Below are 144,179 nucleotides of genomic sequence, written 5' to 3' on the forward strand. Positions count from 1 at the left end.
ATGTGGCAGGGGAGTTGGAGCTTGACAATCTTTCAGGTCCCTTCCAACCGAAGTCATTTTGTGATGCTATGATTCTTATACAAACTGAGTGATCCTTTTAACCCAAGATCCCAAATTTTCTGTTATGTTGTACAAACATCACCATCAAATGCATGCAAGCATTGTACAAGAGCTGCATTGAGTGAAGAAATTGTGTTACGGTACAGTTAAACTGGTGGGAGTTGGCTTGAAGCATCAGCCTTCCATGGTGGATTAATTATTATACGTGATACATGTAGTATATGCTGGGATTGTAAAAAATCATCCTATTATCCTTGTTCTGCTAGACTGACAATGGTTTTCCAATGAATGGAGCATATTTTCTTTTTAAGGCACATATTTTTAGACGGTTGGCTCCACCTTTCTCTGTTACAGTAACCCCCTTATCACTGCTTCTCTTTATGGTATACCAGAAAGGTGAACACCACATTTCCCTCTGTCTGCCCATCCTTCTGGCCATTCCGATTTTCCAAAAGTATTTCATGGTGGTTTGGGGCAGGCTGAAAGCTAGGAGCTGGGTTGGGGACGGGCAGAGGTGGGTTCTGCTTCATCCCCATCCCAGGACATCCCAATGACCACACACCCAGAGGTGCCCTGTGTGGGGATTCCAGCCCCTGTGCCCCTTTGCTTGACCAGAAAAGGGCTTGTTCTGCTGCTTGTGGGGATGGGGGAGGAAGAGGAAGAGGCGTGCTTTCTTTGCAGGGACACAGTTACTGGGTGAGCCCCGGTTGGGCTGGGGGTCGTAGGGCTGTAGGGGCACCCAAGATGCTTCAGACGTGCCCCCCGTGTGACAGATGACCTATTGAAATAATTTCAGAGCAGTGCTGCGGTTGCCACGACAACCAATGCTCTCTTGGCTTTCATCTGGCCATGTGACAGTGCTTTGACGTCAGCTGGAGGCAGAGCCTGTGGTTTCGGCCGCGCAGCCAAAGCCGTGTGAGAACCCAGTGGATGCTGGATTTATCCCCGCCGCCGCCACTGCCGCCGCTGCTGTTTCTCAGGGGCTGCCAGAGCATGGACTATTAAAAACTTGCATTTCTGCAGTGTGAGGTAACCGCTTGCTTTATGTTCTCGTCAGGTATCTTTTAAGAGAAAAAAAGAAAAAAAAAAAAAAAGAAAAAGAAAAAAGAAAGAAAGAAAGATGCAAAGCAGAGGGTGTTTTTTCACTTGTTTGTTTTGGCTGAAGTTTGTCACGATGAACGAGCCCAGTGCTATCAGATAGATGCAAAGCAGCTTCTAGTCACTAATTCTGCTTGCAGACTGCTAAGCAGAGTTAGATTTAGATTAATGAGCCGTGAAAGCAGAATGAAATGATATTGTTCTCATTTGACACTTTCGGAATGTAAATGAACGTGAGTGATTCTAGGTGAATCTGTTTGGGAGTTAACAGAAACCCTGCTTAGCTATGTTGTTGATCTGGGCATCACAGCTCTACACTTCGGTCAGAACTTGTGCGTTTGTTAATGCTGTTCGGTCTGGGCGGTTTGGTCCCCAGCATGCAGGGAGCGGGAGGCCAGCGGTGGATGCATGGAGAGCAGCTCGCTGCCGGGTCCCTGAGATGGAGCTGTGAGCTGGCTCTGTCCACACAGGCTCTGGACACTGCTCGTGGTCTCCGTGCTTGGCCGGGGGCACACGGCGCTCAGCTCAATGATGTTTACAGAGGGAAGGACAGGGAGCTTCCTGAGAACGTGTCTGAAATATGTGCCAAGAGAGCAGCGTGGTTGTAACAAGGGCTTTTTGTCACATGCAAGGATTTTTATTTTTATTTTTGTAATTACCCCATGGTGGGCTATGGGCGGCTGGGACAGCTAAAAAAAGAATAGCGGCTCGAGCAGCACCATGGTAATGGGAAAATAAATGCAATTTGGGTCTTTTTAAAAAAGAAGAGATCTTGCTGTGTGTCTGTGTTACGCTGCTGGCTCGGGGCAGGCTGTTTGCAGAAGGAGATTCCAGGGCTGCTGAAGTTTGGTGCCACGGCTGGAGTTTGTGTGTGAGCACACATATTCGCCTTGAGGACAGATCACAGCTGAAGCATCGTGTGCGTTATTTCCTGGAAAAGTATGTTAGACCGCTCTTATCTTCCCTAATTAAATAGTCCTGCTCCCTTCCTCCCAAAGTTCAAAGGGTTTATTGATAATGGTAATGATTTGCTAAAGCGGCTGCCGCTCTGAAATGACTGCAGAACTGCACAAATATTTAAAGCACGGCACAATAAAAGATAAGAAAAAACAGTGTAAAAAAATACCCTAATATTACTAAGTGCAGCAGAAGTAATTGTTTCAGAAAGGGAGCCAAGGCAGAGATTAACACTGAAAGCTCTTCTGTAAGGAAAGTTACGGCTTAGTGCTCTGGATCTCACTGCATTTGGCACGCTTAACAGACCAACAGGGATAATTGCAGCTGAAGCCTCTAAGCCATTTTGCTTGGCACTGTCTGTTCCTTCCAATATAACTCTTGTGTCCAAATCATCGATGTTTTGGTGACTGAAATATTTTAAATTGTATTTCATAAATTCTTCTCATGCGTCAGTGCATGAGAAGTCCCCCCTCCTTCCTCGCAGTGGGTTTAACAAGGAGTGACAGCACCCGCATGGCTGCACCACGCTGGGACAGCCCCTGCCCTCTGGGCTGCCCTGGGCCACCACAGGGATGCTCCGTGCCCATGCCTGCCTGCAGACACCCCAAAAATGTCCGCAAGGTGCAAAATAGCAAAGGCAGCATTCACTCCAGTGATATTCATTAGAAATATTTTAAAAATTTGTTCATCATTTCCAATTTAGCAGGCACATTTTTCTTTAGTTTCCCTGAGAGCGATGAACTGCCTCCCATGTCACCAGAGGGATGTGTTCTGCCTGGCAGGGTGAGCAGCAAGGTCCCTTCTCTTTGGGTCCTGGGGGCTCTGGACATACTGTCACCTTCCTTGAGCCCCAGGGCAGGCAGGGCAGGAACAGCAAGGAGAAAGCTCGCTGTTCGTGCAGAGGGCATGGGCGTCTGCTCAGAGGAGGGGAAGGGACCTGTGCAAGAGCACTCCCTGGTCCATGTACCTTTTCCTGGTGATTTTGTGCTCTTGTTTTGTTGGTCAGCTCTATACAAACCCCTTTATCAAATGCTTGGGTTATACCTCAGAAGGGTATGAAATTCCCAGCAAGCAGAATGCTAAGCATCCCTTCAGCCCTTCACACACTATGAGAAAAGACCAAGCAACCTTTCGGTCCCTGCCTCCTTCCCATCACTGAGGAGCAAGAAGAGGGCTGCAGCCAACCCTTTCTCTTCTGCCCAGTGCCATGGGTCTAAGATCACCAACTTCCTTAGGCTTGAAATCCAACAAACAGAAAATAAATGGCATGTGCATGGGATTGGTGACATCATACCTGCTTCTGGGGACACCTGATAGACTCCGTAGCTCCTGTCAGCCTTGGCACTTGCAGGTGTACCTTGCATGTAGAGGTGGAGGACAGCATCTCCTGCACAGTCCCTTCATCCACAGGAAGGGGTGAGCAGCCCACTAATTACTCAGGAGCTAGAACCTAGGTGAGACTGGATGAAAGCAAGGCTGAGTTCTCCCTGAGTCACTTCTCTCACAACTGGATGCAGTCAGGGGAATTAAAAACAGACTCAAGCTGTTGATGCCTCCAGCCTAGTAATAATAATGCACTCGAGCCTTTAGTGTGCTCTACCTTGATCTGGTTGAGCTGATGGTCAGTGACAATCTAAATTTAGGCTGAAAGCACAAGAAAACCTACAAAAAATAATCCTTGCAGTGCGGAGCACCGACTCCTTTCTGCTTTTCTCATCTCAGAAGGTGATTTCTGCTGTCACCTTAAAGGTCCCAGCTGCTACTCAAGGCAGTGTTTCCCTGGGGAATTGAATCCCCCCCTATGGGGGGAATTGTCAAACAGTGGGAACTGCCATAGCCATATTGAGTTTCAGGCTCTTAAATTACATCTTGCAGAAGCTGTTTTCCACACTGCTAAAAATCATCGCGTTCTGCTAATTTAATGTCCCGCATCAACTTTAACAACAACTGGTTTAAATGATAACTGAGCAGCAGTAGGGAGTTGACATTTTAATCAACAGTTGTTTTTCCAATTAAAGCCAGATGCCATGCGTGTGGTACTCCGAATGCAACAGAAAAGTTGATCTCATTGTTGGTTCCAAGCACAGAAATTCTCACTCCGGAATGTTGTTGGTAGCCATGTTTTTGAAGCAATCTTCCACGGTGAGCCAAAGTCTCTGCAGACAGTTATAGTCAGATAACAGTCTGAAAAATTTAATATGTGTTGGCTGTACTTTTGCTGCTGTTAAATTTATCTTCTTAAATGGCAGGGAGTACGAGTTGAGGTTTGAGAAACAGTAATTTTGTCATTATTTTACATGGGTCGAATTATTCTGTCATCAGATTTGCATTTCAGGCAGCATTACAGTATGAAAATATAATTAGAAACTGTAATTCGGGGATTGCTGAATACGGTATTTCCCAGAGAGAGCGCTGTGAAGGAGCACTGCCCTTTTAACAGCTTCACCGAACGCTGGAATCCTTGAGGTGGGCTCTAAGCTATAAAGTCCGACATTCTGCGGTCCCAACACACTGTTGACTTTTCTGCTGATCTTTGGGATTTTTGTGTGTGAGAGAGATTCATTTCCACAGAAACATCCAGTCACTGAGAGCTGAAGTGCTCAGAGCCTGTTAGCTGATCTTCAGTTTGGCTGGGCTGGGAGCTGATGAATTGCTTGCAGCCACAGAATGACACTGAGATAACGTAAGGATTTGATTTACACCCAGAAAAGCCAAGAAGCTTGTAGTTTGGGCTGAATGCTGTTTTGAATTTGTCCAAAGCCTGAAATTCTCAGCAATACCTCCTCTCCTGAAAGGCGCAGAGGACAGGGCTTGGCTTAACTCTGCTTCTCTTCTTTTGAACATTTGGGATGTTTTGCTGTACTTGTTTGCAATGTTTTAGCTGCACTGGCAATTCTTATGGTTTAATTGATTATGCTTATTGTAGTATTTGGTTTATAGGTAACTTGGCTAAAAACAAGCACAACCTTTGTTTTTAGTTGGGCTTATGTTGAGCAATCCTCTCCTATTCTTCAGGAAACAAATACTCCTAGGGAGAGAATCACCCGTGGCAAGTTCTTCCCACCAGCTTGCCAGGACATGGGATGCTGGTGCATGGAGCAGAGCTTGCGATGCACAGAGCAAAGCGAGCAGAAGGTAGTTTCTGAGTGTGAGGTGTGTTTAGTGCTTCCTTCTCCCCATACGTCCCTTGGGGTTTTGCTAAGTTGGTCCCTGCGGTCCCTTCAGCTATGCCAAGGGCCACACAGTGCTGGTGCAAAGGAGGACACCTGCCCCATCACTTGAATCTGGGTGATGTACATCCTGTCACCTGTACCTGGTATGTGTGATGTGAGTGGAGGACGGGAGCTGCACGACACCATCGCAGAGCTGGAAGGTGTTTTTGTTAGAGAGGATATCATTAGGCCAATTTGATCTTTGCAGACAATGTGGCCTTGCCTGGGGACACCAGGAGGCAGGTGCATGCCAGGGCTGAGAGGCTTGGAGCAGAAGGGACAGGGAGCATTCTGGCCAGCTTCTCTCCTTGCTGGTGTTGCCACAACAGACCCAGCTCATCCTACACATGAGCTTCAGCCAGGCACCTCTTGGAGAGGCTGCAGCAATTCAGCTCTGCACCCTTCCAGCTCCAGGCAGAGCTCTCTGGTCCGCTGTGCGGCTGCTCCTTGTGGCAGCCTGAGATGCTGGGGGCAGTGAGCACAAAGCTGCTGATTATTTCCCCAACTGCTGTGTGGTTCCTATCACAACACTATTCTTTTGTGCAGAATGGCAGCTTGATTGCAGAGTCCTCTTTAACTTTACAATTTTAGCAAGCCCAAGCCCAATTAGAGCAATTATATCTCAGCAGAAACACGGTCTGTTGTCCGTTGGACCTGTCTGTCAAGTGTCCTATTCATAGCTGTTCTTTTTGTGTGGGGCTTTTTCATATGGAATTGCTCTGACCCTTCTAAAACGGCCTCATCTGAAGGACAGTCTGCATTTCTGTAGACTTTTTTTGCAGGTTGATACAAACAAGAAGAGTGCAGGATTTTGGCTGGCCAAGGATGCATCCTTGCAACCTAACCACTATCTTCTCTTGCTTGAACACCACTGAGAGAGCAAGCAGAATCCTTCACTTTCAATTATTTTACTTCCAAAGACTGAGAACATGATCAGAATTGCTGTTCTCCCTTGTTGTGTTGGAGAATTTCCCTAATCAGAATCCCCAACCCGAGCTGCAAGAGGTGTTTGAGGGCTGGTGTGGGTAGACTCAGTCTTGTACTGCACCATTTGGTAACTGAGTGGTTCGGGAGTGTAGGGCAGTGGGCACTGCTTCAGGAGGGCCATCTGCTGTCTGTTTTACCTTTGAAGCAAGAGACAAGAAGAGGAGCTATGTAAAAGTGGAAGCGAGGTACTCGGGAAGGTCAGAGGTGGTGCAGGGAGGAACCAGCCTCCTGCACAAACCAAAGGCTTTTTGTTTCTCATAACTCTTCCTGAAGGGTGAATCTAAGGAACAGATTTTGTATGTGTCTGAAATTGTCTTCCAGTTGTGCTTGAGGACAGCCTTCAGTGCAGGACAGGCAAGAAAGGAGTTAAAGCAAGTCACTGTTACACTTGGGGGCCTTGTCTAAAATAGCCACTTTTGTTTTGTTTGCTGATTCCCCGTGCTTTTCCAGGGCTGTTCCCATTATTCACTTCTTTCCTAAAATAACATTTTTAACCAGAGGAGCGGCTGGGACCAGGAGCAGAGGGGATCTGCAGCCAGAGCCGGACAGCTGCGTGCCCACGTGTGTCTGCATTGAGCCAGTGCTGACCTGTCACGGGAAGCTGAGGGCAGACCACAGGGCAGGTGGCAGCTCCCTGCAACTGAGGCAATTTTGTCTCATACCCCACTGAGTTGGGACACCGCCCCAGGGTGGCTTTGGGTTCTCATGCTTGAAAAATGACCCAGAGGAGCAGCTGCTCTGGGGTTTCTACCCAGGCTGCTCAAGGGCATCTCCTTCTTGTCACCATGTCCCTCATGCTCAGGCACCAGAAATGGGTGCTGGCAGTCTTTCTGTGGGGACTTGGAGGGAGAACACGGGAAGGAAGCCCCAAAAGAACCTAAAAATCAAATGTTCATGGTGGTGGCTTGCTGTGCTATGTCTGAGCAGTTTGCCTTCACCATAGCCATCCAACCGTGCAAATACTGGGGGGGGGAGAAGGGGAGCTTCCCATTCTTGCTGTCCCTGTGCAGACCTGAGGGGGATGGGATGCCTGCTGGGAGCTTTGGCATGCAGGACCGGGGCTCAGCCCCACTGAAAGCAGCCTTCATGGAAAGACCCAAAGTCACTGTAAAGGTAGCTGGCGAAGGATGCCCAGATGAGTCATTGTGGCTCAGGCAGGTGCTGCTGCTAAATCCGGGGTATGGTGAGGCTGGACCAGCAGTGACTCAGGCCATCCAGCTCACAGTCCCCTTCCAGCACCCGTTTACCAAGAGCTAACAGCTTGCTTCCCCCAGCTCTTGGCATTTATTTATTTTTTAATTATTATTTTGTCTCAGCATTAATATTCAAGCATGTGACAAGTTATCAGGTGTCCTGCAATAGCAGCCATGCAGTTGCTGTGTTCATACCACACTCAGTAAGGAACATCCCCAGCACTGGAGCTCAGGGACTGAAGCTGCTCCCTATCCCTGGCACAGCTCTGCTCCTGGCCAAGTCCCATCCTCCTGTGTGGGAGATTTGGTACCCTGTCTGAGCAGCTGGGCCTGTCCTGTGTGGCAGATGGCACAAGGTCTCTCCTAGGAAGGGTGAGGATATTTAGCAGAAGGAAGAGGGAATTTCCCTGCCTGTCAGCCTTTCAATGCTAGGAATGCACTCAGAGGCATTTGCTTGTATTTATTTTAAAGATGTGGAAATTGCAGATTTGGATATCCTGTGCTACACTCCTCTCCAGTTTCTCCAGAATGTGTAAATTGCCATCATCTGTATTAACTCCTTCAGTCAGACATCAGCACCACCCATTTCTGCAGTGCTAGTAATGTGCCTAATACCTGTTTTTGGGACCCTGCAAGAGGGAAGTGATGTCTTCGTGCTCTCACTGAAGCACCTGAGTGTTGGGAGAGACAAAAAAGCAAAGGACACGTCACAATGCAGTTTTCCCCAGTATGCTATTCGTGTTGTATTCAACAGCCACATTTTTGTCCTTGAAGAATTGTGTCTATGGGGCTTTGAGAAAGTCAGGGGACCATTTACCTGTAACCTTCCCCACAGCTTTCCAAGCACAGTCACTTGGATATTTACTTCCCCTGTTAGACCAGAAACACATGCATGCCTGCATGCAACAGCAAAGTTTTCCCCTTTTGCTTGCAACCAGAAATTGCTGTGCTCATATTGCCCTGAATAATAGCAGGATTTAGGAAGGGGAGCATTGAGGCATTTTTTCAGAGTTGTTGAATATGTTTTAATCCTTATTAGCCCTGAGCAATTGTCTCCCAGGGAAGGAGAGGTGTAATGAAAGATGGGCCTTGCGCATCCCACCCTGCATGCACACAGCTGCTCCTCCAGTGAAACTCAAATGGCTCTCTGAAAGACAATGGGAAATATTTCTTTCACAACACCAAAAACAAGCTTTTCTTCCAGGCGTCATCAGGGGGAAAAAAAGCAAAACCTTTCTTAAATTTCCAGTTCCACTGAGCATCTGGCTCTAATGTACAGTTCCTCAACTTTACTTGGTTTTTAACCAAAATGTGCTCCTGTTTAAAAGCACAGGCGTTTCATCTTCCAATAAATGCCCATTCAACTGTCTGTGCCGCAGCAGCGCTTGCGTTCATTGTTCTGTGCCATCATTCGCTTCAGTCTCTCCTCTGAAGATCACCACTTGCTGTTCCTCACCAACCAAATTCAGCCATGTGATTTTGCTGATGGATGATTTGGACCAAGGTTTCACAACATGCTAAATCTATGCGTGCAGACCAGGTGTTTTCCTTTGGCCAGGCTTACAGCCACTATGCTGGCATCAACAGGATCGGCACTGCTTGTGGACGTGCTCATTGATGCAGGTGCTTGACTGCAGTAGAATGAGCTGTTCAGGTGCTTTTTAAAGCATATTACTTCCCAAACTGCTCCTCCTCCAATCAATAAGACCTGTTTAAACATATTGGGAAAAATGCAATTTACTCCAGGAATCTTTATTGCATTTCATTATAAGATGCTGAATCTAATATAGAACAAAGATCACTTTAATTTTAAGTGGGCAAAAGGAAGATCGACAGCACACTCCCACTGAACAGCTATCAGCAACGTGCACCTTCTCCATCTAATGCAGTTACATAAACTAATTAGGTTTGGGGCATCTAATGGGAACAGTGCTTAACTACATTACATGTGCCCTGAGAGAAATCGGCGTCAGATGAATTTGTGAGGCATTGTGGTATCTGTTCTCAGCTATTTTTTCCTGCCCTGAGGATACTGGTGTAATACCAAATTGTGGGCAGAGCTCTGGCTGCTGATCTTCTCTCCAACTGGTTCCATTCCACCCGTGCTGCCCTTGGTGAGCTCAGCAGGTAGCAGGGGACAGCAGTGCCCCTCTCCTCCTGCAGCCCCATGAGCAGGGCCAGGTTCCATTTCACAAAGTGAAGTTCTTTGGTGCCATTCATCACTGTTTTGTGCTTTATTGCTGTTTCACATCCAGAGCAGCAATTCCAGGAGAGGAAAAGAGTAAACTCAACTCAAAGCTGTGTCCTTGCTCAACAGCTCCCCTCCAACTCTGTGCTGCCCTGTTAGGCAGGTAGCTGACAGCTTCCACACAGTCTAAATCGCTGGCTCTATGCACAGAAGCACCTGATAGCTAAAAGCAGAATAAACCATCTCCCAGACCTTGCAGCACCCCAAGGACTGGTGCTGTTCACTGTAGGGTCAATGCTCCTTAACGCACTCATTTATAATACTTGAGACATCCAGAGAAGTCACATGAAAGTGTCTCTATTATGTCATGCTGCCGACATACCTGTCGTGCTGCAGTGCCTAGAAAGTAGCTTCCAGCTGTGTCCCTCCTGTGTCCTGTCCCTTCGTGAGTCTGTCCAGATCCAGCCCCAGGAGATGATCAGCTCCTTGGGATCTTCAAAAGCAGATCTCACAGGATCTGGGAACACAGCACCAGCTGATGCAAAAAGTCTCAGGTGCTGTAGAAAATCCTCTCCTACCTCTTCTTCACTTCAGCCAACACTGCAATGCAGACGTGGCCCTGCAGCCTTTGTAGAGTGGTCAGAGATGGTCAGAGATGTTCAGATGAGAAAGCTGTGTGACATGGAAGTGCTTCTGTGTGTTACAGGAGAGGAAGGGATCGCATTAAAGAAAAAAAGAAAAAGGAAAAAAAAAAGCTTTGTAGAAGGCCTGTTTGACTTTAAAAATAAAATGGTTATCATCTGTGTTATCAATACTGAACCCAAACTGAGCAACTGGTTCCCCTTCCACAGAACATGAAAGCTTCTTTGCTTCTTTCTCAAACTGGGATAACATACCATGTAAAGTCTCTTGACTCCAGGGTAAAGCCCAACTAGCTGTGAGTTTTACTGAGCTACTTTTAGAACTTAATTTCGAATAATCTCCCTGTTTTACTATTTCTTATGTTCCTTATTGCCTTTACCAACACAGCTCACTGCTCCCCTTGGGCTATCAGCTGTGCTCTGGCTGTCTCCCACCTGCTCACAGCCCTACCCTGCTGCTCCATGTTCTTGACAATGCACACAGCAGGAGCAGGCAGAGGTATTGCCAACGTCTTAAAATCAAAGAATCATAGAATCATTGAGATTGTGACTGCTCTAGACCACGTCACTCAGTGCCACATCTATGTGTCTCCTGAACACTGCAAGGGATGGTGACTCCACTGCCCCCCCTGAGCAGCCTGTGCCAATGCCTCACCACACTTTCTGAGAAGAAAGCTTTCCTAACATCCAACCTTTGGCTCTGCTCTTGGCCACCTGCTGTGCTGCCTGCAATGAGAAGCATGTTTGGTTTTTCAGATGTCCTTTCTCTTCCAAAGGAGAATATGGCAGAGAGGGTTCTTCTGAGGCATACAGCCTGGTGCAGGTAACACCACCATGAAAGCTCAGGCTGTGAATTTCTCCAACTTCTTTTTCACATGAGCTAGGCCTTCTGTCTTATGATCTGAGGAGAAGACTGTTCTACAGACTTCACTGTTCCAGTGGTTAGAGATTTGCTTCTCATTCCCAGCCAGACTTCATTCATGGCTAGTTTACACCCATTTGTTCTTGTGCCAGCATTGTCCCTCAGTTTAAATAGCTTTTCTCCTTCCTTAGTGTTTACCCCCTCTGATGTATTTATAGACTACAACCATATTCCCTCTTGGCCTTTCCTTAGCTAGGCTAAACAGCCGAGTGCTCCTGGTTTCTTCTGCTTACTCAGGCTTTCCCTTATTTGGCCTAGCTGCCCTTCACTGCATCCTCAGTGATTTCACATCCCTTTCCAAGACACAGTTGTCATCCTATTGTTCTTGTGTGACCTCCTGGCTCGCCAGCTGATGGTGTTTCCCATCTCAGTGTCATCAGTAAAGGCGCTACTCTGAGATTACATGTTATGATGATTAATGAAAATGTAAAATAAGATCTGTTCTGAGACTCTTCCTTGAAGAACTCTATTGTAAAACCATCTTCCACCTGAGAATTCCCCTTTCAATTCATTCCATTACCCTACCTCTGTCTGGTTCTATGCAGTTCTTCTCAAGCAGGAATTATTTACTGTGATTTCACCCAAATGGTTTTGTATTAACCTTTATGTATACACATATATCCATTAGAAACACAACCTTATGTGCTGGTTTGAAAGCCAGTGCAGCCAAGCTTTCTGTGAGGCTTCCATATAAGGTCACTTCTGCCAAGAAACTTCAGTTCTAACCCCTAACATTTCTACTACTTTAGCCTGAGATCTCTCTTCAGCAGGACTTGCCAATTGTGGTGCTCCAGTCAGGGTGTTAGCAGACGTGTTTTGCTCTGCTTCAGCCTCCCAGCATCTTATAAAGCCAAATTCATGATTCAAATGACTAAACTCATTATTCAGGCTTAGTACGTGGGGTTTTTTTATGGGAAATTGGAATGGGGTGAAAATTCTTTTGTGCTCTGGCCTGTGTTGCCTAGATATTGGCCTTTAGAGGAATAGCAAAAATGATGTTTGTACCCTTTACATTCAAAATGGGTGAGACTATAAATATCCCGTAGTCCTAAAACAACATTCCTGTTAGTTCTGCAATTAAGACTGCAAGATTCTCCCCCAGCATCTCTCTGCGTTTCCCCACAAAGATCTGACTGTCTTCTTTTTTTCTCCGTGCCAAAGGCTTTAGAGGCTTTTGGAGGACTTGGTGACATCCCACAAAGCAAAGAACAGAGCTCCATCTCTTTTAGGCTCAAATAAGAGAGGGGATATTATTGAATCTTTGGCTGCCCTTTTGATGGCAGCAAAAGAAATCTGTGCCCTCCTTCCTTTGAAAAATTCAGGTTTGGGGTATCTGTGCTATCAGCAAGTTCTTCTGAATGTGCTGTACAAATGAGCATCATTTTTCTTTAAAGAAAAATAAGGAAACACCTTTAGAAAAATCAAATCCATCTTTATTTAAGGCTGTTCCCTGATAGTTTTGCTTTTTTGTTAACATCAGAGTATTCTCGGATCTGAAGAACAGGCTTTCACCATTGCATGTGGAGGGCTGGCTCACAATCCTTCTCCTTGGGCCCCTACCTATAAGCTGATCTAAAACTAAGGGCAGGAGCTCCCCTGGCACTCCAGGTTCCATTTAACTGTATCAGTGGGCAGTTGTCCTAGCACAGCCTGGGAAGCACTTGATTTGAGGATCTGAGTCCTGAGCAGAGCAATCGGGCAGAAAAGGCTTTAATTTGACACAAGGCTGTGTTTTCCAGCTCTTTCTGCTAAATTTAAGGAACTCCAAGACAATAAATGATATAATTTCGTTTGACACTGGCTGTAGAGCAGACTGAGACTGTGTTCTACCCAAGCCGCTTTGTGAAACCATCCTCCAATATTTCTGCTTCTGCCAATGAAATCAGCCAATGAATTTGGGGTTTGCTCAGTCACTCCCCAGAATCCAGCAGTGCTCTTTCACAGCTTGTATGGAGACAGCTAAATTCAGGCTCCTGTAGCTGGAGTTGGATCCCTGCTGCTTTGTGTAGATAAGTAATGTGGAGGACTTGATACTAAAATGGTCACCTCCTGAACTCCTATCACGAGATCTAATTTGTTATGATTGTTTCTAGGTTTGGAGCATTCGGTGTATTTCTGTGCACCTGCTCTGACCCAGCCTAGTCCCATTGCTCTGTTCAGGCAACACCAGAGGCTCTGAGTATCAATGTCCAGAGGAAGACTTCTTAAGGAAGTTCCATGCTGCCCTGAGTTCAGCTGACGTAGGACACAGATCGACCCATTGCAGGGCTTTTACGTGTCTGTGGCTGAATGTGAGCTGGACCCCCAGCTCTCCTCTCCTCTCCTCTCCTCTCCTCTCCTCTCCTCTCCTCTCCTCTCCTCTCCTCTCCTCTCCTCTCCTCTCCTCTCCTCTCCTCTCCTCTCCTCTCCTCTCCTCTCCTCTCCTCTCCTCTCCTCTCCTCTCCTCTCCTCTCCTCTCCTCTCCTCTCCTCTCCTCTCCTCTCCTCTCCTCTCCTCTCCTCTCCTCTCCTCTCCTCTTTCTCCTCTCTTCCCTGATCATTCTTTCATGCTGAGAAAACTTTTATCTAGGAAGCACCCAAACCAAAAGTGTGGAAAGAGAACTGTGCCATCCTGTAGCTGCTTAGCATCTCAAAGGAAGAACTGAATTCCTTTTACCTGGCAGTAAGATTCAGGCAGTCACTGCTTTGACAGAATTAGTTCATATTCCAGTCCATCATGTGTACAGATGATGTTTCCTGAGATTAATCTGCTTTAGCAACAAACCTGCTAACCTAATTTTGCAAGATAAAAGCTCCAGTGAAGTGAGGCCTTGTGGTGCACTCCATTCGATTTCCAATGCTTTGGAGGAACAGAAAAGAAAGCATTCCCACAGGTGATTTCTCCTTCTCTCAATGTGAATCTTGCAGGGAAGGAAATAGAGCAGCACTAAAACTCCCCTCCCTGTGGGTATGAGCATCTGCTGCCACTCTTCGCAGCTCACATGAAAGGCCATGTGGAATAGAGCTTGGAGAGAAGCTTTGAACAGAGTAACAAGGAGCATCCCCCTCTCCCTCTGCTCTGGGGAGCCCAGATCTATTCCTAGTCTAGGAAACAAGTACTGGTGGCACAGGAAGTTCTCAATTCTGTGGGCTATGGCAGCAAGAACAGGTTGAAGAACAATTCAGAACCTGGCACAGGCTGTCCAGAGAACCTGGGGATATGCCATTCCTGGAGGCATTCGAGGTCAGGCTGGATGGGCCCAGGGCAGCCTGCTCTGGTGGGTGACAGCCCTGCCCAGTGTGGCGGGGTTGAAACTGGGTAGGCTTTAAAGTTTCTTCCAAGCCAAACCATTCTATAATTCTTTGATAAGGAACAGAAGGAAGAGAGCAGCCCATGGCATGGTTGTAGCAGGCAGACAGCTAGCAGGACTTTCTACATACATGTGCATGAGGTAAAGGGATGGCTGAAAACACAGCACGGCATGAGGTTGGATGGTGACTGGGCACTGCTCAGTACCCACGGGCCTGATGTAGGAGCAATTTAGGGAGAGATTTTGCAGCTGACAAGGAAGCATTAAGGGCTGGTCATTTCAAGTTGGATGACAGTTTGGATCTCTCTTGCCTTTGACCTTGTGCATCTCTGCAGCCTCAGAGATGGTGATGGCTGCACCATGGTGAGGCTTGGACTTGGAGAAAGCAGTGGCTGTGTTGCATGGAGCAGCTGTGTGAAGAGACAGCCAGGTGCTCCCCCACAAAGCATCACAATTCTTAATGCACCGCTGCTTTTCACTCAAGATTAAGCTGCCCTGTGTTGCGAATGGGATGCAGTTTCTTACACAACTTAGCTGAATTAAGTTGTTCATCTGGCCATGCTACAGGGATGGTGTTGTTAAAAACCACAGGCATGAAGTCCATACTACCAACTGTAGTCGGTAGAAGTAGATTTATTTCTCTTGGTCGTGCTAGGGAAGTTTGCAGGCTGCCCCAGATTTTGCTTTTAGTTGCCTTCATATTTTAAAAGGTAATATTTACATTCTAGGCTCTAACGTGTGCTCTGTCTGTACCATTTTAACATCATCTGGGGGCTGTAATCGATCACATCAAAATAAATTATTGTGTTGATTAGGTTGTCTTCCTTTATGAAGATCTAAATGTGTGGTACTCCAAGTGGTTTTCTAAAAGCATCTATAGATACCTGACGGTAGAATCTTGTCATCATGAAAACCCTTAGAAGCAAATGCACATTTCTTCTTTATGACTTAAATCCAAATAAATTAGTTCTGTTTGTGCCTTCTGAGTACTTGCAGTGCATCATAAAGGGAATCACACAAAAATATGTCATTTTCAGGCACTCCAATCCTGTCCCTGGTTATTTCTCATACAGAAAGCAGCTACTACCTGTTTGCAGCAGCTGATGTTCACCAAGCTGTAGGTGTAGCCCCAGATCAGGTTTTCAGGAAGCCTCCAGTTGGTTGCTGTAGCTGAGTTCACCATGATCAGTTCCCCAGGGCTTTGCCTATTTTCAGACATTTCTTCTGTGCATTTCATCATGTGCTCATTTCAAAGAGGAGTGTCAGCGATTCCTTTGTGAACTGTGGTTGATATCAGGCTGTTGCTTCTTGCCTCGACTCTTTGGTCAATGTGAACATTTTTTACTATTCCTCTTTGAAACAGCTGACCCATGCCTGCAAAAAACTTGTACATAACCTCTGCATTCAGAAAAATCCCTTTTTTCAATGCTAGCTCTTGGTGAAAGCAGTTTCTAACCTTTTGCTCACCTCTTGAGGAAATGGAGAGGAGTAAGCAAAAATCTGGTTAACAGCTCCGGGTACAAAACATTTGTGTCATCCTTTGCCACATCTGCCTTGGCTCATCTTGAGCTATGATTTTTATTTTTAAGTTTTTAGTTGGATGAGAGACCTTTTCCCCCTCCAACTGTGTATTCCCAAGGAGCAACCAAGCCTGGCAGAATCCAGCCCCCGGCCCCAGGCAGCAGAGTGAAGAGGAGGTATTTGGGAACAGGAGATATTTGGGCAGTAAGTGAGCTTAGTTAAGGCAAGACTAGGATTTTTTGGACTCTCGTCAGTTTCCATCAGTTCTTCCCCCTTTGAACTAAGATCTCCAGGCTTAGTTCTTTGGGATCCTGCAGGAAGTCTGCTGCCAGCTGCTGGGATTTGCTCTGTTGTAAGCGGCTGTGACTTTGCTGACCTAGGGGAGCCAGACAGCTCCATGACAGGGAAGACCTGGCCCACTTCCACCACAGAACTTTGTCATTGTCTACAAAAACATTTACCAGCAAATCCTCCAGTCCGTTGCCAAAAAGCAGTAGTTTTTCTTCCTTGAAATAAGACTGAATTTGATACCTGAGCCACTTTGTGCTCTTATAAATGGTAGAGTGTTGCAATAAACATAAATATGAAGAAATCGTAGCATCCATTGAGGTTCTGATTGCAAACTTCCAGCTCTTGGAAGGAGATGAGCAATCTTCATGTCGAATTATAGCTACAGATATTTCCTTTTCCTAAGCTACTGTCTGTTGCCATGGCCACAACCTCCAGAATATTCTGGCTATTTTACAGTCACTAATAGGAGTGAAAGAGCATATGTTTAATTATTTTCTTCTTATTCCACTCACTGAAGTACAGATGACATTCAAAGTCTTCAGTAGAATATCAAATTTTTTATTGTTTATTGTTTTCCTAGAGAAAAATAACAAAAGGCAATTATTATGTGCAGCATGCATGCCATACATCTACAACATGTAAGTAGGGGTGAGGAAACCAGTTTCTTTACATCCAGAAGACTCTCATCAGCAGTAGTTAGGAGCAGGAAAAAATTATGCTGGGAGTTTCCAATGCTTATCCTGGCCATTCATAGAATCATAGAATCACCAAGGTTGGAAAAGACCTACAAGATCATCCAATCCAACCATCCATCTACCACCAACGGTTCTCTCTAAACCATGTGCCTCAACAAAACATCTAAACATTCCTTGAACACCTCCAAGGGTTGGTGAGTCCACCACCTCCCTGGGCAGCCCATTCCAGCATCTGACCACTCTTTCAGAAAAGTAGACCCAAAGGAATTGTCATCCCAAAGGATGGAGCAAGTCCTTCAGACTCTCCTGGTAAGCTGCCTGATGCTGTACATGTAGGAGTGTTTTGTGTGGATAAAACTTGACAATCAAAACATGAAACCTCACTAAAAGCTTCTTCGCCACCACATCACGGCACTTCTGGTTTGTGAAGAAAAAGAAGGTGCCCAGGAAGCTGCTCAGGCAGTGGGACTGCAGTGCATGTGGTCTGCTCTGTTGTTCTTGGTCTGTTCAGTAAAGTCACCATGGCCTTTGGAGTACCCAAATCTTTCCTCAAACCCTTCCTTGCCGCTGATATTGCTCTTGGCCCAGGGAAGTCCGAGGAAAAGTCTGTTATTTTGGATTTACAACAGGGAATGTTACCATTTTAAGAGAAGAAATCTCTCCTTGAGCTTCACTGGAGACACAGTGATGACTGTGATGGTCTCGTGCACAAGCACAAAGCGTTGTCTAAAGGGTTCAGCACAAGGCACTAAACCCCTACTTCAGATATAATATACAGGAAGACTGGGCATACAGTGCTGCACCATAAAGACCCCAAATTGTTGGGCTCTGCTTTCTGCAAGCTTCATTTTATGAAATCAGAATTCCTTGTCCCACAGGATCATTCTGCCTTCAGGGCAAATTAATAATTTATGCTCCTTTTGCCTATGAGATTTAAGAAATACTCCTAAAAGCCAAAGCTAATGAGAGGAGAAATGTGAATATGGGCAGTACCATAAGACCAGCATGTAACACTCACTCTCTAAGTGATGGTGACTGCAGCATTTTGTGGGAAGCTTGTATTCTTCCTGTGCACACCTCCCCAGTGGAGTCTCAAGCCAAAGGAGCAACTAGTTCCCACATCACCAGAGTGGTCATGTATGAGGTAGGTGATGAGTGCTGTTGATACTGCTGTACAACTTGAGTTCTACTGAAAAAAATATGTTAAGAAGACAGCCTCTGATGTCTGTGCACTTCCAAGGTCAAACAGCACTGGAGGAGGGACTTGCAGCTAGTTGACTTGAGCAGGTTTCAGTGGAGAGACCTTACTTCCTTGATGGACTGAAGATTTGGGAAGACGAATGTCCTAGAAGAGTGATTCCCTCTGTATTCAGGCTCCCTGTTCTTTGGAGCCAGTTGCTCCACTCAGAAGGCCCTCTTGTTGCTTTTTGAAGATGGCTGCTCTAGTTCAAAGCCACTTGCCTCCACCCTTTAGTATATATATTCTTAACTTGAAGCTGCCAGGTATCACTTTTTTGATCAGTGATGAGTTTTTGTTGTCTTGTTGTAGCCTGGCTCCTCCTGATTTTGGAATTTGCTGTAGCCAGTGCTGATGCTAACTTAAATTAAGCCCTCGATAATCTCAGCAGTGATTATTTTGATGAATACTGATGTATTCATCTGATGCTTTTGTAGAACAGTGCAGCAGATAGCGTTTCCTTTTCCACAAAAGCAGAATGCAGTCTACAGTGGGAAATCCGGGATGGAATTCTCACCAAAACTCCAAATGGAAATGGAGGTGCTGACAAAGGGTGTTTTGATCAGGGTCAGTGTCTGCAGAGAGCCACGCAGTGAGAAATGTCCTCTGTGTAGAGTTGCTCCTCACAGTCTCTGTGCAATAGACTTGTAGCATCTCCTGGCCTTGCTGTCATGGACAGCGGGGAGCAGCAGAGGAAGAGGACCTGGGGAGCAAGCCCTGCTGCTTTCAGCAGGCATGGGATGAATGTCAGGCAGGGCTTTATTTTTGGCTGCGCAATTGTTTAGCTAAGTTGCAATCCATTGTATTAATGTGAAAGTTGCTTTGGTCCACACAGTCTGTATAATTAAATGTATCCTTTCCCACTATTTCACACCTACAGCACACTACCCAAAACTCAGTTTTCCCTACTCTTTCCCATTCACCTGTTTCTCAGAGGAAGTGTTGTTTCCCTGGTGGCACTGAGTCCATCTGTCGAGGGCCTTAGGAGCTGATTCTTTCTACAGGAATAGTATCTTGCTGCAGACTTACTGTGAATAATGCTGCCAGAGCTTAACGCCATGTTACCAAGCCTTGATGTAGGAAAGAATACTTAGACAGACCAGGAATATAATATCCATGGAGCCAGAAAGAAAAGAATCATAGAATGGGTTGAAAAGGACCTCAGAGATCATGTAGTTTCAACCCTCCTGCTGTGGGCAACCACCAGACCAGGCTGCCCAGAGCCACATCCAGACTTGCTTTGAATGGGATGGGGTATCCACAGACTCTCTGGGCAACCTGTTCCAGTGTGTCAACACTGAATTAAGGGTCGATGCAGTGAATGGCACATTTCCAGAAGGTCCTGGAAATTTGTAGTTTGTAGCCATGGAAGACAGACCAGTGCCCAGCTTGCAGCATCTGCTTCCCACTGCACTCTGCAGCTCCAGGAGCGTGTGAAGGTGCAGTCATTGCTGTGCAAAGCCGCTTTGATGGCTGAACTCAGATCTGGCCCACCAAAACCCTCAGCTGGATTGAAGGAGCCATTTGGTTCTCTTGTCAAAGCACCCGTCGTTCTTTTCAGCATCTCAGTCTACTCCCCTCTTGCTTGATCTAACTTATTTAGCATGGACCCTACCAGCAAGTCCCTGTTTTCTTCTCTTCTAGCAGTTATGTTATAAAAACTATTTGACACAAATCTTTATACTTACACTGTGCATATATGTTGTATTTATGTATACATACATTTATATTACATTAAAATAGAATAGTGAATTTTCAGCCAAACACTGAGAGAGTTAAAATTTAGGTGATCTTTATTTTCATTTTTCATTCCAAAGCTGTGCATCCCAGAAGATTTCATTCAGTGCTTTCTTTAATACAGAGAGAGCCTTTATTTACAAATCTATGGAATCTGTCGAATGTAGGATTTTTTATCCAAAATGTAGGTCCTTTAATTGTTTCTCTAGTCCCACTACTGCATACGGAGGCTGCTTTCTATGAGCATCACTCTTATTCTGAAGAACAAATAATGCAATCATAACCCTGAGCTGCCTCATCTTTTCTGAACCTCCTTGTTTACTTTGGACCCACTTTAAACCTGTGTCTAAAAGTGCTTGTGTTTATTTAACAAATAATAAAACTGGTTTCTAGGTGGAATGTGCAACAAACCAGCTGTCTGTGCTAGTGGCTCCATGAAGATCAGGACAGTCCATGCTGTTCTCAGAGTAAGGCCACATGTGCTGCCTGGTGCAGAGAGCATTTAGGGTTCGTCCCCAAGTCACAGTCAAGTGCTTGGCCTGGGCAGCCCAGTTCTGTCAACCTTCTGCCTTGGGGTAAAAGGAAAACAATGCCCTGGATGTGTGCACAGAGGAATAACTTGAGCCTCTTAACAGATAATTTGTTGTAAGTACTGGGGCTGTTCAGCCTGGAGGAGAGAAGGCTCTTTGGGAGAGCCCTGAGAGCAGCCTTTCAGTATCTAAAGCAGGGCTATAAGAAAGAAGGGGACAGACTCTTATCAGGGTCTGTTGTGTCAGGACAAGGGAAAATGGTTTCAAACTAAAAGAGGATTAGAATGGATCTTATATAAGGAAGAAGTTTTTTATGTTAAGGGTGGCGAAGCATTGGCACAGGTTGCCCAGAGAGGTGGTGGATGCCCCATTTCTTGAGACCAGGTCAGGCTGGATGGGACTCTGAGCACCTGCCTTAGCTGTAGGTGTCCCTGCTCATTGCAGAGGAGTTGGAGTAGATGACCTTACAGCTCAAATGTTTCTGTGATCCCATGATGCTATGAAAACTGAGCATTCCTTTAGCTTTGAGATGTCTGTGTTTAGACCTTTTCAGGAATTGCCTTCTTCATTTCTTTATGCTGTACTTTAACCAGTCAACAAAAACAGGAGTGCATGGATATCTCTGCCCTAAGAGATTTGTAAGGTAGATAAAGGTTTTTTCTAGATTAATTTATATCCTGGGAAAATATCGAGTCCATCTTTCATGTATACTGGTGAGGGTTACACATTGAAATCTAAATGTAACATTTTACTTGGGCTCACTGCTTTTGTATGAGTCTTTGAGGTATCTGTGAAAGTCCATTCACTTTTACCTTATTAGGTAAAGTAAAATAAAAGATCTGGTTAAACCTCTTTCACAAATTCAGCTCGTTAGCAGTGCTTTAATGGCTTTTTATGCAGTGCTGTGGTATTGATCCTTTTCTATCCATTTATTTTGCAAAGGAAGGTGAAGACCCATGCCTTTGTGCCACTGAGAATTTCCTGATGGTACTCTACTAAGGAGTAGCATGAGGACCTTTCCAGAAGTGCAAAAATAGACTTCCAGTCAGAAACTGAACCAAGATTTCCAAGTGCATCTCTCAACAGTGAGTGCAGAGGTGCACACAGATCTTATTTGGAAAGACATTTATTTCCTTGTGTGATCAACAAAGAAAAAGTGGGGAGATTTGCACTGTTTCATGGCAGCTACACAGCTTCCAGCTCCATGCTTGGGGTGACTACCACTGTTGTGCCAGCGCACCAGCAGAGCATGACATTACCAGCATGGATACTCACCTCTTGGCTAATGCAGACTTCTTTTTTTTACCACTCAGCAGCCGCATTCGGAACTTGATTATGGCTGAGCCAGCACCTGGGAACACAAGACTTCTTCTGTGCACTAATCTTTTTTGCACCTGGTAATCCCCATTGGAGATCCTGACATGTACACATCCCATGTTCACTTGAAAGAAAACATAGATACAAGTCAAAGACTGCTTCCAGGCCTTTGTGAGTTATGTCAGAATATATTCAGGGTCTGGGAACCGAGGGCTCACCATAGAATTCCCCCACCCACATAGCACTGATGCACACGTTTCTGCACACATATAAATCTCAGAGTAGAGAGATCCCATCGTTTAAGTGGAGTACATGCAGTTGAACTTTGGCCTCTATTGCTTTGACTACAGCAGAAAACAAGAGTTTAAAAATAAGGAAATGTTTGCCTCTTGGAAATTTTCTGAGCAATTAATCTAAGAATTATTGATGTTTCTAATTTTGTTAGCAGAGGGAGGATCATCAGTCACACTCAGAAATGCCAGCTCTGTGCTGATAAATCATAAAGTGGGAATGAGTGTTTAATGAAGTTGCCAGAAGAAAGATTTGCTGCCAAAATCAAAGATATTGCTCTATCTCACTCCTACTACTTCATCAAGGAAATTTCCAAGAAAATTCTGGCATTTCTCCAAAGTTGTCATTTGTGGTTTTAATTTTCTTTCCCTTTTTTCTTTCTTTCTTTCTTTCTTTCTTTCTTTCTTTCTTTCTTTCTTTCTTTCTTTCTTTCTTTCTTTCTTTCTTTCTTTCTTTCTTTCTTTCTTTCTTTCTTTCTTTCTTTCTTTCTTTCTTTCTTTCTTTCTTTCTTTCTTTCTCTCTCTCTCTCTTTCTTTCTTTCTTTCTTTCTTTCTTTCCCTTTTTTCTCTTTCTTTCTTTCTTTCTTTCTTTCTTTCTTTCTTTCTTTCTTTCTTTCTTTCTTTCTTTCTTTCTTTCTTTCTTTCTTTCTTTCTTTCTTTCTTTCTTTCTTTCTTTCTTTCTTTCTTTCTTTCCTTCCTTCCTTCTTCCTTCCTTCCTTCCTTCCTTCCTTCCTTCCTTTCTTTCTTTCTTTCTTTCTTTCTTTCTTTCTTTCTTTCTTTCTTTCTTTCTTTCTTTCTTTCTTTCTTTCTTTCTTTCTTTCTTTCTTTCTTTCTTTCTTTCTTTCTTTCTTTCTTTCTTTCTTTCTTTCTTTCTTTCTTTCTTTCTCTCTCTCTTTCTCTCTCTCTCTCTTTCTCTCTCTCTTTCTCTCTCTCTTTCTCTCTCTCTTTCTCTCTTTCTCTCTTTCTCTCTTTCTTTCTCTTTCTTTCTCTCTCTCTCTCTCTCTCTCTCTCTCTCGTTTTTAACACTTGGAAACCAACTGCAATGTAAATTTTACTGCCAGCCTTCAAAAAATCAGAGGAATGACAAGCTACGGTGATAAGAGGTTTCACAAAGCGTTATGAGATCATTGCAACCAGTTCCCATCTGATCACAAATGAATGAACGATGTGTGGGTTTGAATTGTGCTCCTGATACGATGATAGTTACATCTTTCATTTAGATTGAGATCAAATGAATCTAATGAAGTGCTGGGTGGTAAACTGGTGATAAGTGACAGTTTTATCATTCTGTAGAGACTAATGTGAAAACATCCCTGTTTGAATTTAACTAAGTGACAGATTGTAGAGCACCTTGCATGACACATATACTGCTTCTTCATGAATGTCTCATTTTCCTAGAGTGTTCATTAAAAAGCAGTAATTCTCATGGGGAGCACCCTTCATTTAATACAGAAAAGGAACAAGCCAAAAATCTGAAGTTCTATGTATGCTTTCATGGTTAACAATTTCTTAATCTTTTTTGGAAGATCCTTTTGGCAATTCACAGGAGGATCCCTGCCTTGCTCATTGATTTAAGTGACTTTCCAGTGAAGTCATTAGAACATTAAGATATGAGACATGTTTTGTGGAACAGGATGTGCTGTTATTATTGAATAAGTAATTTGTATGGTGATTTTATATGGCACTTTGCAAACAGTGGGCTGATTCTTCAGCATTTGTGCTGTTTCTGAGCAGTGGATCTTCACTGATTTTCATAACACTGGTAGTAGAGAAGAGAATTAGGATATATATCTGCCTGAAATGAGTGGAAGTGAAGAGTGTTCAGGGAGTGGGTTGGGACACAAATTATCGGTGAAGAGAGAACTGTCAACTAAAGATGTTTTCAGGACATCTTAAAAGCTATATGTAGCACACAGCAAGAGGCAGACATTTCAACTATGAGTCCTTTTATTTTTCTTAAAGCACGATACCAAGAATGCAAAAGCTTAATGTTGCTGTAGAAAGAAGATTGTTTGGGGTGCACCACAAGAAATTGGAACCAATAAGGCCAGAAAATGAAATCTCTATTTTTGAGATTCTGACTGCATAAATGCACAGACTGCATGAATGGGTCTGTATTGTTGACCATCACATAACAGATGAAATTTCCATTAGCTACAGGCAAAAAAATCTAATCTCTCCCACTCACTTGTAATTCCATTTCTTTCCATGTCTGAGAAGTGTTGTTTCCCAAGAAAACAAATCAGATCACCAATATGTGAACCAAATGCTGGTGGTGGTGCTGTAAAGAGTTCAGAAACTGCTCCTAGTGGTAGCATTACTGGTAACCCACCATTAAGACAAAAAGAGCAAGATGAAATTATTGTGGATGAAGTGGTAATAGTTCGCTGGGAATCAGATGCCTATTTCCTTTGGATTATTTCAGTAGAGAGAGAGAGATGCGGAATTTGTTCTATAAATGCCCTCCTTCCAAGGTTTCCAAGTCCTGTTGCTTTGGTCGTGACAAGCTTCATTTTTAGTATACTGCTTCTGCACACTACATGATGTGGGAAACATGAATGCCAAGAAACATCAGTAGAGGAAAGAGAAATAGAGAAAAAGTAAAAAGAAATTATGTGGTGTGGATGTTTTCAGAGATAATAGAAAATGTAAGAATGATGGGTTTTGTTCTAAGAAGCTAAGAAATAGCAGAGAAAGAGATAAGAGAAAAGAGAAAACATCAAAGAAAGAACAGAACTCTCTACAGTAACATGATAAACTGAATTCTTAAGAGAAGAAAAATGGGTAGAGGTGCTGAAAGTCAAGTACAAGAAAAGAGAATTGCAAGAAGAAATCTCAGAGAACTGAAATCATGAGGACAACAAGGGCAAAAGCAAACAGGCCCAAACATGTAATAACAACGGGACTGTTGTTTATTAGCAGTCACTAGGAAGTGAGAGTTTGTTTCACGATGTGTAAAATCTGTTTTCCTGAGGTTAAACGTTAGAAAGAATCTGACTCGTTTTGACTTTGACTTTTCAAAAGCGTTACAAATTGTTTGTTGATCACATGATGAAAGGAAAATTCTTTTGTCCAAAAGCAATTATCTGGTGAACTTTGTTTACTTCCTTGGAGGATGTAAATAATGAAGGCAGAACTGCAGTTAACCCATTCATTTTTGGAGGAGCTCATCTCAGTTTTATGGACAATGATTTTCAGTGGTGGCACAAAGACATTCAAACAGATAATTCAGATTTTTCAGTCTAGCTTCAGTTTTTTTTTTACACAGTGTTCCCCACTGCATCTTGTGTAAGGATATGGACATGTCTTGATTTTTTACATACACAATTGTTTTTATTTTACTGCAGGAAAATTAAATTATCTATACTGTGACTGCATGATGGATGTCATCACAAGGGTTCCTTCCTAAAACAGTATTGTTTATGTGAACAGCCACAGCTTACACTTAATACAGAGAACTGCTAGGGTTTTGCCTCCAGATAAAAGTAAGAAGATACAGATTATACAAGATGTCCATACGTGTGTGAGAGAGATGGACACAGAACACAGAAAATTATTTTTGCACTTAATTTGTAAAATGTTTTTCTATGCCTCTTAAGGCAGTTTGCTTACCGACCTTTACCATGTTGTTCAAGCTTCGAATTCATTCCTGTTGAGTAATTTCTAAAATCAGGCAACACACTATGTTTTACAAGAAATAGCAGTCGGGTATGACAAGGGCCTGTTTTTCACAGCATGTTGTCAGGACTGGACATCATTCTTACTTGCAAAATGAGCACAAGTCTTCTTGCAAACGTCATATCATACCCAAACCAAGTGTTCCAAAAAGATAGAACACAAAACTGTGCTTGTAGGTGCCAGAGAAAGCAGCGTGTCCACATGAAATACTAGTTGTTTGCTCCAGAACCTGGGATATCCTTCCAGGACACTTTCCTTATAGAATGAAGAGAAGCTGCTACTCCAAGGACATGTCACTAGGAGCCCAGCTATGCTCAGTTTCACCTCTTCCCTCTCTCCATTGCATGTGTGAGAAATGAGGTGCCTGAAGAGTGCAAATGAGTACAGCTAAGTGAAGAGCTCACCTCTCCCATGGAGAGCACTGGGAATCCTGGCTGTCTTCTAAAAATGGACATATTGCTTCACTAAAACTTGTCAGCAAGAGCAGCGCAGGCCTCACACGTATGACAGTTTTCTTTAGGCTGAAAGGGCTATGAAGGATATACCTCATGCTTACAGGTTCAAAGAAACAGAATTGTTTGTGTTAGAAGAGACCTTTACAGATCATCTGGTCCAACTCCCCTGCAATGTGCAGGGACATCTACAGATAGATCAGGTTGCTCGGAGCCCCTCAGCCTGACCTTGAATGTCTCCAGGGATGGGTATCTGCCTCCTCTCTGGGCAACCTGTTCCAGTGCCTCACCACCCTGATTGCAAGAAAACTTTTTAATTATATCCATTCTAAATCTCCCTTCTTTTAGTCTGAAAACCTTTCCTCCCCTGGTGATATTTTAATTCTGGACGTGTTGAGTAGAGTCACATCCACCATCTGCCTGGTGAGTGGCATGAGTATCATCAAGAACAAGAGAGGATATCATCATCACTAAAGCTGGTTGTATTCCTGTTGACAAGAAACTTTTCAGGAGATGCAGCAAATTTTATGAGTTAGGGTTACGGCTGAGCAGGTAGTCTGGGTTTTTGGACCACTTTAGGGGCAACTGATTTTTCAATACCTTGCCTGCAGCATGAAGAATTTAGTTGGGAACACAGGGAAGAGTTTTTAGGAAAAAATAGCACAGGTGTTGCCTCAAACTAGTATCAACATACTGTTTTATTTCATTAGTGCTGAAGTTCATTATGACAACGTAACTTCTCAAATAGAAATCAAGCTATGACTCATCTGAATGAATTTATGAGACACAAAGATTTGTCTTCCTCCTAATTTCCCAAAAAATGTGAAATTATTTTGAAGCATGTTTTATTTAAATTATCGATTTAAAATCTTTGCAAAATGAAAGTAAATTTCTGCGCTGTGGTTTGGAAAGGATCTAGCTGCTTAAGCAGGATCCCTTCAGATGTCAGGGCTGTAGGCTGCGCCATATGTCACTGGAAGGATATTTTCTCATACATTCACAGGAAACTCTTGGGTTTCAATGATGAGTTCCTTTAATGTAACAATATAGAATGAGGAATAAAAGTGGCAAGCCTCAAACTTCCCTAAACAACGAGGAGCTAAAACCATGCCATATGTCATTGACTTCCACAAGCGATGCTGAGCAACAGAAAATCACCCTGTTCTGCAGTATTACATACTGCCCCAAGTCATTAACACAAAGCAGATGGCTTTGTTGTTGATAAGAGCTGGTTAGAATCTGAAATTCCCGATCCACAGGAAATTTTGACATTTATATTTATTTTCACAACAAATTGGAACAAAATATCAAAATTTCCCAATGGGATGGAAGTTAAAAATGATTTGGAAACACCGAGTTATTTAACTGCACTGGTAACAAATTGTGTTATCAGTAACGTCAAAACTATCATGGTACAAAATTTAACACCCAGCATAAAAGACAAAACAAAATTAATAATAAAACAAAGTCACAAAGGTTTATCTTTGTTAAAATGAAATGATAAAGTTAAAATGAATAATTCTGACATTTTTCTAGACTTTTTTTCGGAATGCTACACATTTCCACAAAGCATTTTGATGTCAACTCAGCTGCACTGTTGGATGGAGATGGGCTCTACTGGAAAAAGATGTTCAGCCAGTGCTGCTCACAGGCTCATCCTGCAGATACAAGGATGTAAGAATTCTTAGAAACAGCACGCACAGTGAAGGAAATCAGTGCTTTCTCTGCAGTTAAAACAGTTCTTACAAAGTGGTTCTCAAAAATTCCTACAATCTCTATAAAATTACTTCGGCCTTAAATGTCGTCTCTTCCTCAGGTCCCCCGTGTTCAGACAGGCTGACAGCACTAGGTGCTGGCACGGACATTTGTATTCATGAAGTGGTAAACTCCAGCATTAACTCAGTGCATCATGTTTCCACCTCCTTAACAAGGTTCTGGTCCTGGCTGCCAAAACCTCCCACTTTCATTCTCCTGTTGCTTACTTTCCCTGAGAAAGTTCCATGAAATTTCTTCAATGTGGAACAAAAACCCTCAGTTGCTTTCCAGGTAGAACATCGTTCCTTTTTCCATCGTTAAACACATCGTGTTTGGCAGTTAATGGCTCAGGGTTTTTCAGTATCATGCTTTCATTTTATCTGTCAACACCGAGTCTCTGCTGTGGGATAGGAGACCATCTGTTAGCAATTCTTTTAAGGGTAGAGTAAGCACAAATGTCACTCTTTGGGAGTCACATGCTATTTATTTACAAAGATAAAAAAAATCGAGATCATGAATTCACATGGGCTTCTCCTGTTACTTTGTGCAACAGTAGCTTTCTGCTTCAGTTTCCACTCCCTCCCACCAAGGTATTGCATATATGGTTACATAAAGGGACTGCGCGAGATGTAGGACAGATTAGAAACCTGATAAAGTTGCTGCTAGGTGAATTTGATGACGGGTCTGCTTGGGTGCACTGGCGAGGGTTATGTTACTGCTGGTGAGTGCCTTACACAAAGGGAAGGAGCACTTCAGAAGAGAGGAGAATAAACTGCGCTCAACATAACTGAGATGTGAGAATCAGGACAAAAGCAAATTGCAGCGAGGTGGGCGAGGAGGAAGGCTATTCTAAAGCGCCCAGGCCCTTGTTAGGCACCAAAATAAATGGTGTTATTTTCTGGGAGATTTCAGTTTGCTGATTACAGACACTTCTTGAGAAGCTGCCTATTACACAGGTGTCCAAACAGAAGAGGAGCTTCTTTTGAGAAGTCTGAGGTAAACTGTGGTTGAAAAATGTGACCTTGAGCATTTTGGAAAATATGTTCCTGAACAGAGTTGTTAAACAAAGAAACTTCAGGCTCCTAAGCTGATCTCATAAAAGAAGACAAAATCGCTGTACAAAATGTGTGTCGTTCAGATCTTGAGATACAGTCTCCTTTGGAAGGAACGCCATGAGATAAAGCCACCCCAGCTGGAACAGGCTGAGACGTTCCAACAGCTCCCCTGCAGGGAGCTCAGCACCGGTGTTTATAAATGCTGCAAGTGTTCTGTGTTTAGTGAAACTGCTGAATGCAGCAAAGGGTGGAGAAACGTCCTCTTAAGGATGGTCATCCTAATGTACTGTGTTAGCAAAGTCTCTGTTGTCCTTGGTCTTGAATTATTGGGCAAAGGCAAACATACTTCTGCAATGATAGTCATTCTGTAGAGACTGAAGAAATCAAATCTATATAAATATATCCAATGCACAAAAGAGTCGTCTCAAGCCTGCCAAGACAAAGAGTTAGTCATTTTAAAGACCTGAGATGGCTCTACCCAGGATTAATGAAAAAATCAGTATTTTGTTTCTCACAAAGCCTGCGGTGAACTGCCGTTCCTCAGCTCTCCATAAAAGGATAATTGTGAACCAAAAAGTACAGGCATGTCATCATGATTTTTATTGTAGCGAGTTCTTAAACAATGAGGGGAAAAAAATGAAATGAAATAGGGAGACTCTTTGGGAGCCTGGGAAGAGGGCTTAGCCAAATTTGTGTGAGGTCTTCTTTTATTTGATTTCTGTTATCTTTTTTATCTCCCTATTTCTCATTCATCACAGGAAATATTACTGTTAAGCTGTGCTGGGTGGGTGAAGCCTTTGCTGGGCAGCCCTGAAGGATGACTAATCAGCACATACTGCGTTATTTTTCACACAGCTCGTAGGGTGATGGGTTTCTTCTCACTTCCCAAAGCAATTCGGATAAATCCCAGGCACACAACAAGTCTGGAGGCTGGGGTCCCTTCTCATGCACAGGGAAGCATAGGGTTCAAGCCCTCTATTTATCCATTGAAAGGTCATCATAGGATTTGGGAAGATGGACTTCTTTATGTGCAGTTCCAGTAGTCTCTCCTCTGGAAGTCTTCACTACTTGTCTATGCTTATGTGAAAACAGAGGCTATGCCTAATTGAGTAGAAAACCTTCCTAGAGAGCTCTCATTAAGCCATTCTTTGAAGTGGTAGAGATTGAAAAGTCTGAAGCACAAGTCTTATGGGGAATGACTGAGGCAACTGGGGTTGTTCGGTCTGGAGAAGAGGTGGCTCAGGGAGACCTTATTGCTCTCTACAACTGCCTGAAAGGAGGTTGTGGCAATGTGGAGGTCAGCCTCTTCTCCCAAATAACAGCGATAGGACAAGAGGTGATGGCCTCAAATTGTGCCACGGGAGATTTGAGTTGGGTACTAGGAGACATTTCTTCTCAGAAAGAGAAATAGTGCATTGGAAAAGGCTGCCCAGGTAGGTGATGGAGTCACTTTCAAGAAAAGTGTGGATGCGGCACTGAGGAACATAGTCAATGTGCTGGTGTTGGACTGGATGACTTTAGATATCTTTTTCTACTTTAATGATTCTGTGATTCTGCGACCTCACCATCTGTGTAGGTTGGCTCCTCCCTGGGCATCAGCAAGTAGCTGACTGCCAACAGCTGGAGAGCAGACCTGGTTGATGTTCCTGTGCAACCCAAACCTGATGGGTTGGGATGGTGAGACAAAGCCTATTGTACAAGCAACAGAAGGGATAGTTCTCTTCAGTAGATAAGTTTATACGAGCAGGGCTTTAAAATGGAAAGCATTACTGACCATGAACACAAGTGGAGTTACTGCAATGCACTGTGCATATCTGCATAATGTGATCTTTCCCCTCAGCTCCTAATTCCAGAAATACACCTAGTCATATCATCCTGTACCATGAACTCAGCCTTGCAAGAAGCAGTTTGAAAGAAGACATGATGCCACTGATGCTGAAGACCCTGGTAGTAGTGCATTAGCATATATTGACAGGGGCAGTGCCTTTCTGCTCCCTGTGCTATTCCACTCCCCTCTCCAGCTCTGATTGCTAAAATGCATGAAGGAATTACGATAAAAAGAAACAGGAGACGTTGTGGAGCAGCTGTAACATTTCTCTGCAAGGGTAAATCTGCAGGGATAAGAGCCTGGGCTTTTGATGTTCAATATCCATAAGCATCTCCAAGTTTGCAACTCATGAACATTGTGCAGCTGCTCCTGCTTGGGCTGCCCATCTCACTTCAAGCAGAGCCGTAAAGGTTTTGCTGTCAGTTCTTGTCCTTGGTTTCACCTGGAGGCTGTAGCAGGAAACCCAGGAGTAAGTGCTGTCCAAAGGGCACTTTCTTCAGGGGAAAATCCCCTCGAGGGGGCAAGAGGACAATAAAGATCCACCCAATGCTGGATGTTTCAGGCATGGTGTACTTGTTATACTGCACTGAAAATCTGTTTGCTGCTCTTTCTTGCAAATATTCATAAGAGAATGTCAGTTTTCTTGGTGCTTTTTTTTTTTTTTTTTTTTTTTTTAATGAATCTTGCTTGTGAATTTTATCCATATTTTTGTGGGTTTTTTTGCTGTTTGCCAATATCATCAGATAAACTGAGAGTGGCAAGGCTGAGAATTTTAATCTGCAGGAATATTTTCTGAAGTCCCCGTGTGATTTGCAGTGAGATGTATCTTCTTTCAAAAACACGTGCTGAGATACAGCTCTAAAAAAAAAGAGAAAAGGAATAAAAGCAGCAGAATAAGGGTTTGTTGCCTTTCTGCCCAGTCAGGGCTCTGCTTGGGAAGGCTGGATCAGCGCCGAGGTCCATCTGTGCAGTGTGCTGCGCTGCTCGGAAAGGTGGTCCTGGAGAAACCCGTCACTACTTTTGTTAGTTCTCTTGGAACTGCCATAGCATTCTGCTGGTTGAAAAGCTTTGCCTTTGGTCTCGTGAAAAATTCCACACCAAGGCCTGATTAGACCTAGCTCTAAATACTTGATGTATGGAGCATTCCCTGTGACATTTCCTACAATAACCAGCAAACAGATTCTTCTCATAGCAACCACCCAGCAGAGACGTTTGCCTTTCTGATCGTCTGTGGGCTGAAATGGGATCGACCTTTCCAGCCATAAATGCATCTCCAACACCTTATTTTGCCAAATAATACTGTCCTCAGAAAGAAGGCATCACAATATTTTTCTACCATGTTGTCCCTCACAGAAGTCATTCGTATCCATTAAGTCAAGTCCAGCACTGTCATATCAGTGGAAGAAACTGCAAGTAAACATAATCATTAACAAACAAACCTCTTTCTCTTGTATACCTCCAGTAGTTATTTTTCAGGATTGTCAGTGCTTTCCTTTTCCACTGATTGGCATTCACTACTTATTTGCTTTTATTATTTACACCTCACAATTTATAAGAACTTTGAGAGATCTACAGGAGGTGATAAAATGTGGGGAAAATGCCTGAGCAGATTCAGCTTTATTTCATTCTTTGCATTTATTGCTGCCATTGCTGGCTGGAAGTCTCTCAGCTCACGATGCTCTGCCCATAATCCAATCTATCCTGAAGAGGCAGGCAGCAGTTTACAAAGTGATTATAAGGATCTTTGAGTGTCCTCAAGGATTTTCTGTACTTGGCTGCAAAGTCATTTTGATCTGCTGCTGATGGAATGGGCACAATAAATCCCATCGTTATGGTTCCTAGAACAGCACGTATTAATAATGAACAAGTCAGAGGGCGAGGACCATGATACAAATTAATTGCAATTGGGCTCAAGAATAATTCTATGGCTTTTGACTGCATTGCTTGGTATCACAGTGACTGCGAGTTTCTGTTCTTTGCTGAACCATATAAGGTTGGTTCTCCCTTCATGCCTGGAGAACACATAACTTTACCTGATGGCAATGTTTTGCAGCTACCAATAAAATGCAGTGCATCCTGTTATCCTGTCTTTTTTTGATTCTTTGGTAAAAATAGATTAGACCTGCAGCTATCTGCAGCTATAAATGCATCATTTTTCGGTCCGAAACACATTGTTGGTTATCTGATGAAGGCCAGAGACCGAATACTATTTTCATAAGACTCCAGACTGGAAGTGCGCAGGCTGAGCTTTGCATTCTCAAATGTTTGAGGTATTAAAAAGCAGCAAGGGATTATGCTGCTAATGCCAGCTTGCTCCCACTGCAGCTGGCTTGTGCGTGATTCAGAGATCTTCCCTCCCTCCTCCAGTGTCTGCAGAGCTGGGGCTGTGGGGCAGCTGCAGGCTACAGGCATGGGTAGATGCTAAGTTACAGGCATGGGTAGATGCTAAGTGCTGTGGGATTTTGCTGGATTGCTTTTATTAAACTGGTGCCACTTTAAACTAAGCCTTGCCACTTCACTTGCCCAGGTGCTTTTCCATCCTGCTGGAAGACCTCGCTCCTGCCATTTTGCTTAGCACAATTGTGTCTAATGTGATCTGTGCACTCTGCTTGCACCCATGTTGTTTACCGGGAATCCCAACCAACACCCACCGAAGGCAACGCAACACTCAGCTGTTGAACTGGATCTATAGCACAGGGACATTTCTGACATTTTCAGGGTAGTAAGAGCTTGGATGACTGAAGAACTACATGGTAGGTTTTCAACAGGAGGAAGGGTAGTAAACAAAAAATTATCTTTGAGGCGGCATCTTCCACTTTCCAAGTGTTTAGGAAATCCTTCGGGAAGAAAAGACATAATTTGGATTGAGCTAGTCGTGCAGACCCTTGAAGTGGGCAGGAGATGGAGGAGCTCCCAGTGAACGGGACTCCTCAGTGTGTCAGCCTCCTGTCAATGAGCAGGGTGCATCCACTCCATTGGCTCTAGGAGCTCAGACATGCAGCTGGTGGAGCCTGTGGAGGCACGGACAGATCTAAAATGGATCCTGCCATCTCAACTCTGAGAAATAAGGCTTTTAGGTTGCCGTGGTTCAAGAACTTAGTAGATGAAGGAGATGATCCTCCATCTGCCTTGAGGAGTTCAAATTCACCCTGTCAGAATTCAGTTTCTTTCCACAGGAAACAATAAACATCAATTAGGGGGAGCCCCTATTTCTCTTTCCTAGTGTCATATAGGAGAGGCAGGAGCTGAGCTTCAAATCTTGTACATTTCTCACTGGCTGCTGCTGTCACTTAATGATTCTGTTTTATTCTGTGCTTTTAAATAGTATTACCTTGATCTAGAAAGGATATTTTATTGAACATTCATTTGCCACTCCGGGCATCGTTCATAAATCCATCTCGGCATCTCAGAGACTCTGCTCTGACAACAGCGTGGGAGTCTTGTATAAATTATTTTGCAGTTCTACTTAACTTGTCCACACATCAGATTTCAGCTGTGACTGTCGTTCCCCTGATGAATTCTCAGGCAGGTTTCTGTCGACAAAGCGTCCCTCCCCACATTTCAGGTGTAACGCTAAATTCCAGGACAAATGATGGTGCTGTCCTTTGGAGCCAACGCATCCAGGCTCTGAACCTTAAAATCCAAACACCTCCAATCGCTAGTAAATCTGCTGCACAGTGTGATGTGTAGCAACTTGCCTTAAATAAAATACAATTAAAATGATTTAACTGAAATGGTGGAGATAAAAGAATTTTTCTTAACTGTTAATTTCAGTTAAATGAATTTCCAGTGTTGTTGTCTGGACACTTCATCCTTTTTCTCTCCCTTTCTTAAAAAGGGTTTGTTTTCAAAGAGTCGTGACCACCCAGACTACTGTTACTTACTAAGAACTACAATTTCTGGCTACAAGGAGAATTTTAAACAAATATACCAACAAAAATAAACCCAACAAAACCCCCCCCCCCCGTAGTTTGGGGATGGGGAATCCACTGTTCATAAAATCTACCCAGATTTTATCTGCATTTGAAATAAAATGGGATTTGGTCCATGCCAAACAAGAGAGGCAAAGTATGGGTTGCTCTGATTGACTCATGAAGATGTATCTAGAGGTTTTTTGGAGCTCCTGGTTTCTGTGCCCACGGTAGATGCACTCTGATCCCATTAATTAAGTTAAGTTAAAGCAGCTTTTTGGGGTGAGGTCCCTGAGCTGGTTGGGTTGGCTGGAGGGTGTGCTGTGGCACACAGCTACCAGTCAGCCTGCACCTCACATCATCCATTGCTTACATGGGGATTGAAAAGGGAAAGTAGGATGGCAATAAATTCAGTGCAACGACAGTTCTCCACACTGTGAAAGAGTAAAATAAATAACATGTAGGAGAGGCTTGTTAGTTTTTGCAGAGTATGCTTGTAGCAGGAGACACTGTCAAAACTTTCAGTTGATTCCCAAGTTGTCAGAAAACTCCAGTACGCTGTTCTTTTGCAGCCTTCAAGCTAACTGTTATTAATAATTACGAATGTTAATAACTATTATAACTAAAATGAAGGGTGTTTTTTTTTCCTCTGTAGGTAACATTTTGACACCAACATGGGAAAGCAGAACAGCAAGCTACGCCCTGAAGTCATGCAAGATTTGCTAGAAAGTACAGACTTTACAGAACACGAGATCCAGGAGTGGTACAAGGGCTTCTTGAGAGACTGCCCGAGTGGACACTTATCCATGGAGGAGTTTAAAAAAATCTATGGGAACTTTTTCCCTTATGGGGACGCTTCTAAGTTTGCAGAACATGTGTTCCGCACTTTTGATGCCAATGGAGATGGAACAATAGATTTCAGAGAATTCATCATAGCCTTGAGCGTGACATCGAGAGGTAAACTGGAGCAGAAGCTGAAGTGGGCATTCAGCATGTATGATCTCGATGGGAATGGCTACATCAGTAAGTCAGAGATGCTGGAAATCGTGCAGGTATGTGCTGCTCAAAGGCACCCCTTCGCCTCCCTCATTCCAAACAAGTCATGGAGCAATGCCAGAATGAGAGCTGAGTGAAAAGCTGTGGTGGCACTGGGGGTTGATGTTCTGAGTTCTCTGTATAATGCTCCGATGTAAAACGCTATTTCTTTTGGCACAGGTTTGTCACAATTCATCCTACAGCATTTGATATCCAGTCTATGATTTTCTAAGTGATACACTACACAGGAAGCTCTCCTCCAGGAGCTGTGCTGTGTTGGAGTGGAGCAGTTAGCCTGCTGATCAGTGTGCTTCTGCCCTCTGGGAAATCACTGCCAACTAATTACAGTTAATTACAGTTGGACCAAGTAGGCATCTTAGATTAATCAGATAGCCTACTTTTAAGGAAGGCAGGCTCCCTCAATAAGAAATCAGCTTTGAAATCATGTTGTTATGAAAAAACAGCCCATGTATTTTAAAACACATCTGTCTAATTCCAGCATGGTCCGCATACTTAATACCATACCAGCTATCTTTGTATTAGCTTGCCAGTACAGACAAACCTTCTTTGGACAGATGAAGTTTCCATACACTACTTCTTTGGATGCATTTTCTCGTGCTGTTAATAGGAGTCCCACCTCATTCTGTGTCTTTCTCTAACATGTTTTTACCCTCGAGGCACATCACTCTACTCAAAGCTTTAAAACATTTTTGGTACAGTCGCGTATTTACACAGCTTGAGTCCGTGTAATGCAGCATCGTTCAAAAAAAGAATAATAAAAAAAAGCCTGTTATCAGATCCTTCATTTCATTGGTAATTTTGCAGTGCTTGCTATGTACTGTATTATTCAGATTTGTATTTGTACTGGAAATGAAGGGAAAAGAATACACACACAAATTACAGCCTGTGATGGCAAGCTGTGTGTATGGAATCAGTGTAATGTGTGACACCCTTGTCTTCCTGTCAGGGGTCTTCTGTGTCCTCCAAACAGTAACAAACACACTTCTCCAGTAAGAGCAGATACGTGGCTCGGTTGCAAACATAGAGTTGCTGTGTTGTTTACCACCAATTTTGTTCTGTGTTCCAATTTCTGGGGTAAGAAGCAGGGCTGCCCCGAGCAAAAAGACATCACACAGTCTCAGTGCAGTGGAATATTTGCATTAGAAGAAACTCTATTCCTTCAAATCTTCCACCCCCATGGGCCGGGTAACAGGCTGCCAATACGGTTTTTCTAGCTGTACTTCTCGTCATGAAAAATAAAAAGAGAATCCCTCAGGAACAAAGAAAACACAAAGCAAAGACCAAGGGATCCCAGCCCTAGCAAATGACTTCTCCTTGGGAGGAGACACCAAAGGCTGCCACCAAGTGTTTACAGGAGGCCCAAGTGCTCAGTAGCAACATACATCCCCAGATCAGAAGGTTTACAGATACAGAGAATAAGGCCACAAGTGTGTTCATATTAAATTTAGAGTCTCTATGGCTGGGATCTCTGTAGTGCTCCAAGCAGGGACCAGCAGAAATAGCAGCTTTTCCCAGTGACCACAGACCTGCTCACCAGCATGCTTAGAGGCTGAAATGCTTGGCCACCTTTGTCACCATCTTGGTACCAAATTATAGCACTATCTTTTACAACCATGTTGACACTACAGAGTGAATCTACAGTGTAGGAGGCAGTGGGAGCCCCTAGATCCATCCTGTTGGGTAGGATTACCAAGAGAGTGGTGAGGTGCTGGCACAGGCTGCCCAGAGAGGCTGTGGATGCCCCATCCCTGGAGGTGTTCAAGGCCAGGTTGGATGGGGCCCTGGGCAGCCTGGTCTAGTATTAAATGTGGAGGTTGGTAGCCCTGCATACAGTAGGGGGGTTGGAGATTCATGGTCCTTGAATTCCCTTCCAACCCAGGCCATTCTATGATCCTATGATTCTATGACTTGTCACATGGTTTCTGAAAGTACATTCAGCCGTGATCTGAAACCAGGCAAGAAGTGCCCATTTCTTGCCTTATCAAGGGGTTCCTTTGATGTACAGTGATCGGCCTTATAAAAAAGCAGTTAGAAACTATCACTTTCGTTTACGGAAGATGATTATTTTTTTAATATGGAAAGACAGGATTCTGTGTCAAATGTCTTTGTGGATGCCCTCAGCTGCTGGCTGTGAAAAACAGAACTCTGTAATATCTCTGATATGTGTCTCAGAGGAACCTATCACACATCCCTTATCTAGCATACATTTGCATATTGATATAGCAGTTTACTGTGTTCTTATCCAGATTCTTGCTTGAGACAATGTATCAAAATGAACACCAAAAAAAAAAAGCAACCAATTTAAATGTAGTTTCACTGAAAAACGCTGCCCCTACTTACAGCTCCAGGGTGCCCTGGGATTACTGCATCTGAAATAATGTGGAAGAGAAGCATGGCAAGCATCTCACCGTTTTCAGACTGTTTCCTTTGTGCTTGGAAAGCCATTTCTCCACAGCCATTTTCTCTGTAATGCCGATGGTTATGTACGTTTACCTTCTTAGTACCAACAGCAGCACTATGAACAGTTCAGAACAACATTTTGAAGCAACTCTAATAGTACTGCCAGTCACAGCACATCTGCAAAGTACTGCAGAAAGAGGCTTCATAGCCTGCCCTCCTGACTGAGCTTGCCACAGGTTCTCCTGCTCTAGAAATGGTTTTCACGTTTCCCACGTGTTTACCCATCATCTAAATAGCCCAGAACATTAAAAAATAACTGCAAAAACCAGATAGAAGCTTTGTTTTTGTTCCCCTGGATGGAATTGGATGTGTTTGGCAAGAATCTCTTACACTAAAACTTCAAATAAAATATGGAAGCCCTGCGTTAGGGGTGAATTGTTTTTCACAGTGTGGAATCATGGGATTCACATTAAGAGTCCTAAGCCAAGAGGTGAGAATAACGCTTTCAGTTTAATACTAATGCAGTACACCCATTTCACCTGCTGGGCCAGGAGGAAACAAAAGTTGATATGGGATCATATCAGCTGAAAGCTGATAAGCTTTCAGTACAGACTATCAAAAATCACAGAATCATAGAATGGTCTGAGTTGAAAAGGACCATAATGATAATCTAGTTTCAAGCCCCGTGCTATGTGCAGGGTCGCCGATCCGATGGGATTAAAAGGAGAGCAATTTTTTTTCAGGTTGGTTATTCATTTTGTGAGACCTCTAGCTGTCAAAATGAATTCTGAGTGAGGAAAAAGGATTGCCTCAAAATTTGTGCTGTCATTATTGCCATCACTGTAAGGAGCACTTTGACACTTTGCCAGCAAGAAAGCATAGACCTCACAAAGATTTCTGGACAGTACTTAGCAGTGCCACTTAACTCTACACTGAGCAGCAGCTGGGTAAAGAGGCAAGACTTACATTAAAGCACCCACTGCAGTTGTTATAGACGCAGGTGGAACATGACAGGGAAGAGCTCAGGGAAGAACCAGAGTGGATGAAACTGGAGCCTGTGCTCACTCCTGAAACCCTTTCTTAGTGGCATAGTGGCATTCGGGGGTACAAGGGAGCTGAAGAAGCCTTCCTGGCAGAAGTCCACTTGGGAACTGATAAATGACCAGCTCCAGACCTTGTACTGTTTAGTGCTACCATTGGCTTTCTACTGCTGTGCTGTGAGGCTGAGGAATTGTTCTCCATGTGGACTGGAACTCCCACAGCCCTTCAGTGCCAGATTATGCAGCCCGGGGTTGGCACAGCCAAGTTCTGCAGGGTTATTGCATGAAACCAGCTTCCTTTGAGACTTGCCTTTCAAACCAGTAATAAAGAGGTCTGTGTAGCTGCAGTGAATTAATATGGGGCAAATCTCTAGATTCTGAATCAGTTTTATCTGGCTTTTACTTTGCGAAAACTTCCCACTGAACTTCTGAGTAAGGACAGAAGAATTTGTCCAGAGGAACCATTTTCAGCATGAAAGGAACGCTTACTATGTTATTCCCATCTGGCTTTCCTAGAATATCTCATCTGTTATTCCCTTCACACGCCTCTGTGAAAAGGACCCTGTGGGATGAAGTCATCTTGAAGAGCTTTTTTTTGTCCTGAAAATCTGCATATTCTTACTATGGTTACTTTGACCAGAGTAAACACGCCTGCTCTGCTGCTCTGGGGCATTCCTCCCACACTTTCAATACAGACTCTTTGCTTTGCTGTCCTCTCACCCGGAGCAAGGGAATGACCTCTCCACCTCTCCCTCCCTCAGACAAAAGCTAGACAGCCTAAGATGCTTACACGGGGCAGCTTTATGAGCCTCTTCTCTGCTCTAATCCCTGAGAGGCTCACATGCTGATTGGGATGAGGCAGGTACAGATTCTTACTGACCACCTGCTTTTTTTTTTCACTAACTCTATTCCCTCCTTCCTGCATCTCCCTCATCCTGATGTCCGCTTGTTCCCATGTTCATCCCTTCTACTTATTCTCTTGGTCATTTGATAGTCAAGGCTGAGTGGAGAGCATACCTGTCTGTTCTGCATCTCACACTATCGCACCCTGAGTCCCCTGGGACACCTTGGGCATTCCCACAGCCTACCTTATGATGATTAAAAGAATCCACCTTCCCATGCAGCCAGAGGCTGACCATGCTGAAAAGTTCTTCCACTCCAGTCTGTAACCAGAACTACAGTCTCAGGAGATGGCAGATGAGGAAACCTGCAGCCTCGGCATAATTGGAGGAGCAGATGTTTGACTGCACTGAGCATAAGTGATGAATATTTAATTAAACAGATAAATGCTTTTCTTAGGGTGTTTATGCTTCAAGTTATTTAAAGGCTAGGTGATGTGAAAGGTGAGCTGGCTCTGCCCTCAGCGGGGAAGCCAGTGAGATGGCTGAGGCAATGGGTGCTCATTGGTCTGCATGTAGAACATGCTGCTCAGCCTTGTCCTCCAGCTGGTGAACCTATGCAGAGATGTTCCTAGGGCTGTCCCATAGGGATCCTGGGCTGGAAGGTTGGTGTGTGCCTAGCAGAGTGCTTTCATGAATAGAAAGTGAGGCAGAGGAGCTTCAGTGAGCCTTCTGGGTCCTGTAACAACAACTCAGCTTGCAGAGCAAGAGAATGAGGTGAAGAGACAATCACTGCTTCTTGCTTTAAATTAACATCAGCTCTCTTTTAGGGGCAGCTAGGATCATGTGTGACTAACGGAACTGTCCATGCAAAGAACCACAGTGGGTGGAACCAAGACATTCTGTGTGGGACAAATTATGAATGGTGTTTTCTAGCTCTGTAGGCACACAAGATGACCACCTCATTGCTGGTCAAGCCTTCCTTATCTGTGAGGCTCAGCAAAGGCAGGGATGAGTCACTGCCCTCCCACAGGCAGGATGCTGACTGAGGGTGGGGAAGGCAGATGGGTACACAAGGTGGGATGAGGGATAGGAGAGGTGGAGACGGAGCCTGGGTGGCTGAAGGTGGTCTCACAGCACTGAGACAGGCTGCAGGACTGAGATAGGCTTCAGGACTGAGATAGGCTGAAGGACTGAGATATGCTGTAGCACTGGGGCAGGCCACAGCATGGAGGTGTGCTGGAGCATGGAACATGATCTTGGTGGTCTTTCTGCTCCCCAGGTCCCAGGAGCTGCCAGTGCCTAAGTGCTCTCCAAGTGATAAATTCATCCAAAGACTGTTCTTATAAGGGAAAATGTAATCTCGGTCCAAACTGAGATTGTGTTCAACTATGACTAAGTCAGGGAAGACATTATTTCCTAAATGAGTATCCCACCGAAGAGAGCAGCTGCATATACTTGTGTCTCCCTTCAGCAACCACAGAACAAGTCCCAGCTAATGTTTCCAGAGCGTTTTCTACCTGTTTCAGACACCAGGAGGTAACCATACCCCTACACTGACCTAGTGTGCTTCTTACCAGCTCTTTGCTCATGTCGTATCATACAGGCAATCTATAAGATGGTTTCTTCTGTAATGAAGATGCCGGAAGATGAGTCAACACCAGAGAAAAGGACAGAGAAGATCTTCCGCCAGATGGACACCAACCGTGACGGTAAGCTCCCTCCAGATGCCAGGAGACCCCTCAACCTCACTGCTCCTCCTCTGGCCTCATGGGCAAAGCCATGGTGCCTAGGATCCCTCCTCACCCCTTTGCAGGCAGACTGCCCTGCTGTCTCTGGGACTTAGAGGTGTGTGATGCTCAGAAACACTGCTCAGGAACCCATGCTCAGGTCTTTAATTTTCCACACTAATTTTTTTTCTTGTCAGTTCATTAATTTCACACTAGGAGATGATAGTCGCATCAGTTCATTAATTTCACACTAAGAGATGGTAGTCTCGGGATAAACACCTATGTTTTTCCACTGTGGAACTGAGCGTTGATTTGCCTGGATTTTAGGTTTTTAAAAACCCTTGCCCTTGTTGTCTGCTCTCACCTGGTAGGGTAGTTGTTGAATGCAAAACAAGTAAAACCTTCCTGCACTTCTGCCATGTACCTCATCTTCTCAGTACTTCGTATTAAAGTAATTTGTATTTTCTAAAAAAAACCCTCAAGGAATTATTCAACTATGGGAAAAGATCAGTGTGGCTGTGGCCTCTTTTCAAAAGGTTTCTCCATGGTCTGGGACAAGCACAAGCCTCATGCGAGACTCTCAGGTGACTCAGTCTCACCTCTGTCATAACCAGGGCTTGAATGTTTGGCCTTAGCTCAACCCTACCTCAGAGTTGGAGGATTGTGGCACTCTCCTGCCTTTCTTCAAGGCACCAGGAATCACACGTTGCTGGGGGAGATGTGACCCCATGTCTCCTCACCCGATTAGAGTACTTCTGACTACTCGGCACAGGCCCCCACAGAAAGTGCTCATCCATGGGTGCAGCCACCATCCTCTCTCCATCCTTCCTCCAAACCAGTCTTCTGAGAAAGGGACCCATCTGCCATGCGCCCCCAGGGATTTCCTTTGCTCCCTGCCACTTTCCTTCCACCACTCTTCCCTGCAGGCTTGGCAGGTGTGCAGCAACCACCCATGCATGCTAAGTCAACGTGTCTCTTTTCTAGGAAAACTCTCCCTAGAAGAGTTCATCCGAGGCGCCAAGAGTGACCCATCAATAGTGAGACTCCTGCAGTGTGATCCCAGCAGCGCCGGGCAATTCTGAACCCAGTCTTTGGATGAATTATGTATCCACTTTTTTTTTTTTTTTTTCCTTGCCAAACAACATTCATGGTAGTGTTGCCTCTGTATGGCCAATTATGCCTTCTTTTGTGGCATCTTATAGCTTCTTTTGTTGTGGATTAATTATAAGAATGCTGAATTGCTCTTAATGATTTGTCCAGAGCACAAGCAGTACTGTTTTAAACAGATATTGTGGTGTTATCATTGTTTTAAAGATTATTATTATTATTATTATTATTTTTTCTTAACGTGTCTGTTTTGGAAAGTACACTTGAGAAGGACAAAACCAACAACAAATCCTTGGCAACAAGACATAATGACAGGTTTTGGGTTGCTGCTTTAGTAGCTGAGTATTCACCCAGAGGACCCGAAAGTGTAGCAGAGATTGAAGCAAAAGGGTTATGATGGGGTAGGACTCTCCTGGAATCTCCTCTTCTGCCCACAGGGCACCAGTGAAGCTCAAAGACAGGATGACGAATGTGCACGACTGGTGAGGGCTGCACTGCCTGCGCCCCTGCACCTACGCTTCATTATTTCAATGCTGTGAACATTTTCAAGGTTGTAAAGGAGGAGGAGGAGGAAAAAAAAAAGAATAATAATGCAATCAACAGTTTTCACTTGGTTTACAGTGGCTGATTTCACACGGCTTCATCTGAAAATCCAGCAATTTGCAGTCCTGATCCCCAAATCCACAACTGACGATACCTCTTGCCATTCGGGGTCAGCAAAGGCAGACACGGATATTAAAAACTGGGTATTGACAATGAATTCAAGGGAGATACACGTTGAATGTGAAATTTTCAGGTTAGTAATAAAGTAGCTTCTGCTAAGGAGAGCGGGCATTCAGCTAAGGAACTGATGTACACCTGCGAGCGGCTAGAACCGAAGCAAAACAGCTTTTTTGAATGTTCTTGTGTCGTATGACATTCTGGGGGTGTTTTTGTCTCTCTCCACGTAGCTAATGCAGTTCCCAGGCCTGCTCCTAGGGGAAGGCTGTCATCAAAACTTGTTTTAAGCATGAAATTGTAGCATTTATATTTCCTTCATTTTAGTGAAGTTGAAAAGTCTGTACTGAAACAAGGAAATGGTACGCTTTATGGTATATTTATATATATAAAAATTAAAACAGAAAAAAAAACCAAAAAAACAACAACAAAAAAACAACCAACCCATCAGCTCTGAAAGAAATGTTGAATGTTTATCTTTTCACCTAGATGCAGGAGTTCTGAAATGTGCTGCTGCAAACCTTTATCCTTCGGTCAGAGTTGCTGCTTTCCAAGCTAGGATTGCAGACACGGGATTTCTTGGTAACTGTACAAGTGCTGCTGCAACAGAAAAGCTTTAGTGACTGGAGGCATTATGCTGACTAAATTGGCATTAATCTGTCATTAGCTGAAGGCCGCTCTGTGATCCTGCTGGCGAGGTGTCCGTGCGGGCAACGCGCAGCCATGGGGAGCCGTGAGCTTGGCAGTGTGACCTTTGCCTGACAGGCGAGGTTGGCGATTCGTCAAGTGACCTTGTAGATGCTAATCCCCGGTAGCCTTAATTTAGAATAAACTAAGTAAAATAAGTCTGCTTTGCAGATGGTGATTCACTAAGGAAGTACTAACCAGAAGTTGTGAAAAAGTAGCAGAGCATGAATAATCTTCTGTTGAACACTAGGTAGCATGTACAATTAAGAGAGAAGAAATTCCTAGGCTTGATTTCTCACCATCATTTCCTTTGCCAGGTTTAATATGCAAAGCATATTAAAATAAAATGAAAATAAATTAAAAATGGCATTGTTAATCCGTTGTACCACAATGACCGTGAGTGGGTAACTCAGTAAATATCTCCAGGCACACACCTTTGTCTCAAATGACTGCAGAAAGCCAGAAAGCTCATTCCTGTGACACTAATTAAAAGCCTGAGCAGAGGTGTGTGGGGGAAAGTGAGGAGGTAGAAGAGGCTCAAGCACACATGTGCACAGACATGAACAGATTGCAATACTTAGTGCTGTCAGATGTTACGAGCATCATAGGCACATTTTGGCAATGATTCATACAGGCGATGAAAATGTTCCTTAGCTCTTGCTCCCTGACCCTTGTCAGGTGTCCTGTGAACAAATCTCACCCTGAAAAGGAGAGTCTGAGCCTGCAGAAACCTGTGTCCATCACGTCCCCACTGCTGGCACCAGCAGAGATGCTACAGAGCACCTCCAGGCTCAGTGCAGGCCTCCAACTCCAGAGCAGCCCAGGCCCACAAAAGCAGGCATTTGCTGGAGATGAATTTGAAAATCTGACTGAAACTTCTAAAACTCTGCCTTTTATGTGTGTGTCTGCATTCCATCCCTTTTCAGTCTGATGAGATATTTCTGGCCCAGAGCCTCATCTCGGTCTGGTTGTCTTGGTGGTTTTGAGATTTCACATGTTGGTGCTGTACAGTGTGTGTCAGAGCACAGCCTGTGGTGTGACCGCAGACCAGTGGAGATGTTATGCTTTCCACAGCTCACATGGTCTGTAAGAGTGGGAAGTAGCTTACAGCTGCAGAGGACTTAGCTGGAGATAAAAGTATTGCATAAACATTTACATATTGAACTACGGTTATTCTTTTACCTGACTACTGCTAATGATTGGTATTGTTTTAAACTATCTACTGTCCCTTTCTTGCCTTCATCTGCATGTACTTTCAAAGTGAGCAGCAGCTGAATTGGTTAGGGGAGCATCTGCGGGCCTCAGAGCAGCAAGGCTGTGGTGCTGCACACTGTGTCGGGGCTTTCTGCTTTGCTGCCATTGACATTTGCAGGCATTGCTGCTTTCATAACCCTTTTAAAAGGAAAATGACACTGTATAAAATAACACAGCAAGATAGATGCTTTCAAGAAATCAGTTAAAAGTACTTACGGACAGGTAGGCTAGCAGACTGCCTGTCACCTCCCAATGTTGTAGATACATTGTCTAGTATTACTTGTGTGTGGAGAAGGTAACCTTCACTCGTGCATCATCCAAATGAATGAGTGAGTACTTCCAGCCTCTAGACTTTATCCACAGAAAACACCAGTCCCATTTTTCCAGCCTTCCCAGCTTACCAGGCTCAGGGTCAGAAGATGCCAAGCGAAGTCCATGGCTTGTGTTACTTGCAACCCTTGTAAAACCAGCATGTGTTTGTTGTTGTGAGCACTTAAAGCTTGAGAGGGGCCAACCAAAGATCCATTCTGACATTATTTGGAGACCTTTGAGTTCCAAGCAGTGAATGTTCCTGGGATAATGGTGCTGTGCTGTTCCTCTTAGGAGCTATTAGGATTTTTATGTTATTGCTGAGGCGTTTTGTCCTGTGTTGTTCTCTGCTAGAAAGCATGATGTCCCCATTTTCAGGATATCTGCTGCTTAAAACATTAAGCCAGAAGCGCATGGCTTCTGTGGCTGGAAGAGGTCTGTGTGCAGAAGCAGTGCCAGGGGGCACACAATGTGCTCAGCAATCCCCAGCCCCCATGAGCTGAGATGCACCCTCCTCACTGATGGAAAATGTGCAATGCTGGGACTTAGCCTGGTTTTCTTGTACTGCAGACTAAGTTAAGACGTATTACCTTGCATTTGCTGTGGGCTGAAAGCACATGCATGGGCAGAAACCTGGGCTGAGCTGACTCATGGAAACTCGGTGAGCAGCGGTAACCTGATGGTGAGCAATAATCCGCAGACTGAGCTGAGCTGAGCGTGTGGCTGCTGGCCACAGACTGCTCGGCACATGTGAGCAGGGCGGCACGGTGACAAGCGGCAGGTCCCTGGGGACATGTGCCTGTGGGAAGGGAACCCCTACGTGTAGCAGTGTAGCACAGCCGGGATAAAGGGGGCATCTTCTTAAAGTTTCCCTTTGAAACTTGGTGTAGGGGTGCAAAGTGAGCTGACAGAGGTGAGACCTGTCCCCAGTGTGGCTGTGCCAGAACCTCCTTGTGTCTCTCACACAGTGCTCCTTAGGTTTCATGCAACCAGGTGGTCTTTGGGCTCAGGAATTCATTGTCCAGGAACTGGTGAAAGGCCAGTGGAGAAGAACGTTCTACCTGCCATTTGCACAACTATTCAGACGTGTGCCATACTGGGTGCAATCTCATGTAGGAGTCTGGAAGCGGGGGAAGGCAGTTTCCTTGGTATCACAGGCAGAACTTGCACTCAGAAACACAGAGAAACTTGGCAAGCTCCAGGCAGCTGATAAGGGCTCCGAGTTTTCCACTGACTGTGCAGCAGGCAGACAGGGTACAGAGCAGCAGCATGCCAGCACCACAGCTCTGAGACAGGGCTAACACAACATCTTCTAACTGAGCAGCACTGTCGTGTGCATGCAGTCAGAAGTGCTAGCAAAATACTCTTTGGGCACCTTTAGCAAGAATGTGCAGCTGCAGAAGCAGAGTAGCTCTGCTCTTCCTTGCATGGCAGCAGCCAAGCTGTTCACTGTGCCTCAGTTAGGAAACGCCATATGCTCCTCCTGGGAGCTGTTGGTTCCACTTCTAAGTATTACTGCGGGCAAACCTTTTGGGCAGGAGCTTTCCTCTCGGCCATGGCGGACAAGGGGGAACTCCATTTAATTCTCAGAGCTGGGGTGAGAGTCTGCAGGCCAGTGAAGGTGAGAACAGCTGTTTCAGGTGCACTGAGGAACAAAAGGGGCTGTAGATTGTTGTGGAAGACACTGACATCGGGAATCAGGACCATCAGTGGAGTGGTTGTTAGATCCTTCTAGCACTGAGATCAGCAAAACAATGTCAGATGTGAAGGGACCTCCTTGTCCTTTGCAGAACTCATCCCTGGTTACACCGGGTGTCTCGGTTGGCAGCATCCCTTGCTCCAGCCTGGTTCTTGTTGCTGTGGGTTCCAAATTGTTCATACCAAGATAGGAATTGTTTCAGGGATAGGGATTTTCACAGAATGAGAAACACTATCCATACTTTAACCAGAACCAGCCAAGCAGGCCAGATGTGAGTGGCTTTTGGGAATACATAGGTTAGATTTCCTCATGGCTCCCACACGTTGCCATTTAATATGTAGTTGGGATCAAGATGTCACCTGTAAAATATTGGCTAGTGCACAAGAAGCAAAGAAAAAAAAATAGAACTTGGGTTATCATGAGCAATATGCAAAGACAAGAGCAACGACAAACAGTGAGTTGCATCACTACCTTTAGTCCTGGGTCTGAAGCCCAGGGCAGAGCTCCCCATTAGCTACAAGCAGCACAGAAGAGCTCCTCTGCCCTTTCCAGCCTGCAGGACCTCAGGCCCCGGGACAACACAAGCTGAGGCTGGGGACTTGGGATCTAGGCATATGGATGCCATCCGGCCACCCTTTCCATTGTGTTCACTTGCTGCACGGCTGAGACACAGCTGAGATTCTCCCCTCTTGTCCTGAGCTGGTAGCAGAGATGCTCCCACCCTCCCAGAGCAGGCACTCAGGCTCTCTGAGCCTTGCCCCATCTCTCAGCTGCCATCCCCACCCTCTCTCTACAAATGAATAACAAACACGTGCCCATGGCAGCCGCAGGAGCCAGGCTGAACTCGGATAGAACGGCTTCTGTTTGGTTCCCAGCCCTTGGCCCTCCTGCATGCACCTTGCCAACCACACTACTTATTTACTTTTATTAAGCAGTGGTGGTATTAAACATTTCAAGAACACGCCGCACCTCTGGAACAATGTGGTTCTCATTACCGCTGATGTGTTTGCTGAGGCACTGCAGGCTGAACCTGACCAGTGATTGCTTTCTGCTCGCATGGTTTATTGCACAGAGGGCTGATGTCTCCCAGCAGGAACAGTGTCTTCCCACGCGTTACCGTGCAGCATGCGGTGCCCTGATGCTGCCTGGAGCATCCAGATGCTGTGGTCCAAGAGATAATTCTGGCAAAATAGAATAAGGTCAGGCGGAAACTCTTCCTGCCGCCTGTCCAAAGCACGTATTGAGGGTGTGACCTCCGCTCCTCTCCTTGCCAGGGCTGGGTCTGAGCAGTACTCAGGGCTGGCCTCACGTTCCCCCACTGAACGGGATGATGGCGATTAGTAAACCCACCTGAGAAAATCCTCTTAAATTCTTATCTTCGATTGTGCTGTTAATTGGCTGCACTCAGAGGGAAGATTAATGGATCCCACATGGCTGTCTGGGGGAGAACACAGAGTTCCTTGCCATCAGCACCACCTTTTCATTCCCTATCATGAACTTCTTCCTGTTTCCAGGACAACCAAACAGTTTTCATTAGGATCTGAAAGCAAAGTCTAACAAAAAAATAACCCCCCCCAAACCAAACCAAACCCCATAATTTCGGCGTGACGAGGGGCTGAGGGAGCTCACTGTTGCCATTGTGCAGCACGTGAGCCATCAGAGTGCCCCACAAGATGACATTTCTTTGGCATTTTCTGGTTGATTTCATTATTCATGTTTCAGTTGTTTTCTTGCTTTATTATTTCTTTTGGGACCTCCCCGATTCAGCCCTGCTATCACTCAGCCACTACACCAGCAGAAGTCTTGGTGCCAGAGCATTACCAGCAAGGTGGGCTCGCAGTGCCCACTAAAAATGAAGGGCTTAATGAGGTTATTTTTGTTGGCACGTTTCCTGCACGAAGACTGAATTGCGTTTCAATATCCTTATTTCTACCACTTGCTCACTCCAGTTCCATCCACACACTCCGGCAGTTTCTATTTGTGTATTCAGCACTATTTTGCACTTGAACCTGAGGTGACCGCTGCGAGTACATTCTGACAGAAGCACTTGATCTTTTGATTTCCAAATATTGCTCAGTGGGTGACATCATAGATGGAAAACTAAACAGATATAAATTCGGCTGTGTACATTTGGACAAATAAATCTGATGCTGCAGAGGCTAATAAGTGGCCAATAGCTGAATGAGCCCAAGTGTCCCATTCCCGTTGACTTCGTGGCCATTCGATGGGGAGAGCTCTCTGACCAGTGCCCCCAGACCGCTCCTGCACCACAGCATAGAGCAGAGGTACCAAACCCAACTTTAAATAAGCTGCCACGGGAGGACTCACTGCAGCAGCACAGAGTTCAGCACGTCCTGTGTCTTGGCAAAATCAAATACCTCTCTAGAAGAATTTTTGTAAGCAAACCTACATATCCTAAGAAAGACTTTTGCAACTCAGAAAGGAGAGGGATAACTATGAGTTCAATAAATTAATAAATAAATCACATCGTTTTCTTATGACTGTCTCAACCTGTTAGTGCCCCATGTGTGGTTGCCCATAGCTATCGTGATGTTCTTGCTTTTCTCTCCACTTCTGTTGTGTTTTCCTGCGGTGATGCTCTGAGACTCCAGCCAGTGCTCACCGGGCAGCAGGGCTGAAGGGACACCCAGCAGTGGTGCCTGCAGGAAGGCAGTGGGCAGCACTCAGGGTTTGTCTCTGTGCCATTGCATGCTATAGGAAGGTGTACTCGCGGTGACGTGCGAACCCCACCCCCACAAGGAGAGCAGATGACCAAGTCATAGGAGACTGTGTGGCAGAAGGCTGTGTCTGTGTTTGTGGCCCAGCATGCACCTCGTTCCTGCTGCTCGCTGCCAGCTAGGACTTGTCTGAATCCTTAGTGTCACAGCAAAAGTCTTCTTATACTGACATGTATTTGTATCATGCAACTTCCTCAGAAAAACACCCCAAAGATGATCTCTCTCTGACTGCCCTCTCCTCTCGAGAAGCTCTTCTCTTCTGTACATATGATATGCAGAATGTATGAAAGTCTTTCCAGCATTGGTTTGCATTTTTAAGACTGTACTAATTAATGTGTGATACTATTGTGTTTTTGTAGTGGCATCTTTGATGTAAGATGTAAAAACTATTGAAAATGATTTTTTTTTGTTCTCATTTGGCTTTTAGAGCTAGCACCAAGGACTGCATGCTCACTAGGATCAGCCTTTCCAAGGGCCGTAGCTGCACACAGCACCGTTGCTTGACGTGTAGTACCGCATTCTCATTTTCACAGGGGTTGGTTCTGAGTTGAAGCTTCCCAAGAAGTCTGCACTTCTGGCTTTCTCTCTCTCTCAGATTCAAGCTTTTGGATCATGGGCAGATGTGAGGCCCACACGGTGGTCCCCAGCCCTTGTCCCTCCCAGCAGCACCCAGCCCCACTGCCGTCACCTCTGGTTGGGTTGACGCTGCTGGCTGCATTGGAACAACAGTTGGGACTAAAGTTGCAACATAGTTAGCCTGAGCTGCAAGTGTGAGGTCAGAATCCCCTTGGGGAGCTTAGCATAGAGTTTGGGGGCAGTTCCTGTGGGATAGGGCCATCTGAGGGCTCTGATCCACATTTCTGGGCAGGCTCAGGGGGCCTCGCGGCCATCCTGTGGGCAAGGCTGGCTCTGAGAGAGACGCTTCTCCCGATCATGTCCTGGGCCAAAAGGCAAGGCATGCTGCAGCTTACCAATCCCTTTTCCTTTCTTTTTGAACTTTACGAAGGAGAAAGCAGCTCAGACTGCACCCAACAAAGTGACTGACTTCAAAAGCATGTTTTTCCTCGTTATATAGGCACTCACAAAACAGCATTGTGTGGTTAAAAGGCGCGTTCGTGATAGTTTCTTTTCCAGTGCCAAAATATATAAGCAGTATTGTTTGAAGGGAAATAATAAGAATTTTTTTTACTGTATTGTTATTACTGTTGAACAAATATTGTTTTTAAATGTTAGATTTTGAAGAATTTTGTATTGTAAACTGTTTTGTGACATGGTGCTTTTTCATACTGGAATTATTGATTGCACCTAAATATGAATTACTTTGTTTTCTTATATAAATATGTAACCTTGAACAATCTCGATGACAACCAACGTCCGGTGGATACTGAAGGTTCACGCAAATTCTCCTACTGAATTCCCCTAAATGTTCTTTCCTACTAATAAATATTCTGCTGCAGCCAGCTACGTGGATGTGCTGTTCTTCTCCTCCAGCCTGGAGCTCCACGGCCTCCTCCTGCCCACGGGCAGCCTGTGCTCAGCTAAGTCAATTTCCACAGCTTATTGAGGGCTTAAGCCATGCATGGGCGCGGGCAGCACGTTGCAGCGGGAGGGCTGCCGGCTCCAGGGGCGGCTGTTTCCTCGTGCAGCCGCAGGCATCTGCTTTAAGCTCCTTGCATTTTTACCTGGGTTAAATTTGGAGCTGGGATTAGCACCGGGATGCTAAAAGTAGTTTAAATACCGTTGGGAGGTAACTGAGACCACTGCTTGTTTCCACCTCAGATTAATGAAACCCAGCCGATTTGTGAAACAGCACGTTAATATCAGCTTGAAAGGGGCCGGAGGGTGGTGGTTGATGGAGCATCTGCTCAACGGCCCACCCCAAATTTCAACCAAGCCCTACAGGAGGGAAAGGCTTTGCCCTCTCCCAGATAAGGGGCAGCCGAAGCACACCCAGCTGCCCCAGAAACACAGAGCGCTGCTGAAGTTGCATTGGTTCTCACCTGCTGCAGCACTTCTCGCCACTCCTCTCACATCAGGCAGAGCACTTCCAGCCACTCAGCCCCTAAAGCATTCACATCTCAAGAGCCATTCAGTAAAATGACTTCCTATAAAACATTATTAAACCTCTATCACAGGCAGCGCCCAGGAAATGGGATTACTTTGAAGAGCCCGGTCAGTGTGTGAAATATGTAAGAAATAGGGCATCACAGCCCTGTTGGTTGCTGCTGGAGTACAGGTGCTGGCTGCAAAGGAGCAGGGCTGTGCTGGGGCTGGCAGCGGGCAGAGAGGCTGCAGGCAGGGATGGGGTTGTGTGGTTTCAGGTGCATCTGGAAGAGAAACCTCTTTTGCTGTCATTTAGTCAGCCAGACACACCGAGCTATGGAGCACCATGTGCCTCAGTGTGTGACACACCAACAGATGACAAACGTGTTTCACAATGATTAGGAAACACTACGTTTTCCAAGAGAAAGCCCTTATTTTAAATCATTCGCAGCTGTGAGAACACTCCTCAACACAGATGCAGGTGGATGAGATCCCCTCCTGTGGGGATGGCAATGGGTGGGAGTAAATTGACTCTTGGAGCCACTGGCCCTACAGCTCCACTCTACACTGAGATTGCCAGTGAATTGACTTCTCATGGCCTGAGAATCTGCTCTGGGAAGAAAGGAGATGTCAGGGTTGGCTTTCGTATGGCAGCTCATTCCAGTCAGGACTTGCCCTGAGCAGGAGGTATCAGCTCTGATCTCTGCCACCCCCCAGCACAGCAGGGCTGCCCCATGCTGCCTTCATAGCTTAGCTGTTTCTGCCTCCCGGGCTCTCATTTGTGAATAAACAAAACAAAACAAAAACAAAGGTAAATCTTGGGAATCAAAATGGTTGATGAAACTGTTTTACTGGAAGAGGGATGGGCCAGTATGCATCTGTGCTTTGTGCACACAGGGCACAGTGTGAGTAGATGGGGTGCCCTGTGCTCACAAAGGTGCTACTGCCAGAATTACCACTGGGTTCCCAGGACACTCCGACATGCCAGGAGATCAGGATCAGAGAAAGTCAGCAGTTCACCTTTGCCTCCATTAAAGATGTCCACCTCTTGTCTCTCCACTGACTGTAGAACTCCAGTTCCCTTTAAATGAGGTGCTTCTGCCTGGTGACATGAACGCAGGCCGCAAAGTCCAGCCACCAAAGGGAGCAGGTGACTGCATCTCTTCTGGTTGCACCTTGAGGCAAAACCCTGCTGCCATGGAGGAGCCTGTAAAGGAGAGGTGCTCTGAGGGCCCCAGGCATGCTCGAGCCCAGCCTGTACCTTTTCTAGACTTGCCATAGGCTGCCAGGGAGGGAGGTTGTGCCCTAAATCTTCTTGGGAGTTCAACTCTTCTCCTGATTACAGATCTGGTGCATCAAGGGGGATCTTCTTTCTTACCCACTTGTTTGAGATCGGTTTCCTCCTTCCACTTGAGAGTTTCTGCATTTGAATCATGAAGATGAATGCAATAATGCTGTCCCATCACTCTTCAAGTCCTTTCCACTGAGGCTGGACAACTTCACATTGACACTTAAATATTTGGCAGAAAAGTGGTGAGGGAGAAAGACAGCGTGTATGCCTAGGAAATGGAAGACTGAAATACAACTGAAGTGTAGAACAGATTCATTTTCCTCCCCCTCCCTGTTAATCTCAAAAAATCCATGGAAGTAAGTGTACCTCCTCTGTTGGGATTCCTCTGCTGAGTTTCTTTGCTTACAGATTGAAAATCTGGGGCAAATAAAGGAAGAGAGAGAACGATTAATAAACTCACATCCATTTTGCTGATGGAAAGCTTGACCTGAACCCGTCGATTCCAGGGGAGCCGGACTGGGACTGAAGTCCCAGCACTAGTCAGTCTTACACCACAACTAGGCCATCTGTGTCACCAGTAGGCACTACCTAAAAGTGTAAAAGCTGCATGCACATTTTAGTGATTATTCTTTTCAGTCTCTGCACTTGTTTCCTTGTAGCGTAGATTCCTACTTTCTTCTTATTGGAACATTTTCTGGGCCCGCACATCGGAACAGCATCCCCACGGCACAGCAACAGAAATATTATCTCATACGCAGGAATATTTATTTTTTTTTCCTTCTTAAAAATGTACAAAAAAAATAAAATAACTGTATTTACAGCTTATCAAACCCCTCTCCCGGTTGCAACACTATTAAGTTACATGAGCTATTCCTTAATATAAAAGCACGCTATTTATACATAGTTTGTTGTTTCTCAGAGCGAGGGCTTGTTACAAAGTTTGGCACAAACACTCGTTTGTATCTTGTCTCAATTCATAGGAGATGGAAGAGCATATAAAGCATTTCATGAGCTTTACATTTAAGGCCCTAAGATACTCCTTGCCAGTTTCATACCACCCAACATACAGCTTCTCTGACAGCTGGAGGGCTGAGTTTTTACCAATCGTTTGAATTCATTCATCGCATTGAATCTATCCACAGACTGAAAGAGGAAAATGTGCAAAAAAAAGGGCTCTTGATCTCTGAATTCCAATGACCGGGGATTTAATGAGAGAGAACACATGGGAAAAGGAAAGAACAAAAAGAAGGGGGGGGGGGGGGAAAAGGAAAAAATGAAAAAGCAACTACTTTCTTTGTAGTTAACAGCCAGTGATATAAAGTCCTCCAAAATACCTTGATGGGAACACGGCCATACATCAACAAAGCTTTGCTGCAAGGATGTGCTACATGTAGGGGACATAAGCAGCTGACTGTGTAAAAGGAAAGTCTGAGATCTGGGTGTTCATAGCAAACGATCAAATGGACGGACATAGTGCCAACTCTGCAGCAGGAACCAAGGCCAGAGCTTAGAAGGCTACTCTGCCTTTTGCACCTCTCTGTCATAGTCTTTCACACAGCATCTATAGACACTGCACTGCTCTTCGTATGGAAGCAATGCTGAGCAGCCTCAAGGCTGCAGTAGATTCCAGCCTGTCCTCTTGTAGAAGGAAATGAGTTTTGTTCTCTTGAAGTGAAACAAAAGGAGGCAACAAAGATGTTCCTGCCGTGTGCTAAACAATAGCCAAATCTTGCTTCATACTTGGAAGACACAGCGTTAATCGGTCTTCTTCACGAAACAAAAGCAACACATACATTTTAAACAGTAGACAGAGATGTTATGCTCCTTGTGGCCTTTGAATGGGTCCCTCCTTCAGAAGTTTGCATTATTGGTGCTGGCCCAGCACCGGTATCCTGTTTTTGATCAATAAGCAAACCCTCAGAGGTGGTGAACCCTGACAGCTTGTAGCTCACCATGACCAGCACACAGGTTCCATGCTTCTGTGGCAGCTGATGCTGTAACTAGAATGACTGGGTGCAGGGTGATGTGCTCTTCACAATTATTTAGATGCTTGTGATGCATTTGGCATATGGAGCAGAAAAACAAAGTCCCCAGGCCCTGGCAGATAAATAAAGTTAATGGAGATCATCCCCAACTAGCTCCAGTCGTTGTTCTAACGTTCTTGTTCTAATGCTGTTCCTCAGAACTGCTCTCTCCAGTGAGACTGTAAGAATGAGCTAAAGGCAGGAGGATCAGCTCTCTCGCTACTGACCAGGAATTTGTACACTTAGAGATATATTTAGAAAAGCTTTCAGTTAATCTTGGAAACAACTTTCCTTCCCTGGACAGTGCCTGACCTAAAGCTCCTAAAATGGCATTGGAAAGGCAGCTCTGCTCCTTAAGCTCCAGCATTTCCTGGAGCACTGTAGCTTTTGCTGATCCTATACTGTGGGTCCTGGTGGACAAAAGTACTGTGGGTTCTAGTGGACAAGCCAGCAGTGTGTCTTGCGGCCCAGAAGGCCAGCTGTACCCTGGGATCTGCCAACAGAAGGGAGGCCAGCAGAGCGATAGATTGGATTGTCCCCCTCTGCCCTCCTTTTGTGATGCCCCACCTGCCATATTGGGTCCATGCCTGGGGCCCCCAGTACAGGAAAGATGCAGAGCTGTTGGAATAGGTCTAGAGGAGGCCGTGAAGATGCTGGAGCACCTCTCCTATGAAGAAAGGCTGAGGGAGCCGGTGTTGTTCAGCACTGACACAGCTGCCCAGAGAGCTGTGGGCACTCCATCCCTGGAGGCACTCAAGGTCAGGTTGGATGGGCTCTGGGCAGCCTGAGCTGGTGGGTGGTAGCCCTGCTCATGGCAGGGGGTTGGGGATGGGTGTGCTCCGAGGTCTCTTATAACTCAAGCTATTCTGTGATTCTATGATACTGCTCCTCAGAGCTGGATGTTGCAGCATGCAGCAGAACCTAGCTCTAATTACCAAAGAAGAGAGAGCCACCTCTGTGTAATACAAGAATAAAATACTAACAAGGGTGCTGGCGCTGCCAGGACAGTCCCGTCCTTCTCTCTCAAGCTCAAATTCTCACTGACATCTCCTAATGCAGTACACCACAGCCCAGCCCCAGACACCACAGGCACTTTTAGGGGCAGAAGCAGGGCTCAAATCCTGCATGCGTTCAGTGCTGTGCTTAGCTCACAGCCTCTGCTGGAACACTGTGACCAACTGAGCAATCTCAGTTAAACTCCGTGGAATCCCAAACACCATTAAATAAGAGATAAATACAAGAACCAACAGCATTGCTCACAAGTCCTGCATACTGGCCCCAGTTCTTAATGCCACCTGCCAAAACTGCCCTATTTTTTGGGAGTTGAAAAGTATCTGGGCTAAGTCAGCAAAGACTTTTTATCTGAGCCTGAGCCAAGCAGAAATAAGTGAAATTACACTAAATCCACTGTATTCCCAAGATGTCCATCCTTAAGCAATGTAGCAAAAGCGTCTTTACTGGAGTATGTATCCATAAAAAGACAAAGGAATTACTACACAAGTCTGCATCAGGAGCAGAAAGAACACACAACAGATGAGTAGAAAGGGAGAGAAGACAGACAAAACAGACACTTTGCTTTCCAGATGCATACGGATGCTGAATGTGATAGCCCTGACACAAATAGCAGAGAGCTTTCATAGGCTCTGGTAGCGCAGGAGCTTTGACAGGTATCTGACATTTCTATTTGAAGATCAAATTCTAATGGGATGCTCTCACTGATGAAGTTAAGAAACTGCAAGAGTTCACAAGACAGTTCATGCAAAAATGCGATCAGATCAGACTGGTTAGCTTTTCCAACTTCTTTGCTTGGATGTAAATAGCTCCCCACAGCTCAAACCACTAGAGAAGGAGCCCCATTAAACCCAGCAGCATTTCTTTACGTCATTAACCAGCTAATGAAAAAAAATACTGTGACTAAGTAAAAAGGAATCTTTAGAAGGAAGAACTAATAATAAGTTAATAATAATAGTAAGGTTGCTTGTAGGAAAGGTCTCCCATTTCTGCCTGTCTCATGGGATCCCCGCACAATGCATGGGAAATGAAATGCTTACAACTGAAAACCACTGTGTGAGGAGCAATCTAAGACAGCCAGAGGAACTGGAAAGGAGAGAGATAGGTGCCAAGTTTGCATGTGCTGGGGACGATCAGGCCTCGGACTCCTTTCCTGGTATGATTAGTCTGTAGCCTTTCTCTCTCAATTCCTGATGTGGAACTTGATGGTGTGATCACATAGTTCAGATCCAGCCTGTGTGAGAGGGGCCTAACTCTGCAAATAGGGTGTGGGCCACTCTTTGCACTGGTACAATTATTTCAGTTTCTGTAAAATATTTACATCGAGCCCAAGTTTTTACCTCATTGAACTGCCCAAGGAATCAAAACAGAATCAAAGGAGATACAAGAGCATGCTCCCTGAAGAGGAGTCTGACGTTTCTTGCACTCTAGAGGAATTCTTTCATGTGCAGTTTGCTGGAGAAAGAACCTTTTCCTCCACAGGTTTGAGACAGGCTCATTTCAAGAGCCCTCGCTTCACCATGAGACCAAGGAAAAATCCCTGCCTCTAGGCACACCAGACACAGGGCTGCCTCTATGATTTGGTGACAGCTGGATGGAGTACTCAGGTACAGCATGGTTCCTCACCATATTTTAGAATGAGCTTATCCACACTAAAGCATGGACTAAAATGCTGCATTTCACGTTTGGGACCTGGGAACCAAAGGTGGGTCCCACAGTGACAGTGCACTCCAAATGCTGTAGCACTTTTTGCTCCAATATTCCGGTATAAAACTGGGTGGGCAGGGGTGGAGTGCACGAATGCAGACGCAGTTATCAGATTCTCAGTACACACTCCTTAACAGATTGCAGAAATCTAATCTTCTAGGAAATATTCTGTTAAACCCTAAACCCAATACATACAAAAACATAGTGGCAATAAACGTGCCCACATACTGTAGTTAAAATATATTATTGCATATTATAAACATTATATACAAGGTTAAAATGGTTTCTTTACCATTTACTTACAAGTGACACTTGTAGCTGAACGCCTTACTTACAAGTCCTCATTGCTACATGCTGAGAACTACCAGAGGTATTTGGCAAGACTATACACTAGAGAGAGAGATGGACCGGTCTGAGCAAGTGATCTCTGTCAGCCACTTTCCCCACCTTTAGCACTGCACCAGTTTTTAGCAAGAGGAAAAAACTACTGGCAAAGTGATTTACATCAGATTTCTGAAAATGGACCAGCATGGTTCCTCACCATATTTTAGAATGAGCTCATCCACACTAAGGCATGGACTAAAATGCTGCATTTCACATTTGCAGTGGGTCATCTGGTTACAAATCTGGGGGCTGGTAACTGCTTGTACAGTGGAGAGTGGGGAGCAATAAATAAGGGACCAGGTTAAATTGAGTGGCCTCGTGCTTGACGAACCCAAGCCTATATGCAGTAGGTGTGCATGTGCAGAACGGACAATATTTTCAAAGCAGTCTTGTAACAGTTTCTCTGATCAATGCCTGCCAACTTCCATAGGCATCTTCTGCTTTCCAAGAAGAATGAAATGCTGTGGGTTCTTTATGAAAGGGCTCTGCCTGAGGTTAGATCTCAGTCAGTGTGATCTTGAAGCCTTCAACCACGCTTTCCATGTGCAGGATGAATGTGTCCTCGTTGGAGTAGTGCTCAATAATGTTGTCATCCATGTTTACCAGGATACTGGTGACAAAGGCAAAAATCAGTATTTTCACACACCAGAGCAGCAAAAAGGAAAGCCATGCACTCCACCACATGCACACGCTCCACTGACTTCAACATGAAACAATAAGAAGCTCCAGCATGTGCCAGTGCAGGGACAAGATGGGAAATTATCATCAGGGTCTGCCCCATAGTCTGACTTAAAATGATGTTGCTAGAATATGGATGTTATTTAGCAGTAACAAAAGAGATAGAGAGATTCAGATTTATGATAAAGCATAGCAGCCCAGCTATTATAAAACCACAGCTGTGATGCTCATGTCTAAATTTACTCAGCTGAAAGCCCTGCAGCAAACAGCGCTCTCCCTTGTGCTTGCCTGACTTTCAGATTCAGGCAGCGGCCCATTTCTTCCTAATGCTGCAGGGAAACTCCATTCACAGCAAAGGCTGTGCCTTTCCCATACCACTCTCCACGATGTTATTAAGTATATGGCCTATAAAACAGGCTTTACACAAATACATTTTCCAAACATAAATACTGCTCCTTCACAGTAAGCCTATGAATGCTTGTCAGATACAGGCTGGACGTTTCTTCTTCTGCCACCTTTTGCTTTTTCCATAGACAGTAAGATTTTAGGGTTGTAGGCAGGTCTCCTAAAAGTGTTTATACTGTCTTGCACAATGATGCCCCAGGCACAGTCATGATCCCGGACTGTCATAGTTAGTTTACTTATAGCGTACTTACCCCTTTTTGCTCTTCTTATAAAGTTTTGCAATCTTTTCCACCGGCAACCCATATTTCTCAGAGATCTGAAATCATCAAAAGAAAAGAAATAAAGACGCATGAGGAGTAGCACAACCTCACCTCTCCCTTTACATAAGGCAATTTAAACATTATCTCTGCAAACTTTGACAGAAGAACTATAAAGAAAAGTCTTTCACAGTCACATTATACCTACATTTAAGGATGATTTGATGGAGAAATGATCCTAAAAATCTTCATTAAAAAATGCTAAGTTTCTATCCAAAAACTTGGAGACTACAGTTTGCACAGATATGAGAATTTCAGCAATCTTTCTCCCTTTCCTTACTCTGATTATCTGGACTCACGGAAGCAGACTCCTCACCCAAGGCAGAAGGCAGATGAGCAGCAACACAACAGGACATCTACTATTTCTCAATGGTGTTCCAACATCTGTTAAGCTAATAGACCCCTTCATGACACTCCTTTGGTCTGAAAAGTATCTTCTGGGTACCTTTCCCTGTGGGAGGCCATGGTACTGCACAGAGCATATGGCTGGGCAGGCAGTTACTAGAGTTGCAAAATGAGAACACTGGATCACAAAGCATCACCTGAATGTACCCATAGCAAGACGAGATGCCTCGGAGAAGTCTGTTAACATGGCAAAGGACTTTTAAAATCAATCCCTTTACATCCACTCACATGATAATGTAGAAAACACAGCAAAACTTTGAATGAAGAATTGAGCCAACAAGTTGCCACAATTAGCAAGCACTCTTCACGGCAATGTTTTGGCCTAAGCAAACCTGTGTTGCAGCATTCATAGAGCTGATGTCCCTGAGAACTGAGAGCTTCCTTTCCAAATTATGACTCTTCTTTGAGAGAATGGGCCTCACCACTCACACTACAGAGGAGGATTGTCCCAAGAGGCAGAATAATTATGGAAAAAAGGACCTTTCAGTCAGTGATTAATGAACTGTGGTATGCTACTGCTAGCCAAGTAAGCTTCTTGCTCTTCCCAGGTTAAACGAGGTTGCAGATAAATAGCTGACTCTTTTCTTCTGCATCAGAGAACTGAAAAGCACAATTAAAAATCCACTAAAACCTGTCAAACATCAGTCACTGTGAAATCCTTTCCTTTGTGCTCAGACTGCCATTAAGAAAAGTCGTATTTTAGAAAAATAAATGAGAGCAATTATGAAACAGAAAATGAAAAGCAAGCGATGAATAAAACTCAGCACCAGGGACAGATTCAAATACTCTCAGGCTGAACCTCAGTCACGGCTCCCGTCCAGACAGCCAGGGGCAGCTAAGAGAATTAATTAGCCTATACCTTCCTACATCACCTATACTTGTGTAACTGCCATCTTGCCTAAGACACGATTTTCTATTTAGGAAGCACAGCATAACTCCAAGATATGACGAGCCTATGAAACCTGGACTCTGCCAACAGTTTCCTCTGCTTGCAGTTTCTATCTGTGGCTAACAGCGGATGATGTATTTAAGGAGCATCTGGTAAGTTCACCAGACCCACTCACTCCATACCCCACTTTTACTCGCACCAGCATGTTTCACCACCCTTTTGGATACGGTGCTGGAGATACATGAAAATGTCACAACTCCTGTGTGAATATGAGGAAATGCTGTACCTTCTGTGGCATGTTAACTCTGAAGCCTAGTGATATTGTAAAGGTCAGCACTGAAGACTCGATGCAAACATTCTTTTCTCAAGAAGGTTTACTAGCAGTTAGTATACAGCATTCTGCACGTTCCAGCATCAAACTTCCCCAGGATACTTGGGATGCCTAACACTCATGCATATCAAATGTTGCTCAAAGTGGTTTGGGACCCTGGGACACCACTTCCTACACAAGCTATGAGTGATAGGGCCAAGAAAGTCGTGCTTGTCACAGTGCCTCTGACAGGTGTGGGATTTATATGATATGAAGGGATTAGTGAGCTTTGGGAAAGACTTCCAGCTAACTGACTAAGCACATTTCTCAGGAACCCCTAAGGATTCAACAAATTATACTAAATGGTGAGCTGTGGAAGCACGGCTTCAAGCAGGGGAATGGGAAAGCCTCCCACTCACAGGCTCAGAAAGCAAGTTTCCAGTACAAATGTGCTAAGTCCTGCTGCAGAATCTGAGAAAGCAGAGAGCTAGCATCTGCTAGGGCATCTCAATTAACACCCTCTTCTGAAACAGGTTTGTTGCCAGCTCAGGGAGAAAAACACTACTACCAACCTCCATATAAAATAGGATTTTTTTTTTATCTGATCCCAAGCATGCAACAATACAGTAATAAAGTATAGCTTTATTTGGAATATTTTCCTTTATCAACTCTATTTTGAAATATTCTGAGCAAAGAATTCTCTACTTCCCTTAGGATGCCTGAAGCTGTGGGACATCCTTCAGAATGGTACTGAAATGACAGGCTGGTTCTCCCTTTGGGCTGCAGCCCCCTGGCATGGTAACTCTGTTGGTAGCACACATCTGATTGTACAAGCCACCAGAACTGCTTTTTCTGCTCAAGTCAGGATGAAACTGGAACAGACTGCCCAGGGGGGTTGTGGAGTCTCCCTCTCTGGAGATATCCAAGACCCGCCTGGATGCCTATCTGTGCAACCTGGTGTAGGGAACCTGCTTTGCAGGGGACTCGATGACCTCTGGAGGTCCCTTCCAACCCCTAAGATTCTGAGTCTCTGTGACACAAAAGACAAAACCTGGGTTGCTCAAGGAATGCAGGAAAATATCTCTGCCAATTTATTCCTATGGAGCGGTCTTCTCTGTTGCCCTACATAGATTGGAAGAACACATATGTAGACAAGTACCATAATCTGTGTTCTAAGCAAGCTCTGTTGAACTCAGCTGGTTTTAATTTTAGAAAGACACTGGAAGATGCTTGACTTTCCCAGTTTAGATCATATTCTGTCATATTAGACTACTGCGTCTACTGAGATCCAGAGAGTTAACCTGACTTCGGATGAACCTGAAAGCAGGACTTGGACCCAGTCGGTCACCAGATCCTCAGCTTCCTGAATCCTTGCACTGAACTGAGATTTGAATATTTAGGATGTGTACAATCACAAAATTGCATTACTTGCTGAAAAGACTGCAGAGAAAGTAGTTAAGAGTATGTAATTGACAGCTTTTTGGCATGCACTTATCCATTATATCCTACCAAAGAGAATTAAAATTTTCTGAATGTATTCCTTCCAGTGATCTGGGACATTTTACAACAGATTAGATTTCTCTGGTGCTGAAAACATGCCACTGAGTTAGCAGCTGTGCTGACAGAAGTACACAAAAACCTCTCTTATTTCTGGATCAGCTTTATTTTTATGTTACAGAGTATCTGGATACCGGCATTAAGAGACACAGAATACTGAAAATAAAATGCTAATGTTAGCATGAAGGGCTATGGAAGGATTAAAACTTACTTTTATCTTTCATACAAAGACAAGATAAAATCATGTTCCAGTTTCACCATGAATCAGATTGCAACCCCTTCAAGCAAAGCCTGCCTATTATTATACATGTGCATTCTGCAGTCACTAACAAACAGCTTTAGCAAAAGAATCACTATGCCATTCCTGTAACACAGCTGACTCACCTCAGAGATACCCTGATCTGCGTAGGTGCTTGAGACTGTCTCCAAAACCACGAGAGCTTTTTGTCTTGTACTTCTGGCCAAGTAACTCAATCCTTACTGCACTGTGTTTGATACACGCTACAAGACACTGATGATTTTATGAGAGTACGAATATATATATTTCTACCACTCAGCTGAGCTCTCTAGAGGCACTTTCCTCTGTTCCCATCTTCTCAGGCCAGGCAGTTTCTCTCTACAGGTCAGTCTCATATTAGCAATATGCAGTAAGCATATAAGCAATGAGGCACACAATTGCTTCTTCACCCGCCCCTCACCAAGTTTCACACAAATACTAGCCATCAGGTCATATAAACAATATTAACAATGAAAACATCCATTCACAATCACAGATAACATGTAACAAGCAAAAACTCAAGTCAAAGACACACCTGGACAAAGAGAAAGCTTGACAGCAAGTCACACTGGGAGCTAGGGCTGGATAAGGCGTGTGAGACAGGAGTATGAATGACCCATCTGCATTGGCTCATGATCTGTCCCTTGTGTGCTGAGACAGCACTGCACAAAAGCCAGATTAAATTTACATGGAAACAGTGCATCCTTGGGTCTCTTCTTTAAAAGATGGCTCTGAGCACATCAATGAGCATCGCAGGAGAAGATTCAACAGGCTCTGAACTGGCACTTCAGAAAGAAGCATTTCAGAAAATGGAGCCTTTATTATTTCCCTGTTTTCCTGACATTGGTTAATTACTGCCATTCCTCAAGGGTCGGCTTTCCAATAAATCAGATCTGTGAGTCTATTTTATCTCAGCAACTTGCTGACAGCATTCAGTTTAGAACATGCCAACATTTCAGAGGTGTGCTCCAAAAAGCCCTTATGAAATGCTTTTAGTATATCTGAGAATAGCTTCGTCTGTCTATTATATTTTACCTCAGCAACACATTATGAGTCTCAAGTTTTTCTTAGTAAGAAAGATAAAGTAAGGACATCGGATACTTACTGCTTCCATTAGCCCCTTTACTGTGGGTGATTTCAGCATCAAGGCATCAAACACCTCATCTGTCTCCTTCCTCACATATAAAAGCACTGAAAAAGAAAAAAAAAAAGTCAAATTTGGAGCAAGTCCAGCCAACTGAACAGATGAAACTCCCCACATTGACTAGGAAAAACAAATATTGACCCTTGACAGATAAAATGAAATGCTGAAAATGGTTTGCACTTAAAAAGGAAAGAAGGAATTTCCTATCATCAGCAATCCAAACACGGAAGACACACCATGGCTGCCTTGAAAACACACAAGGAAAACACCGTGAATTTAATTAAATGTGGGAAATCTAGGAGTTCAGGAATTTATATCTCCATTTACTTAAAGAAGTGAAACTCCAACAAAAAAATACAAAAAAAACCAACCCAAATGTTGGTGCTTTATATCTGGATCCCATGACAAAACATGCAAGCTAGGTATTCCTAAACTTATCTCTTGGCTTGCAGCTCTCCAGACTTCATCCAAAAGACTGAGAAAGACATTAAAAACAAACAAACAATCAAACAAAAAGGCAAAATTGCATGTCAAAATCAAAGTTAGCAGGTACAAAAAAGGTCACCTGTAGCCAAGCCTCACACACAAGAAGCAACAAGAAGGAAAATAAATGCTAATCTCTGACAGAGAGGCTTGCCGGTTATTTGGCAAAAGCAAAGCAGACATGTATAAAGTGAATAAACAAAACTGCACGCTGTACCAGCATGAATTTAGGCGTATCTGCAGCGGATTGTAGCCTCTGTGCTCATACTTTCAAATGATTGAAATAAGGCTTAAAACTTGGCTGCTCGGATCAGTTTTATGTCTTAGTCTACAAAACCAGGGATAGCGGCACTTTTTGCATCTTCAGTTTACAAGTATTAGCCACAAATTGGCTCTGCATGACTGTGGTAGCAGTCTCTGTGCCCGCATTTTGGCAGTTCATTGGAACCTATTTGAAAGTCCTTTTGAATGTCAGAGAAGCTGAGATAACTTTGAGTTGCAAATTAAACAATGGTCAAAATATAAAGGAACAAAAAAATTCACAGCAGTAGTTAAAACTTGGTTGGTTATGATCTTCTTACTTGCATGAACAAGCACTCAAGTCAAATGCTATTTTTACTTGTACTGACATATTTACTGTTCCAGTAATACTTTTCTTGCAACTAGAGGGCCGTCCTGTAACTTCCAGCTTTTCAAACATCTGAACTGTCTGCCAGCCTTGATAATTAAAAACGTGTCTGAAAAGAGGTAAAATCCCTCAGTCTGAGCCTAAAGTTTGAGTCATGATACAAACCAAGCACTCGGCTTTAAATCACTCTGCTATGTTTGGCATCTCAGGGAACGTTATGTTGAATGAGGAATCCATTACGAGGATAACAGGCAACTTGAATCACTATTATACACACAGAGAGCCGGGATTAGTAAACATATTGGAAGGGGAGGTGTTGGTTTTCTTTCCCCATAACAGGAGTGAAAAGCTCATCTTTGATTCACTAGCACGCTTTTCTATAAATGACTCCTGATGACAGCAGTGCCTTAAGATCCTGTCTCCTCCCTGCCCTTGTGCTCCATTATTCTGGCCCCTGTCAATCCTCTTGCATAGCAAACAAAAAGGGTGGATGCATGGGGAAAAATAGCCCAGTTCTGTGAGCTGTTCTTTAGACTGCCCCCAGTTCTAGTTGCCAAAGCAGCCTGGCAAACCTTTGTGTGATGACATGACTCAACCAGCACTAACAGCCTCTGAACCTACTGTCATCACCTCCATGTCACCTTGACAGAGACTGCAATATTGGGGGGAAAAATGTCTTGCATCAGGAAGTGAGTTATTTTTGACAGGGTAAGACAAATTCAGATTTTCCTAATCTCTGCACTACCTGGACTTCCAGTGCAGCCCACGACACTCCCTAATGCTCTTTAGATGTTAAAAAGAGTTGCAGAAGGCAGAGGTGACAAATTTATCTTCAGGTACTTAAGGAGTTGCTCTGATCCACAAAACTCCACACCAGTAAGTGGCTTTTGTTGAATGCAAGGCAGGCTGTTGTATCTGGGAGATTTCTGGAACTCGGGCCACTCAACAGGGGGTTTAAATATGAAGGTGATAGAACAATGTCAGACAGCTCTTCTGAAAGCGTCAACAGCTCTGCTCTCAATTGGCAAACCTGCCAAGGCAGCACACCAGCAGCAGACATGGTAAAAAGGAAACTAAGAACATGATGAGATGGGAAGTCCTCTACCCAGACTGGCAAGCTGAGCCCAGGTGTGGCCAATATCCAGCCTCACTCTGAGCAACCAGGGCACTTTGTCAACACATCCTTGGATGGAGATGTGGCACATTTTAGGCAAGGGAAGCAGGGCTGGTAGCTGTCACCAGGCTTTCCTTTTCTGCACTTGGAGTTTTCATTGATCGCCCAGATACCAATTCTTCAGCTTACAGTTACATAATGTATTCACAGGGATGGTTCACAAAACCTTACTTTCTATGAACCCAAAATGGTTTGAAGTGATTAACACAACTCTCCAGAGAGAAAAAAAAATATGACAAGCTGAGAATGACAGGACTGGAAACCAACCTGATTTGTAACATGGCTGCTGGATTTATTATTAATGGGAAACTTCCATTGAAATCTGCACAGATGGTGCAGATTAATATCCTCTAACATTAACATTTCTGTGTTGGGCACTTGTACTTTCCACAGAGACCAAGGACATGAAAGATACATTCAAATAGATGCAGCTATCCGTGCAAGAATACAAAACTTGTTTCACTGATGGTTTGCAACCCCTTTCAGATCCCTATTCTCTTGAGGGCTGCCCCTTGATACTTAGCTCCAAGAGGCAGAGGTGAAACGACACACTGTCACTCCAACTCTTCATTTGTACTTGGACCCCTCACTGAGCCCAAGCTTCTAGAAATGCTGGGCCTGGGAAAAGCAGTGGAGCATTAATGCCCAGTGACTCCTGTGGCAAAGACAGTGTTGTCAAGTGGGCAGATTCAGCAGGAGCTCTCCATCAGTACAATCCCAGATGTAGGGTTCCTGATGGCAGGAAGTTCACCAGAGCAAAGGCCATGCTGGAGGAGGTCTGGCCTCCAGCCAGCATCATCCAAGTTGCAACAAATACTGAACAGGAAAGGGATGTGAAGAGAGCATCCTCCAGCTTCTCTGACTCTGTGCCTCTCCTGAATTTAATTATTTAGCAGAGTTTTGTCACCAGCTGAAAAACATTTTTTTTCTTTCACATCTTACTCTTGAAATAGTTGCAATTCCTAGACAATATTAAAACAACTTACCACAGCAAAGGACAGCAATATTCAAAGCAAAGCAATATCATCTCTCTGCAGGCACCTCTCCAGGCTTCCAGCTGGGAAACCCAGGTGAAACTGCAGTAAAAGACAGTTCTTTATGCAGTCCTTGTGGTAGTCCCCTTCTATTTGATGTAGCCCAGACTGATAATGTGAGTTTCATAAAGGCTTTGAATCAACCAGATGCAAGCCTGTGGTCAGTGCTGATCTCATATTATTCATTGAAGGATTAATTAAAGGAAGAATATGTTTACATTTATTCTAGGAAGACACCACTCTCCATCCTGTAATTCTGCATGCTTCCCTTGGTTCAAGCATACTACCCCCACCAACAGAGAAAATGTGCAAATACAGGATTACGAGAAGTTGAGTTTTACAAGTGATGTAGCTGAGAAAAGCCGAGCTCACTTCTACACCTTGTTGCCCTGTTGTCTCACAAACTGATAGGTGAACCTAAAGAAATGCATGAGCTTGATCTACGTGGGTTGGTTAAACCCCGGGATTCTCCAATGAGCTTACATGACAGAACTCATGAGATTGAAGGAATGGCAAATATTCTCCGGAGTGCCTAACTATGGCAGAGTAGGGCTTTATCAGATATAACTCCGTATTGCAAATTACTTCTCACAAAGCATATACTGTAGACAAAACCACCATATATACATCCTTATCTTCATGCAATGTCGACAGCTCTACCTAAAGCACTGTTTCAATGTTATTCAATGTTAACTTGCACTGGTATGAACTTGAAAATGGGTTAAGACTGATAGAGCGTTATGAAATGAACACAACTGTGGTAGTATTCTCTCAGCGCAGTAAAAACCAGTTACAGGAAACAAGCTTTTAAATAATTCAGCTATGTCCACTTGAGGATGTTTCTCCATGCCTTACATTTTGAATTGGGTAGAAAAGTTCTGAGATTTCATTCAGGCTAATCTCATTGTGCAGACAGCACAAGCTTGCCTGTGTAATGTCTCTGTATCTGACCCAGTGCATCTTGCATACTGCTTGTGAACCCAGCCAGATCAGAAAAGATAAGCAAAAGTTAAAAATAAACAAACACAGACTCGCTACTGGAACATTCGTGAACTCTGTAGTTTGGCCAAGGGCCACGAAACCTTCTAAGTTTTTTGCATCTTATACACTTGTGTCCTGACCCCTTCTTGAGACAGCACATGGTTCTGTCTCTTTTTATTTCCAGCTTTTACATCACTATTAGCAATCACTGAAGTGCCACCTTGTCTACTGGTCCGGTGTGATGGTATCTTCTCCCATCTGTACCATGTTTGTGCTGGCATCAAACGACTGACTTGCTCTAAGCCAGACTCATCTTTCCTTGTCTGAGAGCAGAATTCCCGGAGCATTCGTTTTAACCACTAGGAATTGACTGTTACCTCTTTTCAGGCCTTCTTCTTTCATTTGTTTCAAAGGGGATGGACCAAACTCCTCCTCCACAGGTCGGAACATCCTCTTGACCAAGACACTGCTACTAGAAAACACACAACAGGGGCCATGTCATGGAAAACTGTGCTCCCACCAACAGGGAAGAGACGACAGCAGCAGTTACGACTCAAAGTACAAAGGTACTCTGGCAAAACCCCTGCTAGCTACTCAAGTAACAGACCAGAAATTTCATGGATTTAGCTTTTGATGCATATCTAAACAATCCAAGCCTCTCAAGTTGCCTAGACTGACTGGCTGGGACAGGTGACAGGAAAGAATATGTCCAGTGTGACATATTATTTAGAAAAGACTAAAGACTCTTAACTGTTTAAATATGTATTTAGGTGCAGGAAGAATTGGTGAGGAAGAAGCTACTGAGTAAAGAGGTGAACTCACACATACATACGCATTCACCTCTTTTGGGAGAAGTGCATTTTGTATTCTATTGTTTTGGAGAGCCTCAGAAAACACCAAAAGCATTTCTAAAGTCCAAGGGCACACAACACACTGAGTTTCAAAAGGAGTAACACCTGGAGCCAGATGCAGCCCAAAGCTGTGACAGGCCCTACTGGGGAGTTGAGGGCTCATAGCATGATGGCCATGAGAGAGCTAAGGCCTATGTGGTTGGTTCAGTAACACCCTTTGTTGCACAGATTCCACTGTGAGCCTTGTGTAGATCATTAGCTTCACAGAAGGAACAGAAAGGGCCTCATGTTTTGAAGTCAATGTTAGCTGTTGGTGCTCAGCCACCGCCAACCACAGTCCACCTTTTGCAACCATTGGTGAGTTCAGCTGTCTGTCTCCAAATTCTCAGATTGGAATGTGCTCCCTTGAGATTCAACCAACTTAGAAAAGCGTGAGGGATGGATGGCTCACAGTTAATACTGGCTGAGCTTCAGCCACACACATTCAAGTCCTTATTTTGTGACTCCCTATTTTAGAGACTTTCTGTAATTCTTCCAGTCCCTTCAAAGCCAGACAGTGAGTGCTCCCATTTCCAGTCTTTTCCCAGGATCTCCCATTCTCTTTCCTTTCTCTTCTGATGTTGGGGTGTTTTCTCTGCATTTGCTTTATTTGTCACATACACACAAGTGCTGTTAAACAGCTTCCAGGAATGTGAGTGAATTTTAGTGCTTCATTAAACAATTCATGGTTTTATGATTATTTGAAGACCATTACATAAAAGGTTCTTTATTATCAAATATATTGCCCTAACCTTGTGTTGAACCTTACAGCTCTTCATATTGTTTTACATGGAAATGTAAGAAAACATAGGCATAAAAAGAAGTCAGTTCACGTAAAGGAGAAGAAAGCTGCTATACATTAAACCTTCTCTCTACACAAATTATTCACCTAGTGATGAGAGAACATGAGGGAAGGGGGGAGCGAGATCAGTTTTATTTCATATTTTTATGCCTTCATTCTGTGAAATTGAACTGCTAACTGCACAGCTGATGAAACAATAAATGCCTTACCCTTCTCTCTCATCATCTGTATTATAGTAAACCTAGAAGGAGAGAAAAAGAATTATTCCAAAAACACCGACACACGCTTAACAAAGTAACTTCAAATGGGAGAAATGACAAGTGGTTTGCAGTTCTCAATCTGTTAAAAAATCCATCTTCTATGAAACACGCACATCGACGGTTCTAATTTTGGTCAGCATAAAGTGCAGCTTTGAAAGATTGCTGTTGAATATCATCTATTTGAAACATTTCAAAGTATTTTGACAGACATTGTCCTCTCTTCTGGTTTATATAATTTTTCCATTTATGCTACAATTTTATAAATCAGATCGCTAATCACTCAAATTATCCTTAATATGATTTAAGCCACCACACTCAAAAGCTTTTTATATGTATTTAATACTGTCTGAAAACCTAATTAAACAATCAGGACCAATATTAAACCACAGGCCAAAAGGAAATGCAATTGCTAATGGTACAGATGATCTTTTTGCACAGGCTTTGGGCAGGAGAACAAGCCCAGATCACAGTTTTGTGTACATCAGCATAGCTCACACTCAGTAGGACCAGATTTACAACAGCAGTAAATGTGGCCAATGGTAGCAGCAAAGATATAAAATCACAGCCCATGACAGAAGGCTTTACACAACAATCAGCCAAATTCCTCATAATATGCCTGAAGTGTGGGTCTGTACCAAGAAGAACATCCATATTTCAGCTGCTGAACTACTGAGCCAGCATGGGGTGAAGGCAGGGCACTGGAGCCCTGATGAAATGCAGCACACACTTGGCTTTCACTTGAAGGTTTGACTTCTGAGTCTGTACAATTAGTACAGCCTGGTACTCAGAGGTGTGTGTAAAGCTGAACTCTACAGCATCTGAAAACCATTTTAAGCCCAGGAGCTACAAAACACCATCACAATAAACCATTCTAATATTAACCAATATGCAATACAATTTTAAAAGTTCAGACTAGCAAGAACACTGATATTACAACTTAAAGAGCAGAAGACAGGGCCAAACATTGCCTAAAGCATCTTCCAGTTATTTGGAAAATTATTTACACAATGACATACACTGAAGAATGCTTCCACCTTCTGTTATGAGACAAATCCATGCTCTGTTTTGAAAGCCACGAGGACAGAAGGTACCAGCGCTGATACATGAGTGGGCGTCTTTCCAATTTGGGAGAGCAAGTCAGTGACAGCTGTGACTGCAAAGTCTGCACTCTGTGCTCTGCTCTACCACAGTCCTCTCAGCTTTACAATAAATGACAATTCAAATACAGTATCAGTTAATCTTCATTATTTTGATATTTAGTATTGAGAAGTCTGTAAAGTTTCATCATCTGCTATTTATCCTTATGAACACATACAGAAAGGTCTCATTCCACTTCCTGAGAAGCTAATACATAACAAGCTTGTATTTAAAAAAATTGTCAATGCTGGCCTGGAAATTCAGGTTTGCAATTTCCCACCAAGTAATAAAGTAGCTCTTAAAAAGTCAGGTCAGCAGAGTTCCTCATACTTACTGCTGATAATGATTTCATGACTTCAGCACTAAGCCAATACTAAATATGTGTTATTATGTATTAGTATGATGGAATCTTACTTCCCATACTATACTGTATACTTCCTTCTAAAGGACTGCCACATCTCCAGGTGATGCCTACAGAGAATGGGCAGTAGCATTTCCTGAATCTACTCCTGTGCAATGAGCTCAGTCTTTTGTTTTCAGTCGTTCCAGACAGGAAGACCTCTTCTGCCACCAGGTGGCACTTCATCTCATCAGGACAAATTGAACATTCAGAAAAACAGACTTCTAGTCACAAATCATACTTCTAGTTCAAAATCTCTGACCACTTGTTCCACGTCTTACTAGCAAAAGAATGACAAAATCATAACGAGCACAAAATAGTCTGTTATTAATGAAGTATAAATTTCATTTTTGAGCACCCAGAACTAAGAAGGGCATTTGTCTCCTGCAAGGTAAATGATTCACCAAGAGCTGCATTTACCAAAACCAAGAGCTGAAACAAGCAACCACCAGTAGCAGTGCTTTGTATTTATACAGTCTGCCTCAGAGCACATGCAGTCAGATGGCAGGTGGGCACCTGCTTGTCCCATTATTATTTCCTACCTGTCCAGTTCTTTGTAGGTTTCCAAAGTGAACATCTGGTATGAAGAGAACTGGCTGGGAATCCAGGTCAGTCATTGTTTTGAAAAAGGTTATATCACTCTTTTTTTGCAGAGGGAGTGCACTCAGCTTTCCTTCAGCTGCTGGGAGGATCACAAAGAAAGGCAGCTATGAGAGAGGGCAAGCGAAGCCTGACTTAGCCCAAAACAGAGAGGCCCATCATACTCACAGTTATTACAGGAGGCTTGGGATGCTTGGCCTTTGCCTTTCTTCCTATTCTGTTTCCTTTCTTCATCTCGGATTTTCCTTTCTGCTCCCTGATGCAAAAAAAAAGACAACCCACAGATATTATTAGCCTAAGAGGAATGAACCACTAAGAGCATCATGACCTGCCATCAAAAATGCCCAAATAGAGACTGATTATCCCATTACAGCTAAATGCAGCCACACTGTTGGGGAATGTGGAAGGTCAGCCCACTCTGTATCAAGCACCTGTATCTGAAACTTGGGTTGGCACATCCAGCAGCCCCCAGGGTTGAAGCCAGGAAGAGGAATAAACCTGTGCACATCACTGCTGCTGGTGTGGAGGAGATGGGACCAATGGCTTTGCCAGGTCTGGAGGAGGCCTGTTGCCAACACCCAGCACAAAAGGCTTTGTCCACCCAACTCCTCAGCAAAGGATGGCGCGCTCAGGCCACATAATTATTGTGTGCATACAAAGCACCTGCAGGTTTGCTGTCATCTTAGATCATGTCTACACTAAGCTTTTCCCTAAATTCCCCTCCACCCACCTTGTTTGGGAGCAGGATTGCATTATGCTGGCCAGCTCTATAAAGCCCTTTGAGATTTGCCAGTGCAAGAACACTATACCAACAGCTGTTTGCAGTGCAAAGGCTAATTACAGAAACATGCAGGCATTTCAAACAGGGAGAAGCCCTGGAGAAACTGGAAAGCATCATAGCACTACCCTACTAGGTCCTAGGAACTCATGGGAAGTTGCAGGCCCCTGTTGTGTAAACAGTTTCTTGATAAGTTTAGAAAATAAGTTGTTATTGGCATAAAAAGCAGTAACACCTCCTTTGAAGTTCTCCTGATTTACCGTATAAATATGAACACAGTCATCTTGTGAACTGTATTAAAGATCCATATGCTTCCAGACAGTCAGCATGCAAAACTTAAGGATGTTTTACAAATTAAAATTAGAAGTTTCTTTGAAAGAAAGCTAAAAATATTCACTCAAGAAGTCAAAATTCATACATAAAGCCAATGAACCAAGTTCAAAAGGGATTAAAGAAAATATCTGCTCCTGGCTTTGATCTACCAATGACTTTCCAGAGGAAGAGTGGAGGAAGAAACATCTATTTAAGAAACATGAAGGTGTCTAGCAGAAACACTGCCTTCAGACCCACACCCCAGCCCAGTTCTCGCAGAGATCAGCCACGGGTGTTGCATCAACTCCAAGGGATTCAGAGCTCTGCCCTTACCAAAACTGCTTACAAGGCTTCCTGCTCTTTGACAAAAGCAAAAGCATACCCTACAGCCAGTGTCCCAAAGGCCTCAGCCCTGCCTCTGTGTCACAGCTGACTGCTCACAGGTGTTGGGATGGACTTTGAAAGCCATTTTTTTTTTCACATGGCAGCAAGCAGGTGTTTCAGGAGAGCAGAAGCTGAGGAGGATTTGGCTTTTTATACACAGTTAAGAATGTGTGTTTTCAGATTTTTCCTTGATTGCCTCTTTAACTATGAGCCCAGGAAAGTATGGCAGCTTTGTCCTCGTGTTCTTAACATGAGACACCCAAGTCCCCATGGGACAGGCAGCCCAAGCATGGCAGCCTTCCCTGCCTACCTGTTCTTACTGGTGTCACAGCCATTTCAGCAATGCAGTGACTGCGATTCCTGAGAAAGCCAACAGTCCAAGGCAGGATGAATGTGAAGCCCATTGACATAAATGGAAAGGTCCTCACTAAAAATGCTGGATAAGATAGAGAAGTGCTTGGCTGCCTAAAAGATCTGCATCATATAATTCACTGACACCACCATTAGGAGGCACAGTGGGAGGTGAGACAGGCTGGAATTGCTCCTGGACCCCAAAACCACCTGCTGGCCCTTCTGGGCAAAAAGCAGCCTATAAGGCATTGTGCAAGGCCAGACAAGCCTGCACAATCTATGTCCTTGCTACAGATGCTGAGACAATGGACCACAACATGATTTGTGCAGATCACTATTTTTGCTGGACCATTTTCACAGCTAAGCCATATGACACATCTAATAAATCAGACCTTGCATATCAGGACACAACAAGAAATGACCCTGTCACAGGGGACTATAAATCAGGCTCTGACCAGTCAAACTACTTAAGGAGTCTTTCATTTTTCATTGATGTCTGGAACATGTACAATGCAACTAGTATCAACAATTAGCAAAACCCAGGCTATGAATTTCAGCTGATTCAAAATATGTTTGTTTGTTTGTTTTCCCCCTCCAATCTTCAGTTCCTCTAAGGTTATGTCTTGCAAGGTGTGAAGCACTCTAGCTCCAGCCCAGCAAAGCCTTTACCACTGTAAGGATCACTCCCATCACCACCACAAAGCTCACATGTACACCTTTTTCTAGATTAAGGCCAAAGAATTCCATGTCTGGTAGGACAGACCCATATACTCCAGCTTTTTTCTCTCTACAGCTGAAGATGAGCAGGTGATTACAGTTGCTCAGTACCCCTTAACAATCCATTTGCTTTACAACTATCTGAATTGAAGACAAGATGGTAGGCACTGCATATATTCAAAATGACATGCAGTCTTTCAGTATAAGGAAAACAAGATCAATTTATTTTACTTTGGCGTGTTACAGTATTTGCCCAATCAAGTGCTTCTGCTTCTCTTTAGCAAAGCTAATCACATACAGAAAATCAGAATGTCCCTGAATTACTAGTTCCTTCACACTCGGTGGCTAAAGCATCTTGCAGTATATAAATAGGGCTGGCAGCAAGTTTCCTTGACAACATACTTAAGGAATAAAAATTATATTCTCTTATCTTAATGTAGCATAAGAAATCTGCATGTGATAAAAAAGACCTCAAGGGCAAAGCAGATTAGCACTAAGAAAACAAGAGGTGCACTGTAACAGCTTCTTTCAAGACTGTCTACTAGAAAATACTCACAGAAAAAAGATTGGAGAATGAATAGGGAACAAAAAATGATTACAACACTTGCAGCCCTTATCTGCATACATTTATGTTACATAAAGAATACATTGGATCTGTTTGGCTTTCTAGTTTAAATGCAAAAGAATACTAAATTTCAGCAAGTGCTCAAGTGAATACTAATAGGCAGAAAATATGTGCTACTTAGCTAGATGTAGTACTATTTCTTCAGAGATACTCTTTCCACAGCATGGCCGCTATGTTTCAGCTGAAGGAAATAGTTTACCAGCAGTGTTTTCCTTCAAACCTACACGCATCTACCTGTGATTTAACCAGGATGAACACATCAATTGCTCTGAAAGAGGCCCCACAGTTGCAGACAGACCCCTTGGAACAGACAGAAACAGAAATATTTCTTCTTCTGTGTTTCAAACTATGATACGTTTTAGAACTTCAGTGGGAGGAATTTACTGTGCAGTTCACTTTATTCAGATAATTTTAATAAATCAAGCACTTTTCTTATCAGCTTCTCTTTGTGGTTGCCAGACTGGGGAATAACAGTGCAATTCAGACGTTTCAAATGTACCAAATGTTTGATGCCATTCACAATCATTCCATAATATATTTTTTTCAATTAAACACAACAGAGTTGGGCAAAAATCTGTCTTTGCTGTGTTGCCTCCACCAAGCAGGCACTAAGTCTCGTCATTGTCACTAGACGGCGAGTAACAGACTTGGAGGAGTGACCCTCTGCCCAGCACCATTGCTAGGATACACTCTGGCACCTTGGGAAAGATGGCCATGCCCAGCCCCACCAACTACCTTCTGCTGAGTGCAACGTGCAGGTGTGAGAAACACAGGATGGTTCCCACGTAGACAGGAGTGTAATCACTATGCTGAGCTGGTGCTGGAGTTTTGATTCTCCAACCATTTATTGACTGACAAAACCATAATGACAAACTGATGTCAGTGAAGATAGACCAGTGTAAAGTGAGAGGAGAATCGGGCCTCAGCCTCTTTCCAAGTACGAATGAACACAAGCTGTCATATGAATTGACCTAGATAATTTTCATTCATTTTTAGTCACTTAATTCATTTTCAGCCCCGCATTAAATTAAAAAGCATTGTGTGTGTGTATGCGTGTATACATTTTATATAGATACACATCTCATTATCAGTACCCTTGAGCCCTCCAGTTCCCAGTTTCAATAGTTTTGCTATGCATAATGCTTTAACTACCCCTGTGATCTCTTCTTCTGCTTTGAGACAGTTTTGATTAGAAGTCTTAACATTAATTTCCTGCTTCCTCATCTGTATGTTTGAAGTACCAATTAAGCCAATAGATGCAATGAACATGTATTATTCAAAATCTCCACCAGTTGTGTCTGCGGGTCACCCTTGATGAGTCTGCACTCCGAATTTCCTGCCTTTCTTTTAATAATTCAGTTTTTTTTCTAATTGCTTTTCAAAAACAGGTAGATGAAAATGACCTGCTACTTTGATATTTACGGAGCTTTTCATATCTATCTGTAGCTTCAAATCTCTAAATATTTGACATCCAGAGTTGCAATTAAAAGTGTAACACTTGGACTGCAATAAGACCTCGGTGCATACATTTACATTCATTACTTTCAGTTTTTTTACTCCAGTAATACAACTGACCAATTCGCCCTCAAGATCCCGTTGTCAAGACAGCAAGAGCAGAACTAACTGAAAAAGGGGAAGGAGCAGTAGCAGAGACCTGGAACAGTTGAACTCTTGCCCTTTCCATTATAAAGTTAATGCCACATATTGCCAGGGGCAAGGCCTTTTGCCTTTCTATTCACATCTGTAAGATAGGAAGGCTAATTTGGATTAATTTCCAAGTCACATAAATAGATGCAAGCTTCTGAATCCCTGAACCTTGACAAGTATCCAGGCATCAACCCTCCCCTGGAAGATCCTTCCCAGCAGGGATGCCAGGTGTTAAGCACAAATGAAATGCAGTCATGCTATACATTAAAGAATCGTCATCACAGAGACAACATTTCAGAGCAACTGTTTCTATCTGGTGATATAAACAGCTGATCATAACACTGTCGGAATCACTAAAACATGATCTATGTTTGATATTGAAAATTATTGCACCAAATTTTACCAATCCCTGCAAAGGAATGAGGAAAACCGCTGCAAAGAAATAAATTATGCAAAAGAAACGAGTAAGAAACAAAAGATACTGAAACATTACATGACAATATTCAAGTTAAATGTTTATGTTTTGTGTTTTCCAAACATATCTTTTTCAGTTGGTTTTTAATGAGAAAATTCTAGCGATGAAAAGTTTGATTCAAACTCTCAGAAAAACTGTTTGTAATCAAGCAGTAAAGAAGCCATCAGTTACATCACTGGGACTTTCCAGTGTGTCATTAAAGACAAATTTATTCAATATAAAAGCTTTTATTGAATAAAACATTCCTCTATCGCAGACCTCTCCACAAAGTTGCCTGTTAGAAGATATAACACCATCAGAATGGCACTTGCATAAGCCTATGGTCAGCACTGACTTTTCAAGCAGAGATGCATCTTAGTGCATTCTGTGACTATTTTGATCGTCATGTGCCATGATCTATAGTATGCTGTCTCTGCACAGTCCAGCTATTGCTCACAAACCAAAGAATTAGGGCCAAAGAGGCTGCTAAGCAGTAAAATAACTGGGTGAAAACCTAGATTGGTGATACAGCTGGTCCAAATTCTACCAAGAAACATAATTCACTGGAGAGAAAAACATTTATTAGATCTATAATACATCAATAATAGCAAACTGTCAAATGAGGTGCCTCCGTCATCCATAGTAATTGTACATTCCACTTACCTTGTCACAGAAAACCTTGATCTGGCAGTAGGCTCGGTGGATGGGTTTATTGCTGCGGTTGTTGTAGCTGTAAGTATCTATCTGAATCATCAAAGGAAGCCCCTTTACACCTTTTTGGGAGGAGAAGTCTGTGCTCAAGCAATTCACTGTGATGAAAATCTGTGTGACAGAGAGATGACTTTAAATGAGGTGCAAACAACCACTAACCTTCTGGAAACAAATAGGGAAGAGCAGATCTCCCTCCAAAAAATTTAATTCAGACAGCATTTCCATTCTGACAACTCACACATTTATTTATTTTCCACTTCTGTCCTATGTCCAGAAAAGATGCTCCCATGTTGAGAAAGAAGGGAGTTTTAAGGCATGTATCAGTGCTTTGGTTTGGTTCACTTCCCATCTGAGGTGAATCACCTGACTGCCCCAACTTACCAGGTCTTGGTTCAAAGAGCCAGTGTGCATAAACTGGATTCTTCTGGGGAGAGTCAGAGCAGAAGTGACCCAGGAGCACACCCCAATGCTCCAGCTGCTAATGGCTGCTCAGTTTGTGGGAACTGAGTAAAGATAATCTAAGATAAAACCTTCTAAAATATGTCTCAAGTGGGTAGCAGGCCTTTAGCCCTGACTTGTTCCACCCTACAAACCTGCTCTGGACGTTTATACTATTTGTTAACACACACAGTGAGATAACCTTGCATTGTCCTTTCCTGTCGTCTTTGGGTCTGACATCTTTGTTCTTGACATCTCGCAACTCACAATCAGTGTGGCCAAGCATAAATCCTACACTTTTTCAAAGATTCTTTCCATGCTCTTAACTTTGTCTTCCATCCCATTAACAGACTGCCCTAATCTTCACTCCAAGGGTCCTTCACAGCCTCTCTTTTTGGTATCCAAAAAGCATCTCTTCTTCTCTGTCAAACTGAGAAAAAGCTCCTCAAACATTTCTAATGCTACTTCTTACCTCTTCTCAGAAGCCCACCACTTCCATGAAGCATCTGTGAAACCTGACTGTGCTTTTGATCCCTGGCAAACTCTTCCTGTCCGTACTTCAGAAACCTGCCTCATGCTTTCCTACTATTACACACACTTATGTCTGCAGATAAACAGTAGTTATGTCCTGCTTTCTAAAACATACAATGGGATAAGGTCTATAGCTTCTGCCCTATGCTCATACAGAAACTGGCAGAAGGGTCTCCCACCTCCAAGACTATTTTGGTGTAAAGAAGCTGCTACTGCGATCTGCATTATCACTGAGATCTTTCAGTCAGGGCAGTGTGCATGAAATATGAGAGATGAAACTGTATTTAAAAAGCCGTCATTCTTCCCAGGGAGGAATGTGTGCTTCACATAGGAATTTTTACCAACTGCGTATTAAAATGATTCTATTTCCCACTTGTGCTTAACAAAAAAACCCCAAACCCAAACAACAACAACAGCAACAAAAAACACCCCAAAACAACAAACAACCCCAAGCACTGGGAAGTATGAAAAAGGACAGAAAAATCTGCCAGTGTGCATCCCCTGAGCCACACTGATGTGCAGCTGCTCCAGCAGGATGAGCACAGCGAGAAGGGCTCCCGAACACTGCGAATGCACGCCCTGCCAGGCAGAGGTGAGGCCAAAGGCCCCCAGGGTCTGGGAGGACTCAAGAATGAAGTCTTTCCTCTCGGCTATAAGCAGGGCAAAAACCCAAAACGAATGAACAAAATGCAAACATCCCCAAAAGAAAGGTGAGCTCAGAATAAAGGTCTTTGGTGCAGCTGGTGGAGGATACTTTACCCTAATGGCACAAGGCACATTACAGGCAGGTTTTTACGATGGAGCCAGAGCAGCTTGTTTGCCTGACTGAGCTAATAGCACCTCCGCATTTCTGCTTCAGATGGTATCGCAGAGCTGCATTTACAAATGAAATAGTTGAACTTTAACTGTGGGGAGAGGAGGGAGGTGGGGAAGGGCCCTAGGTGAAACTCTGATTTTGAAACTGATAGCGTTATTTCTGTTTCAAATTACAACTTGGTCTCCTCCAGATCCAAAGGTAAGTGTGGGTATGGGTGCATATGCCTTTGAAATATGATGGCCTGAATTTTCATTTGCCTTGAGACTCCTTTATAGCATCAAGGCAGTGCTTTAAAATGTGTGTGAACACAAAGCACTGGAATGAGGTCTGGCATGAAACAATCTGGCCCTGCTGTGCTTTAGCACATACCTCTACAGAGGGATTTTCCAAATCACACGTTGAAGTGTGAGGGGACAGATAGGCTTTCCATCCACCACTACTGCACACTCAGCCAAAAGGCAAAGGAAGGCCTTGTCACACCTTCATCAACCACATCCTCTGCGTGTCACCTCTCCCACTGCCTCCAGGCATATGAAGCACAGTAGGAGTGATGGGGGCAAGGCAGACTTTATGGCTTTGAGAGTCCTCATATAGTGGATTACTCATAATGAATAATAGATTGGTGCTGTGAGATTCAATATCCTCACTGTGACACCACAATACATCAGGAGCTCTCTGAGGAGCAATGATCACAGTAGGTTCATGTGCACGAAGAGTACACTACTTTCTGTCATATTACTTGTGCCACATGGAAAGACAGATGGATTCGAATTAACACATATCATTTACTGTTGGAAACATTTTCCTCACAATCTATCAGCTTTCCTTTAGGGCACAACACTGAGTGAGGGTTTGGAAAGGGGAGGGAGAGTGCAGAGGGAAGGGGAAGATGACAGAAGTTGTTTTACCCGAGTGAAGTATTTTTGCTGCCCACTGTACTTAGCCTTCCTCCCACCCCCCAGTGCAGCCCCTACCACCAGCCCACAGTCAGCCAAGCAGCACAGCATGTGGCCCCGTGGGCAGCCTCAAGCAGGGAAAGGCCCACCCTGGGGAGGCACAAAGCTCTCTGAACCTTCCTGCTCTGGCCTGCTGCATGGCAGGGTTACGTGGTTAGAGTGTAGAGTTAAGTAGAAGTGACACTAGCAGGAGTAGCAATCACTGCTTTCTTTTTCTCCAGGGCCCTGCCTACACTTGACTTGGAACTATTTTAATGGATGCGACTATGGCTGTACCTGAATTCATTTACAATCTTTTTTTTTTTTTTTCTCCTTTGCAAATTGGATTTTAGCAATGTTTCACTATCAGGAACAAGTTTGGGTAGTCACTATACTGATGTCTTTTTTACAGTGTCAGCATTTCTGTGATTAGAGCAATTAATGATAGAGTTCCTCCCATCAAGTTTCCAGCTCAGACATGCCATTAGCAATGAAAAAGTGATTTGGAGAAACATTTGGTGCCCGAGAAAGCTTCCAAAATGGCCTAAGATAACATAACAACAACTCTTCTGACTGTAAAGGAGCACGCTAAAAAATGCACTCTCTTTTGAGAAAGGAGCCCCATCACATGTAGCTGTTATTATATGATTTACTGGCTGTTTGTTAAACATTGCAGTGAAATTAGTGACGTACAAGACACAAATACAGTAACCGGCCTTAAGACAGAGCAATGCTCAGAAATGCATTTCCCCTTTTATCATTTAATCCAGCCAACGTGACTCCTGCTGTGGTCTTTCAGTTTACACACCTTAAAGGTCTGCAGTTACAAAATCTCTAATATAAATCTTTTATTACTATTTACATTTCTGGCTTCCATCAACTCAGAAAGAGCCATGGGCAGAAGAGACGGAAGAGTGTTATCCACAGAACCAGAAACTTTAAGCAATATCTCTACTGAATGCTGATAATGCATAGGAGTTATGGCTTGTGACTGGTCTCTGCAAAATCCTAATGGCCCTGTTTTATCATCCCTCTAGACTGTAACAAGAAGAGGTTAAACGACTTGTCTCTTTAATTACTAACATCAATCCCATCGTTCCTCCTATACACAAAAACTGTGGTTTTATAGTTTCTCCCGCCAGCCGTTACCTTATAAATCCCATACAAAGGTAAGATCTTTGTTTTATTTCAATACAAATGTCTCTAGCAAATGTTTACACTGCTCTTTTGAAGCTTCCTCAATCCACACCACACCCCAGCAGCTACATAAAAATGCCATTTGCTTTGAATCCCAGATGCATACTTACTGAACCCTTTGACTACAGTGAAATTTCAACATTAATTGCTAGCACGAGTCAAGTTTTTTCTCCAGCCTTCAAATTTTGAGACTAAAAAAATATTAACTTCTCCCCTATTAAGCAAAGCCTTCAAACTTCAGCACTCACAAGCTCTCATCCTGATGGGATATTTCAACCACCCAGATGTCTGCTGTGAAAGCAGAATGGTAGACTGCATGCAAGTTAGGAGACTTCTGGGGTCTGTAAAGGATAACTTCCTGATACAGGCACTGGATAGACCAAACAGAGAAGAAGCATTATGGGCTTAGTGCTCACCAATGCAGATGAACTCATTTAAGAGGTTAAGATTGGAAGCAGTGTGGGCTGCAGTGACCACACCCTGGTTGAGCTTGTGATCTCGAGGAATATGGGCCCGGCAAAGAGCAAAGTCAGGATGATGAACTTTAGAAGAGTGAACTTCCAGATCCTCTGGGAAACTGTCTCTGGGGGAGCAAAGTCTCTCCCACTATGAGTGAAAAGTGTGTTTGAGACCATCTGATGAGACTTAACGTGTACAGATCTATTGGGTTGGACAACATGTACGCTGAAATCCTGGAGGAACTGCCAAGCCTCCTTCCATCTTGTATGAAAATTCATGACTCTCAGGCAAACCCCCCAGAGACTGGAAAAAGGGAGATATCACTCTCATTTTTAAGAAAGTAAAAAGGAAGACCCAGGAAACTACAGGCTGATAGCCTCATCTCTGTGCCTGGGAAGATCATGGAATTGATCCTTTTGGAAGCTATGGCAAGGCATATGCAAGACAAGAAGGCACTCTGAGATAGCTAGCATGGCTTCACCAAGGTCAGATCTTGCCTGATCAATTTGGCAGCCTTGTATGAAGGAGAAACAGCACCACTGGGCCAGGGGAGATCATTCGATATCATCTACCTGGACGTGTGAAGGCCTCTGATATGGTCCCACACTACATCTTTATCTATAAATTGAAGACAGAAGGATTTGAAGAGGACTGAATATTCAGTGAATATGGAACTGGATGGATGATTGCAGCCAGAGTTGCAGTCAACAGCTCTATGTCCATGTGTAGCCAGCAAGGCGAGGGAAGGAGTGGACTGTCCCTCTCGGCTCTGCCCTCATGAGGCCCCACCTGCAGTTCTGCATCCAGGTCTGGTGCCCCCAGCACATGTGAAATTGTTGGAATGGGTCCAAAGGAGACCCACAGAGGTGATCAGAGGGCTGGCACACCTCTCCTGTGAAGAAAGGCTGAGGGAGCTGGGGTTGTTCAGCTGAGAGAAGGCTCCAGGGAGATCTCATTGTGGCCTTTCAGTACTTAAAGGGACCTTACAGGAAGGTCCAAAAGGTAAAAAAATAAAATGTCACTGATTTTTTACATGGTCTGATAGAGACAGGACAAGGAAAATGGCTTTGAACTAAAAGAAGGGAATTTTACAATAGATGTTAAGGGTAAAGGCACAACTACAGGCTGCACAGGGAAGTTGTGGCCAGGTTGGATGTGGCCTCAGGAAGCCTGACATAGTGGGAGACAACCCTGTCCACAGCAGAGAGGTTGGAACTAGATGGTCTTTAAGGTCCCTTCCAGCCTAAGATATTCTATAATTTTAAGATTTTTTTTCCCACATATTCCTACTGATGGTAAAGTTAGATGAACTCTCACATTACAAATTGCTGCTACAGACTGTGCTGTTTTATCAACTTCATTTTACATCTGCACCCACTGGAATCACAGCTCACTGCAGTCCACAATGTCTAAGAACCCAATCCTGCAAATCACCCACTCATTGAAAACACAGCTTATTTCTGTATCAGCCGTGACAAAAGTCATTAAATAACTGGAAGGTTTCCCAGGGCCTTCAGCGTGTTTTGGATTAAAGATCTACATTTCAACACAACTGCACTTCACACAACTACCAAAAGTTATGTGCCAGCACCTACACGAATAACATATACACCAACATATCTGTTCACTGCATGTCCAAGCTGGATGTCTTTGAACAAATCAGTGATTTCTTTCTATCACTGAAGACTATTCTTTATCTGCTTTAAGTGACAGTTTTCTTCACCAGCTGTACCCTAAAGTCACACCTCAGAATTAAAGGTTGAAAAAGCACTGTCCAGAAAAATATACAAATAATGTATTGTTTCAAAGGTTACATCGTCCTAGCCATTTTAAATTAGGAAAGAATTAATCAGAAAGAAGGCATATCTCAAAGAATTGGTATGACTTACTACAAAAATAACCTCATTTTGCTAGTAGCGTTCTGCATCTTAATTACCCTCCTTGCAAACTAAATTCTGCCAGCAACAAAACTACAAGCGGGCAGAGGTATGTCTGTCAAAAAGAAAGCTGAGCTCTCTGTTCAAAAGCCTCCGCTAAAACTCTGTCAAGCAGCCAAATACTGCAGCAAAACCTTCAGTACAGCAACAGCAAGGCAACTACCTACCTCTTAGCACATCATAAAAAGACTTTTAAGACAGTGAAATTAGTCAGCCAGTTCTTGTTAACTGCTGTTTGTTTCCTCACCTTCCTTTAAAGAATTATTTTTAAAATAACAAACATGGTATTCAGGTTCAGCTAAAGGGAACCAATAAATCACTGCGCCCATAAATGCTGAGGACTTGCATACATAAGTAAATATATAAGTGAAACAAAGATGGACCATGCAAAAAATGATTTTTACTTCCTATCATTGTTTCCTTATTGCACAGTATTTCTGTCTCAATGAAGAGCCTGACAGCTGTAGATCCTTCACTTCCCCATACCCCGAGTCTGAACCACAAGCCCCATGGTAACCTCTAGAAAGAGGTTACTTCTTCTAGAAAAAGGCAATACCCCAGTTCCTTCCATGCTACTGAGGCAATAGAGAGATCTCTGCCTGAATTCATTAAACACACATTTCTTTCTTCACTTAAGATGCAACTGAGATGCCTCCTTAAAACTCCTAAACAGACTGACTGCTAACAGGCAAATTCTGGTTGTCACCATCATCATGTGGGATTTCCAGGAGGAAGGTACAACTCAGCATGAGGGTGGGAGGAGAAAAATATCTGGCTTTAAATCAACTGCCCTCCAGGTGGAGCGCTGAGAAATCTGATGCTTGAGGTAAGTCCTCCCCAGCTACAGGATTTGTTCAACCAGGAGCAGGGAGGATATTTGGCTAGATGACTCTGTTCCTGCTGTTTGATTTTTTAAGATCACTCCCTTGTGCGGTTCCAAAGCCTGCTCTATTTTTTTATTTCTTCCCAGGCCAGTAGAGCGCTTCATCACGTCGCATCTCAGAGGCCCAGGAAAGAACTGCTCTGTGCCGCTTTTGTCTGACTCAGAAGAGAAAGGCCTTTGTGCCTGTGAGGTTACCTTTAATCTGAAAATTGTGGTGGAAAGGGAAAACAACACTGAGCAGAAACAATGGAGCCAGTTTAAAGATCATCATTCAAAATGCTTAAGCAAGGAGAGTCTGTAATTAGGGCTTGAAATTCTTCATCTCTCTTGGATGAGGTAATTGCTGGAGAAAAATCTGCTTTCAGTGACGTGACTCCAAGTCCATACCTTTCAAACACTGCAGGGGGATCCTATGGGAAACCCCAGACTGACTGCCCTTGGTTGTTTTATTGAAGTCTCCAACAAGAACATGCATGTCTGTACGCGCACAGGGAAACTCTTCAGCGCAGGATGACGACAAGCTTACTGGTACATCCTGATTTGTGCTTGATAACCAAATAATATAATGAATCCTCTTAATTTTATCAAGACTTTTGCAGTTCAAGCACCTAAAAGATTAAGTGTCTGATACCAACCCCTCAAAATAAAAAGCATAAGCCAATACACATTTTAATCAGTGTTTCCAGCAGAAATGCAAATGGCTCTCTCAAATTTTACTCGACGCTTTTTTACTCCAGCAACAATACGAGTCATTGTTTTAAAATCCTCCAATGTTATATTTCAGTGATCATAGTGAGAGCTGTGTTCTGAGTGTCTTGGCAGCCGAGGAAGGAATGAACGGTGCAGTATTAGAACAAAATGGCAGAGGATAATACCTGACACCAGAGGATGTAACTTTCTCGATTCTGGACCAACACAGTTTTCTGCTAAATCTGGAGGCTGCAAATGCAAATGTATTTAAAACCAGCCAGCCTGGCAATGGGATGGTGATCAGTGGTGGGAGGAAGAGATAGCACTGCTATGCTTTAGCCCTGTTAGTGCTTCTGTGAAGGTCCTTGTGAAAGTCAGTCATGTTGGAAATCCCAAATGAACTGCTGCGTTTGCTGGCATAATGACCATATGTGCACAATGGTCATATGTTTTGACTGGAAGACAGTGTACCTCTGCATTTTGAAATGGAATCACATAGTAGGGGAGTGTCTAGGGTGCTGAAAATGCAATCACTATGTGAGTTAATACAGCATTATTAGCAACTGAGCCAAGTACAACTGTCCATAAAGTTTACCTTCTGAAAGAGCAAGGCAATTCTCAGAGCTGCTGTCTTTTCTATAGTGCTCTATTCTTACAAAATTTACATTGGCAATGAAAATCCCTGTTAGTACAGAGCTCAGCACCTTCAGTCAGCAGGTCAGGATAGTGAGTGTTAGTTCTACCACACTGCACTTTCTGCAGTCTCACAAGGATGACACTGCTGTTAGACATTCAGTGGGGGACTGCAATGGTATTTGAGAGATCCTCAGCACGCCTTGAACGTTGGGCATTTTGTATTATAGAATCATAGAAGGCTTGAGTAGGAAGGGACATCTAGGATCATCAGGTTCCAACTCCACCACCACAGTCAGGGTTAATCACAAAACAGTATCAGGATTTTGCTCTGCTTGACAGTATTGTCAATTTATTATGTCTAAGTCCCTGAGAGTCTTGCAATAGCCCCATTCATTTTACACAGCCTAATTTCCCTTGCTATTTGCTTTCTAGAGGAAAACCTGTTCTTATAATTACCTGAAGCTTTTCATTTCTCCTGCACTAATCCATGCAGCTGAAACACTGCTACTCTTTGGTTGCCTTATCTATGGGGCGCTTAATAATATGCTTTGCTTGTCTGGTTTACAGGTTCACTATAGCAGTCACAATCCTGAATGCAGGGTTTTTGATTATTAAAAACAAAACAAAACACAGTGCATCAGTCCTCAAAAATGTGCTCATTCCCAATTGCAAGTACGGTCTGCGTAACACTATCAAAATATGCAGACACAAGGAAAGCAGTCCAGCTTACAGAATACTGATTATTGAAGATGTTACAAGTGTAGACAGGAAGATGACCATTTAGAGAAAGGATAAATGTACATTTTGTTAGACACTGACTTTGCAAGTAGGAAAAATAACTTCTAATGTTTCTCAGGTTAGATATATTTTAAATGGAAAATCACTATGAGGCCAAAGTGAGAAACAGCTCTGAGGGCTCTGCAGGTTTTTCTCATAACCACATCTCCCTTTACTTGACAGTGAAACAAGTCTGAACACAACATTATCCTGACAGCTCTGACAAACCATCTTCCCTATTCTGGATGGCCAGAATCCCTCTGGTCAGAGAAAGAGCATTTGACTGGCTTTGAGGAGACCTTCCCCTCCCTTCTTACAAAATTGTTTAATAGGAGAGAAGTGCAGCAGTGACTGAGGACGGAAGATACTTATAAAGAGATATAATCTGCATGGATTTTCCTTACCTTAGCCTCCTCGTTGACATCCCAAGTAAAGGACACGGCATTGAAGGCGATTTCTTCAATATTCCCGATGGTATTAAAACTCTCTTTGTAATCAGCTGTAAGAATTAACAAAGTTTCACAAAAAAAGCTTTGGACTTTCTCTTTTACAGTTCATAGTACAACTGCAGAATAGCCCTTTGCTTTTTCAGCTGGGTTTTCTGTTGCATCAGAACTATCTACTGTATTATTTACATCAAGTTATCAATAAGCTTAATTGCAAAGAGGTAGTATACTGCAACAAGAGTACATTACTTGCTACTGTCCTTGCAAAATACTGCTTCTTCTAAAAAGAACCTGTGATTGCAGCAGGAAAGAGTAGCTGCATTCATTATCTTGGTGAGGGAAGGGCCAAGAATTCAAAATTAACTAAAGGTTCTTAAAACATTTAAAAGGACTGTTTAAGGTTTGCTATAAATAAATGACCTCATGGTGAATCCTTAAAGAAGCTTTCTAACAAGCTAACAGTAGTGTGCTTTTCTCACTCAACAGTTTCAGCTTTCCCAAGAATTACTGCACTGGGTGCTGCACCTCTATTAAAACAAAACAAATGAAGATCCTTTCTCCAAAGTATGTATGATGCTAAAATAGACAACAAAAAATGTACAAGGTGTGTTGTCTGAATACAATCGTCTGCACCCTCTCCTTGCTTACTTCCAAGTGGCAGTTGATGCTATATTACCAACTAAGCAGCTTCACAGAAGGGATAACAAGCAAGAGGGAGGAAGTCTGAAATTCAAAGATGAACAAAAAAATTAAATAATAATAATAAACCAAACAGCAACAGTGAGAAAAGCACGTAAGGAAGAAATTTGCCACTCTTCTTGAATTGAAAACAATGACAAGTCCCCTTTTGTGTTCCCTTTGCCAGTTTAACACACTTCGTTCTCTTCCAAGGTAGATTAATAGAAAGATCCTGTTTGTAAAGAAGTAACCTCTGCTCGATTAAAGGAACCTCCAGATTCGGTAAAAGAAAATGCGTCAGCCTTCTCTGGGATCCACACATTTCCTCAGAATCCCTTGAGGGCTTTAATCAGACTCAGTGCTGAGGAGCTGAAGTTGTGTAACCTGGCAATCCCAGTCACTCTAACATTTGCCCAAATCTGTGCTTCAGAAGCATGATGATTCTTAGCTCTGTATTCACTTACATTAAGGATAGTTTTGTATTCTACACATGGAATGCATTTCTCAAGTAGCTTCAAAATTAATTTCCTTTGCCCTTCCAAAAATGAACTATCGGTCTCTAAAAACAATGTATAGGTAATAACTGCTTTTAAAGCTTTTATAACAAAAATACTGTTGCAAGGAAAATGATTTAACACATGGGAGTCAGTCAGCTACCATACTTTCTCTCCTTTGAAGTGCTGGCATTTCAGTGAGCAAGTGAAACTGCCTGGGATCCACGAGTGATTTTGGATATGGTGAGAGTTCACTGCTCTGACAACAGGCATAGCATAAAACATTTAGCAATGCAGCAACTGCGTACGGTGTTTGGGAGGTCTGAAGTGTTCTTCATTCCCATTATGAACTCACATCCCCTTTCTAACCAAAGTCATTGGCTTCACTATCTAAATTCAGTATAGGAATGCAAATGAGAGGAATTAGAAGACACATCAGTAGTTTAATATTCATGTGCACACATCCACCCACCCCTTAAATTTATGATTCACCAGAAAGTATCTCGTGCAACTGACTGCTGTATATGGGCGGGCTGTGTAGGTGCACTTTGGAAAGACATGAATAAGATGTCTTGTAAAGACACATGTTTTCTTCTCATAAAAGGCTTTCAGAGCAGAGCATCCCACCGGCCTTCCCCTACACCCAGCACACACTCCTGCTTCCTCAATTGGCACACACAGATCCCATGGACTGTGTATGTGACATACATGCTGCTTGAAAGCAGAATGCATTCCCATTTCCTTCAATTTGCAGATAAGGAAAGAAAAGCTCTCAGTAGATAAAGAAAGCATTTACACCCAAGGATATTTGAAAGTTAATAGTGTGACTACGTTTTTCCTCTTCTACTGCTACGAGTTGCCAGAAACAGAAAATTGAGGTTCTTTAGTATGAAAGAAAACAGCTCTGCAGGAATTATTTCCTATTTTGGTGGGTAAGCTGCAGTTTAAATAATGACAAATTTCAACATTAACGGCTAATATCCATCATGTGTTACATACCATTGTAGTAGCTATTTTTTATTATTATTATTGAGCGCATAAATAATACAATATTTCCTGGAAAATACATAGGTACAGCTCTGGAGCACAGATAATCCCAACCTAAAGCTTCCATAATCACTATTTATGTTCATGTTGGAAGCTGCTCCAGTATTTGTCAGTTTGCAGTCGTTACCCTGTTTTGATGTAATCTAATATTGCATTCTTTATTCATCTCATTTTAAAAGGGATCCAATGCCATAGTACAGCATTGTGGAAATTCAGCAGTCTCTCTCACTCCTGCTGGTAACAAGAGTGAAGTGCTGCTCCCTTCACAAAAATCCGTAACAGCAAAAAGCCTAAATTCTGCAGAACAACTTTCCTACTTGCTTAAGTCTTCAAGCACTGAGGACATACTTACATTTGAATACATACTTAACCTATTAATATCAATGCATCTGCAGATGCACACAGAACCTAATCCACTCAACCACCATTCCTATCAAAAAGAGCACCAGACAGTATGCAAAACAAATACAGCAGTAACTCCTGCATGTCCAAAGTGAAGGAATAAACCTCCTTATTGCCTCTGTCTCCAGGGTACACAGAAGATAAGCAGACCTGCACCGCTGAGGAAACAGCACAAGCAGCAGAGTCATTCCTGCCTAAGGACTGAATAGTTGGACTCCAGAACTAGAATATTTCAAATTCATGTAATCCTTTTTCTGCTAAGTCATGCTTTGGATGTAAAGTGCACTCATAAACAATTAAAATGGACTTGCGGATGTTAAACATATGTTACAAATATTAAGTTAAAATAATATCAATGTTTATAAACTTTGTGAAATAAAGTATACATGTTAATGGCTATTCCCAGATAGGGAAGGCACCTAACAGCTGTGTAACCCTCTGTATACTGCTGATTAGTGAGAGCTCAAAGAACAGAGAAGTGGGGCTACCAGCAGACATCATCAGGTCATCCTCTGAGGATGAGATAGATCTGATGCATACCCCTGCCCTCAGCAAAACTCCATCAGCGCCCTTTAAATGGTTCCCCAGGGAGTATCCTGGTACTTGCTAATCTTGCTCATGAACACCTAATTCTCTCCGTTCCTACATAGGGTGTGGCCATTAATGCAGTGATCCTTTACAGGAGCTCTCCTAGTACCTTGGGCTGAATTCTTAACTCAAAGGAAAATCTGCATAGAATGACACAACGAGTTAGGCTAGGAGGGACTCTGGATGCTAGCAGTATCAAGCCTACCCTCCAAAGCAAAGTCAGTTTAGATCAACCCATAAGACAAAATGGAAGATTTTGCTAAATGCCATCTGATACTTATATGGGAGATGCATTTGGGGCCATCATATCCTAACAACATCCACAATGCAGGTCCTAAGTGAAATGAAATGTGCTTAAAAAACAGTGTACATGGTTAAGTTAAAGCTGGATTTCAGGTGTTCTCAAGATGGCAGTACCTGAGCAGCATTCAAGCCTTTCATCTAAAAGAGCTGAAGTGAATAAACTGTGCTCTTACAGTTCTCAGGTCTAACAGAGAGTGCCGAATCAGGAACGCCTACTCCATCGCACTTTGCTCATGTTTGCAGTCCAAATAAAGGAAACATGCCACAGTGCCTCAAAAGTCAGCACAGATCTATTTAATCTCAAATTAATGGCAACATAAAAGACATTTGCTTTAACATGGGTAAAAACACAGCTCAGAGCATTGTTTTACAAAATATGTATCATAAGCTGAGTTGCTGGGTATGAGGACTGATGTGTGCTGCACACCACAAATGAAACACTGATGTGGCTGTGCCAGAAGGTGTTGGCACAGTAATGGAAGGAGCCCTCTGGCACATCCCTTCAAAGGTATGTGTTAGTACCATAAGCATATAGGGACTAGCACAGATGCAGCCTTCAGAAACATCTGTGACATGACATATTGGCTCTTTTACCATGTATCATGACAGGAGTCATTTGGGCTGGGGTGGAGGTTTCACTGCCTTAAATACCCCCACAGGAGATAAACAGAAGTTGGGGTGACGTGCAGAATCCTTTTTGCTCTTCAGGGGAAACTGTTCAGCCAGAACCATGAGAAGACCAGAGGTAGTGAGATGCTGGAATAAAAGACCAGTGGCTTTGACCAAACACACCTGATTTATGTCAACTTCAGTAGAGGGTGCAGCATTTGAAAGTCAAGAGGCACTGTATGAGCAGGACTGTTCTGGGACCACTTCCCAGTGCAGGAGGTGTTTGGTCCCCCATGAAGTCCTACAATACACTCTGGAGTGTTCTCTTTCCCTCCTCCGCACTCCCTCTTGCCATTGAATGGCTTGGTTCCCTCAGGCAGTGAAAACAAGATACTTTGTCTGCTTTGGTCTCACCATCTCCTTTGACTGGGATCAGCTGCAGATGGCTGAGAGTGTAAACTGCATGTGGGAAGGGAGAAGTGCTTAATGTCTAGACACTCTCACAGATTTCAACTTTAGGCTCCTGTGCATCAGGTATGTGCTCTTCCTCCATTCAAATCTCCCAAGCACACAGATAGAGCAGTCCTGATCAAAATGGGCTTGCAAATTAGACAGGATGAACAGTAAACAGGTCTCCCAGTATAGCACACCAGAGCTCAGCATCTCTCCCTCACTTCTCTCTGAAACTGACAAGATTCAAAAACAGGTGGTGCAGGAGTCCTGGGTGCTTATTTGCAGTCACCATAATGATGGCATCTTAAGACTCAGGTTCCACGTACACAACAGTGAGGTCCTTGCAGCAACACAGCCTTGAAACATTTACATCTTCCTGGAAGCCTCTCTATCAGATTTGCTGACTTAACTATTATGTTGGCCGCTACTGGATTGAAGAATTGACTAGTCATTGAGAAGCAAAAGGAAATGCCCTGGCCACTCCTGAGAAGGCACAGACACCAACTTCCCAGCAAGAGGGAACACTGTTAAAAACATCTGCGGGTAGAAGCTTTACTCCATGCCTGCCAAGGACTGTTTATCTGCAAGGTATCCTTCCTGCTTCATAGACCATACAGTCTTTCCTAGCAGGGACAAGTCACTGCTAAAAGTTAGGGTGTAACCCATGCAGCCATTGCCAACATATTCCACCACATCCCTGTGAAAAGCACCAGAGAATTCCACACTCTGTCTCATACTCACCAATGTCAAGGACCCTCTGCTTTGCTGTGTGCTGCCGGGAATGCCAGTATTTCCAGTACTTCAGCTGTTCATCTCTGTTTTTATCCTCACTAAAAACAACCATGACCACGCTCTAAGAAAACAAACAGCAGAGGGTGCATTATAGTTAATCTGTAGTTAATAGTCAGAAACACAACAGTTCTAATGATGACTCAGTCCCTGCCCTTCCACAGCGCTTAGATTGTAAAAGATCGCTGTTTTTTATTGCAGTCCAATACTACAATTGCATGGAAAATCTCACAGCTAAAGAAACGTAGTTTTAAAATAGTGGTTGTGTTTTTCTGGAGTTCTGGCTTACTGGGCATAAAGGTAGGACATTTTCAAAGGGCAGTTTAGCTGTGCAAGGGATAGTGGTGACAACACAATGGAGGAACAAAAACTTCAGAGAGAAGTCTCATTTGATATCTTTGTGCTTTTGGGAGTTATGTTATGGGTAACATAATTATGTCCAGACAGAAAAAGGTAGTAGGTAAGTTCCTGCAACAACCAAAACCTCAAGCAAATTTTATTCCACAAAATGTAAGTATTGGAGCATGACTGGTGACAATGTTGGTGCTTTTCTTCATCTTCTTCCATGAATATACAGTTTTAACATGTCCAAATGTTCCTCTTAGGAGCAAGACTCTTGCATGCATGACCGTAATGATAAACTCAGTGTGAATATTTACTGGATTTCACTGAGCTTTTCAGTTCAAGTTCTGATTTCCCTTTGTTTAAAACTATCGTTGAAGGGAAACAGATTGAAACACTGTACAAAACTGCACATGAGTAATAGAGGCTTTTTAAAAAAAGCCCTGCTGTAGTCAAGGAAAATGAAAAATACCAAACAATGAAGGAATGCTCATGCTAGGTAACCTGCAAAGAAAAGAAATAACGGAGAACAAAACAACAAAATCTCTTTCACACATCATCTTTTGTTCCCATTCTTCCTTTAACCCTGAGTCACCAAGCTCATAAAAATAACAATAAACTGTTACATAAGTAAGGAACTGGGTCACAATTGATTCATGACCTAAGTCCCTATGCACGTTCACCACTGTAACTCTTCATGTGCTCCGTGACCTACAGAAGCTAACTGCCATAATTATACATCTTCTGTGTCTAGCTATTGAATGGGTAAAAAGCAGCACATGACATGGAGGAGTCTTGAGTTTGTGTAGGTATACTGGCTGGCCAGCTAGTTGGCCAGCTCATACACTAACCTGAACCCGCAGCTCAGACTGTGGGACTGTAGCTTTTCATCATCAAGGGGAGCACTATTTTTTTTCCTTCTACAAACCACTTACACTGAACTTGCAGAGGCTTAATACCTTCAAACATTTTGCCCTTCTGTCGGGTTTGGATGAAACTGGCAATAAATTAATCAGTTGTTTGAGTGGGTGCCTGGTAAACACAACAGGATTGTGAAAGTTGTGTGTGATTTCATGATCTTCTTTAAACCACACATCTGCTAGAAGAAATGGTCTCATCTCTCCTTTACAAATTCCATCTCTTCTGTTGCTTCAAAACTCACGTGTATATGCAGTGAATCAGACCTACAAGGACTGGCTTACAGCCAGATCAGTGAGATTCCCAGCTCCTTTTTCAGCTGTAGAAATGGAACAGCTGGCACCACAAAAGGTGGATGTCAGAGGCAGAGACTTTTCAGCAGTAGGGAAATCTTATACTCGCTTTATTCAACATCATCAAGCTCATGCCCTTAAGAAACCAGACCAAAAATTAACTATTGTTCAGGTTTACAAATTATTGTCTCTTGTTAGAAAGCGTGTCACTAAACTTCATGTATGACAGAAGCATATGGAACAGGTTGCTTGAAGATGTGGTGGATGTCCCACCCCTGAAGACATTTAAAGTTCATTCAGTGCTGGATTAGACACTGAGCAACCTGTTCTAACTGCAGATATCCCTGTTTATTACAAGGGTTTTGGACAAAATGACCTTTAAAGGTCCCTTCCAACTCAAATGATTCTATGATATTGGTTGTTGTCTGCTTCACTGCTCATGTTGATTTTCATTGGTTCCTGTGACTAAAGTCACAACATTTTTAAGGAACATTTATTTGGATGGAAACACTTCTGCAGCCTCATACATATGCAGCCCTTCCGGCTTCAGGGTGAAATTTGCAGGGCATCAACTCTGAGGCTCATTGCTCATTTCAAGGTTACTGGGTTTGGATTTGCTTACTCAAAAACATCACCAGGGAAATGAGGAGGCTTGCTCACTAGGCAGATGTTGCTGAACACCCGGCTTCAGTTTTGTTTTCAGAATCTGAGATGCAAATCATCCATTTGGGCACATTCCTAGGTGAACACTGAGTGAAAGCTCACTAACAGTGTAACTATGTAAAAATTGATGTCACAAAGGGTGGCTTCAGTTCTTCACATTTTATCTGAAATACACTGGAGAGCACCTACTGAAGTACAAAGTCAAGATGGACTTACACAGCAAATGTGGAAGTTCTCTGATTTTTCTTTTTAATCAGGGCAATGATAAGTTCATCAGCATCAACAGCAGTATCTGTGCAATGATCATTCTGCTAAAGTCATAAACTAAGGCAGATATATACATATAAAATTGATTAGCTCCTAACTCATCAATTAACTTCAATTCTGTCCACACACACACACACACACACACACACGACTAAAACCTAACCAACCACAACTACAATTCTATGAAGAGCTCCATTCCCATCTAGGAAAGAAGTTGGAATATACCCTGACTTTGCTGATCGGATGCCGGAAACATTTGTTGTCACCCGTCTCACTCAGTGTAATGGCGTAGAACTGTCCTTTGTTTAAGTAGGTCATAGGTCCCTCCCCTTGCTTTTGACGCAGAGATTTGGTAGCTTCTAGTGTATACTGAAAAGTGCTGTTGAAAAGACAGGGAAAGAAACAACAACAAAATCTGTATCATTTTCTCCTTTTCTCTCTGTCTCCGCACATTACATATTTCATACAGTACATACACATGGCAAAGGGTTAAGGAAACAAATAAAATGCCTGGAAAATGTCACACAAGTATTGAAAAACACAAAGTTCTTCTTTTGAGTTGATTGGTTCTGGCAATTGGGCATAAAACTATCTGGACTGTAAGTCTCTTGGATCAAAGACCTCATCTTTACTTTCTCTGGAGAGAACCAAGAACCATCTTAAAGAATGAGGCTACATATCCCACAGTAAGCGTCAAATGCCAAGAAAGAATGAAGTACAACTTACAGTATTAATCAGGAAATCACCTACCTCCACAGGCATTTATACTTATTAGTGCCACAGAAACAGGAATTCAGTAAGAACAGAACAACACTTGCTGCAAAAGATGCACATGAAGAATGGAAAGTCCAACTGCTATATTCAAGCACTAGGCAGAGAAGCAATATAAAGAGGAGGGACAAGAGGTTCATTTATTAAAAGAAAATATGCAATTAAGGTTTTACACGTCTTCTTTTAAAAATGGATCAGAAGAAAACACCTAGCTTTAGTCCTTTTCACTTTTAGGAGCAAATCTCAAAGCACAAAAAGTTTAAAACTGCATTAGCAGTAAATCCCAGATAGGCTGCACCTGGCCAGTTCTGCAGGCTCTCTGTGGTATTACTTGGGAAATTTCTTCCTGCTTCCAGCTGGCTAACCAGAGCGTGTGCTATAGCAGGAGGACTGCTATTGCACCTTAAGCTCACTTCAGCTACTCAAATGGTTAAAATGCTATCCTAAATCTCACCATGGCTTTTAACTAAAGCCCATGTAGTTAAGGACTCTTATATAAAGTATTCAGTTACTTTCATATTCATCACTTTCAATCTGAAGCTTTAATGTCTGAGCACCTACAACTTCCATGGAACTCCTAGGAAAGAAGTCTTTTCTTAGTGTGTAATTGGATGTCGCATACAAAGTGGACCTGTGTCACAGTAGAAAAGACTAAATGCCTCAGAACTGTTAGCGAGGCCAAGGCTTTGGGATTTGATTTTATAAACACCCAGTATAAGTCAGCACTCTTTGCTACAGATCTGCTTCACATGCACTGCCCACACAACAATTCAGTTCCAAGCTCGCCAAAGTTAATGATTGTTTTAATATTGCTCAGAGAAAAAGATCAGGCTCTAAGAAACCTCTGCTACAGAAGCAGTCATGTGCCTGCTCCAGGAAAAAAAGTAACGTAGGCATGTTCCTGTTTTTTAAAACATGTGTAATCTCTCAGATATAAACAGAACTACCCACAAGATTAAAATTAAGCATCAGCTTATAAATGTTACTGATAACAACCTCTCATAGTTAAGTGACTGTGCAGCATCTGCCCTTTCTGTGCACACATTTTTTCTGTTCTTAGCAGGGAGGTTCCTTTCAAACTTCGGTTATTAAATTTTTCCCAAAACTTATAAAAACTCTTTGTTTTTTTACATGGCTTTAAATTACCGCTTTATTGACTTTACAAGTAAACCTAAAATATAATAACGAGCATTGTAAAAAGACAGAGGGTTTCCCAGAAAACCTACAATGAGTAACTAAGAAAACTGGAAAGAAAAAAAACAGAAGATAGAAATTTCGGTAGGGTTAGTTCTGCCATCACAGACAACTGAGCTGTGCATCCTGCCGTCCTGAAAAGGTGGGAAAGATTTCCCATGACTCAGCTGTGAAAGCCATGACCCCTTTTATCTGGAGAATTCTTCTGAGCAGATTTAATCACACGTAACTTCAGGGCTTCAAGAGAAGTTTCAACCCAAACCAAGGGTAAGATAACAGGTGAAGATGCACGCAGGTCAGATTTGAAAACTAACATGCAGAGAAGAACTGTGCTGGTCAGTGTCAAAAGAGGCCTGCAAGTGCTCCAGGGTGACAAAAAGGAGGGTGGAAAGAGGACAAGGGAGCACTTCCTTGATAACATTTATGTGATGCCTGCCATGGTATTTCAAAGCTGATGTCATACCTTGTTTGTTCATAAATGTATTCTTCAGCCCCCACTGACACACTGCGATACTTCTGAAAAACAAAAACAATAATTAGGAATAGTTTGAAACAAACAGAAAATAGCAGCAAAAGCAAAACTGTGTTTACATGAGACCCCTCCAGAAAAAGACATCAGCCGTTTAAAACTGAAATGCCTAAAAACTGAAGTAAAAACTAAATGGTCTTTACACTGGAATTGATCGAGTTCAGTTTTTAGAGCTTTTCATAACCAACAGAATTGCAGCTGAAAAGCATCTGCCTTGTTGTATTCCTTGCTTGCACATTAATCCATTCTAAAACAGACCTGTAAAAACATACCTTATCTCAAAGATAAGCAGACTTGCAGGAAAAATCAGTTTTCCTAAAGACTTCATGTTGTCTTTTCTTTTGTTTTGCTTTATTTAAAATTATGTGTGGCCAGCTGTCCTTAAGGTTTACAAAGAAATGTTGATACAAATTTAGATTGCTGTGTGCTATTATGAATAGGTGTGGTGATGTAGGCTAAAGCTTTGATCAAGGGCCTGGAGCACCTCTCCTGTGAGAAGAAGTGGAGAACTGAGGCTACTCTGCCTGGATAAAAGGAGAGTCTAAGGGATCTCATCGGTGTCCATAAATATCTAAAGGGAGGACAGCAATGAAGACAGAGTCGGGCTCTGTTCGGTCATGCCAGGACAGGGGGCCACAGGCACAAACTGGAGCACAGGGGCTTGCTCTGAGCACAAAGCAGCCCTGCTGTGCTCTGCAGTGCCGGAGCACTGGCACAGGTTGCCCACAGGCTGTGGAGTCTCCTCCTCGGGGATGTTCAGAAACCTCCTGGCCATGGGCCTGGGCTCCCTGCTCTGGGTGTCCCTGCTGGAGCAGGGGTAGGCCAGGGAGGCACTGAGGGCCCTGCCAGCCTCAGCTGTCCTGTGGTTCTGTGAAAGTATTTTGCTTTCAATACAATATCTCCTTTGAGCGAAACGCACACTTTACAAGGTGAAGTAAAACTTTCAGTCACTCATTACAAAACGAAAATATCTGTCGGAACAAAAATTACATCAAGAGATAGAATTCTCAAAAATGAAGTCTTTTTGTGCAGGCTAAGCAAGGATTTATACTCCACCTTCCTGAACATACGAGACCATTTATACTCTACTATGTGAGTAGTAACACATTTTCAGTGATTCTCAGTCACTGACGGATCATTACATTTAATTTCCAGGACTTCTTTTGTGATCACTGCTCAGCAATAAAAAGCTGCTTTTTTTCCAGAAGTATCACAACAAATACCCAGTATGACAGAAGTGAAGTGCAAAATTATTACGTATCAGCCAGGAGTATTTCCTCACAATCAGAAATCAAAGATCCACAGGCACTAACTACTACAAGCAATCTAAGCTGTGATGGGATAATCACAGTGAAAAATGTTCCATATTAGCATCTAAGTTTAAAGCAGCTACAGGGGAAACCTGGCTAGAGCTCAGTCCCCCTGTACGAGGTGAAGATGGAGGCATGGGTGCCACGATAGAATTCATTCCACCTGTTTCAGGCAATCAGGTGTGAGCTGCCTCTTTCTCCACAGGCTGCAGAGAAAGCCTAGATGACAAGCATCATACTGCTTTAAAAGACACTGTGTAAATAACCAGTAACTCCAAAAAACATTGAACAAAATTTTACTGACACCATAACACAGAGTTTGGGACGCAAGGCAAGAGGGAAGTTCCCTTTCTGCCCACCACCACTATGCCATGCTTGTTAGCACAGTGCACAGCACATACTGCCTTTTGGGGTAACTTCCAGCATGATGTCCCCTAACAAGCCAGCATAATGAACTGCTGGGCTGCAGCTCCCCTGGAAAGCCATGTGTGCATTATCAGCAGACTTCCATAAAGAGTGATTAACCAGTAACAAAGAAAAGTAGCTGAAATAATGCAATTTAATAATGCAGAACTGTGTTTCTAATCCCAGGTTTGATTTTACTGATTTTTCATTGGCAATCTAAACTCTCTCATTATTATTCATTTAGTTGACCTAACTGGGTTTCTGTATCTTAAAATGGATGTCATCTCCAGATGTCCTCATCCACAATGCTTGTGTAGAAACACTTTTCTAACATCCATGTACACAAACACATAACAAATGTCTCCAGCATTCAGTAAGAGCAAATTATCCTTAACATAGCTTGTTTCATATTTTCATTTGTTATTTGTACCATTTCATAGAGGAGGAGGAGAAAATCTGAGGAGAGTTTTACCACCTAATACATCTATTTATTCACACAAGCACTGTCAGTCTTAAACCATCCATTCCTACCCTTCTGCTGTTCTGACTTGTTTGGACTATTCTGCTGCAGGCAAAAGCAGCCAGGGGGTATGTACCATACTAAGGCTAGTTTTATAATTACTTTGTCTCAGCAAAACAGTATAAAAAAGTGACCAGGCAGCTCCTTCTCTCTCTCCCCATCATTCCCCTACATACACAAGCATCCGAGTCTTTCCCTGCCTGTGATCCCTTCATTCCCCTAATCCCACTAGTTTCACCTCCTTGCTCATGCTGCAGAGCAGCACTTAGTGTAATGGACAGCTTTTGAAAAAATAAGGTTTATCTAGCAGCAGAGATGGACGCTGCTCATTTGCACTTTCAGAAGAAGATCAACAATTTCCCAGTGACAAAATGGGTGCTGTTTCTTACATTTAGTAAAAGGTCTGAAGGCAGATCTAGTTAATGGACAACTGATCTTCTTTGGGAATGGTATCTATTCTCTACTTGCTACAATAACATCCAGGACAGAAGATCAGTACCTGTTACTCTTCAGATTTCCACTAAACAACTTAGAAACTGCCTTCTGAAACACCTCATGATTTTCCCCTACAATCAGCACAAACAGACGTAAACACAACACAGAGGAGAGTTGAATTTGTTGAAACTAACATTACTACTCTTTTAATGGCTGTTGTGGACAGCTCGAGTCTCCTTATCTCATTTACAAGCTCAAACCCCTTATCTTGCTTACAGCTTTTCATTGAGTTCTTAGATGTTAATTTGAGATCAAAAACTTACTTCTGTTCCTCCGTCTTTGAAGGTGTCACTGTACGTACTGTCAGGAGTACTGCGCTGGTCGTCTTTGAGATAATTGGTGTGGGGAGCAATGTTGGACACTTCATACGGTTCAAAGATAACCCCTCGGTGCTCCTCATTTTCTCCTCTTGTATAGTGTGCTTGTGGGGTCATAAAAACAGGGGTGAACTCTTCTGCTTTTATCACAGTCACTGCAGTCCCCGTAATTGGCGTGGAGCTGCCAGACACATTTGTGCTGTACTCCCTCTTGGACGACTCCAATGGGTCTTGGTTCAAGGAAAGGTTAACTGGCACCGTCTTCAGGACTTGCACACGGTTCTCTCCCCCACTCAGATTACTCTGAGCTTCCGTGGAACTGAGACAATTTCTGTGAGACAAAAACACAAACATTATGAACTGTCCTGATAAAGTAAATCTCCTCCTTAAATAGCTTAATGACCTTAGATGGCAGGGAAGGAGATCTGTACACTTTTGACTACGATAAGCCATTGCCATAACAAGTAGTACATTAACAAATCCTAGGCACACGACATGGTGAAGCAGGCAAGGTCCCGAACTCTTCAACAGCTTGGGAAAGACGATACACTCGATTTGACCTCTAATTGGTAGGATTTGTTGTGCTAAATTCTGCCTATCTGGGATTACACTCGCCCTGGCTTATAGTTTGGATGGAAAGTCAATCTACCAGTGCAACAACCTTAGGCACAAAAAGGCATAAAGAGTAACACGAGGTATGAACTACTAACAGTAGATAATTTGCATGTGAAATAGCAAGTAGAAACAGCAAAATCCACATGCTGTATGCTCTTTCTGGACACTATGCCTGTGTGACTTGTATACCAATGCTCTTCTGAAAGAACAAGCACAGGAATCCTATTGTATCAGAGTAGATCAGTAACAAGATCGTGGCTGCAAGGTAACCTCCAGCAGCATTCCCACGTCTCTGCCTGTGGTCACTTTTGAAAACAAACAGATTGTTCACAGGAGTTGCACTGACATAAAATTGTTAACCTATAAACCTTTAAATAGGTCTACCATTCTGCTTTGTCTTCAACCCAGGAAATGTGCTCTGACATCAGGGTTCCTCTCTCTTCAGGCTTTCCACCTGAGGCCAGTTTTGCCAACCATACTCAACGTTGGAATTTCTCTGGGGTTATTAAAAACTGTTCCTCAACATTCACATTCTGTTCTGAAACAGTGGATTTATACTACCACCTATTTTAAAGTTTCACCTAACACATACTAGTACAGATGCATAGGGCTGTCCTCAATTTAGCTACACTGAGAAATTCTGCATAGCAAAAAAAATTAGATCTATCTCCTTAAATATACATTCTCCCTTGTGCAGAGGTCTAAATAAAAACAAGAATCAGGCTCCTCTGACTCTACAACTTTCAGCATGCTGAGGAGAGCTGAAGTCTGAGAAGAGTGACAAGAACTTCTCAGGGAATCATTTTTAAAGTTACTTCATTAGTTTATGAGTAGACATTCAGTTATGTCAAATAAAACTATACACATTGGGTTACTGAAGCCAAGCTACACAGTTTCTGCCCTAAGAAACTGAAGGAAAAGCAGTCAACAGTCAATTGCCAATGTAATCTGATTTTACTAATCTCAGCAGCAGTGAAGGGACAAAACACAAGTCACGAAATTTTCTGCTACTTTGAAAATTGCATATGTAATAATCCTGCTTAATTTTGTAGTGAATTAAAAGTAATAAGAAGTAAAGTTTGCTTCTCCAGATAGTCTTCATTCTTGTGTCTTTTGGAAGACAACCATAGATCTTCAAGCTATCCCTGCTCCTACAGTTCACAACTGATCAACACTGTTAGTATCTGGGTGTATGATTTTGAATAATACTGTACCTTTTATCTTGGTCTTCTTGATTATCATTCACTTTGTTAACAGACAACAGCCTTTTATCTCTGGGAACCTGAGAACAACATCAGGCATGGGGTCAGGTAAATGCAACTGTCAGGTACTTGCAACTTCAGTTAGCTCTACTGTAACAATTAGAAAGACCAAAATGCATCAGCGTTGTATAATACACTGATGCAAGGAGCTGTTTTTCTCTGGGAGACTTATTGTGAGCAAGATAATTTCCAAAGAGAAAAAATGTAGAGATTGTGGAGCTTTTTTTCTAGTTCTTGTGTATGTATATCTGTAGGAAAGCTCTTTCCTGCATGTCTATCTCTGGAAAATAAAACTAGACTAAAGCAATGTCAAAATCTAAGCTTACATTCCCTAACACGCAGACCCACACACTCTTCACTGCTTAACAAATGATAAGAATGAAAAGGGGAAGCTTTGATGGGCACTGCACGGAGAACATTTTAGCTCAGAGGAAGTAGGATTTTCAGTTAAACCAGAAGAGCCAGCTGTGAGGTCCACCTGTTACAGAGCAGTCAGAAGTATGCAGAACTTGTACCAGGGAAAGCATACAAACCCTTCACAAGCATGAGAAGAGGTCAGGGCATGCTGGCATGTCATCAGAGAACACTAACTTCTGCTTTGCTGAGTGCAATGGTGGCCATGAGAATTAAGTCAAATATAGACTTAAAATAGACTTAGATCGACACTAAACGGCTTATAGATTCCCACATACTGGTTTTCTGAAGTCAGCATAGAAATGAAATCACCAAGGGCAAAGTTGCTGCCATGGCTGTGTTTTTCTTTGCCGAACCAGCAATTTTGGAACTAACACTTCTCACCTACTACTTCCAAGAGATGGTACACCCATGCCATCACAGCAGTTAATTCACGATTAAAGAGCAAGAATAGACCTAAGGATGGCCTAAAGTCATGCCTGTTATCTTCAAATACTTTATTAAAAGATCAGGAAAACACTTGGATTTAGAGGGAAAAAAACTGATACTACAGTACCTAAGGTTAACATCAACTGTATCTGCAAGACCACAGTAGAGTCTAGAAGTGCCAGCCAAAGCCTTTCTTTCTCTTAGGAACATCTTCTCTCCCTACCCAGTGTCCTTCTGGTTAACAAACCAGAAGCTTTCCTGTATTTTAGAAGTTGGATCCAAGCCACAGCTTACACCTGTTAGTTCCTATTCACATATTTATCACATATTCATCCCCAAAGGTGGGTCAGTCTTTAGATAAATATCAGTAGAAGAAGAAACAGAAGGTTAAAAAAAAAAAAAAGAGAGAGAGAGAGAGGTATATTCTAATAATTCCTATTGACTAGGAAAAGCACTTCAAAATAACCACCATTACCAGCACGTGAGAATAGATGAACCAGAAGATAAATAAGGGCAATTTGAGAGTCCTGTGAATGGGAAATCCTCCTCTACAGTTCCACAGTGCAGCACAGAGATTGAAGCTAGGTTTTAACCTCCTGTTTAAGAGCATCATCAAGAGCAATCCTTTACTCTCACTTTAAGACAGAAGTGACAATTACTGAATGCTGGAAATGGCTTTGAGATTAACACAGCTTACTCCATCTGAACCCCCCGGGGCTCTTGCAACTGTCTGGATCTGGGGACAGGTGTGTTCACCAAAACACTGTTTTAGAAAGGGAAAGAGCTGTTTTCTGTTTTTATACAAAAAAATCCAGCAGAGTAATGAACTTGTAGATACAAGGGTATAGCTAGGACAGAAGCCAGTATTCCAGATGGTCATACACATCCTAATTGTATGAGTCCACATTAACATCACAGACTCTGGTAACTCTGCCAAGCAGAGAAAAGGACCGTTCCTCTTTCTCACTGGGAAAAACCTTTCTCTACTCATTGAGAAATTGACTCAGACAAAAGAATGGAACATCTCTTGAAATATAATCAGTAATGAAATAAAACAATGTTTAGCACTAATGTTGGCATGTAACATCTTGCCTGTAAACTCTTTCTCCTGAACACTCATCTAACAATTGTAGCAGAGACTGAGAAACCCATTCTCTAAAAGCTTTTATGCTAATAAATACTAACAGCAGAGGTTTTTTTCATTTTCAATTTCCATTCCTGCTACCTCTTCATGAATTAAGAGCAGAGCTGGCATTACTCTGCTGGCTTTCAAAGAAGGTCATCCGTTCACAACAGAAATCAGCAGCTTGGGAAGTAAGAATGTAGATTAAATAAAAAGCCCAATTTCAGATATGAGCGTTAGTATGCATCATGGATTTTGTTTCCAGAGCATAAAGAGGTCGGCCTGTTTTTCAAAGTGACATTTCTGCATTACAGAGAGAAGTACCCTGTGGGGCTCTCCTCCAGCTTCAGCAGAATCCTTTGGTATAGCCCTGAATTATGAAATATATGAAAAAGAAAGGTGGTATCAAAGTGGAAGATAAAGCTCTAGGCTTAAAATCAGATAACAGACTGAAATTATATGTAAATGCCTACCCTGTACATTGAGTCAGCTCAGTGTCCAGCTCTATTTCTGTTCTCCACCTTTCTATTTAGACCGCAAACTTCAAGTACAAGGGCTAGACCTCATGTTTGTACACAGCCTACTGCAATCATTGTACAACTAAAAATAACATGGGAAACTGTCAGATGAGAGATAGTTCAGCCAAAGAACAAATAAAACATTTGTGGAATGAAGCAAAAAACCAGACAAACCTAGAGATGGACAAGGTCTCCTTTTTTTCTGCTTTTTAAACTAGTATTGCAAGTATAGGAGCACCAAATAAAGGGGGCTTATTCATCCAGGGTTCTTCCAAGGTAAGAGGAAGAACACAGTACTGTAGAAGAAATCATGCCTGCACATTTGATATGAGAATTCTGATTTTGTTTTTTCTCTCCAGAACTAAATTCGTCAAAACAGCCTCAGGGAGGCTTCCTAAAGTGGAAAGGACACTTGATGCCAGTATCAGAGATAAAACAAGGTGTAGCGAGTTCTGTCTTTCAAACTGGCTCTTTTGATGCCTCATAAGAGCGGGCCCCTGCCAGTGCAGCAGGGAGGAATACCGATGGAGTTACCTACTTTATAATAGTCATATAATAGGCCAAGGGCAGCAGCACTGTCCTCATCACCATTTATGCTCATCATGGCCTTGGTAGCTGCTGTTAGGGGATTCTCCAAATACGACTTCCAGGCTTCATCTTCGCTGGTGTAGGCTCGTCTGGTGTTGAATGAAGTGTCATTTGGCACTAAGGCCACAAGTCGCTTGTTACTGCATAGACAGGAAGAATAAAATAGTGATCCAGGAGGGATTACTTTATCCGTAATTCACAAGGCATGTTAAAGAACATCACATAGCTAAATGAAAGTGATACGTTACATCAAGCAAGTGCCTCTGTAACAAACTTGGTGACACAAATATTTAACAGCATTTGGCATCTTAAGAACTTAACCCCTGATAATAATGTAAATGTATTTGTACAGTCAGAGTCATTGAGATACTTTCAAACTAATTGTGAAGAAAAGGAAGTTACAATGCAAGAACAATATTTTTTTTAGCTGTACACTTAGTTGGGAAAAATGAAATTAACTAAAATTCATTACAATAAGATACAAGTGGGAAAAAAAAAAAAAAGAAGTAAAATGTATATTGTAATGCTAGTCTGGTGTTCACCTAAACTTGGCCTGGTTCAGCATTTAATAACAGGGTACACCCTCCAACTGAGCTATTTTCTGCTTGTGGAATGCAATTCGTCAATAGTTTCAGACAGGTTTCCAATAACAAAGGTATGAGCAAAGGGTCTAGTGGATGGAACACAATGAGTCAACATATTTGAGCTCAGTTCCCACTTTATCACTCATCAGATGTAGTTACAGATCCATTGTAAATATATGCAGGGCCATTAGTAAGTGGAGTTAGTAGCAGAGCAGTTTCCTCCATCCAGAAAGTAGTACAAACTGACCAGTGCCAGCAAGTCTAATGAGAGAGATTATTTTGCAGATGTAGCTGGAATTTCCAGTGTAATGGAAACATCAATGAAGATAACTGTATCTGCTTTTGTAAAATGATCGATAATCTCATGGATTAAAAAATAAATAAATAAATAAATAAATAAATAAATAAATAAAATCATTCCTATCACCCGAGATAGCAGAACAACAGACAGGTGGAGCAATAGCTGAAAGAAGAGGGTGCTTGCTGCTTATCTAAGAGCATTTCCCAGATGTATGTCTTGAGTTACACAGATCCCAGCGAAAGAAACTTTTAACACATTACCCCACACAAATCGGAAAGCGGCAAAGAAATAACTGAATACACTGTAGCTTTTTATAAGCCATTTCTTGCTATCCTCTACACAGGAACCATTCAGTATCCGGTTTCCTCTTTTTGCTCTCCTGTAGTTACCACAGTGCCAGCTCTGCAGGCCACACCATGGTGGCTGCACAGTGGCACAGGAGGGCTGTGCAGTAACTCCTGTCCACGGGGAGCCCCAGGACTAACAGCCCCACTGCCTGACCTCAGCCATGGGAACAGCCATGGGCTCCACGTGAAGCAGAGCGTGACCCCTGGCCTGTAGGGAAGAGGAGGGGGTGGCTGAGATCACTATCTCCATGGTGCAGGAGCACTGGCTACGGGCCTCTTTATTTAATGGAAAACAAAATAATCTACGTGATACATGGAGCAGAATTTTATGAGTTCTGGGGGAAGAGAGTATGTCATAGCTGCACAAAATACACGCAGTGATTACGGTTCAGGTTATACTCTCCTTTCATCTGAAATACCTGGAGTTTTGGAGGCTCTCCTCCTTTCCAGAGGGCCTTTCTTTCTGCCTGACCTTTTGCTGTCTGTTCTAAGGATTTTCACCCTCCCTGTACTCACACATAGATTTGTGTTGCTGTGGGTTTGCTAGAGCAAACAAAAGCTGAAGTACAAAGTAGGGACCCAGGGAAAGACAGAGAGACCTGAGAGGTCTGCTTTCCTTTTCAATGCTTTATTGTTAGCGGCTCAAATCAGATTTGCAGCGGCCCCATTGTTCGTGCCAGGGGTGGCTGAAGGCCCGTCCCCGCTCTGGAATAGCCAATTCTCTCTGGCTCGCTGCTCATTTTCCATGCAAGGATTCTCCTTTCTTCAACAAAGCTCCCCTTCAGTTGCAGCGCTGGCACTGCACAGCACACAACGCCCCGCTCACCCGGAGCAGTTCACAGTCAGCACTGCCTTTGGTCGCACCGACACAACAGCCCTAACTGCTTTACGAGTGCTGCAGGCAGACGGCAGATACCCTTTGGAAGCACCTTCTAACAGCCACACTCAGCTCAGACACAGAAATGCTGGAGGGGAGGAGCTGCTCCGTATTGGCCCAGCTTAGCAAAGCCAGTCCTACAGCAATGAGAAGACTGCCGTCCCACACAGGCACAGAAGTCATTGGGAAGTGAAGGTACAGGAGCTCCAGAGAAAGCAGCCTGCATGCCAGCAGGTGGGCACCACAAAGCCACACGTGCACAGGCCTAAGGCCTCCCAGAGCACATTTTCCCTAAACCCCGGCTTTTCACATTTAAAAACTCAATAGCCTCCTCCTCTGACTGGAGAGATGGTCTGCAGCTAATCGACCCACACGCTCATTGTGTTTACTCTGCAAACAGACTGAAACAAAAGCACTAAGAAAAATAGAAAACTTCCTCTTCCTCACCTCCCCCTCCCCCCCCCCCCCACCTGCCTCCCGCTGTAATCAGCTTTGTGGGAGGTTAATGGTCAGACCTAATTATCATGATTTAACATAGTCAATCATTTCAAAGATTGTACACAAAGCACTCAGCCAAAACAACCGAGCTCGCTTTAAGAAAACTTCTCTATTAATTAAGGTCGTTTGGACGGAGGGAATGTTTGCCTGGAGAACCAAGGCTGCTGTGTGTGCACATGTCCCCTCTGCTGCTCCACAGCTCCAGGACTGGGTCAGCCAGATGTGACACAGGTACAGCTCCAAGGAGACCAGCTCCCCCAAACCAAAAGAGCCATACTTTATAACATGCCCTTCAACTGGCTAGAAAGGACAGCAAGAGCAACAAGTACCAGGCACATCTAAGAGTCCTGAGGCCTACCAGTACAAGGAACCCAGCCATAACCATGTCACCCCACATCCAGGCCTGCCCGCTGCCAGGACACACACTAACCAGCCAGAGCCAGCAGCACACCTGTGCACTCTGATATCACACCACATCTACTGCAGAGATGCAACTTAGTGAGTGAGGAGGGAGACCCAGTAGGTGAAAGCTACAAGCTTCCTTTCCAGCTATCCCATGAGCTCCTACTGAATGCCAAGAGCTTTTCTTGTCTTTTGTTAAACAGCAGAAGGCAGCTATGTATCTAAACATATAGATGTATAAGGACGGAGGCATCTCCCAAGGCACAGGCTAGCTGAGGGGCCAGACTGCCCTGACACTTCAGTGTTTATGTCAAGTCTGAACTTCACTCAACCTTTAATTTGCAAAATCCTTTTCTCCAAACTGTTCAGCAGCAACATTTTAGTTTGCATCAAGCTTATAAAACTAGATTCTGTAAGTGTGGCATATAAATAGAGACATCCAAACTTATGCTCACTTTGTCTCATTGCTGTATCTGGAGTCCCACAGCATAAATTGGTGAGGAATGCAGTACAGGATCCAATGATCCCCATGGCAACACATTAAGGGCTTGGCCTTTCAAGTCCTCCTGGTTGGAGATGAACAACCTTCAGCAGCCATCACTTGGGGCTACAAAGTCCTATTACAGATGAAACTCACACAACTTGATGCAATCGGTAAATTAACTTCAGATGGAACCATAAATATTCATCAATACATTCAGGAAAAGTGGTAAGAAAGGCAGCTTGGAGAGCAGCTTGCTTTTTATTGAATAACAAGATTTCCTGCCTGCCAGTCTCCTCCCCCTTTCTGATGAACACAAGCTTTCTACTCGATTTGCAAAGTTCATGCATCCCCAGTCTCCTTTTTCCTAAATTCAATGTATGCAGATGCCAGGGGTGGCTGAGAGCCACCCCGAACCCAAGTGCATGAATGGACTCAGATGCAATGTGCCTGCATGTGCAAACATCCCAGTCTCCCCTACCATATGCTCAGCATTACACATCGCTCCTGACAGTGCTTGTGGGGAACGAAACCTCCTCTAGATGCTCCCAGCTTTTGTCTTCTCCAGGAAATCCACTCTTGAAACAGAAAACAGACACATCTCAGCCATTTCCTGGGGTTTGAGTGCTTGTTTGGACACCATGTTTGCTCCAAGAAATAAATAAATAAGAATCAAAGTGCTCTATTACATATCCTTACAGACTCGTTTATTCCCCCAGATAAGATATGAGGGCTTCCCCACCCATGCTTGCAAGGTGCAACATGGGAGCACACCAAGTATGCATGGCAGCAGGGGACTGGGAGGAAACCTGTCTCTGCCACCTGTGAGATAAAAGCAGCAGGTACGTGTCTGCAGCACCTTCTTCAAACTGTTGCTTCGGGAGTTCACATATGAGCTTTGGTCCACACAGCTGTTACAAAGTACACAAATTGTAATGCCAGCCAAGTAACTGGAAAAGGTAAGACAGACTGTTGTGTCCTGGCTCCCAGCCCAGCACATCAAGGCCGCAGAACACTTATAAATTCATTTTTTGTTGGGATGATAAGAATAAGAAAGCACACAGGGCAACTGTCTCCAACCTGGAAACCTGGGGGATTCCTGCAAATTCTACAAGACGCAAGCCAAAGAGACTGCTTCTGCACTGCGGGCACACACGTTGCACATTGCATCCCAGGTTCCTGAGCCCTTAATTGTCCAGACCAGAGACCAGGCTGAAGAATGCTATGACTAGGGGTTTTATGGAAGGAAAACCTACCTGCTTCAGCTTTCCTCCTGTACAAAGAGGCAGAGGTCTCCAGCAGCACCCATGTTTTGTTGGCTACAACAAAGGGTGTGGGAACACACTTCAGTCACATGCAGGAGTTGGAACATGCTCCTCCTTTAGTTTTTACATAATGAAGAGCGTGGTCATTTACTGGTGTTTCAATAGGCCTAAAGCCCTCTGTAAGCTTAGCTTCTAATTGCACAACTCTCCAGGCAGCTATGATGTGTAAATGAAACGTAGCCCTAGTCCTCCTGGTGCTTAAAAGCATTTGTTTTGAAGAGGTGAGCCTAAATTTAGCAACCTCTGTCTACCGCTCTGCCTACACATAGGGTTAAAAAGAAAAATAGATACACACTTGTCTCACTACAGGTTTTATTAAAAGAAAAAAGTGTTGACTCCTCAGGATTTATTGCCAAAGTCATAATTAAAACATCAGCAACATCTTCACTTCAATTAGACAGTTGTTTAAGCTACAAAGGAAGGTGTTTAACGAACGGGAAAATCCCAGCCCACATCTCTTGGTATTTCATCTTCCACAACCAGCAATCACATCCTCCCCAGAAGCATCAACAGGTCTCCAAAATGCATTGCACCCAATCCAGGAGGGTTGTTATCAATACACAGATGATTGGGAGAGAAGAAGAATCACAGCAAGGAAACCATCTGCAGCCCAGAAGATGCAACATCTGGCCCAAGCAGCCGCCCATATCAAAGAGCTCCCATTAAAGAGGCAGAGTAATTTTGCCTACTAATGACTGCAGGAGGTTTGGGACCCTCGCAGTTTCAGGGCAATCATTCTTTTTGAGTGCAAGACCAACCTAAGCAAGATCAAGCACGCTAAATGACTAAAATGGATTATTTCTCCTTTAAAAAATAGAGTGGAAGTAAAATGAATTGCAAGCACAAACCAATGGGGGAAAAAAAAAAAAGGAAAAAAAAGACAATTTCAACAATCAGATGCTGTCCAGAAGTTCTGTTTTTACTCAAAACCGAAATAACTTAAGCATGTAAAAGTGATTTAAAAGATTAAAATAAATTGGCAACTCATTAACATTGGAAGAAACATCATGCATGCCAAAGCAGAGGTAAAAAAAGCCCGACATCGTGACATCTCCTCAAACAACAAAGATCCCTCTGGAGCTCGCAGCACAGAGTTGAGCAGAAGTAGCACTTGGCAGCTTTGGATCAGGCCACGCTTGGTTTTGCTCAGCAGCGTACTCCAGGCATGCACAGCACACAGGGCTGTTCTGGCTGCCTACTAACAGCAGCAGACTTTAAAATTAAGAACAGGTCACGACAAAGCTTCCCTGACCTGCCGCAGTTTAACCTGCCCACTGACCCCGCAGCCCTGACTCATTCAGTACTCCCATGAGAGTTAATGGAAATGGAATCGCTGCACCGACAGCACAGACCGCTGGATTTTCACAGTACAAAACCTTTTACATGGCCAGGAGGAAAACAAATTGAACAGCTGAGCAATCCTGGGAGGCAGAAAAAAAGTGAACCCAAAAGTACACTTTACAGAGCAAATAAAATACAGAAATCCAGAATAGGCCATCATCTCAGAGTACTGGGAAAATGAACACAACTATGCAGATGTGTAATCTTCAGGTTGGAGACATTCTCAGCTTACCTGTATGTTGCAATGTTTGTCTTCTCCTCAGTTCACATGCACTTAATAGGGTTTCATTGGTTAAATATTTCATAAGCAACAGTTCTTTATGAAGCTGGTGCTGTTAACGCACAGGACAGCGCCCCTGTGTACACTGGGTCATCTGAACCAATTAGTCCTTTCCTTTCAATTAGCTACTGCTGTCCCAGTCACTGATTAGAAAGTTAGTAAAAATTCACCCCGTGATTAATTCCTAATCAGCATTTTAAAATGCTTTTTTGTGCATGTGCAAAAAAGGTAAGTTAGTTGGTCGCTCTGTAGACGCAGGAAAAAAAGAAATACTTCTAGAAACCATCGTGCTCTGCACCACTTTCATACTTGTGAAAAATCCTGACAACAAAAGTCAGCTGGGTTAATATTATTTCCCCTTCACACGTTCCCCCAAACCAAGAATGATGTCTGTACTCATCCCTGCCCAAGGAGGAGGTTATGTGACCACTGCAGCCAGGGAAGTGACCTGGGAACACCCCTTCCTCCCTCCTGCCCTGACCCTTGGCCGGTCTCACCACTGAGGGACACCTGTGTTACAGGACCGAGTAACCATTTCGTCCCCCTACTCCGCTCAGCTAAGCTGTGGTTGCAAGTTCTGCAACATTCTGCATGCTGACTTTCTCCCTTCCCTGCAAACAGGATATTTCCTGAGGAATATCCATGAGAACAAGTCTAGTATCTGAAAAGCGCAGGCTTTTGACATCTCTAAATCCTCATTTCTCCATTCCTTCCTTGACGACTAACACTGAAAAACTCATCTTAACAGATTCTCTATCCAGACTCTCAGCAGTGGAAAGAAAGAAAAAACTAGCAGTCTGCAAGCTAATTGCCATTCCTCATGAGCTGATGGGGAGTAGGTTTGGCCCTCAAAGAAGGAATTAAGTATAATTCCCAGAACCACACAGAAAACCATAAATGCCCTTTGCTGTTACACTACTGGATGCTTAAGCTAAATAGAATGAAGGCAGCAACTACAACCAGGAAGAAACACAAAACCAGGGCAAAATTACTCTGTTAACAGTCCAAGATGGACTTCAGCCACAGACGCTGCCAAGCAGCAGGCAGAATGGGAACATGTCTCCAATGACACATGGGAGCAGGTCTGAACCTATTCCCACATCCAGTATCACCCCTCTCTGTTATGTGCCCAAGTGGATATGCTCAGTGCAGACCCGGGCTACATGTGGTTGGTCTGAGCACACCCCAACCCCCGTCTGCCCCCTGTCCTCAGTCACTCCTCTGCATCCTGGAAGTGTTGGAGCCTGAGAAGCTGGGGTTGAAACCACAGGGTCAGCACGCTCAGGCCTGCTCCCAACCCCACTCTTCATGTAGTATCAGTGCCAGCCACTGAGGGACTTGGCACTCACCCACCACTGGGAACAGACAGGACAGTGCTGTGGTGGGACTATTTCACAGAGCTAGTGGCAATTCAGCACCCTGTTAAGTCTCCCAAGTACCAAGGTCACCAAATTAGCTCTAGCTGTGTTCTGGAGCCATTAATCCAAGGTTCTGCAGGGATTAATGGTTTCTGTACACTACAGTAAGCACAACTTTCATCTTGCAAATGCAGCCACAAACCCAGGAATGTAGACACCTTGCCAAGCAGATGCTCCCTGCCCCTGCCAACTCAAAGACCCCTTGCAACAGCTTTGAGAAATGGGTGGCAACGGGCAGCCACATGGGTCCCCAGAACACTCACAGAAAGACAGGCACATTTCCTTCTGCACAGATTATAGCATTAGCAGCTCTGTCTTTAGCACCGCTCATTTGCCTGCCCTCCCTCTGCTGCCCTAGAACGTCACTGGATAGCCAGACCAACAAGAAGCTAGTCAAAAGAAGTCAAAAGTAACTGCCAGTGGCCAGGCTATGCTGGCACAGCAGCCCCTTTAGCCAGCTCTGCCTTTGCACAAATATCTCTACTGACACTGGGAGGGGAGGGGTCAAAGGGAGCAGCAAGTGGTCACAGCCTGCTTAAGTCAGTACTACCTCTGAGAAATGCATGTGAAACCATGTCTTATCTCCTCTGACTGATGGGAGTTTAGGGAAGAAAGCAGGCCAGACCCAGCTTAAGCAGCACAGCTAAGGGGAAAGATGGGAGATACTCACAGTATCTCAGGGATAATCTCCCCTTCCAAGCCCCTCAGTTAGCATTAGAATCCAGTGACCTGCTCTTTAGCATTCTCACTCCACTACCACCTTTGATGATGCAGGCAGCACTGCCAGTGGCCCTTCCATGCCTTCTGTGGCCATCATCAGCCACTTGCCTGCAGCAGTGCTTCACTAGCACAGACTGCACAAAAACATGCCCACCAACATTGACAAATCAACTGGCCTTTAAATAACAGACTTCCCTATCCAGCCTTGTACGCAGGGAAGGTTTGTTTCTACACAAAGAATGGGCCATGTGGAGGAGCACAGTGTTGTACTCCCTGGATTAGGTTTTAATAGAATATAAGAGTCTTTAAAGAAAACAACCAACCAAAACCACAACTACCCATGCAACATCCCAGTTCAATCTAAGCCCTCATTCCACTCTATCATCTTTCTGAAAATGAATCTATTTGTCTTCTCACATTACAATTGTACACAGAGAGCTCAGGGGATTTCTTTACTTTTCATTTCCTTTCCAAACCATCACCTATAAACTTTCTCAAGCTCTCCATCCAACTAGAGGCAGAGGTTGGGCCCACCTGCACGGGGGCAGTGCTGCTGTCTGGGAATCCCTTCGGTGGTGACACCATGGGGGACTGGGAACAGAGGGACTGATGCTCCCATCTGCAGCTTACATCCACACCACGCTGTGCAATGAAGGGCAGTCCTGGGACTGATAGCATTCGAGACCCAGTGGAAAAGCACTTTCGCCCTCATTCCTGTAGTCTCATGCATGAGTCAGGCTTTGCTGCAGCTCCTGGATGCGCCCATAGGGATGTGCGCCCATAGGGATGTGCGCCCATAGGGATGTGCGCCCATAGGGATGTGCGCCCATAGGGATGTGCGCCCATAGGGATGTGCGCCCATAGGGATGTGCGCCCATAGGGATGTGCGCCCATAGGGATGTGCGCCCATAGGGATGTGCGCCCATAGGGATGTGCGTCCGTGCCCCACAGTTCGCAGCGAACTCGGTTCCTCCCTGCCCCGCAGCGGCCCTCGGAGCTCCGTCCTCGTTCCCCTCCTCGCACTTCAATCGTTACGGCCCTCACCGGGGCCTCCGCAGGCGTCCGTTCCCTCCACCACTCACAGAGCTCCAACCTCTGCTCCCGGTTCCTGCCGCCGTCGGCCTCGCTTCACGTCAGCGGCCGCCGCTTAAGGAGGCCACGGCCGACTTCGCCTCTCTCCCGTGGCACAGCGGCCGGCCCCGCTGCCACCCTCTACCAGTAACCCCTCTCTCCCCACAGGCGGCCGCCAGCGGCCCCACGTCCTTCTGCAGGTCACACCGCCGCAGGCCCCTCCCCTCCGCCTCCTCCGCCACAAAGGCCTTTCGGGCGGGCAGCGGGAGAGCCTCGCACCTTCCGTGGCCGGACGGGCTGCACCGAGCCGCCGTCCCGCCGTGCCCGGCCTCCATCTTCCCGCCCGTTACCTCCCGCCTCCATCTTCCGCCCGTTACCCGCCCGACGCCCAACCAAGATGGCCCGCGCCGCATTCCTGCGCCTGGGCCTCGGGCCGTCCCCTCGCCGCGGCCTTACGCCGGGCCGGCTGGAGGGCAGGTTAAGCACAAAGCGCGGAGCCGAGGGCCGGCGGGAGCGGCAGGGCAGGGCGCGGGGCCGGCGGCGCCTCGTGCTCCGTGCGGGGCGGCAGCACACGGCCGTGCCCTCGGCGCCTGAGTGCGGATCGTCGAGGTGAGGGAGGGAAAGGCACCCCCAAAAAAAATAAAGAAAAAAAGAAAAAAAAAGAAGGACCAAAGTAAGGGCGAATCGAAACAAACCAAACCGGATCCGCACGCTGCGGAGCGGCGGGCGCCGCGCGTCGCTCGGCCCGGCGGAACACATCCAACCGGTCGGGCCGCGCCGGGCGCACTTACTTGTCCGTCTCTTGTGACATGTTTGCTCCAATGAACTCGCTCCCCTTTCCCGGCGCTCGGTCTCCCCGGTGGAACTGGACTTTCAGGTCTGTGCAGGTGAAGCTGCGCGCGAACGCCCGGCGCGGCAGAACCAGAGCTACAGGTAATTCTGCTTGCCGTGCCCCCCTGGCCCCGCTCCGCCGCCGGGGCAGCGCAGCGCCGCGCAGGTACGGCCCCAGGTACGGCCCCGGCCCCAGCCCCCTCCCCCTCGCATGTGGGGAGCGGCGCGGAGAGCGGCCGGGCCGGGCGCGCGCAGGTAACTTTCCGAGCCGCGTCGGATTCTTTCACTAAAGGAGCGGGGCAGAGGGCCGAGCCGCGCGCTGATTGGGCGGCCCGGGCGGGCAGGTGCGCTGCCATTGGAAGAGGCGCTCAGGTACGGCGCCACCGAGCTCCAGGTAACGCGCCGCGCCGCGCCGGGAGGCACCGCGGGGCCGCCGCCGAGCGAAGGGAGAGAGCGAGGGGAGGGACGGCGCCGCGTTGGCGCTCGGGTGGCGGCCCCCCGGCGGGCGGCACGGCCGAGGCCGGAGAGAGGCCGGAGAGAGGCCTCGAGGGCGGCCGGGCGTGACGGGGCGGCGGGGCTCGGGCAGGTGGCGGCCGCCGAGCTCCCGGCTGCTCGGGAAGCGGTCGTCGGCCGGGTTCCACGCGGGTCGCGGGGTTTGGGGCCGGTCTGGGGCGTTTTTGCCGCTGTTTGGCTTTTTCCGACGGTTCCGTCTCAGCCGGGAGCGGCTGGGCTCGGCGGTGCCGCTCCCGTCGCTGCGCGGTCGAGTCGCGGCTGCCGGTAGCAGCTGCCCAGAGCCCGCACGGCGCTCACAGCGCGGAGCTGCGTCACACGGCGGAGGGGCCGTCAGCACACCCGGGCGCTGCCCCGGCGCTTCGGTGCCGTCCGAAAGGACGCGATGGAGCTCTGCGGGCGGCAGCCGTCAGCCGGTGGTGGGAACAGCGTAGGAAAAGGGCTCCTCGGGTCAGCTCGGGAGCCAGAGAAGCGAGGGAGCGCCTGCGCTCAGTCCCCGTTGCCCCAGCGGGGCAGGTCAGCGCCGCGCCGCTCCTTCCTGCTGCCACACGTACAGCTCCTCACCTCGAAACGTCTCCCTGGGCGTCTGGCTTCATCTCTGCGTTACAAATAGTGCTGCGTGTAGCGTAAATAGGCCGCTGTATTGGGAGAAGGACTGCTCTACCTTCGATTTCGGCTGATGAGGATGTAACAGAAAGGTGTTCACAAAAATAAGCATCTGTATAACCAAGTGTGAGGGCTGCTCCAAAAGTAATGCCTCCCGTTTTTGATTCTGTGATTCTGTTTTGTTGCGTCGGCCCACAGCATCAGAGGTGGATGTGGTTGGTATGGCAGTAAAGGTTGAACCTTCCCACCAACATCCGTTCCGTGTTGTTGCTGTGTGACAGACGGCAGCAGAGGGGTCAGTCTGACAAAGTGGCATCTGCCATGGAAGTCCATATGAAGCAAAGGTGTGGAATTAAATTCCTCCGTGCAGAGAAAATGGCACCCACTGACATTCGTTGATGCTTACTGAGTCATTCTGGAGACCAAGCAGTGGATGTGAGCACAGGGAGGTGGTGCGTTTCAGCAGTGACATGTAAGCCATGTTCTGGATGGCCGTGCACAGCTGTCACACCACTGAATGAGTCTCAACCAGCTCGTGGTGGTGGCCGTGTTGAAAATTAGTGTTTTGTAGCTGAGGATTTGCTCTGTCAAATAGTGTTATCATTCTCTGTTGTAGTTTCCGTGGAAATAAATAGGAAGCATTACTTTCAGAGCAACCTCTGAATGTTTGTGTATGTGCCACTAACCGCACAGAATTGCATTCTGGGGCTCTGATCATTCAGTGCAGTGGAAATCAAGGTTGACTCTTTGAAGTCCCTGATGTTACTGTATCACTGTCAGGCACAAGTGATTGTTACTGTCTCTCAGCCCCTGTCTATATTCATAGTAACTAACCAAATAAAGCCCAGTCAGCATAGCTCAGTTTTTAGTCAGCTCAAGTGTAGTCCCATGAAGATCACAGAATGTCAGCGATTGGAAGGGACCTCAAAAGATCATCTGGTCCAATCCCTCTGCAGGATTTCCCATTATGTTTTTAACTAAGCTGAGCTAGAAATGCAGGTTAGCTAGATTAATGACACTTGGACTGAGCACAGAGTATGACTTAGCCTTCCTTTGTTTTCAGTCACAGGAAAGAGGAATCATTATGCAATCTCTAAATCCCATCAGAAGTTGCTGATGTGGCCTGAATTGCGGATAGCAAGTACTGGTATTGAACTTCTCAGTCCGTAGGCCGTTATACATAACAGTGCCTGTATAAGTCGGTTTGCAGAATACATTTTGAGGAAGCCATAAGACTTTGTAAAGCATAGAGAAGCAGCGTGATTTATTCACTACAAACAGTGCAGTTGTTCTGTATAAAGAGTTACTTTGTCATCTTAAAGCAAGCTGAGTCTCCCAGGCACGTTGCTGTGTGATATTGTGAGCTGTTCTGGAGGAACAATGGGAATCCTATCGCAGTTTAAATTAATGAAACCTTACTGCTAACTGCAGAAATGATAAGATTTCATTCACAAATATTGATATTATGTTGAAAGAAGCTTTTGAGACCTGGAAAGGCTACCTAATTGAGTGCTGTAAATAGGATTAACCTCAATTCAGGTATCCTCTTTCTCTTTTTACTTTTTTCTTTTTTTCAAATTATGGGGAACATTTGGATGTTTGACTTTCACTTTTTTATTGTTTTTCCCCCTTTTTATGAACTGCATAGGAATAAGGAAAGGAAGGTCAGTGATGAGCGCTTCTGAAAATGCCACCTTCCCCAAGTTAGCAATGCTGCTGATGGACAATTTTGCAGGGAAGAAAACAGCTTTTGATGCCATCTGCAGTCCTGGACGAAGCCCAAACTGTAACTCAGACCGAAATGGACTTTGTTGTTCTAGTACTGGGTCGACTACAAAACCACCTTTAGCAGCCTGCTTTCAGGAGAGATTGCTTCCAATGAAGCAGTTGGGAGACTGAATTACTGCTCAGTGAGTGACTACAGAAGTTTTCAAGGTCAAAGTTAGGAACAGAAGTGGAAAACGCAGTAATTAACTCTTGATTTGAGGTTGTTGAAGATGACAGCTTATTTCGTTGAGACTTGCTTAGGTGAACAAATATACCCTGAAAATTATTTTAAGTATATAGTAGGCATTGGGCTCATCATTTTCTGGATGAGCATTTTGTTCCAGACTGCAAACTGGAATTCAATTGTGAGCGTCCAGCTGAGCAGGTCAAACAGGTCCTGCCTCATCCAGCCACCGGTGCTCATTCTTCATGAGCTCCAGGATTGTTTTAAACTAATCTGTTAGTCACTGAAAAAATCATCTAATGTTATTTCAGGCCAGACCAGTCTTGCTTCTCATAGAATAAAGGCTGCGTAGGGCAAAAATGAAATGGTCATGCAATACATTTTTATAAGTCCTGGAGTTGTCTTTGGAGCGTACAGGAGCAATCTAAAATAGCAGATCACTTTTTCATGCTGTTTGCTTCTTTGCATAGAGGCTGGTAGGGTGTTTCTTCTCCTTTTTTGCTTGTTGTTGTAAGGATTCAGTGTAGAACTCAACCGTCTAACGCTTTACCTCATGTTTACGTGATGTGTTCCATAGCAGCCAGCATCAGTGCTGTTTGGACTTGCCAGCACCAGGCAGAGGAAGTAGGGTGCACAAACAAGGTTCAGCTCAGCTTACTAATTGCAGCAAGTACCTGAAATATCTTTCAGAAAACTATTAAAAGAAGTCTGTGCGATAAAAGATGTTAGAGAGGTATTTATGTCGAAACAGTGTTGCATGGCAGCTCAGTGAGAGCGCAGATGTTTGGAAACAAGTGTTTGCAGTAGGCAGAGATTACCACGTATTTTTATTTGTGTGTTTCTGTGTCATTGATGGCTGTTGATATAAAATGCTCTCTTGCAGTAAGTTCAAAGGCAACCACCTACCTACTAATTTTGTGATGCATTTACTGGTAATCCTCCCCATAGCCCTCCCTTTATATTTACTGGAATTTGTACAGACCTTGATCTTCAACTGGCTCCAACGACACCATCACGTACATCAAAATAAATAGTTTTTAGTGCTGCTCTCCCATAATCCAAATGGATCATTCCCATGTTCTAGTAATGGATTATGTTACACTGTTAACGTTTAATGTAAATAAAGTAATCTTAAGTAACAAGATCGTAACAACAGGTTACTTGTATCGTTTCACAATGAAACTATGGAAGTGCTATCAGAACAGAAGGCACTGTGACTAGAGACAAGTATCTGCTGCCTGGAAACTGCCGGTTGTGCTTCCTAGACAGCTCAGCTGGGATTTCCATAAGAACCTGGAGCTCTCCAATTCCTCCAGATCATACGTGGCAACAGCACAGAGGACCATGGGATATATGGCTTTGGGCAGCCTGGTCTAGTGCTTGGTGACCCTGCCCATGGCAGGGGGATTGAAACGACATGATCTTTGAGGTCCTTTTCAACACAGGCCATTCTATGATTCTGTGACTGAGCACTTCCTGGCTGCAGGGCACAGCATGTGGCTCCACTTGCCACTTCCATCTGAAATGCTGATCTGCGTGTCTTATAGAGCCCTCAGAGCAACATGGAACCATGTGAGAAGAAAAGAAGGGGTGTTGTTTGCTCATTTATGAGCGTAGAGTTCACAATTCTGAAAGAGGTCAGAGTTATAATGTAAATATCCTACATATCCCCTACACCTGTCATAGGCAGAATGGCACACAGAACCTTGCTTCAACTTAAAACAGAAGTCATTTTTAGTGATGAAAATACCTTAGAGTGTGGTAGTCCTTTCTGGGTTGAGACATGGAGGCATCTGAGGAGGCAGCTAAGTCTGACAATAGATTGGAATATTAGCTTCTTGATTAGTAGTACCAATCCATCTCATAAAGGTTACTCATTGCTTTGATACCAATTCAACAGCATGTAGTACACAGGGATAACTTTTCTGCAAATGCTTTGATCTCTGGTAGCATTTTCCAGTGATTCAGCCAAGCTTGAAGCAAGAGGAAACTATGGTTAGGTCACCTAATGGCTGTGATTCTGCTTTTAGCAAAAAGCTCTGTCTGAAAAAGAATAAGAAAACATCTTTGGAAGACAGCTTGATGTGCTGTGGGACCTGGGACTCGGAAATACCTTAACTGAGCTGAAATTGATGCTGTGTCATGGTGGGGTAGAGGGGTGAGACCTAAATAACCTTGACCACTCAGAAGATTATTGAATATCGAGTGCATCACTGTGATGCTTTGTCCGACTTCCTGTAGTGCTCAGCAGGACCTCTGTGTCATCACAGAACAAATCTGCAGCTTCACAGACACATCTTGAGTAATCCTGTCTTGAGCTGTTTGGGGAGAAGGGTGAAATGCTTGTAGTTTGTTTAGGTTGTGAACAAACAGTTGGGTGGATGGATGCTCCTGGCTGACAGGCTCTCACAGGGAAGCAGGACTGGTACTCTGCATTGGCTGCTGTGGCTTCTGCTCCCAGCCCCCATCGGTCCATTCTTGAATCATTATGATTTGCAGAGCATCATTTGAAAGGAATCTGAAATAGGTTTTCACATGTTGAACACATCACCGAGAGCTTCATATGTCTCTGCATCAGTTGAGTGCTTTCAAAAACACAGAGTGTATCTCTTCTTGCTGTAACGGTATGTCCTAAAATAGGGAGAGACAGGGGTTTCAACGTGCAGAAGGTTGAAGGATGGCATATAAACAATTGCTTGTTTACTTTTCCCACACTCAGGAATTGGAGTAAATTCGGCTCAGAGATTCCACTGAAACACTTCCAAATGGGGAAATAGGAGCCGGGAAACAAAGCTTTGGATTTGCTTCGAAGCAACCCATTTCTACCTCAAAATAAGTCGATGCCTTCATCAAGTAGCGGGTTGCTTAAGGAATCACAGGGAATGGAAAAGGCAGCTTTCCAGGCTTAGAAGAGGGGTGGCTGATTGCCCTGAGGCTGCTGCTCAGTTCTCCCTGTGAGGGAGAACAAAGTGGATGGTCTGGTGGCACAAAAGGAGCCCCTGCTGGAGTCCAGAGATCTCTGCTGTGCCTTGTTCTATGGAAGGGTCACTAGGCCACGTGTCTCTGTTCTTGTTAAAGCACCTTTACAGACCTGCATAGGTATTTGCTGTCCTTCTCTTTTGAAATAGAGCAATTTTTCAGAAGAAAGCACTCCCACTGATCTTGATCATAAATCTGAAGGCATTATTGTGAGTACGTAGCGTTACTCTGTCAGGCTTTCAGGGCAGTGTAGGCTCGGAGCCTGTCAACATAATCTTTGGCCTTCTCTGCTGTCTGGGTTTGGTTCTTCATTGCTTAGGAGCTTGAGGATCACTCAGGCTGTGGCGTGGGGAAGACCCCAGCTGTAGATCCCCTGCAGCCACTCCATCAGCCTGCACTATCAGGCGCAGCATCTCAGCAATACCGTGTTTGTACAGCACACACACCCTGCGTGCACCTACAAGCCTGCTTTATCACTGCGAAGTCTCTGCCGTGTAGATTTCTGCTGGTGGAACTGCCCTTCCAGGCAGGGAGGTGTGCTGACTGCTCTGTGCTGTCCTGTGCTGTTGTGCTGGGAGAGACAGACTGGGAATCAGGCTCACAGAGCGTACAGGTCCCAAGTTGTTTTGTACCTCATTTTGCTTTCACACTACCACTGTTAGCTGTGTGCATTATTACACTGCCCAATCCAGTATTGATTTTCATGTTGTGTTTTAACAGACTAGATTCTGTCTCCTTTGCTTGTGTCCCATTTGACTGTGGCATATGCTGCTTTTGAACCTTACCTTTGTTTCTCTGAGACCCTTTAATAGAAGGATTTGCAACAGCTTTATTTTTTCTTTAGATTTCTAGTTTTTTCTTTGCCTTTTTCCCAGGTGGATGGAAGTCTTAGCTTCTTCCTAAGCAAGGTGAAAGTATCCTGCATGAAGAAGTTTCGTGTGGCTCCAGCCACAGAGATGCTGAGTATTTGTTTCTCTCTATTTGACTAGAAAACAGAGGACCTGGTGATGGCTGATTGTTTATATGGTGTGCTTGGGTGTGAGGGGCAAAGCAGGCAGATTTACACTTACATTCTTTACTGCTTTTTTCTGGAGCTCCCACACATGAGCAATTGCCCTGCAGGGTAGGGTGGGGGTGAGATATGTGTGTTGCTCTTTATTTCTCTATAAACTTCACTCTGATTACTAGGACTTCTCCAGTGAAGATGAGCCCTGCTTTACCATTGCTGGAGGTATAAATCACTCCTAATTAATACCACAGTTAAGCTGCCTGGAGAGGGAGGCAAAATTCATACGCCTTGGCTGTGTCATTCCAGTAAGTCTGTATGAGAGGGAGGGCAGACCGACAGCCTGCAGGCTCTGTGCCCTGGGGCTGAGACACGGGTTGGTATCAGGATGAAGTTGCTCAAGCTTTGGTGAAATTGCCCAAGTTCTGACCCAGATACCCAGATACCAGCTGCCAGGACAGTTCCTGACCTGTGGAGCTCTTGAAGGAGGAGCACAAGGCAGACATGAGGAGGTAGGTGTACAGCACCTCTCCATTTTGTACGTGAGGTTTTTGAGCAACACACTTGCCAAAGATTTTGTGGGGAATCTGTAGAGCCAGGAATTTATTACCCCTTGCCCATCTCTCAAGCTGGTGCCAGAAGCGGACAGGTAGTTTGCTGAGTGCTTCATCTAACTCCTGGAAAGTATGCCTGCATTCCCACTGAAACCAGCAAGTTCCCCACTTTAGAATGCATTTATTTTTAAACTGTACAGGCAGAGCCTACATGTTTTGACAAACTAGCGCCAGAGCCCTGAGTGCCTTGTAGATTCTCAGCCCTGACTGACTGCTCACTGAAAGCACCACCTCAGCCTCCTGTGGACTCCCAGGCAGTTCCTGAGAGAGTGCATGGTGCCTTTCTCAGCCTGGCCTTGCCCTTTTTAGCTTAAATCAATAGCAAAGATGAAGATAGAGTGCAAAGGGAAAGAATTCAGTGCTCACTAGATAGACAACCCACATGTGAAATGTAGGATTTTAAACACAAATGCCTTCAGCTTGTCTTATCAGAGCCAATTGGGTTAGCCCCTGTACTACACAGGTTGAATTTAAATGTTGCACGGATAACTCTGAGCTAACACCAGTATTTACACAGGACAACTGATGATGTGGTGTTGTAGCTGGCTTCAAGGAGAGGTCTTACCCCAGGCAGAATGGAGTCCATCCCCACCAAGGTTTTACTTTCTCATCATTATTTCTCTCCTGTATGAAGTGTAGGCAGTGAGCACTGAGCTTGGCACCACAGCACAGTGGAGCAGGAAGTAATGGGGAATTCCCTGATAGCCCCAAGGTCACAGTAATGAACATGCAGCAACTTGGGAAAAAAAGAAGCACATGGGAGAATGTCAGAAGGTCCTGTCACCCTGGCTGTCCTGCAGCCTTGTTTGTAAAGTAAGGGATGAGAACGTCTTGGTAACAACAAGCTTCAGCCCCCCTTCTTACAATGAAGTTGAGCAAAGCATGTTTTGTTTTGTTTTGTTTTTTCTGGAGGTCTAACAGGTTGAAAGCATTCCAGTTGCCACTGGTTGACTTAGTTCAGTGGAAGAATATGTACTGCCCAAAGGAGCTTTCTTCTTAACCCCAGATCATGCATTTCTTCCCTCTTCTGTCACATCAGCAACCTTGCTCTTTCCCTCTCCAGAGAACTGTTTTGTTTTTGCTTTCAATAGGGTTAGTTTTCAGGTGAGTAAGTAGGCTGGTTTGACCCTATAAAACTCCTTTCCCAAACTGTGGGAGTGATGGAGACAACAAAAGCAAGGGGACAAGGAGTTGTAGGGCAGACCCACCTCTTTTGGCAATAACTCGGTTTTAGCTTTGAGTTTTAGTCATCGTGAAAGTGCATGAAAAGCAATCTTTTTTTGTTTAGGATGAATGAAAGCCTTCCAGGTGTAAGCATGGGGAATTAATTACAGCATTTGCAGGGCCCAGTTCTTCTCCTGGAGTCTGACACGTGGCTGCCTCATGTGATGTCTCTTGGCACTGCAGAGACATGGCATCACTCACAGCTCTGGCAGCGGCTCCTCCAGTGCCTGAAGTAGCAGTGAATTCCTGCAGGTGCACGGCACTGCATCGCCGTAGTCCCAATGAAGCCATCAAGTTTGTGGAAATCCATGAATGAGAGCACTATCCAATCAAGAAGGTATTTTCTACACTGCAGGTTAAATGGCCGTCTTTCTTTCAAGAGATATGCGTATAGAAGACGAGCCTGTTTTTTATAGACAGTACCGTGAAGAATGTTGGTCTTTTTGAGTTGCCCTTTGCACTGCATCACTGTTCTATGCTTTGGAAGTGTTTGCAGGGCTGACTCTAGTTTTATCGGCTGTGCCTGGGGTTAAAGCAGATGCTTTGCCGCTCTGAACCCAGCCTGACGAGGGCAGGGAGGCAGGATTTCCCCTCTGTTGTTCTCCTTGGGTTCCAAAGCTTCCAGCGAGGCTGGGAGAGGGGAAGGGAGACCGAGGATATCTGAGCATCTTCTTTGTAAGCAAGGCCAATTATACACACGGCAATTACCTCAGTGTAAACAGCCCATCGTAGCGGAATGGGGAGAGCCTTTTGAGCCTGAGGAGGGTGCTTTGAAGTGCCTCTGCTCAGAGAGTGCCATTAATGCAGGGAATTGCAGCGGCCGCAGCCCTGGGCTGCGTTAAGCGGAGTTGGGCGGCGGTGCCTATTGAGTTGGGCGGGACGGCTGTTAGGTGCCCTCGGTATGACAAAGCGGTCGTTAACATTCCACCAGCGACAGGGCAGTAGCCAGTAGCAACGCTTGCCTGCCTTAGCCAGCCCAGCTTGCTACCGCTAGCAGTGCTATGAGGGCACGCGTCTGCTGTACGTGCTAGAATTCCACTTTCCTAGCGGTATCTGCACGATTTCTCGCATGTTCTGTGGAAGAATCCTAGCAAGTCACACCGAGGTTAAATATAAACGTATCTATCTCAGCAGGGAGGAGGATTATGTCAATTTAGGCTAATAGCTGCCAAATAATAGACACACAGATGCTCTTAAATTGGTTTAATTCCCGTTGGCTGGTCCTGACAATTGGGAGCAAAGATAAATATACACAAAGCATTCAAAGCTCGGGGTGTTATGATGCTAATTGAAAAGTCACCAAAGGAAACCCTCCCGGTCTGTGGGAACCTCGGTGCACGAGATTAGCGGCTAATTAGTGGCTAGGAGCTATCTCAGCCCGAGCACTGGCACCTCGGCCCATGCAATCAGTCCTTGCCCTCCATACCTGCAATAAAGAAACTGCTGTGGGCAGCAGGCAGTGTGATGGTAGGAAGATAACAGTGTTAGCAGTGTGACAGCTCTCCCATCATGCATAGAAGCAATGTCAGAGATGTTGCTGTGTCTTGAGCCACAGCAGACATTAAAAGCATTTGAGGCCTGGGCTCTTTCCTCCCCCCACCCCCATTTTAACAAATGCACAAGTCTTGTTATGTGACTTCTTTTTTTACTTCTTTCATGTCCCATTTGCAGCAGGTAACCCTGAGCCTCAAACCCTGCTTTGGACTCTGCAGTGAGTGCACACAGGCAGTCACAGCCCCTTCCTTACACGGTGCTTTAGAATCGTGACATTTAAAAGATATATAATCCATCTGTCAGCGTCCCAGTATTTCCCTCTCAAGCTGTTTCCTGATGTACAACTGGAGAATCAAAGAGTTTTTCAAATAACACACTTGTGTTATGTGAACCCAAGGGCTCGGCCTGTGGAGAAAGAAAGATCTGCAAAATGGTACAAATCAGTTGCACCACTGGCACCACTGAACTAATCAAGGGCTTTGTTTAATGAGGGATCCATCTATTTTGCCCAATTATTTCCTGCTGGTGAGAATGCTTCATTTCTACTTTCATTTGGGAACGCTGGTTTTGGAACTCTCTGGAGTTACATGTTTTCTTGTCCTCACATTTGCTTTTTCAAATCTAAAACAACTGTAAACACAGCTTTAAACTGTTACACACCCTCTCAATTAAATTAACCAGTATTACACTTCACAAAGATACTAAGTAGCAATAGCAGGGAGGTTCACTTCTGAGCTTTAGAGGAGCTGGAAAGCTTTATTCCTGCGTTAACCAGCTCTGAGTAATATTGTTTTGCACACGCTGGAGTCAGAAGTGGGTAACATGAGGAACCTGTGCTGGTAGGCAGTGACTTGCAATGCGTGGGCTAAGTCAGTTCTTCTGGCCATCAGCAGATGAGTGCTTGTATGCTTGTAGCCTGGTTTCTTTAACCCTCCAGTTAACCAGCCCTCCAGACAGCTAACTCGGTTCTCCAGCTGCTGAGAAAAAGCTAAATCATAGTATCACTTATGTTGGAAGAGACCACTGATATCATCCAATGACCATCCCATCCTCACCATGCCCACTGACCACGTCCTTCAGTGCCACATCTTCAACACTTTCAGGGACAGTGACTCCACCACCTCCCTGGGCAGCCTGAGCCAGTTCCTCACCTCTCCTTCTGAGAAGAAATTTGTCTTCTTATCCAACCTGGATCCCCATCCCCCGGTACAACTTACAGCCATTATCTCTTATCCTGTCATTATTACATGTGAGAAGAGGCCAACCCTCACAGTCATCCACAGTCTCCACTGTGAGAGCTAATGAACAAAGAGGACCATCCTTCATATAGCAGCTATGTTGTAGAAGTGATGATCTGGAAAGAGGGTTGGGAAAAGCGAACAGACTTTTAGGCATAGAAATTCTCCTACAGGTCTGAAAGAAACCTCAGACTTCAAGCTATTTTGCCCCATCACAAATTCCTGTAGGAAGAGAGAGACGACAGCCCCAGACAGCCACCTCTGCTATAGCCCAGAGAACCCAGCTGCTCCAGGAGTATTAATAGCCTTTGTGGAGCAACAGATTCCTGAGATCATGCTCATCATTCAATATGTTTGTCAAAACAGAAATGAGATACACAGGAATAATATTTTTTGACCTGGTTCTAGGTGGGAATTAGTAATAATACAGCTGTCAGTTTTCACACAGTGTTTTTTAAGCAGAAGTGTTTTGTATCTTTTAAGTTATCTTTCCTTTTATCTTAAGCGAAATACTTGTGAGAACCATTAGTAATGGTTTCAGGCACTGCTGGACAGTAGTAGCATGAAGATACAGAGTGTAGTAACCCATGCAGCATAGGAACCCAATGACAGGGCTGCAGGCTGGAGGCACTCTGTGCAAGAGCCTGGCAAGGAGTGAGAAGCAGATCCAACAGCTGCTTAGTTCCTCTGTGAGTTGAAAAGAGGGGGGAATCCCAAATCAAGAAGAAGGAGAGAACCATAGAGAAGAAACTGCAGAGGAGTTCCTAATTTCTATGTGCATGACACACTGGGTCTGCAGGATCCTAGAGCTCAGCTCAGCCCCTTGAAACCTGGTACCACAGCTGTAACTCTCAAGATCTCTTCTGAGCAAATCTCGTGCCATTTAGTTGGGCTGAGCAGAAGCTGTGCAAGTACAGCTGTTCTCATATCAGCTATGCAAAAATAAGAATCAGTTTAAAGCATTAGCCTGTTCCAAAAAACAGTGCTAAACCTCATTCCAGAGCTTCTGTTAAGTTGAAAAATCCATGTTTAAGTGCTTCTTAAAAACCCATTTGCTTTTCCAGTGGTCTAATGACTGCTTTTTCCAGGTTCCTTCCAATACAGAATTCAACTGCAGTCTAAAGCGATGCAGGCATCTGGTATAACTGGGATAACTGAGGTGAGAGACAGGTCAGAATCAGGTGTACCACGGAGGTATCTGCAGCCTTTGTGGGGGAAGATTACCATCTTGCTGGGGAGATCGTGTTTCTGTTATTACCAATAACTGGTTTCTACCATTTACTCTCCCTTCTTTGTTTGTCAGGTAGGCCCTGACGGCTGAGGGACTCAAAGCACCACACAGGTGAAGTTGTTGCATTATGGGCTCAGAAGTGCTGTCAGATGGAGTCGTGTGTGGGGATGTGTGGTACCACAGCCCTGGTCACAGAGTGCCTGCAGTCCAAGTCTGTGCTGTTTTTAAAGGGATTTGTAGCTGTGGGGTTCTGACAGAACCCACGTTTTCTTTCAGTGCATTTTGAAGCTCGCAAAATATATTGCCACAAGAGCAGGCTGCCTTCTTGTGAATGCTTCTGTGGGGTAATGTCTTTTCTGCAGAACTAGCCATGGAGACTGAGCTTTGGGCGGGAGCAGCTTGGCGCCATTTTCCCTCTGTGGCCTGTGCAGGAAGCTCACATCAGCCATCTTCGCAGACTGTGGGACCATAACAGGCCGCTGCCTGCGCCCAGGAGCACAGACCCTCCTGCTGCACTCAGCAGAGCAAGTCTGAACGGGGTGCATAGAGCAGGAAATGACAGTTCACAGCCCTCCCACGTGGCTCCAGGCTGCGTGCACACTGACTTTTCCAGCCCCCAGAGTTCGTACATGTTAATCCCTTCATGATCCAGATGCCATTTTGAGGTTGGTGCAGTGTTCTGTGATCTTGGAAGGCCGCTCGCATGGTGTGGGAGCCATTACACACCTCGTGCATTGGGTGCCTGCTGTGCTCTGCTGCAGGTATCGACGTGTAGGAGAGCTTTGTCACAACAAACAGCCAAACGCCGTGCTTTTTTTCCATGCGTGGAAGATACCATCATACTTTCCAATCAGTCTCAGTGAAAACCATCCGTGGGGCTGCAAAAAGGTTAAAGGTGTGCAGGCTTAGGATTTGGTGGGAATATGTGCTTGTTTGGACTTGGTCCAACAGCCTCATTTACCTGTTTGACAGGTAACAATTAGCAAGCAATAGCTCTGCTGGCTGGAATGTGGCTGCGAGGGCCAGCGGGTGCTGGGTTAGCGGGTGGGCAGGTGTGGGTGCAGCGCCCAGATAGGTATGTGCATGCACAGCATTCCTGGGAATCAGCTTTCCCCTAAAGATGGAGCGATGACTGCAGGGCACAAAAGGGCTGGGCTTAGCTCAGGCTCCAAGAGGTGAGCTGTTTGCAAGGTAAAGAAGTAAGGTAAATAGTGGGAGAGAAGGCGAGCTGACAAAGAGGCTGGGAGAAGCAGCTGCCTCTTTTTTCCCGTGGTCCAGCAATAGGAGAGCAAAGAAAGGGCTTATAGCAGGTCTGAGAAGCTCACTTGGCGCAGTATAAATGTGAAACAGGGAAACCATTTGGCAGTCAGCTTAGAAACAGTTACACTGCTGATGTGCTCGCTCTGCCATTAGCAGGAATCCAAATGCCAAAGAGTTTATCAAATAAAACCATTTCTTGACAAACATCCTCGATTCCAGCTCCTTCCAACAGCCCCTCCAGTGTCCCTACGGGGACCTGTTGGGATAAGTGATGCTGGCTGTCAGGGACATGGCAGTTGTTATACAACACCTGATATTTCGTCCTCACAACAGGTAACCCTTCTGTTGTAGGAACAGAAAGATTTGCTGATTCTTTTCATATTTTATTCCCGTTTATGAACAGGCTTTTGTGTTTGTGTGTTTCCACTCAGGTGTTTCGTACTTGACAAGCAAGCCATTGTGTGACTGGAGAAGCCACATCCTTCTTCCTGGTCTCTGTAGTTCCACCTGCAGAGTTAAGAGTAGCGTGTCCCATCTTCCTAACCAAAGGAGATACGGATGGTAAGTACTGCTGGTTACATGTGCATTACTGATCTCTATTTATTTATCCCCACAGCCATTCATTGTAACCTTTATTTCACAAAAATGACAAAGTTGTTTTTTGTTTTTGTTTTTTCATTTTAATAAAAATGATGTATTTTTTTACTTATAAATGTCTTCCCTGGCTGAAAGGACTTGATCCTTGGTGTACTGGTTGATCTCATTTGAGGAAGAAGAAATCCAAGTGTAATTAGAGACCATTTACCTTGATCTTAAAGGACTCAGCATCACTTTGAGCCATTAAACATCATTTGTACACTGTTATTTACTCTGACCTTCATTAAGAGGGAGTCTCTTTGCTCAACAGTGCATGGGCCAGTAAGTGGTCATTAAGCCTGACACAACAGCAGGGTTTGTATTGCTTCTCCCAAGCTCCTCATACCACAAGCAAGCAACACTGAGGCAAGGACTTGCACGGAGGCAAGGACTGATGCTTCTATCCTCAACCCAATTCCAGCAGGGTTTAGCAGGAGGCCCCTGCTGCTGCCACCACCCTGCACCCACAGGTGGGCAGTACTGTTGGCATCCCAGCTCTGTTCCCAGCTCCTGACCTCCCCTCACCATGTAAACATGGGGCAGGCAGGGTGGGGGCAATGTGGATAAGAGTGCAGGGGGTGAAAATCGACTATGTGTGCATGTGAAGAGCCTATACTAAATGCATGATGTGGCTGTTCTAGAAAGGTGCCTAAGTCATTGTGTCAACTGTGTTGTTGAGGAAAAGAGAGTAAAAGGCACACAGACACCAAGGCAAGAAGTGAACAGTGCCATTCCCTTCCCTGCATCTCCCAGTCTACCCCATACTTCCTCAGCTGGAGCTTGGATCCTCCACTCTACATTTCAAACCTGTAAGTCAACACGTTTTGCCAGGTTGTCTGATCACCAATTGAACTCCTTTCTACTTTTGACATCCAGACCATTATGGTTTTTGTTTGTTTGTATGTCTGCAGGATGTGACAGGTACCTAGAAAAATCACTTTGTCCCAGTAGCATCCCTTAATAGTGTCAAAGGGAGCTGCAGAGAGGCTGAGCTATGGTCAGTGCTGAACTCTGTGCTCCTCTGGTGTCTGGAAATGGGAGATGTACTTATAGGGAGACCAGACTCGGGGACAGCCTTGTGTAAGAGTATTTCTTCACCCTTCAGTTTTTTACGAGCGTAAACACGAGGAATTTAATCTTTCCATTTGGTTACTGCTGCTCTCTGCTGTATCAGCGCAGCCGCCAGAGCCGTTGTAAACATTTGAAGAGTGGCGTCGATTAGAGGTGACTCAGGAGCAAATGTGATATGAAGAATTTGGAAAGATTGGGAGAAGGGCCAGTGTGCCAAATACTTTTCTGTATGGACACCTAGAAGGATGAAGAAGAGGATGGTTTGGGAGTCACCCTTCCCACTTCAGCTATGCAGTCATGGTGACTACACGTCCTGTGTGGAAGCACACACTGACTCGAAGGGCCATCATCCCACCAGTGCATGAAGCTTGCAGTGAGTCAGCCCCTGCATGTTACAAGGCAGGATGGCTCCAGCTGCTATTCGGGATCTGGACAAAGTTTGACACTACTTCAGGGGAGATATGGGGACTCCAGAGAATATGACGAGGGCTGTGTTGCTCACAGGTAACTACCAATAAGGAGCCCACCAGATGAAGTGGATCAGAGATGGCATCTGAAAGTCTCTTACCCCAGCAAAGCATATTATAGAAGAGCAGTGTTGAAAAAGAACCAACTCAAAGGAATTCACCACCACAGGTTATTCCCAGGCAGCACTACCCTGTGCGAGGAGTAACAGAAAACACATGACCTTACTCTCTGTGAAGTGTTTGTGAAGGTTTTGTCACCATAGCACTGAGTCACCAAATACAGAAAGGTCCCTCCCGTGATTCATAACTGAACCCACAGCGGCTGTTGCTATTTTCTGCAGTCCTTCTTGCTCTGCCGGTGGATGGCAGCTGAGTGGAGCAGTGCTAAACATTCACTGGCCTCTCCCTCTTCCCAGTGCCTTGCAAACAGTTCCCATTTCTCAGCAGCTTTTTGAGCTGTTCTGGGCACCTGAGGAGAGCAGGTGGTTCCGCGGTCATTTCATACAAGCACTGGACAGAGTAATGACACAAAGTGATCCTCACTGTCAGACCTTGGGTTGAGTTGGCCATCACCAGACTTCAGCAATTTGTGAAGAAGTTTTCTGAAATAGTTGTCAGTCTGAGACTTACAGGTGAAGAATTTCGTAGCCAAAATACTTCTGCTACACGTGACAGTAACAACAGATTAAAAGACAATATTTGTCCAATCTGTTCTCATATTCATGGACATGAGTCACATTTTCTACCTTCCGATGCTGGATTGCCCTAAGATCCCAACATTAATTGGAGGTCTTTTCCAACCTTAATGATTCTGTGTCTCCATTTTCCTGCATCACTAGTGATAGGACAAGAAGGAATGGCCTCTAGTTGTGCCAGGGGAGGTTCAGGTTGGATATTAGGAAAGATATCCATTCTGAAAGAGTGGTTAGGCACTGGAATGGGCTCCCAAGGGAGGTGGGGAAGTCCATGTCCCTGGACTTGTTCAAGAAATACTTAGATGTTGTACTAAGGGATGTTGTTTAGTGGGGGGAATATTGGTGGTAGGTGGACAGTTGGACTGGATGATCTTAGAGGTCTTTTCCAACCTTGGTGATTCTGTGATTACTGGCAGACAAATAAGCTACCAGGAACTGTGTCTGCGGGAGAGTCGCTTCCTAGATGTAATCTGGACCATGAATGGCATTTCATTTGGCAGAACTACATATTTTGGGTGGGACGTGAAACTGGAGAAGTGGAATGGCAGAAGTGGGTGTGTTAGTATGAAGTTGGTAGAGGTCTGGAAGCTCCTCAGCAGGAGGTGGTGGCTGGGCAGTGAGGTCTGCAGGCATAACAGTGAGGAACCCAGCACTGGACACTGAAAAAAGGCACCTCTGCACCTCCAGGCAGAGGAGTTGCAGAGGCTGCTGCAGAATGGGTGGTGGGACCCGTGGGCATGGCCTCATGGTGGCAGGCTCATGGGGAATGGGAAGGGTCCCCGAGAAGACTGAGAGCACAGGAAGCCAGGCTTAGGGGGAGTCCTGGGTCTGCTTGGTGCAGAGAGCAGAGGAGGTATTCCTCAAGGAAGTGGCTACCAGGAAGCAAACAAAACAATTTCAATTAAAAGAGTAGTGGTAGCGCAGGACAATACCAACCTCAAGATATTCCAGGTGATAAAGAATAGATGGCCTCCAGCCAGGAGAGGAGCAAGTTATTGGAAGAGATCCCTGGGAGGAGCAATGGGAATGGGAGTGTAGGGGCTTGAGATGCAGCATGGAGGGGAGACCCCGATGGCACTGCCTGGAGCTCGGTGGGTACATGAGCCCTCCAGGAGCACTTGCTTGAGCAGCTTCTGTTTTGGCAGCTCCCAGCTGTCAGAACCGCTGCTCTTAAAGGGCACTTGGGGAGTGTGACAGCAGGTCTTCTGCAGCATCAGTTGTTTTATTTCAGTGAATAAGGTGACTCATGTAGGCCAAGTACTAGCATTGGTAGTAGAAAACCTTGAGTACTGTGTCCAGTTTGGGGTGCTTTGCTACAAGAAAGACAAGGAGCTGGAATGTGTCCCAAGGAGGTCAACAAAGCTGTGAGGGGTTTGGAGTACAAGTCTTATGGGCAGCGACAGAGGGAACTGGCATTGTTCAGAAGAGGAGGCTCAGGGGATTGTACTCTACAACTGCCAAAAGGAGGTTGTAGTGAAGTGGGGGTGAGCCTCTTCTCTGCCATAACAGGTACAGGATGAGAGGTGATGGCCTCACATTGCACCAGGGCAGGTCCAGGTTGGATATTAGTAAACAGTTCTTCTCGGGAAAAGGGGTAGCGCATTGGCACAGGCTGCCCAGGGAGGTGGGGTGTCACCATCCCTGGAGGTGTTCAAGAGATGCGTACACGTGGCACTGAGGGACGTGGGCAGTGGGCAGTATTGGTGGTAGGTGGACAGCTGGACTGGATGATCTTAGAGGTCTTTTCCAACCTGAAAGACTCTATAATTCTATGATTCTCTGAAAGGAGAAACAGAAGGGAGAAGCTATCTGTGTTTAACAAAACTAATACACTGCCACCAGTGGTTAAATCCTGACATGCAGAACGTGTCTCACCCAAGGCTTGTAGGGACAAAGCAAACAGTGCTGTTTGCCTGCAGCCCAGCTATTGATGGCAAGCGTTTGTGGGAAATAAACCAATAAAGCAGCACCCTGGCTCAGTGGGTTCCTTCCTTGCCAGGAATAACAGAGGTTATGGGGGATGAGAAGCATGCCCGGGATGGTCACAGAAGCACAGCCTCTCCTTCAGGCCAGGATAGATTAACGTGAAGGAGTAAAGCTTTCCCAAGGAGTAGTTTGTGATGGAAGAGTTCAGGTTGTAAAGGATTTGTTACTCCGAGTGACACGTATAATTAATTAAATCTTTTCAATTCTGTGAAATAAAGAGCAAACATGAGTCCCCACACCCAAGCAAACACACAGATAGGTTCTTGTGCAACTCCACCCCCCGTGGCTGCTTTCTGCCAACTTCCGCAATGACTTAACTTAAACAAAATCCTGGGACAGACGCACTCAGTAACACCTCAGCGTAACCTCAGCCTGAGCTTCCTTTTAAAGTGGCAGGTCTCTGGGTCCTCCAAAGGTGTGTGTGCTTATCAGCATCACACCTTGTCGAATGGAAGCCACTGAGACCCATCTCAGTACAAAAACAGTGGAGGTGCTGGTAGTAGCTGTGCTGCTTGGGTCTGCTGTTGTCCCAGCAAGAGGAAGGTACTGGGGATCAGCACTGCCATCAGTATTCCTTCCCACTCTTCCCAGCACGTGCCCTGCACACACAGTGCACACAGTCACAACCTTCCTGTTGCATGAGAGTAATGTTCAGTGCAAGATTTTGTGAAAACAATAGCAGCTAAGAAGTTTTATTACATAATTATCAATAATGCTGTCAGAAGGAATATTTATGAATATTAGCAACGTATGGGACCCATCCCAAAGCTGGATGACAATTATCACCAACTAGTGCCTGTTCCTTCTTTATCATTAAAATGGAAAGGGCCATTCACAGGTACTTCTGGTAACCACCACCACCTGTATTTCTTTCTCCTTCCAAGATCCTCCTAGGGATATGGGTCAGTGGACATGGTAGCAATGGGTTGATGGTTGGACTAGATGACCTCAGTGGTCTTTTCCAGCCTTAACGGTGCTTCGATTTGCTCCAGAGCCCCCAAGCCTTCTTATGGGTGCCCCAGCAGCTGCTGTGATGTTTTCTACTCTACAAGTGCAGAAGGCCATGGCGTTGTCGAGCATCTATTGGCCTGGTTTTGAGTCCTCTCCTCAGCAGCAACTGGGAAGCTGATCCTGGAACAGATCCATGCCTCTGTGAGCCCATTGGCAAGCAGCACTACAATCAGTTGTACGGGGAAGTTTAATAGAGTGCTGTCCTTGAGAGCAAATACAAGCCAAAATAGAGCCTCCAAAGTATGGATTTATAAATGCAAAGACTTCATTGTCATAAAGGATAAAATAAATGATGTATTTTTTTTGTTTAGATCTCACTGCTCCACTCTCAGAATACTGTATTAAAAGGCAACTTGAAATAGTGTTTCAGATGTTAAGATAAAAGACTAAAAAACCATTTACCTAAATGACGGAGCTGACCCAAGAATTAGGGGCATGAGTTATTAGGGGCGTGAGTTTGGTCTGTTCCCAAGCTGCTGAAACTGTGGTTGCTGAAGAAACAGAGCCCAGTTCAGCACAGTTCACTTGGGCTGGCAACTATATGACCCTATCCAGAAAGCTGGTTGTTCTCATCACGTCCCTAGAGCTGGAAGAGGAGCAATATGGCAGCCCAGGCTGAATGATGGACACTGGACACAAAGGTGGATTTCTGTGGACCACTAGCAGCATAACAATGCCACGAAGGAGCAGTGAACTTCTTAGCACTTTTCTGTTGGAGCCAGCATTAGAAAGAACTCACTAAGTGCTTTGGGTAATACTCAGTGCTTCTGTCAACACCACCCAAATTACCAGAATACTTACCATGCAGGCAAACCTTGGGAAATCACACCAAGTGTTTAGCAACCAGTGATCTCATAGTTCGTCTTACCTGAGCAGCACAGGATGAAAGCCTCCTGCGAGGCCTGAGCAGACACCTGACGTGTCCCAGCCTGTTTTCTTCAGTGGCTGAAAGAAGTCACGGCAGACATTTAACTACAGCCTCCCTCTATATGTGCAATTAACTGTGAAACTACGGCATGTCCCCATGGACAGCCTGCACAGGCAGAGGAGATATTTGAGGTCCTACGCAGCCCGCTGGGTTTGAGAAGCAATTTTAGCTGGTCGTGGAATATCTCACTGCGCTCACTTGAAGGAGGATGCTTACCCAGGGCACCAGACTCCTGAGGATGAGGATCTTTGCACAGGTTAGCTTGCTCAGGAGATGCCAAATACTTGGAGGAGGAAAATCTCTGTGTGTGCTTCTTTATAGAAACCCATGTTCCGGGTCCTCCCTTTCTGCCTCTGCCAACCCCAAGGCAGCAGTGAAGGACAGTTATGTAAGGAGAGCTCCTGGGCAGTAAACCAGGTGCACCCAATATCACAAGCACCCACAAACACACTGTGGGATTATCATGTTCGCCCTCAATCCCAAGCCAATGGTAACGTGACACTGGTGAACACCTCCATCATCCCCTCCTCCCCTTTCTCACGTGCTGTTGTGTAAATCAAGACTTGGGACTATGAAATAGAGAACATGCTAACCTTTCTCAGCTGTGTTTGTCCTGAGTACCCCATTAAGCTTCTTGTGGTCTTTATCAGTGCAGACTGTGAAAGGCAGAATGAAGCCTCATGAGCTGTGCAGCTGAGCTATGAAGGTCACTTTGAGAACGTCATCTTTTTTCCCCCAGATCAAGGGCTGGGTGATTTTAAAGAATGTTTTTCTTGCTTATAATGTTTGTGTTTTGGTGTGAAAAAAGAATCCCGAGAGGTTTTAATTCATGACCTAATGATTCAAATACACTTAGCGAAACGTCAGCTCTTTTCAGACAGGTTTCGTAAATGATTTGGCACTAAATCTTTGCAGCCCATCTCTCCTTGTGCCCAGGGGCACAGCCAGAGCCTCAGAGGAAAGGACTGCTCTGCTGTAAGTCACAACTTTACTGCGGTGTAAAACAAAACACAGCCCCAAACACTTAATGCTGTACCTGACACTTATTTACGAGTACACAGAAGCAATTTGAAAGCTGTAAAATCCGTCAACAGCCTTGTTTAAACTTAACCTGTGAAAGACATGGCTGCCCATCGCTTTTATTGCTGGCAGTGCAATAGTTTTGTAGAGCTTGTTAAATAAGTTGGGTCGGATGCACAGGTGGTGTAAATCAAGCTGCTGTGCTTAATCCAACACAGGAGTGGTCACATGAGGCTCAAGGAGGCCTTGTACAGCTGGTGCTGCTCAGGGAGCTCTGACAACACCTGTAGGCTCCATAAGCTGCAGAAAGGATGGGTTCAGGACAGATCAGGTCCCATCTCTCTCCTAAAGCTTCTGCTGCAGCCCGTTCATTTGCTCCACCTGTCCCTGTTTCTTCCCTGTTCTCGTGTCCTGTTCAGGGCTGTGGAGGTGGCAGCCACGAACAGATGTAGCCAGTGGTGGAAGAATGATTGTTTTTACAGTAAATGTCAGGGTAAGACCGAGGACTATTTCTCCCCACTGGGAGCTGGAGGAGGAGCTGGGTTTTGGCAGCGGGCTGTGTTAGCACAGTGCTTCAAGATGAGTAAATAGCTCCAGGTAAAAGGGTGGTGAGGATTTGCACTGAGTTGCTGTCACCTGAGAAAAGTGCACTTATTGCTGACTTCTCCCACAGAGGAGGGAAGAGCCTGTGCCTGAGCTATGGCCATCCAGCCTGGCTCTTCTTGTCCACCTTTCAACCCCATGATGGGGGAGCAACAAGGACACAGCGCTGCTGAACTTGACCAGGTGGTCTGTTGGGGCCTCCTCCCCTATAATACCTCATCTAGTCCAAATCCCCTGCAGTGAACAGGAACCCCTACAGCTAGATCAGGTTGTTCTAGCTGTCACTTGGCAGCAGCCACGGTTGTACCTTGGACTGGACTGTAATGAGTGGGATCTCCTGTAGCATGTTTCCAGCATGGTTAAGGCTGGAAGGGAAGGATCTCTTCTGAAGGACATTTGGTCCACAGTGGCTTCTTCTGTACCTCCACTGTAGTTCTTCAGTGAGATGAGCTTCTTGCTACATCTGATTGTGCAAATCTGCAAAGCCCCAGTGAGTACAACTTCAGCTCACAACAAGCTGAACAGGCTTGTTTTCAGTTTTCTCTTGAACAGCAGCATCACAGGTGACAGTTCCCACTGTGCCAGTGCCATCTCATCATGAAGTCAGCATAGAGTCTGACTGTACGTATTCCTTCCTGGATCCAATCTCTCAGATATTGCTTTCCCAGCAGCTGCAAGTTAAGCAGCATCAGCAGCTGCATGTCTGCATGTCTGAGCCTCAGGTTGTAGTTCTGGGACCAGCTATCAGCCATGGTGCATCACATAGCTCTGCCTGGCTGACAGGAATGCTGCACACAGGCCCCCTTGTGAACCACAGTGCTTCTCAGCACCTCCTTACTTTCACATACTCCTACAAGGCTCCAGTGGTCCAGAGCATGCTGAGTTTCTGTGCTGGATTTGCTTAGAAGTGCACTGCTGTGATGCTGGCCTCTGCTGCCCAGCTGGAGGCTCCTTCCCCAGCAGCCCCTTCCCTTCCAGCCCCTTCCCTGGCTGTGTCCATGCTTTGCAAGCTGCCAGCTGCCAACAGCATGCAGTTGGCTGCCTCTGTTTGCAGAGTTCCTTTGGCAAAGGGGCAGGGAGCTCCCAGCTGCTGCCAGGTAGCACAGGCCTCCTGGCCATAAAGGTGTGTTGCCTTTGTCACCTTTGGGCTCTGCAGCACAGGAGATGGCTTTGGCTGAAGCGTGCTATGTGAATGGGATGCGTGTCAGCTACAGAACCGATGTGGGATCCATCCACACCAGTCCCTGCAAGCATGCTCTCATAGGCCCTGGTGCCATGGTGCGCTTTGTGTCAAGTTAATGATGGGCATTTGCACACACAGATGTGTGAAGCCCGCCAGGCTGTCAAGGCTTCAGACATATCTCAGGCACCTGGAAGCCAAGTGTGTATCACGTCCCAGCTGTTCCAGCAGGTGCTCCAGGCGCAGAGCAGCAGCTCCCTGCAGCCCAGGAAAGGCCCATGGAGGAGCAGGCCATCCCCCTGCAGCCCACAGACACTGTGCAGAGCACATTTCCATCCGCAACCATAGAGGAGCCCGCAGTGCAGCAGTGGATGTGGTGTGAAGGAGCAGCAACCCATGGCTACCACCACAGGAGCAGCCCTGGGCTGGAGCTGCAGCCCGTGGAGAAGAGCCTGCAGTGGGGTAGATGGGCTGAGGGAGCTGCCACCCTCAGGGACCTGTGTAGAGCTATTCTGGAAAGACTTCTGCACAGTATCATGCCCCCCGTGACAGCTTACCCCCTCCCTCCATTGCTCACAGGCATTTTCCTGTCTGCCAATTTTCCTTCTTATTATGCAGAGCAGGATTTGGCGTGCTGCAGCACAGCCCCCGCTTCCCCTTACCCCCCAGTATGCTCTGCTGTTCCCCAGATCCTCACAAGCAGCAGATGACCCACAGGAGCCCTATAGTGCTGCTCCATATCTCCATGCTGGGCATCCTATTGCCATGGCTGTGGCAGCCAATGTGAAGAGCACTGGGCTGTAGCACCTTCTCCTTGAGGACTTCCCTCATGGTTGCTGCCAATGGCGCCAGATGTTGTCTCTTCCCATGTGGAAACCCACCAAAACCCAGCCAAGGTACAAACCTTCTGAAAGCAGCGCCCAGCTGCACAGCAAACCTGACCTCCTGTGGGCTTTGTGTTCTTAATGACCGATCTGGCTTCTAGGAGTGAGTTCCAGGAGTGGGTAAAACCATTACCCCATGTCTGCCCTCTGGTGAGTGATACATGGCAAGAGTCTGTGGCTACCGCTGCCGCAGTGTGGGAACATGTTGCACCAGCAGAGGTTTAGATCGGATGTGAGGAAGATTTTCTTCATGGACAGGGTGGTCATGTGTTGCCCAAAGGTGGTGCTTCTCAGCAGGCTGTCCCCCAAATCCGGTGCCCCAAGCCCTGCAGGCCCTGGCAGGCTCACAGGTTTCATAGCCCAGTTCAACAAATAGCTGTCAAGAGCAAGGAGAAAAACAAAGTTGGGCAACACGTTTTCAAAGTGGCCTTGGTTGCTTTGGTCTCACAAGCACCGAGTTGATAAACTCCAGTGAGCTTCACACACTCTGGCTGGAGGCCTGGGAGGGCCTCACCATGGTCATGCATGAGTGGCCTCTGCGCTTCACCTTTATAGGCAGGGGAGCAATAAGGCACTCGGTCGCAGCTGAGCACACTGAATGGGGAGACACTGGTGTGTTGCACTATATTTAGATCAGCCTGGAACATCTGAAAAAGAAAGGAGAAAAAAAATGGAAGACAACAGAAAGGGCATTTTCTTTCATAAAGATGTTAAAAAGTCATCGGGGAGAAATGATAAGGGCAAAGAAAATAGCAACACTTTGCATCTCTGCCTGCAAGAGAACACATATTTTCTTAAGCAGGGATCTGATTACTGAGAGCAGATGAAGAGGAATTATGAAACCAGTAGATAAGATCAGGAATAGTTAATAAAAAGCTTGGGATCCATAAAGGCAGGAAAAAAGGAAAGACCACATGCAGGCGTGCTGAGGGAAATGGGCAAAGACATTAGAGACGCTTTAACAAACATTGTCAGAATTTCAAGAGAAATTCCTTAGGACTGGAAAACGTAACTAAAAGCACTTGCAGAAAGCAACCTGAGGGCAAGTGGTGGCTACATCCAGTCTTTTCCAACCTTGGTGATTCTATGAAACACTCATGGAAACGGATTTGTCTCAGTTGTCCTCTCACGTTCAGTCCCTGGACAAGTTATGTGGCAAATCCAAGTGTCATCACGGGAGTTTTGTAAAGCAGCTGTAAGTTATGTCAAACGTAACAGTGCTGTGATATTACAGAGATAAAGGTGCACATCCAACCCTACACCACATGCAGCAATATCGGGCTGGCTCTGCCCGTTGGATTAGCCAGATGTGGAAAGAAACCCCCACGTCTACCTGGATGACAGCAGGAGTGACACAACGGGGACTGCAAGTTGCTCAATTGCCATAGTATTAAAAACCTGAAGTAAGTGATACACTTGCATTGCTTTAATTAAATAAACGTGATACATCCACTAATAAATATAGAAAATTCTGGTCGTAGCAATATAAAGAAATAAAGGTAACCTACAAATCAAAACCTACAAGTTTTTCAAAGCACTTCAATAATGGTAAAATATTGAACCAGGTGATATTGCTTTGCCATTGCTGCCTTCACCTCCTCTCCAGGATCGATACTCAGGAAGTGACCGCTGCTGATGTATCATTCATTTATACTGTTTTATTTTCTCTATGTTCTCTATGGAATGATTCTTTTTTTTCCTATTTAATTTCTTTCAAATAAAGTGCTGCACTTCATATTCTTGGTATTCACTGTTACCATGCTTTGTAACTTCTGCCTGTGCCAGAACTTCAGAAGT

At 44.5% G+C, this 144,179-nt stretch overlaps 2 protein-coding genes across 3 annotated transcripts; one reads left to right on the forward strand and one right to left on the reverse strand.

Annotated features, from left to right (window-relative positions):
• Nucleotides 1-690: 690 nt before the first annotated feature.
• On the forward strand, nucleotides 691-44,123 carry NCALD (neurocalcin delta). 2 transcript variants are annotated; one of them, XM_072328361.1, is made up of 5 exons: nucleotides 691-1,089; nucleotides 35,500-35,896; nucleotides 41,786-41,891; nucleotides 42,894-43,013; nucleotides 43,275-44,123. In XM_072328361.1, exons 2-4 carry the CDS (start codon nucleotides 35,519-35,521, stop codon nucleotides 42,989-42,991), a joined length of 582 nt encoding a protein of 193 aa, XP_072184462.1. In that variant the 5' UTR covers nucleotides 691-1,089; nucleotides 35,500-35,518; the 3' UTR covers nucleotides 42,992-43,013; nucleotides 43,275-44,123. The 2 variants fall into 2 exon arrangements, with proteins under 2 accessions (XP_072184462.1, XP_072184461.1); XM_072328360.1 differs by lacking the exon at nucleotides 43,275-44,123 and having other exon boundaries at nucleotides 42,894-43,130.
• A 15,240-nt stretch (nucleotides 44,124-59,363) lies between these two features.
• Nucleotides 59,364-117,778, reverse strand: GRHL2 (grainyhead like transcription factor 2). The gene is made up of 16 exons (XM_072329397.1): nucleotides 117,749-117,778; nucleotides 107,263-107,452; nucleotides 104,193-104,260; nucleotides 102,310-102,694; nucleotides 99,251-99,303; nucleotides 97,048-97,201; nucleotides 94,292-94,403; nucleotides 88,935-89,029; nucleotides 79,183-79,341; nucleotides 73,420-73,507; nucleotides 73,194-73,333; nucleotides 71,064-71,095; nucleotides 69,540-69,634; nucleotides 64,824-64,909; nucleotides 60,215-60,279; nucleotides 59,364-59,490 (listed from the first exon to the last, which is right to left on the reverse strand). The coding sequence occupies exons 1-16, from the start codon at nucleotides 117,766-117,768 to the stop codon at nucleotides 59,376-59,378; spliced, it is 1,857 nt and encodes a 618-aa protein (XP_072185498.1). The 5' UTR covers nucleotides 117,769-117,778; the 3' UTR covers nucleotides 59,364-59,375.
• Nucleotides 117,779-144,179: the final 26,401 nt, after the last annotated feature.

This window comes from Excalfactoria chinensis, chromosome 2 (genome assembly GCF_039878825.1).
Source record: "Excalfactoria chinensis isolate bCotChi1 chromosome 2, bCotChi1.hap2, whole genome shotgun sequence".
Taxonomy (NCBI): domain Eukaryota; kingdom Metazoa; phylum Chordata; class Aves; order Galliformes; family Phasianidae; genus Excalfactoria; species Excalfactoria chinensis.

What these genes read in the sequence shown, in the direction of transcription:
- NCALD (XM_072328361.1), top strand. Translation starts at nt 35,519, where the DNA reads ATGGGAAAGCAGAACAGCAAGCTACGCCCTGAAGTCATGCAAGATTTG. An exon ending in AGATGCTGGAAATCGTGCAG is followed by an intron (nt 35,897 to 41,785) that starts GTATGTGCTGCT and finishes CGTATCATACAG; the next exon opens with GCAATCTATAAGATGGTTTC. An exon ending in GATGGACACCAACCGTGACG is followed by an intron (nt 41,892 to 42,893) that starts GTAAGCTCCCTC and finishes TCTCTTTTCTAG; the next exon opens with GAAAACTCTCCCTAGAAGAG.
- GRHL2 (XM_072329397.1), bottom strand. Translation starts at nt 117,768, where the DNA reads ATGTCACAAGAGACGGACAA. An exon ending in TCAAGGTTTTCTGTGACAAG is followed by an intron (nt 73,508 to 79,182) that starts GTAAGTGGAATG and finishes TTTTTGCATCAG; the next exon opens with GGAGCAGAAAGGAAAATCCG. An exon ending in TAAAGGGGCTAATGGAAGCA is followed by an intron (nt 60,280 to 64,823) that starts GTAAGTATCCGA and finishes TGATGATTTCAG; the next exon opens with ATCTCTGAGAAATATGGGTT.